The 138,275-nt window shown below is 34.3% G+C and overlaps 4 protein-coding genes, 1 long non-coding RNA gene, 1 other non-coding gene and 1 pseudogene across 6 annotated transcripts; 5 read left to right on the forward strand and 2 right to left on the reverse strand.

The window, feature by feature from the left end:
• Positions 1–6,985: 6,985 nt before the first annotated feature.
• On the reverse strand, positions 6,986–8,334 carry LOC138332791 (microtubule-associated protein RP/EB family member 1-like). Its single transcript, XM_069280752.1, has one exon. It carries the CDS (start codon positions 8,179–8,181, stop codon positions 7,096–7,098), a length of 1,086 nt encoding a protein of 361 aa, XP_069136853.1. The 5' UTR covers positions 8,182–8,334; the 3' UTR covers positions 6,986–7,095.
• An 11,859-nt stretch (positions 8,335–20,193) lies between these two features.
• Positions 20,194–35,085, forward strand: LOC138333549 (adenosine deaminase-like protein). Its single transcript, XM_069282000.1, has 9 exons — positions 20,194–20,377; positions 20,830–20,875; positions 22,138–22,265; positions 22,580–22,640; positions 23,110–23,400; positions 25,572–25,652; positions 27,480–27,624; positions 27,792–27,892; positions 34,433–35,085. The coding sequence occupies exons 1-9, from the start codon at positions 20,226–20,228 to the stop codon at positions 34,625–34,627; spliced, it is 1,200 nt and encodes a 399-aa protein (XP_069138101.1). The 5' UTR covers positions 20,194–20,225; the 3' UTR covers positions 34,628–35,085.
• A 5,354-nt stretch (positions 35,086–40,439) lies between these two features.
• Trnar-ucg (transfer RNA arginine (anticodon UCG)) lies at positions 40,440–40,512 on the forward strand. Its single transcript has one exon. It is a non-coding gene; the product is annotated as a tRNA-Arg (tRNA).
• A 7,690-nt stretch (positions 40,513–48,202) lies between these two features.
• LOC138332643 (uncharacterized) lies at positions 48,203–55,465 on the forward strand (annotated as a pseudogene).
• A 2,184-nt stretch (positions 55,466–57,649) lies between these two features.
• Positions 57,650–58,102, reverse strand: LOC138332644 (uncharacterized metal-dependent hydrolase YcfH-like). Its single transcript, XM_069280646.1, has one exon. The coding sequence runs from the start codon at positions 58,100–58,102 to the stop codon at positions 57,650–57,652; it is 453 nt and encodes a 150-aa protein (XP_069136747.1).
• A 2,863-nt stretch (positions 58,103–60,965) lies between these two features.
• On the forward strand, positions 60,966–62,624 carry LOC138332792 (uncharacterized). The gene is made up of 2 exons (XR_011209873.1): positions 60,966–61,170; positions 62,367–62,624. It is a non-coding gene; the product is annotated as an uncharacterized lncRNA (long non-coding RNA).
• A 15,858-nt stretch (positions 62,625–78,482) lies between these two features.
• LOC138333550 (neuronal acetylcholine receptor subunit alpha-7-like) lies at positions 78,483–121,394 on the forward strand. The gene is made up of 10 exons (XM_069282001.1): positions 78,483–78,995; positions 105,500–105,621; positions 109,887–110,032; positions 111,511–111,555; positions 112,007–112,116; positions 113,391–113,644; positions 114,447–114,641; positions 117,566–117,652; positions 118,471–118,580; positions 118,933–121,394. Exons 2-10 carry the CDS (start codon positions 105,540–105,542, stop codon positions 119,386–119,388), a joined length of 1,485 nt encoding a protein of 494 aa, XP_069138102.1. The 5' UTR covers positions 78,483–78,995; positions 105,500–105,539; the 3' UTR covers positions 119,389–121,394.
• Positions 121,395–138,275: the final 16,881 nt, after the last annotated feature.

A 138,275-nucleotide genomic window follows, 5' to 3' on the forward strand; every position in this document is an offset into this window, starting at 1 on the left:
GAACTATAGGCATACTATAATAACACATGTAGGTATAGGCCTAACATATTATTACTAAAAGGCCCGCTACCTCTCCGAAAGGGCTCTTTATTCTAAAATTGGAAAGTAAAACGAGATTGATAAGTTTGTAGATTTGCAAAAGTTATTAGCGTTCTGTTAATACTTCAATTGGCAACACATTCTGACTAATTTATTCAAAATAACCCTAATGCTATTTTCATAACGCGGGTCGTATTATTTTTAGCCGTCGTCCTGACTGCGCCAGACAGCAAAACAGGGAACTGTTAAAATAGATTACGAAGGAAAGCTTGCATTTGTAAAGTGTTGAAGCCTTGTGTTAGGTCATCGATAAATAATAATTTTCTTACACAATTAATGTTATTGAAATAATATTATTTCTTTATTTCGGAAAGGTAATGGGTCTTTAATATATAAATATATATATATTTTTTTAGGAAAAGATGAATTGATAATTTCATTAAAAGTTTGGGTTCAGAAATTAAAAAAATGTATATATGTATAAATGTCGATTCGGACTCACTACCTTCGGAACAGGGGACAGAACGTCACGACTGCCACGCAAAAATGAAAATATGTATCCTTAATAATCTGTAGCACTCTAATGTAAACAATTTTTTGCTCGATTAGATTTTATTATATAAAGGTATATAACGCCTTTATGATATAAATACATCTATCACATATAGAGATAAAATAACTACAGTAGTTAAACCCATGTCCAGTGTCCTACCGTATTGCACTACTCTAGCCTAGCTAGTAGGCCTGACTGTAGAATCGCCAACTTTTCAGATTTTCAAAATTAAAAAATGAACATTTTTTCACATAAAACACACAGGCTTATACATGAAAATGGTGTCAATGAATAGGATTTACTGTATGACGGAATGATCTATGTTGAACTGAACGTTAGTAGGCCTACCAACGATACATGGCTTCGAATTTTCAGTGACGTACCGAAATGTCAAGTCATTGACGGGGTCCCATCTATGATCAAAATACCTCTCGTGAGATATACAGTAGTAAATCTATAGACTATATATATTAAGAAGAGTATACTTGATTCTTCAATTGAACATCACGATCCATGTTGAAACGACCGGGAAGACAATGTATATAGAAAATCAGCGTAAACATCGCCAGTTACGCTGTGTCAAAACACCGAGTACATTATAAAGGCGGGACCGTAATCCGGGCAAAAGAATACGGACACTATTTTTATCGCAACGTTTTTCGCTTCAGAAAATTGAGAAAGGCGCTTACTGCATGGAGTAATAATTTTATACATCGTCATAAAACTAATCAAAATAATTATTAATATTATTATTCCTTAGTTCATATATGCACAGTGAATATGTTTCCGATTTATTTTTTCCGGATAAATAATAGCCGTGCCCTATACCGTTTTATGTTATTATTACCGCCGCTGCGATCTCTGGTTCGTTAATTTCATAGAATTTTCTTTTTTTCGGATTGGCCGCATTTGTGTCCAAATTCGACATTTTGCATAAAGATTACCATTTTTATGTTGGTTCTGTTGACAAAAAATGGTGTTTGGACAAAGCTGCGGCCAATGTGAAAACTACGCTTTTTCAAGCCATTTTTGCAAGAAAATGTATAAAAATGCATGAAATGAAATGGCCTAAATATATCGTCTTTTAACCCATCTACAAATACTGTAAGTGGAAAATCATCTTTGATTGCGAAAATATCGATACTCAACTCTTTTGGAAAGCTGTGTTTGTGAGATTTGACATTGTTTGAATTTCTATACATTCTGGGGCCATAATTGCCCCTTATAGTACCTACTCCTTTACTTTAGTTTATATAGGAAAAACACATTTATGAACATTATTTGCCTATTTTTCATAGGAAATTAGTCAAACTGGGTTAGAATTGTTAGCCTGAGATAGCATTTTAACATCATATCCATATTGTTCATGACTGACCCCCAGGGACCAGAGGGGCGGAGCCAAAAGGGGTCAAAATGGTAATTTCAAAAATCTTCTTTTTGAATTCACAGATTTGATGGAACCAGATACTCTTGATAGATTGGAAGGTCTTAAGGCCCTTTACAAAAAATTGTGAATTTCATGGTCCTGGGATCTCAGATTTTCCCCTGGGGAGGGGGTCAAATTTACTATAGTTTATAAAGGAAAAACACATTTAGGAACATTATTTGCTTAGTTTTCATAGGAAATTAGTCAATCTGGGTTAGAATTATTAGCCTGAGATAGCATTTTAACATCATATCCATATTGGTCTTGGCCGACCCCCAGAGGCCAGAGGGGTGGGGCCAAAAGGGGTCAAAATGGATAACATTTCAAAAATCTTTCTTTTGAATTCACATAATCTTCATAGATTAAAAAGTCAAATTTATAAAATCACTGACTGACTTCAAGGGCCTGATGGGCCAATATATAGTGTTTATATGCATGTCTTTGTTTCATTCTGTATCTGAAATCAGGTGACCGTTAAGGCCTATGGGCCTCTTGTTGTTTTATCGAAATAATAAGTCATTTTAACAAAATATTAATTCGTTTAAACGAAATATTATTTTGTTTTAACGAAATGTTTTATTTTCTAAACGAATTAATTGAACAATACTTTAATAATGAAAACCCATATTTGTTAAGAAATGAAAGATTATTTGCAATTCCTTTTAGTAGATCTACCATTTATGCTAATAGTTTTATTCCAAAAATTCTGAAAGAATATAATGAACTTGCACGTAGATTTGATTTAACCAATATCACCTCTATTAACCAATTTAAAAAAACTTCTAAACCAAAATATTAGTGATATTACACCCACAGATAATTCTTAGGGCAAAAGGAAAGACAATATTCTGATATGTCAAATACGGAACTGCTGTAGTAATTTAAACTTTGATCTTTATAATGATCACTTAGCAGAATCAACATTGTGCGAGTGTGGTAATGCATATGAAACCACTGAACATTACTTCTTCTCCTGTAGTAAATACAATGAACAGCGCAGAACTCTCCAAAATAAGGTAATAAATTTTACCCATAACCACTTTGACCTTCAAATACTTTTTGTCTGGCTGTAATGATTGTAATAATGAAACAAACTTGAAAATATTTCAGTGTACACTAGATTTTTTAAGGGCTACTAATAGATTTCATAACATTTAACCACCATCATAATTGTTTTACTTATTGATTCTTCCTTTTGTACTTCTAATTGTATGGTTCATCAATAACTTTGAAGAATTGATTAACTAATCGTGGTTAAAGATACCATACCTTAATTAATAAAATTAGTGTTCTGAAAAACACTTCTATAATAGCATCTGTTCCGATGGGCATTTATCATTTATTAGTTGTAAATTTTACGTATTATTATATAAATTGTGATACTATTTAAAATATATTATTAATACATTTATCTTAGCTACATATTTGTTTAGGTAATTGTTAAAATTAATGCATGTGTCATGACAAGTTTAATTTAGACCAAACTTTATCTCAATATTCTGCAATATTTTATCTTTTAAATCATATACATGAATACAGCAGCCATGGTAGAATTTCTGAATCCCATTGGTGGATGACCATCGGCTTATTATATAATTAGCCACATGGACTTTCTGGTCTGTATCTGGTGGGTGAAGGTAATTTCCTCATGGCTGCTGCATTCTCATTTCTTCATTATTATACTTTTTGAAAAACTAAATTACTATCTATAATCTCATTAATAATATATCATATATTTTCATGAATTCTGAAACATATACTTTCAAGTGCTTTTAAATACTCTTTCTTGTCATTTGTATATATACATTTTGTTACCAGGGAGAGAACTTACATAGGCACTACCTGTTGTTCGATCCTATTTCAACTTGTTTGAAATAAAATTTTGTTGAGATTGAAATGTTTTATTTCGTTTAAACAAAGTAACAGTAAGGTATTAATACATAACCGTTTTGGTATCAAACATTTTATGGGATTGAGGGTCAAAATATAACTCAGAGGGTCAAAGGGCTGATGGCTTATATCAAAACTCGTGGACTGATCAGAGAGTTTGTATACCACAAACAGGGTGATATCACGCACCCCTGGGTGATACAACATCCCTCAGAAAGTGATATATTGTACCCCATTACAGTGATGTCACACACCTCTCTGACTCTGTTACGTTCTATTTGTAGTTAATAAATTAAAGATGCGAACTCCCGACCTTTTTTAACAAAATTCTTTACAGAAATTAGATTTGATATAGTTAAATAGTTAATATTTTTTACTGTAAGTTTCGTACTACATACTGTACGGTTTCTGTAAATCATGCAATTTCATGAATATCAGCTAATGATGTTTATTAGCAACTTATTTTGTTTATTTGCGAAATACGATAACAATACTATTGTTAATATTGTGTCTACTTAAAGATGCTCCACCGCTGACAAATGGTATTTTTTCATTATCAAAAACAGGAGCAGACGATTTAGTATTTTTCTTCAGTTACAAAAGTTACTTACTTTACACCATTATCACCGTTGAAAAGTTTGAGCTTCTATTTTTACTTCAAGTTAAAAATATGACAAATAATTAATTGCATCCCGAAAAAAATCCGTGGCACTATATCCTATATGGAATGATGTACTGATTGCGCATATCCCAAAGGAAAATAGATTATTTTTTTATCGTTTTTTGTGTTAATAAGACATATATAAACACTATTAAACACCAATTATTGTTCAAATGATGAATGTCATTTATGGTCTGTCGGCGATGGAGCATCTTTAAGAAGAGAAAATACACTAAACATGTATAATGTTAATGGCATGCCCATTTAGACATCACTTCCGTAATCAGTATATGCCTTTGAGCATGGCAACATTTATCGATTATGGCCTGGTTGAGAAGGCACTATTGCCTCATAGTATTGTCAAGGGATGGAATGGTGAATGACGAAGGGAAATATGAGACGACCCGCATTATTATAAGTAATGATTAATTTAATTTGATTATTAACGATAAAATCTCATTTTATATTTCCATTTTAAGAATCAAAAAACCGTTTCGGAAAAGTAGTTGTAAAGCTTAATATGTAAGAAAAAAGTAACGATAGTTTAATGTCAGAAATATAATCATTTAAACGAACAAGAACTCACCGACGATCCCTCTAACAAAAACACCAATCATAGCCGAAATTTCCGACTTTATGAAACCGGAAATCAAGAACCCAAGAGTTACCATAATAGAACCAATGACTGATTCGTTCCGGTAATTGATCTTCACTATCGCAATGGCGACCAGCGGAGCTGCAGCAGAATGAATAATACAACATTAAGGCCAATCCGTCAGGGATGGTTTCGTTATATGGCAGTTTAAAGGCCGTTTGAAGTGTAAACGGTTGTGTTCTGTACCTGCTAAGGGATTTTAATAAGAATTCTGCAAGCGAGTATATTTTCGCGGTGACTAAATTACATATTTTCATGTGTAACGATAATTTCACGGTGGTCCGAGTCCGTGAGTTACAGAAAGACGTTTTTAACTGACTTGAAGTTAAACCGTTTTGTGGAGATTTAGTTTCGAGAACAATAATCGCCTCCGAAGAAATTGAATTGCGCGCGAAAATAAGTTGATTTGCAGTAAAAGGAACATCTGGGCCTGGTTACTCAAAGGGTGATAACATGATGGTCTCATTTGCTACAAGACAACAAATAATCAATTTCATTTAAATGAAAATGTTGTTAAACAATTATAAGGCGTTAGTACACCCTTTGAACAAATGGGTCTATGGTTTATTCATACAACATAATGCAATAGGTGTGGTATGCGCAGAACAAGCTCTACAGAGATCAGACATGTACAGTTACAAAAGATAAGATATTCTAAGAGAGACCAAAGGTCCCAGTAATCACGAAAAGTACCAAAGCGACAATTCAACTTGGTGAAGCAACTACTCATCCCAAGGAATTTAGATGGATCGTTACCTGCTAAGAGTCGAATTTCAGTACAGGCTGTAATAATATCATCAGCTCAGTCTTTGCCAAAACTATCAGTCATGCTCTGTCTATTGAAGGATAATATAAGTACACATGCTGTACTACATGTGTTTAACAAATGCAGTTCAATTTTGTTTGCAATGAACATTTGTATTTGCTTGAAATTTACTTCATCAGCCTTTAAAGGAAAAAATATGACGTTTGTATCGTCGCTTCTGATTGCCTAGTACACTGGGCTAATGACTTCATAGAAAAAAGTCTCTGGATGTATAGAATATTGTAAAGATATTATCAACAGTAAATCTAATTAATGGAGTGTGTTGCTTGGTTCTTCGACTGCATGGTTCAGTGTTACAGCACCATAAAAAGGAAAAAACAGTTCCGCTATACAAAAAGACACAACACGAATATACCCCAAAACACGAACCTTGTATCCAAACAAGACACAACATTATATGGTTGTTCTGACATGACGGTGGCTGTTAATAGAACGTTGATTTATCACACAAACACACAGTAAAATCACTTTATCTGGAATTTAGGGCACTCAATTAATAGATAAATTCGAGGAATACAGGGTATTAGATATATAGAATAGACCATCGACAGTCATAACTACGATATCAAATATGACAAATCACGTATGTCAAAGGCATTTTCAGTATTTAGTTGTTCATTTTTTATTTCTGTAAAAGTTATTATCAATCGCTGCAATACTAATATTAGACAGAAAGGGATAAAAATACACTTTAAATAGACTGTATATAAACAAATTTAAAAGCTCAAAAACCTGTTTGGCGAATACGTATTAAAAATGTGTTCTATTTTCAGGTTAATCAATAAGGGTTTTTCAGCACAATGTCACAATTTATTACAACGTACATGGATGACATAAATATCAAAACGCAGGCATCAGACTTATTACTTTAATTTGGAATGCATATATAATGTACATTATTATTTTATATATTGAGTATTTTTACAATTGTCATATTAATTTATTTTGCCAACAACTTTTATTTTAAAGCGCTATGAATGTATACACATCACTTGTACCTACCACAAATATCGTTTGAGAGTGATTAGCATCTATTACCATCAAATTATTGTCCATCTTGAGCATCTTCGATTATTAAAGAATTATTTTTGTCTTCGGAGAGCTCTTCCCCTTCTTCTGAATAAAGAATGGCCTCTAACGTATCTCGAGCGGCACTGCGTTTCTGTTGAGAACACCATGTTTCAACTTTCAGAAGTTTCCCATAGTAGAAGTCTCTCTCCTTTTCCATAGACCTGACTGTCATATATAATTCCTCCAATCGGAGACCAATCAACACAAGCTCTTCCATTTCTGTTCTCCTCTTCTGCTCCCTAGACGAATGCGACTCCCGGCAGGTTTTTGAGTCGTTCCTTGAGGTTTTGAGTCGGGATACATTTTCACTGATCACGGTACTTGGCGGTTTGATATAGGAGTTTGACCTAGAACTGTTAGCTGTGATGGGGAGGCTGATACTTCCAGACGAAGCTGTTGTCACTCGACCCGGTCTCACCTTATTATGAACATTCACCATATACGCGGATGTCGGAACACTGTCAGTCTCAGAATCCATTGAGCTCTGCATTCTTGTAGGACTTTCAAAGTGCGATACCACTCTTGAAATTTGAACATTTTTGGAATAGTTCTTAGCCTTGTTCAGCCCACTATGTTTATTCGCCTGATTTTGGCTACGTGATTTTGCTTCCGCCCTTAGCAATATGTCGGTGCTAGATCGACTGGTCTCTGATCCAAGAGACAGACCAAACCGCGCTTCTGAGGCATTATATACTCGGTCATCATCATTGGCATCGAAGAACTTTTTAAACCAAACGAGAAAATCATAATTATCTTGAAATTTACCCTTTACGAGTCGCGCCACAGGAATATCCTTGGTTATGCCAAGCTCCGTAAAAGCAGTTTGAAGTAGCTTGAAATTCCGAATAAACTCGTGTTCAAGGTTGGTAGTGAAAAGTACGCGCTTTAGATTGACAACTCCGGGGTACAGAATGTCCATAAACTGACAGTATGCTGCCCCAGTGCACATGTCTTCTATCCTGTCATATGTTCCTTCCAGTTTGGTGTTAACCCATGTTAACAATTCCTTTCTACTGACATTATCAGCTTTGTTCCCGGTATCGTACACGTTCAGTGCCATAACAAATATCCAACTACCGAAATTTCACTGTTTGTCCAACAATCGAGTACAACACAACATCATGTCAATAAAATCGGACAGGATCAGGTGTCATACCATAGCCTCGTTATCAGCATAGCACAACAGACAATAACATTTTTACCAGAGATAGTTCAATGGCGCAGAACCAATTTTAATGTGTTTGTTTCACATATCACATTAATTATTCATTCATGTGCAAAAGTATGTTTACTCAAGCGGAACTTCGTTATTGACTCGCTAATCAGCCTAGATGAAATCACAATTACTGTTTATCAAAATTTGGAATATTGTTTAAGCCTTTAATTCATTCATATAAATCTTCTGTCCACACAAATATTGAAAAAGTTTTATAATGCACATGATTTGGTTATATACATGTACCCTAAAAATGTCCTTTTTATTGTAAAAAGTCGTTCATCTATCCTACATTTGTACGTGTATACTATTTTAGTTCACCTGGCCCGAAGGGCTGGTGAGCTTATGCCATGGCGCGCGGAGGTCCGTCAACATTTCCTATAAATCGCTACTTGTCATAGCGGTATACAGGGATTGTAACCAAAGGCCAAAATCATATTTAAGGGAAGGGGAACAGGGTTATTTATTTTTGTGCTTTGGCCCCACTGGACAGGAGGGTCGGGGTCCAATTTGGGAAACAGATGTAATTGGAGTGATTGACTATTGACTTTATTAGAACACTAGTGTGTATGGTTGATTCTTGAACTGATTTAAAGATGAGTGTGAAAGGTTATCATATCGTATGGAAATGATGTGTATTTTGCATTAGGACAATATATTGTTCTTGTAATCATTGACTATCATAAGCGTTATCTTCGAATTTGGTAACAGTAATCGTCTGAGCCTAACTCGATTTGCCGTCTTCTACTTCCAGAATATAATTTCCGTTCACTCGATTGTAACTCTTCTACCTCTGAAGGTTCTTCTGTCTATAGGCCGGAAGATCTTCTTAGAAGACTTCTCTTCTTAGAAGAGCAGAAATCGATGCGAGTTGAGCTCCGACCAGCAAGAGAAGTTGATAGATTTGCGTAGGTATTATTAATTTTAAACATTACATTAACACTATTAAAAACACGAATGATGTATTCGTATACATCATGAATAAATAATCTAGTCGCTATTTATAAAAAGCGGCTCGACTGGTTACTAAGGATGGATTTACAGTACATTAATTTCCTAATATCATCGTGTCATTATCACAGGGCGGCGTGTTATATGTTGATACGTGTATCAGATAATATCGATATAATTCCAGCTGCATTTTAAAAGCATTAAATATCACAAATATCAAACCAAATACACGTAAAACATCCAGTCGTATTAGACCTACGCGAGAATCTGAAAATAATTTGATTGCATATATTTATCGTAGGTTTTGATTATGAATTCTAATTGATAAGAAATATGACATTCAATTTCAAATTTCTAAACATTCCTAAAGTATCAATCGCATTACACGAACGTGAACCTGATCGATTAGTAGAGAGCCCGGTTGCAGTAATTATTAGAATACATAATTATGTAGTTTAAGTTTTCAAGTACATTATTTTGTAGAAAAATTATGTTATAATATCCCTAATGTTGCGATCGAAGGGGTTGTACAACGTTTATTACTACCATTAAGTCTATGTGCACTCATTGTGTGACAATGACTTGTGTTCAATGTTACTTGAACTGATTCATGTTTCACTACTAGTGTTAACTATACAATAATCATTCGTCATGCAATATTAGGTTTGAAACATGTACACCAATAAACCGATGATAGCGTCCAGACTAACGGGATATTATCTAAATTAACTTTTTTTCATGTTAAAACTAAATTATTATTTCAAAAACAGGACATTCATAAATGAGCCCTCTCCTTAAAGAGGGACAAATTAACTTTTAATTATGAACTACCAAACCCAACTACTTTTACTACTTTTGACTCTTCTAAAGCATGGTATGACTATACTCTCCTTATAACATGAACTATTCGCGTGTACTTTATTTCGCGTTTGGAACGATAATTTTTTTCGTGGGTATCAAAAAATAACCTGAGTGACGTTACCATCATCACTATGAATGTAAAAGTCATACGCTGTTGCTATACAGGTTTCATTACATACGTTTTTGGTAGAATTTTCCGCCTTTATCCGTGTACAATAAAAACCGAAGACAACGTTAACTGGAATGTCTTGTTTTGTAGTTTGAGTTTTTCATTGAACCATTTACAATCGACTGATTGACAGCTGTCAATCAATTAACCCGCACGTGACATTTGTTCAGACATGTTAGGTACATGTGCGTTTTAGAATACAAGGTATGGCTTCATACTGCCTAGTGCTCAGTCATGAATGATAGTTAAATAATATACCTGGACTGTGGAAATGTTTCATTTAAATACATAAATAAGTTGTTTAGTCCGCCGTCAGACCGATAAATTGTTCTAATTGGATGCTATATAATATTCAACACAACTGCTCATTTTAAGACAGTATAAATCATATTTAACGGAAATAATTTTTAGATTTATATGTGTCAAATCCATAGTATTTAATTTAAAGGTAGATTTTATATGTGATAGAGTTATAATGTAAACAATCTGAATGTAATTTATACACGGGGCATTTCATATTTCTTGATGAAAACGCTTGACTATAAAATTATTACGCGGACTTTTCAGTCAAGCCAATCTTGTACATTGTGAGACGATACCAAACCGATGGCGATTCTCGTTGCAAGATTTAAGGAATAGATGTTTATTTTGTTGAGGTTATGAGGGTATAATGATAATGATAATTAAAATACACATATTTTTTCTCTCTATTAAAATACATATTTTTTCGTCAACGAATTCGATTGAACAGCTGATTGGAATCGAGTCATTCATATGTTCCCGCCAAAAGTGAGGTCATGACCCCACGTTGCTACGTCATCGTCTATTCACGTAACAATAGAATCGCCGCGCGTATTGTGCGAACATTATACACTGATAATGATAATACTAGAAAGCATGGTTATTTAGTCCATGTCAGTGAAAACTGTAAATATTGATATATATAAATATAAAACAAAACATGCATAAAAAAAATCAAGAAATCAAGCTATCAAAACACAAACATTAAGATAATAACCACTTAGGTATACATGTATACAGCTGTATATATTTAATGGAATATGCATTTTTTAAGCATTTTAGCTCTTTGCTAGGCCACCAGAATTTCGGAACACAAAATCCAAATTTGAGGATTAGTACTAGTATCAAAATGGAAAATAAATGTAAATAAATTGAAAACAATGCTTACATTATTGTAAACAATGCTAACAGTTAGGTAATTTATTCAAAGACAAATGGCACAGTTGAAACTCATTTAAGTAGAATGTGGTAACATTACACTACAGACTCTCGGATCTATATAAAAACCTGTAGTATTTTCGCGATTTTGTCGAATGTTGACATGATCGTTAAAATTGGATTCGCAAGAGAGTAATATTTAAGGATTAACTTGAATATTTTTTTTTTTGAGTTATGAAGATATAACACAAAAAATTGAGTGTAGTCTAAATAACCGCTTCGCGGTTTATGTTGAGAGTACACTCAGATTTTTGTGTTATATCTCCATAACATAAAACAAATGGATCCTTATAATTCAATTTACTAAAGATAATCTCTTCAATATTCAAAATTCATCTTGGGACTCTTTTGTCTATGAAACCATTACGCCGTCATCTCAGCCAATCAGAATTCGAAGCAACGTTACAAACGGCGACGCCATTTTTTTCCTTTATGGTTTGATAAAGTTAATTTTTAAGCCAATGAAAATGTTCGTAACAAGCAAAATTGAATTATATGAGTATATTACATGTTTATGTATATTCGAGAAGCCAGATCGCGATCGTTGTGTCTGTTACAAATAAGTTGCCCATTTCAATTAGAAACCATTATTTTTCAACAAAAAATAGGTGACTATACGGTCACTGTAATTATTATCTATATTGCTTAGAATGTAATGACAACAATACTAATATAAAAATGTACAACAACAGCATAATACTTTATTGACAATACAAAAGTTCATCTTGAAGACAATGTTTGCACCTTTAAAAAATAATAAAAAAAACAGTTCGAGCAAAACATTCTCCTTACCGCATGCTCAGGTATGTCATCCATAGTTAGTCAAATTATTCACATTCACAAAATAAACTTTTGTAGTCGAATTTAAAGTGTCGGAAGTATGTCACGTTACTCGTTGTTTGCCAGCCGTTATTGTTTTTAGAATGCATGAAGCTGGTAGTCGTGCACGTAAACTTTATAAATATTTTCATAACGGTTGAGTTATTCAGCGGAATTTTAACAGTCCACTGCATAATACTTGGAAAGGGGGCAATACAGACACTTGTTTCGTTTTGCCGTTCATATGCTAATATTCGATACCTGTACCTTTAAATCGGATAATCTTAAGCTTATCTTCAACGTACAGTAAATTGTGTATGTTGTGTAAATATAGAGAAGGAATTAGACACAAATTAAACATTTTTTTTCAAAAACCAAATAATGCATTCGTTCAATACAACAATATTAAATTTTTTTTTTTTTGAATATGACACCATATTCAATTAGTCTTTTACGTTATCGAATAACACTTTATACATATGTGTACTAAAGTATCAAAAAATTGTTCATATTGATGTCAATTAGATTTTTTTTTTTTTCAAACTGGAATCACTATAAACAAACATTATACCGCGATTTGTGTTCGTAGTTTCGCTATCAAAGTTCCATCTAATTTGCGGAAGTTAATTTCCGTGAATTAATATCTTCCACAATTCATGCATAATTAAAATGAAAGGTGTTTCCAATCAATTTCAAATCCGAAGTCACCGCGAAAATGCTTGGAAACGAAAATCGTGAAATTTAGAAGCCGCGAAAGAAAATTAGGTTAGTTTACATAACGGTATATCAATTGAATATTTTAATTAGATTATGATTTTCAAACGAAACATTCTGTAAAATAATGAAAAAATTTTCTCAAAAAGATGAACAAAAATTGTATGCAGACTTCCTACAGGAGTAAATCTGTAGGAACTATACTAATTCTGGTTTCGATTTCCGATTTGAAAGGAAATTAACTGAAAATAATTATACACAAGTCAGTTTATAAATGACTCCAGTACATGTTCCTAGAATAGAAATTGGTAAGGAAATAGACAATTACTCCTAAGTGATCCTTTTGAAATTCTATAAACGATTTTTGGATTCAAGTAAGCATTGCATAACCCCATATGATTGAAAAAATATCTATTTTAAGAAAAAAAATTGTATCAGGTTTTGCTTACATAAACTTAATGTAATGTAAATAGCAATTTCATTTTTTCACATGGAAGATTTTTTTTTTTACTCAGATAAGACAATATCACTAATATGAGCAATTTCCTTATCATTTCAGTGTAATTTTTCTCATCACCTCATTTTTGTGCTAATGTTAATGTGGTAATATGATGCTAATTGGAAACTAATTATTCGTTTGTATTTTGTTTGGGGAAAAACCTTATGAAAATGAATACTGGTTCCACAAAGCTTTTACCAAAACAGCATGGCATCACTGATTTTTTTTTATCTATTTTCTTATTGCACGATATAAAAAAACAGTCCGATAACAGAATAAAGAAAAACTAAAACAAAGATATCAAACAACTAATATGGGGAAATAAGTTACAATGTATATCACTTATAATGGCAAAGCGTTATATTTGCACCGAAAAGGCCCGCCCGGACGATATATTTATCACAAAGTACAAATTTGGATTACCAACCTCTTCCTCATTTTACGATTAGTCTTTCTATATTGTCTGGTAATTTGTATTCGACATCATAACATTTTTTTGTACAAATCACAAAGTTTTTGGTATTCGACACATACGTTGACAAATCAGACAAGATCATTTATACATATATGCACGAGTTCCATCATGGCATCCTTAATAAATTCAATAAACACAATAACAATCAATGAAGCAAAAAATTGTATAACAGTTGAAATTATATAGACATGAAATAATAGCGTTCCATAAAATCAAATAAATGCAGAATTTCAAAAACAAAACACTCATAGAGGTTTGACAACAAATACATGATTTATAACAATATTTGAATTATTTTGGAGAACATGTCATTAGCGGTTTCTTATTTCAAAATAAGGTTGGCAGAACAAAAGAAAAGAAAGAAATGGGTGTTCTTTTCTCTACTTTGATATGAAGGAATTTTAAATCGGGCCGGTGGATTTATAACGTTGAAGTTGGATCTTTAAATCATAATGTATACTTCCAATTTTAAGAATGTGAAGAATCACATCGCATTTAACCTTGGTTGAAAAGAAACTATCAAATTAAAATACAGATGAATTTTAATCAAATACATTAATATAGAAAAAAAATCATTATTTAAGCGTTAAGTGCTAAAAAAAAATAATATGTCTTCTTGGGTTACCCTAACCAACCCTATTTTTTTAACGCCCGACCATAATTTTTCCACTATTTCTACGGAAAAAATAAAAGTAGGAATGTCGATCTCAGACTCCGATTTCCGGCCATTATTTTAGATTGAAAGACAAAAAAAAATATTTTCATATGACTAATGCCTAGCAACTCGGGCTGTAATGTACAAGTTGGTCGAGTGGAATACTTATAAGTGGTTTTGGTATCATCATAAAGAAACAAACGTTTATAACCAATATACCCACACGGCTGTTAATATAAAATTGGTCGAAAGCAAATATTACTAAAAGTATAACATTAGGGACTTTCATACCGTGTATCCCATGATTACTCAGGTACATTGTTCAGTGGTTGGTGACAATCATGCAACACAGATTTGGCGGACGATGTTAACTACGTCCCTACCTAGATGCAGACTTGTGTTTTAACCCCGTTCGTGAATTGCTGATCATCGTGGTAGTTAGGAATCGTAAACAGTAGGAGTCGTTTACTGGTTGGGAATTGTACGATTCCTGGAAAGTAGACACTAAATCGTCTTGTTTCGTTTTGCTGGTTCAGCAGAACTTAATTTATATGTGCTAATATTCGACACCTATTTGGGTGTACGATTAAATCATATATGTCAAGGCTTACTTAAAGATGCTCCACCGCTGACAAATGGTATTTTTTCACTATCAAAAACAGGAGCAGACGATTTATTATTTTTCTTCAGTTACAAAAGTTACTTACTTTACACCATTACCACCATTGAAAAGTTTGGGCTTCTTATTTTACTTTAAGTTGAAAATATAAAAAATAATGAATTGCATCCCGAAAAAATTCCGTGCCATTTTATCCTATATCATATAAGTACCGATTGTGCATGCACCAAAGGCAAAACAAATTATTTTATATTATATTTTGTGTTAATTAGACATACATATACACGATTAAACACCAATTATTGTTAAAATGATGAATATCATTTATGGTCTGTCGGCGGTGGAGCATCTTTAAAATATGTGTTATTAAATCGTAGAATGGTATAAGGCAAATGTTTAATATATCAATATAAGTCAAACCTGTATTAGGTAACATCAAGGGTATTAATAAAAATTATCTTTATGGACAGGCGTCCTTTATAAGAGGTAATATAAACTATATAGTAAATTATATCAAATTAGATTGATGTGTCTGGCCTTTATAGTTAGGTGGCCAATATATACAGGTTGTTACATAAAATAAATGCATTTCATAGCAAATTTGACTGTACAAGTTCATGTATGTGTTTTTTATAAAAAAGTGACAATTAATAGCACATTACTTAAACAAATTATAGGACGTATCACGGTAAGTGAATTAACTATTCTAACATTATGGTTGTTCAAATCTTTATACATATAGATAGAATTGTAATGTTTTAAATGAACGATAACGCGCACAATGCGTAGACGATATTCTTATTTCAGAATAACTGACGACTTTTTATTATAAATTTCTTTCGTAATAGTATTTATGCTATATCTGTATTTCTGGTAACCCTATCGACGTTTTAATGATACATGTAGTGCCAACCCGAATTTAACAATGAAGAATATTGCTTCGTTGTAGGACATTTTATTAGGATTTCATGCAAACGGATTCGTTAACAACTCTGGAAACAAATGCAAGATATATTACATATTAAGTTAGATTTCAGGTCTCATAGCAAGAAAACTTGTGAAGAGTAAGGGGGGAAAGGGTGATAGTGGTTGTGGTGGGGTGGGGGGAGGTTAGCTACCTACCAACCAACCTCCTTTTAAAAGAATGTTACCAGGAACACATGTTTTTCTTTTTTTTCCTATACAAATATCACAATCATTATGACCGATTATTACATATACGTACAGTAAGTCCGTATGCACTCAACTAGCTATAGACAATGACTCATGTTGCATGTTATGTGAATTGGCCCATGCCTAGCTACCCGTATTAACTATAAACGCTATTTTGTTATGGAATATGGGGTTAGAATCAATACCTCTATGAATTAATATAATACCATAGTAGCCCATTTGTATTGGAATATAAGCGTCTTTTTATCAGATAAATCAAAACCCTTATCAGATATAACATACAGTAGTAAAATATAATTGCTTACGGTAAATAAAACATAATCAACACGAATAGGTATAAACACATTCCCAGAGCGATGGGAAAACCCTGAAACGCTACATTTAAAAACAAAATCGGTCAGCTGTCCAAACATTTAACCATAACTGGTTTATAAACATTGTCTGTTGATGTTAAGGATTTGGACAACTGACCGGTTTTTATGTGATCTTTTACGAGTCTAAGAAGTTTTTTGTTTTATTTTCACGAGCCTTCATCTGAACGCTCGCCTCTGTGAAGAAGGCTCTGGGTTCCGTCCCCTAGTCGAGACACACCATATAGTCTATTAAAGGTTAAGTTTCTGCTTAGCGTTCAACATACAGGGAAAAGGACGACCGGTTTGGCCGTTGTCAGTAAAATGTGACCGGATGGGTTTATGCTGAATGGTGTCTCTGGTGGTATTTTTCATTGATAAGCGCTATAAAACGAGCAAAAGTTTCCACTTCTGCAAAGAGACGCAACACGAATATGCCGCAGCCTCCCAAAATAACAGTCATCGGCATTCATTCTTCCATCATAAATGTACTATTCAAGGCTGGAATGTTCTTCCTCCAGATCTGGTAACTTAAATAACTTGACTGCTTCAAACCACGTCTTTCATCTCTCCAATAATTTGCATGTCTATAATTTTCTCTACACCTAGTCATAACTTTACAATACCGACACTGTCGGTCGAGTATTAGTTAGACAGCAAGGCCGTTTTCGTTTATTCGGAACAACCGGTTCGACCTCTGGTTAAAGTAATTATTTCAAGTATAAATCCTTACGGACCTGCAGATTTTTTATACAGGCCTGTGAGGGCTTTGCCAAGGCTCGTCTGAAAATAATGTAAAATCACCAGGTCCGTCTTTAATTAATAAACGAACAACTAGGTCCAATCAGTCAAACCGTATAATCGAAAACGGCCAAGTGCTATTTAGAGCCAGTATTACAACGATGATAAGGTTGTTATCAAGTTACTTAACCCATGCCCTAGTTACATTATGTATCTCTTACTCCATAGTTACTCCATATATTCATCAAACCAAAACACGTTTTACCAACAGATTCCATGTTTTAGTATTAAATAGATGGCTCACCGCACTTATCCATACGCTATATAATTATGGCTCGCATCATTCCTATGCAATGAATTATTCACTTGATGATTCAACTGGATGATTACACACATGCTCTATTTGAATTGAATAACGTATTGATTTTATTCAACGTGTGCATTCATGTGCATGCACTTTTGTCTAAGTTTATCAGATTTCGAGCGAGCATGTGTTTTATCGTCATGACAATACGTTCCAAGCATGACTCAGCATTTCATATTAATAACATTTTTGTATCAGCTAGTGTCATATACCTGTACAGTATCTGTCACTCAACGAATAGAGCACTGTATATGTGAGGTATTTGCTGTAAATCCTCTTTGTAGTTGTTCTTTGCTTATGAATAAATGTTCATTATTAGCAATGTAGTTATCTTTAAAAACCCGTTTTTGTGTTGTTTACGTTGATTTTCCTATTTCTGCAATGTATCTATCTTTGTCGTATGTCTTTGAGTTTGTTCGGGGGTACTTAGTTCTCATTATAAGATCATCGCTATGGGGGCACTGGTCGATTTAGAGTTCTTTTGTCAGACTGATCCTTCCATCTTTAGGTAAGTGTCCTTCTACACATTTCATGCATAAATTGTTAGTAAAATTGCTGTCTTCTTTGTAGAAACATAATGAGTACAGTGGTAGTGGTACTTGAACATGTTACTCCACAACGCATCACTGGTTCCGCGTTGTTTCGCCTTTGGTTAAAATCAAAACACTGAGTGATATACAGTGTAAAAGTTTAGTTCATTTTTTTTCTTTCAAAAGCGATAAGATATATACCCACAAAGGATTTCAATTCAGAACCGTGGCCATTTTGTATTGTTCAAATCAATTTACTAACATATTTTAAAGTGAATATTTTTAAGCAAAATTTAGAGATCGTTGTGGTGATTGTTATTAGATTGTGAATCATCCAGTATTTAGAAAATGTGTTTGTTTGTTTGTTGATTAATTAAGCGTCCTATTAACAACCAGGGTCATTTAAGGACGGCCTCCCATGTACATGTATGTGGTTTGTTGCGTGTGAGAAGTGCTAGGTTCATGTTTTGGGAGATATGTTTGTGTTGTTCCTTCTTGTATAGTGGAATAGTGGAACTGTTGCCCTTTTTATGTGTTATGTCACTGAAGTATTAAAGAAGATAAATGAAATCTAAGCAAATTAAATAATTACATGTTGTATATCTTTAGTTCCCAGCCTTTCAACATAACATCGCCCTGGTACGAAAGCCTATTAATGTTTTAACGTGTTAATCATCTCATTTTTACGCGTTTGTTATCTCGTTAAGGCGATATGTTTTCGTTAAGAACCTTTGATTCGGTCAAGACGGTATTATACCGACCTGGTGGAATATAAAATAATGATCTCAGTTAAAAAGAGATATAATTTTTATCTCGTTATTTAACCATCGATGCCACTATTTTAAATACGCGGATTCAAACAGTTTGCAAACAAAATTTATCGATAAAGTTAAAAATAGTGACATAAATGCTTAAATGAAGAAAAAGAATCTACCAATCAGAAAGTCGATTTAGTATGAAAATAAACAAAAAATAAGTACAACGAGATAACTAACGCGTGTTAACGTGATGATTACTGAGTTTTTAACGAGGGAAGTAATTCATTTTCTTTTAGAGTGGCACTTAAAGGTTTTCGCACACCTTAGGGCATCCTCGATATTCCAGGGGTTCCAATCACTTACGATCACTACACCCCTGGACTAGCTATCTCATGGAATAGTAAAACTGGAGGCAACAGAATAGAACAGGTAATTTAGTCATTTGATGTACATCAAAAAACCCGTATAACGGTACACTGTTGTTGACTGTGTGGCTTTGAAGTTGGGCGTCGCTCTCTCTGCAGCCTTCAAATGAAATCTTTGCTAGCCTGTCATTGATCAAATGTTTTCCGCTGAGCTGCCTTCAATTTCACTATGAGATAGTCCATTGGTGTAGAGATATCGTAAGTGATCGGAACGTTAACCCCTAGCTGGAATATCGAGAAAGTCCGTGCGTATGAAAAATACTGCACATATAACTTAAAAAAGAACACTGTCTGCACTAACATCTCAGAACATTTGCATAATTTCTGTTGTTTCATTTTTAAAATATCATTATTCTTGAACCACTTTGTAAAATTTTATGACACTCTTTCCTTCTTTCCTCTAAACAATAAATTGACAAAAAAAATGATATATATCTAATACACAAAATAACATACAAAAATTATGATCTGAAAGAATAGTTAATGTTCTATAATGCTACGTCATTAATTTAGAATCAACCAGAAATATAAAATCGGATAGATTCTATGCAAAAAAAATGTTTTAAAAATTGTTCAAAGGAAATTTCCTCAGTTCATGTATCAGAAGCGAATGCACCTTTACGCGAACTCTTTTGCGTTGAAAAACAAAATAGCCCTATAACCTTTGACCTTAACAATGTGAAGCCGGTTAGCCAAAGGTAAGCATGTTTATCTACTGTTTTATGCGATTTTGTTGCTAATTAAGAAATCTTAGCATCACGATATATTGATTTCTTTGCAGTTTGCTCGACAGTTTTTAATCTGGTGCTGTCAGTCACTCATCGCACAAGCGTGTGCATCTGGTTTTGGAAAAAAATATATCCTATAGTAGGGGTAGGTTATTTATATATTTATCAAAACAGAAGCAGACGCCTGTGCTCATCGTCACAATATTTATATGTGTATTCGATATACCCGACAATCAACAATGTCAGATGTGAACAGAAAATACACACGAGTTACCAGTGGTTATATGTAGTCACACAGCACTACATCTCACATAAAATGAATTATGGCATTAATAGCAAATTTTGATTTCTAAAATTATATGTGTTGGATCAATACTTTGATACTCGTGAATCTGATGTTTTTTTTAATGTTCCAATTTTAGGTGGAAAATGGATAGCAAAGATTTTTATCATCACCTCCCCAAAGTTGTAAGTTGAGATAACTATAATTACATGTAAATTATACATGTATTTAAAGGCCCACTACCTTTCCGAAACGGTTTTAGATTTTTAAAATGGGAATGTAAAAAGAGATTAATAATTTTGTCGAGTGACAAAAGTTATTAACTTAACGTTAATACTACACTTATTATCAATTTCTAAACAATTTAATCAAAATAAATAAAATGTTAATTTTCATAACGCGGGTCGTCTTATGTTTTCCCCCGTCGTCCTAAATACCGCGGGGTAGTTGACTATCACTGCGGCAGACGGTAAAACAGCGAGAATGACTCTCCATTGTTATCATGTATTACGCAGGAAATCTTGCATATGTTTGGTGTTGTAACCTCATCTTAAGCCATCGGTATATATTTTCTGAGGTAATTGATGTTTTTAAGAAATCTTTATGTTTTGCTCCGGAAAGGTAGTGGGCCTTTAACGATAAACAAATACAACATAATGTTAATGTATACAGAATCTGTACATGTATGCATTTTAAACTGTACAATATATGTCTACAGATATTTTAGTAATTTACAATTACTCCTTTAACAAAATACAAATGTAAGAAATTAAGAGGAAATATTTTCTGTTACAACGTACTTTTGTATAAAATATGAACCTATTGGGGAGGGCATATACATATATGTCATTTAAAGTTCCTTATCATGTAAACTCAGCATGATTGAAGTACATGGAAATAACAGGTATGATAAATAAGGTTTTTTTTAAAATTTGTTTCAATTACATGTTATTCACTGAAGAAATCATGGAGATGACTCGGACAAAGCTTAATAATGTTAATGTGCCATTATTGTATGCCTACATTTATGCATTCAGTAATAATTGTTTTTTCTTTGCTTTCATATTAAATCTGGTTTTCTGATTGGCTAATTCTTTTTTTTCATGCCACTTTGAAAAAAAAATAATCTGAGAATGGTGTGAAAACTCAACATTATTGTGACATCACAATAGAGACGTTGATGTTAATCGCATTGCATATTGATATGGAAAAATAATCCCTTGGAAAATCAAAGGAATTGTATGTGTTAAGATATTTATTTTGTCGAGTAGTCTGAAAAATTAATTATAAGCATTGATGTAACTATTTTTCAATTTCATCGGGTTGTGAAATAAAAAAAATTTTGCAAGCTTGTGTGAGATACAAGGATTCACACAGTTTGCATTTTGAGTTTTAAATTTAAATTTGAAAACTAATTATGCTGAAATTGTTGCTTATTAAAATACAGGAGCTGCATGCTCATATCAATGGTTCTATCAGTGAAGAGACAATAAATAAGTTACTTAAGAGGAAAGGAAGAGAAGAAGAGATATCAAGCGTGAAGTTTGGAAAACAACAGACAGAACCACTAGAAGAGTAAGTGTTTTGTTTATTATGGAAACCTAGTTAAAGATAACCTTACAGTGTAAGCAACTTTGAATATCAAGATACGCTGCTTATGACCTTATGAAAAATATTATAATATAATTAAGTAAATTAATTAAGATTGTGCTTTTTTAGTTCTTTAAGAAAATGTAATTTATCATAATAATTAGATGCATAAGGCAAATAAATTTCTTTATACATGCACTACAAAATAAGACTAATTATCAAACTATGAAATGCAGTGGATGGAAATATGTTTTTGTACTGTATAATTAAAATGCTATTTTAAAATTTAATTTTTTCAGTTCTTTTAAGAGATTGAAATTGATGCAAACTCTATCAAATTGTGCAGAAGATATATATATGGTAAGTAAAAAATAACCTATGCACTACTTATTACTCTTAAGATTTATTAGAATTAGAGCCTTATGTCACTTGATTAGACGTTGCAAGAACGGTTGTCTGTTCATATGTGAGATAAAGCAAGATAAGACCTGAAAGAAATTTTTTCAAAAGACTTATCTTTTTAACATTACCATAACACTAGCTCTTAGTGAAACATATATTTTAAATCAAATACAGCCAAACCTGCCTATAAAGACCACTAAAGCGAAAGAATAGTCTTTATGCACAGATCATATTGTGTGGTACAGTATGTTTACAGAGGTGATCGCTATGGCAGTTTTGACTGCATAGTCTTCAGTAATTCTTTACTTTATGAAACAATCGATATGATATTTAAAAGTGTGTATCCAGGTTCAGTCAATTATAAAGAAAATATTGAAATGCATTGAGTAAATGTTGACAACTTATTCTCTTAATTATTTTTTTTCAGATTACCTGTGATGTAATTCAAGAATTTGCTGAAGACAATGTTAAATACATTGAGTTGAGGAGTACTCCAAGGGAGATAACTGCTACAGGCTTAACTCGGGATTTATATGTAGAGGCGGTATTAAAGGCAATAAAGGACATGTCTCACCTGGATATTATTGTTCGTTTTCTTTTATCAATTGATCGACGACTCGGGGTAGATATTGCTCGTACTACAATGGAGTTGGCAGATCGGTATAAAGACATCAGTAAGGGAGTAGTAGTGGGGCTGGATTTCAGTGGTGACCCAAAGGTAATGAATAAATGTACACTATATTAAATGCCTATATGTTAATAATTCAATTTTGCTTGTTACGAGCATTTTCATTGGCTTAAAAATTTACTTTATCAGCCCATAAAGGAAAAAATGGCATCGCCATTTATAACGTTGCTTCTGATTGGCTAAGATGACGGCGTAATGATTTCATAAACAAAAGAGTCCCAAAATGAATTTTGAATATTGAAGAGATTATCTTTTTAGTAAATTGAATAATAAGGATTAATTTGAATATATTTTTTATGTTATGGAGATATAACACAAAAATCTGAGTGTACTCTCATCATAAACCGCTTCGCGGTTTATTTAGAGTACACTAAGATTTTTGTGTTATATCTCCATAACATAAAAAATCTATTCAAGTTAATCCATAAATAATACTAATAAGCTAATATATCAATAATGTTAAATAACAATATACACTGTACATACATGCACTTAACTGTAAACAAACTTAATTTTCATGTGCGATAAAATTTCACGTGTTTTGCCCGAAATTAAAATTTGCAGAACCTAATTGCTGTGAACATTTTTTAGCACAGATAATTTAAAAGTAGAATCATCTTACTCTTAATTGTAAAATTGAATCGCTAGAAAGGCTGTTTAGTGGCCGCGGAATTAAGTTGGTAGACAGTACACCTCAAATATTATATTTGTATTACAGTTACTGCAATAGAATATGAAAAATTACAACAACAAAAAATAACATTACTGTCCAAGTTTAAAGATGTTCCACTGCCGACAGAGAATAAACATTTGAACAATAAATGGTATTTAATCATGTATATACATGTATATGTGTCTAGTTAACACCAAAAATGATATAAAATACTTTTGCTTTTGGTACATGCGCAATCATTACTTCATATTCCATATAGGACATACAGAAATGTAGTGCCACAGATTTTATATGCCTTTATTTGAATAATGAATTATTTTTTATTTTCATCTTGAAGTAAAATTAGATGCTCAAACTTTTCAATGGTGGTAATTAATGGTATAAAGTAAGTAACTTTTATAACTGAAGAAAAATAATATTCATTAATAATTAATAATTATTTATTGAGAAAAAATAATATTTGTCAGCGGTGGAGCATCTTCAACAGTATGTTAATGTTATATGCGCTTAGAAAAAGTGTTTTACTTGTAATTGTGATTTTGAAAATCATTTGATAATTTTATTTAAGAAGTGCCCAGAAATGGACTGGGTCGGTCATTGATGACCTGGTAGCCCAGTCGGTACAGCGTTGGAATCCTTGTCTGGCTGCTGCTATTTCACCTCTTCTGTTACACATACATAGTTTCAATATGATTGTTGATTATGTGTTGAACAGGTATATGTATATATCATCAGAGGTTAACATGTCAGAAATATTTATGATTAATGAGTAAATCTCCCTTGTAGTTAGGTACACAGTTCATTTCTGTCTGTGCACATTAATCTCAAGGTTATCTTTGATGTTTGACAGCTACTTTTAAGTACCCACCAGACAAACAATAGGACCCTTTGTTTTACAAAGTATATATCCAACATCAGGATAACACAATTAGATAGTGTTTACTGAAGGTACATTTAGTGCATGTATCTGTTATGTGCAGTAACTAATGTTCTATTATATACATTCTGTTATTATGAAATACTTTTCCAAAGATGTACAAAGTGTAGTTTATTGTTACATGTGCTATAGCTAGTTGTAAAGTGTATGGGGAGGCCTGATTATCTACCACTATTACTGTATTATACGCTCTACCTCAGGGTTACAAGTTTCAAACAAACACCTTATAATTGCCATGTATTGATCTATTCATAGGTCCATGTTTGTTTTCTTTGGGTTTGATGGCTTTCTCTAAACTCTAAAGTCTTTTAATAACCTTGATAAAATAAACAAAGCAAAGCCAAACAGATGACATTAAAATGAATGGAATTACAGTGAAACCTGGCTTAAAGTTAGCTAGCACATCTAATTAATGATCACCTGCCTAAGAAGACCACTTAGGGTCCTAAATGGTCATTTATAACAGAATTTGACCTGTGTGTAAAGACCACCTGAATATAGAGACGTGCACATTTCCCTTGTACTTTGGGTGATTTTTATAGACTTCTTTCTGATATTTACACTTCTAATTATCTTATTGTAATTTGACAGGTAGGAGATGCTAGGGACTATCTGCCCGTGTTCACTGAGGCCCACAACAGAGGACTAAAGCTTTCTTTACACTTGGCTGAGGTATAATGCTCATTCTGTAATGTGATTATCAAATATTATGTGATGTGGATGGGGTGATTGGGTGATTGGGACATTTCAACCTTTTTTCACAAATTGATATACATGCACATGGTATTCATACACAATTTATATGGTGTAAGATCATCTTTGAAAAATATTTGGTAACAAGGGTAAGAAAAAATAAAGACAATAAAATAAAGATCAATGTGCAAAAAAAGTCATGGGAAATCAGCTTTTTTATTAGGTCATCTGAGACAAAGTGACCTATTCTAATCACCTTTTGTCCATTGTCATGCGTCATATGTCCGTAAACAATTTACATTTTCGACTTCTTCTCCAAAATTGCTTAAGCAATTTCAATGAAATTTTGCACAAACCTTCTAAGGCATAAGGCCAATCCAATTGTGACTTATATTTATATGGTCTTCATCCCCCAAGGGGCTGTGAGAGGGCCCAAAAGGGGTAAAATTGACTAAAATTTCAAAAATCTTCTTCTCCACTCACAGATGTGGTGGGATCAAATACTCTTCATATATAGAAAGGTCTTAAGGTCCTTTTACAAAAATTGTGAATTATATAACCCTGGGGTCTCTCATTTCCACCTGGGGAGGGGGTTAAGTTTATGGATATAATTACTGTAGTTTATATAGGGAAAACACATTTTTGAGCAATATTTGGTCATTTGTAATAAGGAATGAGTCAGATATTGTCAGAATTATCAGTATGAGATGGCCATTGAATCCTATTAACAAAATTTCCATGACTGACCTCAGGGGCCCTAAGGGCAGGGTCAAAAGGGTCAAATAGGCTTAAAATTCAAAAATCTTCTAATGAAATTCTGGAAATATAAGTAGAATCATAAACTCTTCATAGATGGAAAGGTCTTAAGGTCTTTTACAAAAAATTGTGAATTATATGACCCTGGGGTCTCATGTTTCCCTTGGGGAGGGGGTCAAATTTACTATAGTTTATATTGTGAAAACATATTTTGAGCATTTTTTGCTCAATTTTCATAGGAAATGAGTCAAACTTGATAATATTTATTAGCCAGAGATAGCATTTTAATATCATATCCATATTGGTCCTGGCTGACTCCCTTTAGGCAGTAGGATTGAGCCAAAAGGGGCAAATAGGCTAAAACTTCAAAAATTTTCTTCTTAAATTCTGGAAATGGTATAATCAAATACTCTCTATATATAGAAAGGTCTTAAGGTGTTTTATGAAAATTGTTAATTATTAATTATATGACCCTGGGGTCTCATGTTTCCCCCTGGGGAGGGGTCAAGTTTACATCAGTTTATATATGAAAAATACATTTATGAACATTATTTGCTCAATTTTCATAGGAAAATAGGCAAACAAGGTCAAATTAACAAGTCATAAAATTTCAAAAAATCTTTTGAGTTCACAGGTTTGATGGAAGCAAATACTCATCATAGATTAAAATGTCAAATTTATAAAATCACTGACCGACTTCAAGGGCCAGTATAAGTGTTATATGTCTCTGTTTCATTCTAAACAAACTTAGGTGACTGTTAAGGCCCATGGACTCTTGTTTAAAAAGTATTATATAATCATCAGAATTCATCACTTTCAATTGATATTCTTATCGTTATGTAATACACCAAAGCATGTAAGTGTTTTAAAAAAAAATTCTGGTTTAATCATCATTAGCTTAATCCACACAATATTCCTTGATGTAGCATAAGCATTAAATTGGATGTTCTGTTCAGAAATGCTTATTTAGACCAAACTGTTTAATACAGAGTTATCAAATTAAGGTTATTACTGGTAATGGGAGGTATATATTCCTTTTTTCCACTCAAGGTAGCTGCCCCAGAGGAAACAGAAGATTTGTTAAGAGAACTAGGGTCAAGGATTGGTAGAATTGGACATGGGACATGTTTACAGCCACAGTGTGGTGGTAATCAAAAGTTAGTGGACTTGGTAGTACAGCACAATATCCCATTAGGTCAGTACTATAACATGACATCTCATTAAGTCACAATACAGCATCATAGTATTCTCAACAAGGTCTTTAAAAGTAACAGGAATAGTCTGTATGAAGTATACTCTAATTATTTGTAACTTTACAAAGGATCAAAACACATGCTCTATCTTTGAGTAACTTTTTTGCAGAATTGTGTCTGACCTCCAATGTGAAAGGTCAAACTGTTCCTAACTACGACGAGCATCAGTTCCAGTTCTGGTACAATAGGAAGCATCCCTGTATAATTGGGGTAAGTCAGTTGTTATATATATATATTATGTGATCTTTTGTGAAATGTATACTTTAATTGTATTTTTTAATTGTATTTACATGTTGTACATTGTATAAATGTTGTTGTACATTGTATAAATGTTGTTGTACATTGTATTAGTCCAGTTGTGCATTGTATAAGTACATTGAGTTAGTGGTGTTGTATAGGTATTGGTGTTTGTGTACATTGTATAAGTGTTAAACATTGTATTTGTGTTGTTGTATATTGTGTTAGTGTTGTACATTGTATTAGTATTGTTATACATTGTAATTGTGTTGTTGTACATTGTATTAGTATTATTGTGTATTTTGTTAGTGTTTTACATTGTGTTAGTGTTAGTACATTGTGTTAGTGTTGTACATTTTATTAGTATTGAACATTGTATTTGCGTTGTACATTGTATTAGTGTTGTAATTGTGTTAGTGTTGTTGTACATTGTATCAGTGTTATTGTACATTGTATAAGTGTTTTGTACACTGCATTAGTTTTGTACATTGTATTAATGCTCTTGTACATTGTATTGAACTAAGTGTTCCTGTATGTTGTGTTAATGTTGTTGTACATTGCCGTAGTGTTCATTGTTTTAATGTTGTATATTGTTAGCTCACTTGGTCAGAAGGACCATGGTGAGCTTATGCCATACTGTAGCGTCTGTCATCTAGCGCTGGCGTCCGTCAACTTCACAAAACTGACTTCTTTATGAAAATTATTTGTCTGAATTTGACCAAATTTGGCTCATAGCATCTCTATGGGGTGGGCATTCAAAATTTTACAGATGGTTGGACTGCATGACCCCATGAGGGCTGATGGGCGGGGCCAAAAGTGGCCAATTTGGCTATTTCCGCATTTTGGAAACTAAACATGGGATAGCACTAATAATGCCATGGTAGTATCTTTATAGGATGGGGATTCATAATTGTATAAATGATGGGGCTGACCCACTTGGCGCCTGAGGACTGGGGAAAAAGGGGGTCAATTTTGCTATATCCATAAAAACGACTTCTTCTCTGAAATAAAGCATGTGATAGTACTCATAATGCAATGGTAGCAAAATATAGGGTGTGGATTCAAAACTTAAAAAATGATAGGACTGATCCGCCGGGGCCTGAAGGGCGGGGCAAAAAGGAGTCAATTTGGCTATATCCATATAAACGACTTCTTCTCTGACACTAAGCATGGGATAGCACTCATAATGCAATGGTAGAATCCTGACAGGGCAGGGACTCAACATTGTATAAATGATGGGGGGGGGGGGGGGGCTGAGGGGCGTTGCAAAAAGGGGGTCAACTTCGCATATAAACGACTTCTTCTCTGACACTAAGCATGGGTTAGCACTCATAATGCAATGGTAGCATCCCTATAGGGCTGGAATTCAAAATTATACAAATGATGGGGCTGACCCCCGGGGACGTAGGCATGGGTCCAAAAGACTTCTGTTTCCATGTAAACGACTTCTCTGAAACTATGTATTGAATATCACTCATAGTCATATGGTATCTAGCATCATAGCTTTGTGTAATGCTTATTGAGCTTCAGAAAGAATAGCAATTCCGTCTTTGTGCTGAGTCAGCATTGGAATGCACATGTGATTTTTATCTGCACAGCGATTTAGATAACCAAGTTACAATGTCTAGCAGCGATCGATCTGAATCAAGACACAACTGAATTACACTGATGTTGTTGACTAAATGCTAATTCCATGAGAACTGTCATCATGTTTACATCTATTGACATTGTGTTTAGATTTAGTATCATCTATAGAGTATTCTATCTTAAAGTATGAGCTAGTCTAACAGTTATAATTGACATTGATGGTTGTCATCTAAACTGCAGTCACAATCAAGTGATGGCTACCCACGCATCGTGATTATAATTCATCATACTGTAACAGGAGAGAAGGAAATGTAACGCCAGCCCAGGGTTCAAACTAGGAACCTCCAGACACTAGCGGGATGATCTACCTATTACCAAATGATTAAACCTGTCAAATTTATTTATTTGACATAATTTATGCATGTGACCTACAATGTAGCTAATGTAAACCTAGAATGTTATCATCTTAAGGTCATGTCAAAATCCTTATGCAGTGCTAAACATCAATACCTAATTACCAAATTGTTAAAAATTATAGTTTACAGTAAAAATATAAAGTTTTTATTGCTTCGAATGAACAAACCTTAACAAGGTCACTGTGACCTATTATTTTTTTTAAATTTTTCATCAGTTTTCTGAACTGAACTTCACATACCCAAAATTTACATGCACAAACTGCAAAAAATAGTCAATTCTAATATTTAATTAATTAGGATTTAAACAATGAGAATATGGATTTTTATCTTTTGATTCGAGAATATGGATTTTTATCTTTTGACCTTTGACCTCTGAAATTACCATGAGCCCAGAAAAGATATTTTGATTTAAAAGCATACAACATTCAATATGCAGTCGACCCTAATGCTTCTTCATGAGAGAAATATTAATTACCACTGAGTGGCCGTAAAACGGCCCAAAGTGATACCCGTCTTTCGTTGAAATGCCAAGGTTTCAAATAAAGAGTAGCGGGAGATGGCACTGGTTTCCCATTGACTTTCAGGTCTAGTTACATTTATTCGTGTCTCTTGTACATCATAAAAAGAGTTAAATAAAAATACAAATAAATGATAACTTGTAATAATGAAACAGTAATGTTTTTTTTTTTTACGTAGATCGAAATTATTTTGGTTTCTGTTGAAAAAATAAAGAAAACACCAACAGTGGGTTTGAGTAGAACCATTAGGTTTTATCGCCTCAATGTGCTAGCTAGACTAATACGATTAGAGATAATAAGTGCTTGTTTAACCATTTTTATGACTTTAAAAGAGGAACATAGCACAATTTTATTTTATTGGCTGTGTAGTTATAATCAAGCTTCTCTCCTTTAAACGCTTTAGATCAATGCCAGGAATATTCCTTTACTTTCTTTTACCGTGGCACCAGATGTCTTTCATCTCCTTGGTTCTTGAATACTCGACATTTTATTGGTATACTTAATGAGTATTTTCCGAGATTGTTGTGGTTGTTACCAGTCTCAGTGTATTTCCGGTTCATACTGTGCTATAAAACACCTCGATAATGGGGAATGGACATTCTCATAGCACATATGTTACGCTGCAAATGCCTCATTCGTTGGCAGTATCATCAGTTTTGTTAGGCACTTCTCAAAATTGAATTTGATGGGAGCTAGCATAGATTTATTAACATGAATGACATGATTTATGATGGCAATCGATACGGGTTTCGTCAGATCGCTCTGATTCCGGATAATCTTTGACCATCCGTTGACTTGTCGATTATTACTGCTGTAGTTGGTGCAAGCTGTTCCATATAGTCACAGTTGCAACTCTAATATTACCAATATTTCAGTATTTGTAATACTTATATGAACGTCCTATGTATTCGATTCTAGTCTTTCTGTCAGTTCAATCGAATGTGTTTAGTAAAAACTACAATGTACGTAAATGCAACCTTGGTGACACTATTATTTAGCTTATTATAATTATTAGGTATTAATATTTGTATGTTACTGGTATGTCATCATGTCTTGTTTAACATGTTTTAAGAGGCTGTAAGTGTCAAAGGATACTTATATATTGACATCGATAGGTTACAATCCTTTGATGTACTGTATAACATTATATAAGTTGTGTAGAAATTTTTGTTCGGGTCTGTTAATGAACCATGCATTTTAAAACATCCAAATTGGTTTTATGTATTATACAATACACTATGTAACCAACTAAACATGGATATCTTAATTCGCAAAATGATTTTGAAGTTCCAAACCACAAAATAAAGTATCAACGAACATTTTATGTCATTGCGTCTTCAAACGATTGGTATGAATCTACAAAATACAACACCATTATTTGTAATTATGAAACATCTAATCTTTTAAGAGCGTTAGAAGCATGTCGTCGTCGGGGATCTTGAGTTCAAGAGGCATCCGCCATAAAGATCCTTGCATACATGGATATGCCCAACAGCCGTAAAACATCCCCCCATATCGACAATCGAACCTTACAAAGTGCATTCTAACCCCACTCGTCAATACACAAACCAGTATTCCGCCTCATTGTACCTACTCATCAGCCAAATTAATTACAGGTCTGGAATGTCATATAAATTCATAACTTGCTTTGGTGCGATTTGATCTAAATGACCTTTCTGTCAGACTGCGGCAATAGCCTGAGTCGATGAGTGGGTTCCATCATCACTCACTAGCAGGCGGAACTGGGCATTGTGCTGGTATGATAAGGTTATTGATAGGCAAAGCTTAGAGTTATTTACAACATTGGTTACAGAAATGACTTTATTTGTCTTCATCAAAACACCGGATCCCGGTTTTTGTTCATTACATTTTGGTTTTGCTTACTATTATATAGCTAACGTGATTTTTTTCGAGGTTTTGATTGATGTTGGATATCTTTATGTACGATCCTTTGACACAATTATTTATTGGCGTGAAACAGCTTAATATTTATCAACACGAAGTTAGATAGATATATATTGTACAAAAATTCACTTTTCTTGTTCAATTGTCTCTTGTGTGTCTTTTGAACATTTCCGAAATTACATATTTATTTAATTCTTGTGTATACCGTTACCATATACTGTTACCATGGTAACGACAATCAATGTACATTGTAACAACAATCTGATAAATGTTATGTAATGATTATGATACAATTATGTTCGCATTTGCAAGGACATAACCATTTTGAATAAAAAAAATAACACCAACAGATTGAGGCGCACGATGTAAAGATTATTTTATGAACTATTATACTATTATATAAAACAATTCACCATGGCCTATATATATATACGATGTAAAGATTATTTAATGGATAAAACAATTCACCATGGCCTATATACGGTGTAAAGATTATTTAATGGATAAAACAATTCGCCATGGCCAATATACGATGTAAAGATTATTTTACGAACTGTTACATTATTGGATAAAAAATTCATCATTGCCAACTTCGCTGCATTTCACTTAAAGGCGAATTACGAATGTAGTAATTATCCGTTTTGAATAACATGTAAGTAAATCCCTTTTTGTAGTGGATAATGTAAAACATATTGTTGATGTTTTACTTGTTTTGTCCATAAAATGTTCGAGCTAATGGATGCATTGCTAATGTCTCCAATAATAAAACTCTCATCTCTATATGTATCAAATCATTTTGACATCAATATCTTTGTTTTTCTTTAGAAAATTGACACTTTAATGGGCCTGGTTTATAGAACGACCAGTAGGACGTTCGACCTGTGATATTCACCTGGATAACATAAAAACGTATATTTTGTGTCTCGGCTGTAGTCTGAATGGTCACAACTTTACTTATCGAATGTCTGTTTCAAACGCTGAATTACGAAATGTGTAAAAAGAATCGATGTATACATAGTGTCATAACAGCACTGCATCTACTGACGCATTTCCAGATTAGTGAGAGACTTAACATTTCACTTTGCCGTGTATCTCTTGGCTTTTGACTTCATTGTGACGGTCATTGAAATGTTCCGTCTATTTAGGCTCAACTAACGGAGACATGTCGAAATCGCAGTGTTACTTGTTGAGGCATTAATCCTGATTTGGTCTGTTAAAACAAAGCTAAGTTCTTCTTAGTACTTTCATTAAATTATTGTCTAGATCAAATTCCAGTTTAGACTACGTATTTCTTATTATATTGGTGTTTATTTTAACTAATATGATTGACTACGCGTTACATAGTCAGGAAAACGCAACAATACTATAAACGTTATTGTTAACGATTTTTTTTAATTTCGCGATTAAGGTCAATTCGCGAAAGTTTCTTTCCGCGAATTAATGTTAGGCAACTCTTGCACAATTAAATTCAAAGATATTTCCATTCAAAATAAAATCTTAGATTCTTAATCTCCGCTAAATTGTTTTGAAACGTAAATCGTGAAATTTAGTAGCCACGAAAGAAAGTTGGTATCGGTGCGGTCACATTATACTCTCGCTTGTGATTAACTCAGTTGTTCCGAGAACATCGTCAACAACTAATTTAATTTATCAAAAAGCTTATATGTAGACATATTGTGACAGTCTTCAACACATTTTATAATTAACTTTGACTATTTCTGAAAATGAAGTTATACATGCACATTTTTGTGACTATTTATCTTTGTGCAAGAACATCCATAAAGAATTCTTAAAGCTCGCCTCTCGACGAGAGGGGGCTTATGCAACCATCCTGGTGTCTGCTTTGGGAATCTTCAGGTTAAAATTTTGTTCAAGTGTTATTTTTAACAACTGACATGGATTTCTGCAGTTGTGATCAGTATTGACAATCTTGGTTTTGCGAATTTCAAGTGGCCAAAAAGGGCCAAAATTACCACGTTTCTGTCTCCGTGCATGGCCATTGGCGAGCTTTGTTGTTTTCAAATTGCTCTTGATGCTCGGATTATATATTGTTTCCTTTATTTCATACTTTGTTTACGTTGTTGCAGACCGATGATAAAGGCATGTTTGACACCACTCTGGCTGAGGAATACGGTATAGCAGCTCAGACGTTCGGACTTGATCGAAAGTCTGTGTGGCAGCTATCTCTCTCCAGTATCGACGCCATTTTTGCAGATGACGATGTCAAACAGACGCTTAGAAATAAATGGCACGAACTGAAACCAAGTCTCAACATTACTTGACGCTTACGTACGGAATCCATTGTTTCTCCATAGTGTTCTGTAGATGACGAGTTGTATTTAAATGCAGCATCCCGGTGACTCTATAATGCTGTGTTATCCAGGTACATAGGAGACACCTAATGTTTCCGAATAAAATCCAGAGATAGATCTGATATACCGCTATGATATATAAAAGACATCTTACCCTAACAGCATTCCGAAAATTATTGCATTTAGGTACAACGACAGATTGAAAAGGATTTATCACAGTTCTACTCTTTGAAATGTCTGTCATGAAACTAAACAAATATTTTGACCTGCCTCCTCACTATCTTCATGCGATGTCTTATGTATAAATGTATATCTTCTCTGACCAAAGCGTACGAAGATTCATCGTACGAGGTGTAACCGACAATCAATCACGTTGTTATAATGTGTATTTTAGTACGAAATCCAAATAAATGTTTCTTGCTATTAAATTACATGTTTGTATTTTTTTTTATTTTCCTATCTTAAGAGTTATTATATGTTTACAATCCAGACTTCCTGAAAATATTCTCTGTGACGTTTTCCCTATGTATCAAACATTCCTATCTTTGAGTCTTTTGAGAATTCGCTCATGTGTTAAAAAACACCAACGTATGCAATAGCGATAGTCTCTACTCTAGGTAGGATTACTGTAAACCATTTTTTTCGCGTGCTATTGAATTTCGCGTTTTGTCGTGGTAATGTAGTATTTGCGAAAACGAATAGCCACGAAAACTCTTTAATTTCAATGCAAACAAAGATTTATTATGTAAAAAGCGAAATCCAATCAATAAGTTGGTTGACAGTACATTTGTACATGTAACTATTAAGTCGACGACTGGTTCGCCCGTTCTCATTACAAAGTAACTAGTGGGCGTACTGTTCGATGCCTTCCCCAGTATACTTCACTGAAGTATCGAAATAATATTCCGGCTTTATTACAAAATTACAAAACAAAAACATATTAATGCGCGGCAGCGTCTGATTCATATTATACGGCTCTCAAATCACGTATTGATAAAACTACTCAGGAATATCAAAGCTAACTACATCACTCATCTTATCTCTGGCTGTTTGTCTATATCTACAATCAAACAAGATTATAATCATATAATCCTAACAGAACGTCTCAGTTTGTGAGGTGATTATTTTTTATAATTGTTTTATTTTTCAAAAGTCTTTTTTTTACATATATATTAATATTGTACAGATTTAGAACTACATACAAAAATAACATGCAAAGTGAACACAGATACACACACTCAGCCTGCACATTCATATATCTTATTATAACAGATTAACGGTAGGAAACGATACAAATAAAAACAAAAAGAAAATTTGAACACCAGAGACAGATAAGCAAAACAATGAGTCAGAAATAAGCAAAACTAAAGTATACAACATGTATTGACACCATCACAATGAGATGAACAGGAAGAGTAAACAAAACAGAAAACATGGACGAACAAACAGACAGACATTAAAACTTGTAGACAAACAGAATTGACAGACTTACATTGTACGTGTAGTATCAGAATGACAACTGATAACATGGATGGACATAATGACAAAACATGGACTGACAAAAGAAAGTGGGGAGACTACATACTGTGATATATAAACACCTCATTTCACATCGATTAGCCATAGCGAAGCTATCCAATTTTAAGAAAAAAAAGATCTCACACGTAATGGGAAAACATACATTAATAAATAACATGTGATCAGGGACCTCCCAAAATATTTGGTGCTTTGCCAAGATATGGACGGACATATAAAAAACCTTGTATGATATAATAATATGGATATGAGGGCCATATAAAAAAAATGCATAAAAAAAACCTTAAATGTCATATTCCTAACAATGGCAACCATATTTTCCAATCATTTTCAAATTTCATTTGAAAGGAATCGCTTTTATTAAAAAATTTTATATTTCTGGATACTGTAGTGATCTTTTATAACATTTACAAGTGCCTTGATGTTAAGTGAGGTGATTTTAGCCTCATAGGAAATGTATAAGCGTTGTCACACGCTTTATTTGCTAGAGCACGTACCCTTTTAGGTGGGAGGGAGGGGGTGAATCTTTGTCTTACCACTTGACGTTTTGAACTAGTCATATCTTTGAACGGCATTTATATGTTAATATTTTCTTTATCTTTGTTTGTCAATAAACACCAACGTTTTAGCGATGTAGTTTGATCTTTTTAGCTCTTCAGAGGTAATATAGATTTGTTTTAGGTTTCTTCGTCGTCTTAATTAGTTGGAATTTGAAAGGTAAATGTTCCGTTAACCTCCCTATAAACATGAACGACATTACACAGTTTTCGGAACAATTTAAGGTGAAAAGTTATAAATGAAAGATCGATAAAGGGGTGATAGACTGCAAAGTATTTTCAGGTCATTAAGGTGATGATGCATGTATCAAATGTAGAATATCACCAACGACACCGGACAACATACACCACTCGGTCACAGCATACTGAAAATGGACAAACCAGTCGTTCCACTCTTTGTACATGTATGGTTGAGTTATGAGCAGGAGCGGAAAGACAATGATGAGTCTAAGCCAGCGGACAAACTCTAGAGCAAAAGGAAGAAAAAAGAAAAAATAATATCCTATATTTAGTCGCTTTCAATAACTAACAAGTTCAATATTGTTTCCATCTGTTTTGGTTTATTTTGGAATATTCACTAGACAACATATTTATATACATATACGTTAACAAGGTAGGTGCTATTATCTCTTCAATCTCTAGTGAATTTGGGCTATAGCAGTTATCATACTGTACATACAATGTACACGTGTGCTGTCGGCAAATGTCTTTAATAATTTAGTGACATTTCGCCCAAAAATTCTATTCACAAAAAAAATGTTGTTTGGGCTTACATTGCTTACATCTGAACGTGTATCTATCCTCAAGATAATTTGCTGTTTTAAATACATGTCGGTTAGCTACTGTGATAGTATGAAATCGGCAACCATATTTGCTATTGTACGGATCATTGTATTTAGTGCTATTTATAATATAAACTCTTATCTTATCTATTTAAATGACATGTGCATAATAAATGAAATGTTATATTGCCTTGTACATGCTATATCAATATATTCAACAGGATTCTTTGTCATGTATTTGCATTACGGCATTGTCTCCAGCTATTTTTCAATAACAAGACTACATCGGCGAAGCTGTGCAATGCAATCACTAAATCACGTCTGGCCATTATTTACAAGTTATTTGATAGAACACGCAATGAAATGTGGTAGCCAAATTTCCTTGTTCTAGCTGACACGTCTTATCTGAAAGTAGTTATTCAAATACAAGACTTTTCAGTCTCCAAGCATACATTGTATATATAAAATGACAAAGATTTTTTTTTCAATGTCTGGTCACGTTATAGCAATCGGTAAAAATTTACAATGTTTTTATCATTCATGCGTGTTAAAAAGGAGCTATCCTGATTCATTTTCTTGGCTTAGACATGAGAAGTTTGTTTTTCTTACTATAGTCTTGATATTTTTTTGTTTTATTTTATCAAATCATTTTTTCGAGCATGTGATTGTTCAGTGTTCTATCAATAATTGTTGTGGGTGTGCTGCTGGTATTTTGCAGTGTATTTAGGCTACGTGATTTACATTTAAATACAGTAATAGATTTAACATATCTGTCCTATGTCATATCTTCTGTTCATATTTCGTGGTCAGTGTTGATTTTCCTTGAAGTTTATAAAAAAACGCTAATTTATTACATATTTTACTTAAAGATGCTCCACCGCTGACAAACGGTCGTGGTGGTCGAGTGGTTCATTAATGTCTCGACATATCACCGCAAGCCCTCCATTTCTGGGTTGCGAGTTCATATACCACATATGTGGCTGTTGCCAGATACTGGACCGCTGGCCTATGGTTTTTCTCTCGGTAATCCGGCTTTCCTCCGCCTACAAACCTGACACGTCCTTACATCACTCTGACTGTAAATAGGATTATAAAACTAATTATATCCACAATCCATGTTACTGGACGAATATATCATTTGTGCAAATCGTCTGCACTTCATTCATGTACAACTATCGACACTTAAGACAAAATTATTATAACAATTCGGGATATGTTTTCTGAAACACTCTGTACAAAAGAAATTAATAGCGATTATTTTTCTTGTCTTCCTGACTTGTTTTATCTTAAAGTATTAATCAAATATATGCCTTTCCTTATTGCATGTTTCATTTTATTTTTTATTTTATTTTTCATGTTATATCTGAAATGAAAATTAATTTTTCTATGTCTGCCCATGCTGATACATAGTACACTGTCCCTAAAAATCGTACGTGTTAGGGAATATGGGTTTTCTCATTTACTTGGTTCGGGCAAGACTTTATGTTTTCTATATTTTCACCCCTATAGATTTCGTTTTATGTGATCAACGTTTTAGTTACTGTACATGTAGTGTACATATGATGTGCGATTACACTTAACACCAAGTCAGTATCAATCTGCTGGTGTCTGTATACTTTATAAATGCGATCACGCATGCCTGAAAGAAAAAGTACATCTGCAGGAACGACCAGACATTGAGAAAATTAGTTGTCATTTCATATATAAAATTGCGAATAAAAATCACGTATGCTTGGTGACAGAAAAATCCTATACTTAAAATAAAAATAACACTTTTTATATAAGCCGAGAGAAAATTTCCATATTTGAAATAACACTTTTAGATAAGCCATGTCAGTGAGGATACGGAATACTGGCAACCATATTTCATTGTACGTTTTATCATCAAGTGACATGCAAACAGTTACAAATGTACCTGACGCAAATTTTGTAATATCATCAAATAGAAATCATACTGGTGCAAATACTTATTGATATACCATATATCAGGCATGGTAACATCGTGTATTGGTAGTTTTACGGATGATATACTTTATCTCAACCAAATATGATTATACACGGTATCATATACAATCTACCATGCGCATGCGTGATATAGTCATTTATTTATCAGTTGTTAACCGACATGGTATTATCACAGCAGATCCTTTTGATAGTTTGACATGAACATTGTACCCTCATTCCGCTATAAGTTTAACGTGGATATAAATTATATTGGGTAATTTAGGCGAAATATCGCTATCAAAAGATCAATGAAATGGTCTGGAATCGAATCTAGGCCTACTGTTTACTGATGAATGTCGCCTTGTTAATCGTAAGGAAAGAAACACCATTGATCGTGTACAAGGATAAAAGGACTTTCGGACAGTTTTAAATATAAAAAAATACATTTTCAATAGAAAACGTAGATTTCCTTTGACAGAATAAAAGATAGTATTGAAATAATGAAAATTCACCTTCGTAACACGAAAGACACTTACAATGTAATTGAAAATGACAATGTGTAGTCAAAAAATTTGGAAATAGGTAAAGTACATGTACAATTTATATTTTTCTTGAAAACCAACCATATCTTCTAAATTACAATGTAATGATGAATATGCAGTGTATGTAGTCCGAACGATTTGCACAAATAGGCAAATTGCACGGTATTATCATTCCAGAGATATGTTTTTGGGATGATGAAAAACATTGAATATGTATATGAAAAAAACTGATTTTTTTTCTCCTAAATTATCTCTTCTGTTAAAATTTCATGTTGATGTAAATTTCCTTAAAGTCAAAGAAAACACCCTTTGTATTACATAACACATTGATCAATAATCTACTTCAATTGTTGTAATTGAGATGCAGGATGCCATTATAAAATGCAGCTGCTCATACCAAGTAATAAAATCAACTTAATAAGACCGCGTGGCCTAATGGATAAGGCGTCCGACTTCGAATCGGAAGATTGCGAGTTCGAGTCTCGTCGTGGTCGATAGTATTTTTGTAGTTTTTGGGGTTGTTTTTTTCTCGTATTTTCGGGTTCCTTATTAATCGTATTGACCTTGTGACAAGGTATATGTAACAGATTTAATGAGATGGTGATTAACAAGAAAAGGTTGTAGGCCATGGGCTAGGAGGGTCCCACATGCACCCCCCCCCCCAAACTTCCGAACCAATATTTTTCTTAAGCCTTATGACCCACTGATCACAAATCAAAATGTTAACATTGCATAAGTTGGGATGAACTTCCGGTTATGACGTCATCAAGATGGCCGCCATCTCGAATTTCACTAAAACATGAAAAATAGTCATAACATTGACATTTTTCAACCGAAGTAGACAAATGAGATATCAAAATGACCACAATAGAACAATAAAAATATATCAGGACCAAATAATCCAATATATGTAGTGATTTTTACGCAAAAGTGAAAAAATAGGATTTTAAGCTCAAAAATGGTAATTTTTTAGTAAATTTTTCATATTTTGCTTGACGCAGCAAAAAGTTTTCCAACAGCAAACAATTATTTCTAATTAGTTTTTTGTCCACTTATAATCAGTTTAAAAAAAAAAAAACACAAAAAAACATTGTTAACATTGTATAAGTTCCGGTAATGACGTCATTAAGATGGCCGCCATCACGAATTTCACTAAAAAAAAAAATATTCATAACATTCGACATTTTTCAACTGAATTAGACAAATAAGGTATCAAAATGACCACAATAGAACAACAAGTACATATCAGGACCAAATAATCCAATATATGTAGCGATTTGTATGTAGGAAATGAAAAAATAAGATTTTAAGCTCAAAAATGGTAATTTTTCAGCAAATTTTTCATATTTGTCTTCACGCAGCAAAAATGTTTCCCAACAACAAATTATTATTCGTAATCAGTTTTTTTTATATCTTATCAATCAATAAATCAATAAAAACACCAACAAAAACAAAAATATATAGAAATGCAAAATATAATTAATACTCTCATTAGTTTTACAAAACATCACCAGGTGCGTATAATGGGCATATGCTATTTTTCGAACTCCAAACCGCTGACGCTGACCAGCGTCTCAAAAATAATTATTACAGCCCAACACCTACTGATAGAGTAACAAATATAACCTAAGCCTGTGTTTCCGTTTATATCATTTTCCAGAACGTTTGTGCCTTTGAAAATGAGAACATTCATTGTTTATTTCCTATACATAGCATAGACAAAATGTTAGATGGTGACTACAGTGTATCATATTTCTTTCATTGGTTCTTAATGATAACCATTATCATTGTGCGTGCTTTCTCGCCTCACTGCTCCATCCACTGAAGAGACTCGGCATGTCTGGTAGCTGGTAGTCCAAATCATCAGAATAATGAGATATCAATATCAAATTTGTCGAAAGCCAGAGAAAGTCTTCAATGTCGATGACCTGATGTGACACTACATTACCAGTGTTGTTCTAGCCTGTCATCTTTCATAACCAATCCTTGGCTAGAGTTCATATCAGGAACAACAGATTCAGAGATGTGGGATCTCCCTAAGATTCTAACATATCGTATATGCTGTTTCAGACTTGTTCGGCATAAAGGAAACTACACCAGATCCACATTCTCCGTCTTGTGGAATTGTTTCTCCGTAGCCAATAGCTCCATAATTTGTATGAAGCACCATTCATTAATCTCGTGGACCCTCGTGCGACAATAAATGGTACAGGTGATATCATCGAGGTCATTAATGAGGCCATTAATGTTAAATGTTTTTCATTGGTCTAACTTTTCTAACTCCCTTGAAGGTGATGGTTTTGTCACATCTGGTGTATGCGTAAAGAAACCATTGAAGACTCTCCAGAAAAAAAAAGTTTTGTACAGTGCTTTCCAGACTTGGCAAATAGTGGAACTTCACTGCAGACCTCATTTATGACCTCAAAGAATCCACCTGTGCCATCTATGGTCACTGAAGGTTCACAAGAATGAGGAATTGTGCTTCATACGAATTAAGGAGAACCAGCTCAAACCTTCGCAGAATGTGTCGATCTGATAGTCTGGAAACATCATATATGATATGTGAATCACTAGGTTGGAAACAGGAAGAGCTCCTACATCCATGAAACTGATGTTTCTTATGTTAACTATGGCCATGGACGGTTGACAAGCTACAACTACGATGGCAGCCCGGTAATGTAATGTTACATCAGCTCATCAGCTCATTGCCATCGAAGACCAAGAACTAGTGAAAGAAATATGCGACACTGTTAAGTAACCGTCTGACATTTCCTTACGTTATACACAGGAAATAACACTGGATGTGCTCATTCTAAAAGGCACAAACTGTTTAGGAAAGTGTTATGGTATTTACGGAATGACAGAATTACCTCAGTTTTAATTTGATACCATATAGCTATTAGTTGGCGTTTTTGCTGTAATAATTCAGTTTGAGACGCTATTAGTGTACAACATTTCGAACATGAAAGTGAATTATTTTGAAGTCCCACTTAGATATTCAGCCAACCTAAAATTCAAATTTGTTAAGATAGAATTTTCATAGCCACTGTTATATTCAGGAAATTCTAAGACATCAGGAAACTGTAGTGTCGGCGGTTTGGGAAAAATACACAATCATATGCCCTGTAGACAGCAAACGGCGATGTTTTGTAAACCAAATGATGGTATAACAATAATTCTCTTTTGCATTTCTATATATTTTGTTGTTGTTTTTACTGATTGACAGAGATCAAATAATTGATTACGATCAATAATAAATGTTGGGAAACATTTTTGCTGCGTGAAGACATATGAAAAATTTGCTGAAAAATTACCATTTTTGAGCTTAAAATCTTATTTTTTCATTTCCTACGTACAAATCGCTACATATATTGGATTATTTGGTCCTGATATGTATTTGTTGTTCTATTGTGGTCATTTTGATACCTCATTTATCTCTTTCAGTTGAAAAATGTCAATGTTTTGAAATATTTTTCATTTTTTAGTGAAATTCGTGATGGCGGCCATCTTGATGACGTCATAACCGGAATTTACACAATTGTTAACATTGGTTTTTTTTTGTTTTTTTTGTTTAAACTGATTTTATAAGTGGACAAAAACTAATTAGAAATAATAGTTTGCTGTTGGAAAACTTTTTTGCTGCGTCAAGCAAAATATGAAAAATTTACTAAAAAATTACCATTTTTGAGCTTAAAATCTTATTTTTTTTCACTTCTTGCCTAAAAATCACTACATATATTGGATTATTTGGTCCTGATATGTTTTTATTGTTCTATTGTGGTCATTTTGATACCTCATTTGTCTACTTCGGTTGAAAAATGTCAATGTTATGACTATTTTTCATTTTTTAGTGAAATTCGAGATGGCGGCCATCTTGATGACGTCATAACCGGAAGTTCATCCCAACTTATGCAATGTTAACGTTTTGATTTGTGATCAGTGGGTCATAAGGGTTAAGAAAAATATTGGTTCGGAGGTTTGGGGGGGGGGGTGCATGTGGGACCCTCCTAGCCCATGGCCTATACTCTTTATACCTATAAGAACACATGAGCACAAATTTATAAAAAAAGACATTCATCTTTTAATGTTGAGATAAAAAAAACTTTTTTGTTTGTATTTTGGGAATCTGCATAAACATTAACAAAAGGTCCATGGGCATTAACGGTCACTTGAGTTCAAATACAGAATGAAACAAAGAAATATACACACTATATATTGGCCCATCAGTCCCCTGAAGTCAGTCAGTGATTTTATAAATTTGACTTTTTAATCTATGAAGATTAATTCCATCAAAACTGTAAATTCAGAAGAAAGGTTTATGAAATTTTAGCTTATTTGACCCCTTTTGGCTCACCCATCTAGCACTGGGGGTCAGCTAGGAACAATATTTATAAGATGTTAAAATGCTATCTCAGACTTGTAATTCTAACCCAGTTTGACTCATTTCCTATGAAAACCAAGCAAATAATGTTCGTACATGCGTTTTTCCTAAATAAACTTTAGTAAAATTTGACCCCCTCTTCAGGGGAAATCTGAGATCCCAGGGCCATGAAATTCACAATTCATGTAAAGAGCCTTAAAGCCACACTCAATCTATGAAGAGTATCTTGTTCCATGAAATCTGTGAATTCAGAAGAAGATTTTTGAAATTTTCGCCATTTTGACCCCTTTTGGCCCCGCCCCTCTGGCCCCTGGGCGTCGGCCAGAAAAAATATGGATATGGCGTTAAAATGCTATTTCATGTTAATAATTCTAACACAGATGGACTAATTTCCTATGAAACCTAAGCAAATAATGTTTATAAAAGTGTTTTTTCCTATATAAACTATAGTAAACTTGACCCCCTTCCCAGGGAGAAACTTGAGACCCCAGGGTCACATAATTCACATTTTTTGTAAAGGTCCTTTAGACCTTTCCGTTTATGAATTTGCTTCAACCTGTTCCAGCATTTCAGAAGAAGAATTTGAACAAAAATACATTGTGTTGCTAGGTCGTTTTGGTTAAACTTATCCAACTCAAAGACTGATGTTGTCCTGACATATTTGATCCATTTGCCTACAACCAAAGATGTTAAAAATACAAATAGGATGTAGATCTAGGCTACATGTTGTAGCGAACAACACAGATTCACCGACACACAACATGTAAACATTGCGACGTCATCGGAATGTGCAATTTATCATACGCACGGAAGCATTGCTCAAAGAGGTACGGTAGTAACATAAACAATGTAACTTTTCTACATTTGTAATTACATACGCACATTTATATGTGTTCAAACCTATTTTGATACATGTACATGTTCATCGAACGTACGTTCGGTAATGAAAACACAAAGAGTTTCGGATTTGGAACATAATAAATTCATCCGCGCGGCTCCATATTGCGCGTGACATACTCAATCTATCGAGAAATAAAGTTGAGTAGCCTTTGGTTGAAATCAACGGTGTTTATACTATCAATTCACCCCTGACTCTAAATATTAATAAATACGTTTGTAAAAAGTCATTTTTATCTCGAAAAATAAAATTATGGTTGGAAATGGTATTCAAATAACATTATAAATAATTATTACATAATTGCATGTTATATCGATTTTAAAAAGATGAAGCAAAAGAGATTAAGAATGGAATATAAATATAGATTAAATGAGAAATCTAAAAAAAAACGTTGATGTGTTATGAAAATAGAACAATCCAGGCGCATCGTAAAGGAGTTTTGCTTCAATGACTTCTAGTAGACAGAAATTGAGTGATGACGACCATAGAATGTCCCTGATTCCATGTAAGCTTTAGCAAATGGCCTGACAAGCTCATCAGTTTAAAGCACCAACATGGGTGTATTTGCACTATATAATCACGCTGATCGTCTATAAAACTCGCTTATGATATCAGTTTTGCATTAAAAGACTGTTTTGCAATTGTTTTTTATTCTCAAAGACAAACACAGAGTTTGTGATACCGTTCAAAGATTAACCCATATACGTGTATTTTGCAATTGATCATGAGGGCCAATCTAGATGGCTCTTTGGATGATTTGTGTTTTGAAATTACGTATAGACGCATTACTTTTCAACGGTCAAGAATGTAATGTAGTTGATTTAGAGGTATATGATATTGAGATGAAGCTGATATATGTAGCTTATTGCTTATATTATCAAAAATGATTATCCATAAGGAAGAGGAATGGTAACTCTTTGTAAAGGTTTTACTTGTAGTTTACCCACTGTTATTGCTGTCATCTTGATTCCGTAGTTATACTATTTAAAGTTATTTTAAAATGTAACAAGTAACAATGTATACTTTGAATATACAGCCAAGACGTTATATGAGTAATAAATTATGTTTAAACTTATTTTTGAATTATGTCAGATCTAGTATCACTGATTTCATGACTGGCAAATGAAAAATAAAAACAACTCATATAGAGCTTAACCTCTGAACATATTTAAAGTCAATTAATATAATCATTATATAGCACAGCCCCAAACTACTTAGAATTGGCTCCCAACGAGTATAGTATTTAAACAAGTGATGTAGATTTTAAAAAGTTTATCAATGCATATTTTTTTAAGTCGTAACAAATATATATATTCAAATACATTTGTATGCTAGAGTAATGTACACTAACTAAACATATGTTATAAAGAAATGTGGTATAAAGTAATATTCGATAATTTGATTGACTATAATTATTCACATCATATAAAAATAAGAGGCAAGCAAAATTTGTCTCAATACCATCTTTTGTCTGTGTATCATTAGTGCAAACTGATTGTATTTCAATCATAACCTCGATAAGCGAAATTAAACATATTATTTACCCATACCCCTATATTTTGGAAGTGATCGAAATTGAATAGTTCTACATAACAAGAAGCCCATGGGCCTTAACGGTCACATGAGTTTTGATACAGAACGAAAGAAAGACATAAAAACACTACATACAGGCCCATCAGGCCCTTGAAGACAGCCAACGATTTCATAACTTTGTATTTTTAATCTATGAAGATTATTTGGTTCCATCAAATCTGTAAATTCAGAAGAACGATATTTGAAATTTTAGCCATTTTGACCCATTTTGGCTCCGCACCTCGAGGTCAGCCAATATTGATACGGTGTTAAAATACTATCTCAGGCTAATAGTTCTAACCCCATTTGACTCATTCCCTATGAATACTAAGTAAATAATGTTCATAAATGTGTTTTTCCTATATAAACTTTAGTAAATTTGACCCCCTCCCCAAGGGAAAATCTGAGATCACAGGGCCATGTAATTTTATATAGAGTCTGAAAACCTTTCAGTCTACGAAGTGTATCTGCTTCCATCAAAATTGTGAATTCAGAAGATTTTTGAAATTTTAGTCATTTTGACCCCTTTTCATGGTGATCCTTCCTTTCACGGGTCATATGAAAATCAACACTACCAACAATGATTTTTAGTAACAGTTATCTTGTAATTGACCTTTTGACTCCAAAATCAATCTTCAGCTGTGTTTTCTCATATTAAGATAATCTCTTCAATATTCAAAATCAATTTTTGGACTCTTTTGTCTACGAACATCATTACGCCGTCATTTCAGCCAACGAGAAGCGACGTTATATACGACAATGCAATTTTTTATAGGCCAATTAAGTAAATCTTCAAGTGAATGGAAATGCTCGAACAAGCAAAATTGAATTATATATACCGGTATATATAAAAATATCGCACGTGCAAGTAATAATTTTGCATAGTCACTTGTGTGCGATTTTCATTGATTGTAGACAATACCAACAGTGACGTCTGAAACAAGAGGCCCAACGGCCTTAACGGTCATCTGACTACCTTGGCAATAGTCGTATAGGAAGTGAATAGATATGGTGTCATTGTTGTCGTCTTCGATTTTTGTTCAACCAGAGATGTAACAATACTTTTTTGAGATAATGTCATGGGCATTTCAGGCATATTTCAGCCAAACAACACCGATAGAACTTGTGCACTTTGAAATGTGTTTTCAAGATTGCGGTTGTGGCGGCCATCTTGGACTTCGGATCGACCCAAAAAACAACAATACTTGGTTAGAACCATATGTGATCATTCCATGCAAGTTTCAGCCAAATCACACTGTTAGAAATGGAGAAGAAGTTCAAAACGTCTTGCATTTCAGATCAACCCGCAAAATAACAACACTTTGTTGGGACCATGGCAGAATCAGTTCAGGCAAGTTTCAGCCAAACCGCAGAGGTAGAACTTGAGAAGAAGTTCAATAATTCAGAATGTGAAAAGTTTATGCACGGCGGAGGTCGACGGACGAAACATGGTGACTATAAAGGTCAGGATAACCTATAAACAACATGACGTCAGGGTTTTGAGGACGGGGGTGGGGGGGGGGTGGTGGTGGTTGTGTGTGTGTGTGTGTGTGTTTAAAGACCTGCTGGATTGTTGCAGCACATTTTGTCGTTGACAATATAACCTGGCCTACTCCTTAGATGAAACCAATACTCAGGCGACTTACTTGAATGCATTTTGGTTACAAATCGTGATAGACGGAAATTGCAGTGAAGTGTTGTAGTTGACCCTCACGTTGACGGTAACTGGCCAGTCGTAGTAATGGTTTACCCTATCCACTATCTGATATACCAACACTGAGGCGCAGGCGCAGATCACCATCAGCCACAGCAATCTGTGTCAGAAATCAAGTCATAATAAATGCATGAATTGATCTCAATTAATCACGACAACTGCATTATTTATATTTTCATTTCACAAGTTATTATGTGGAAAATAAATCATAGCTTCTAAATATTGGATCTAACAATTATTGAGGATGTTTTAACTTATAAAAATTCTGTTACTTAAAATCTATAGCGTCTAAAAGTTTGTTATATTTCTCACTCTGATATTTCATAACTAGTTTTCATACGTTGTATCACTTACATTAAAAATATCATTATCTTTTTTTCGTGTGTCGTTCGTCTGTATAATAATACATCAGAGACATTTTGACCAATTTATTATAATTTTTCACTTTTGTTATCAAACATTAAATCTCTCGACTAACAGTGGATGGAATGTCTACAGATATATCTGTATTTCCATTGAGGATACCCTGGGTAAGGTAGGCTTAGAACGTATCATATCTTAATTTCATATGTTACACTAATTTCTCTAAGTTCAAAGAATGAGGTTATTCTCTATAGATAGCAAATATTAAAGCAAAATAAAAATATTATTTTAGTGTTAATTAGACATATAGATACATGATTAAACACCAATTATTGCTCAAGTGATGAGTATCGTTTATGCTCTGTAGGCGGTGGAGCATTTTTAATAATTTAAAGCAACCCCTGAGTTCATTATGTAACATTACTAAAATTATATAAACGACAAAATCTGTACCGATAATTCTGAAACTTGTTACAAAATAGATTTGGTGCACTGAAACTGGAAATGGGTGAATGATATTTCAAATGATTTGTTAATAAATAGCATGAATGAAAATAGCACTCATGATTTATATATATCTTATATCTTTAAAATGTACATTTTAAGAATTTTATTCGTTATTTATATCAATTACTTTTTACTTGCAAAGTAATTACAACATGTAGTTATTTAATATTATGAAAGTATATAGTTTGCCGGCATGAACAAGATTTGTTATGTTGTTTTGGATAAAAAGAGTAGCCATGTCAAACAACTCGTCTGGGCGAGCATAGCACAAAAGCATGTAACCTTTATAATGTTGTAAATGCATTTCAAGGGTTGGCTTGTTGCTACATTTATTTCTAATAACAAGAGGCCCAAAGGGCCTTAACGGTCATCTGACTACCTTGGCAATAGTAAAACTAATTATATATGGTGTCACTTTGTCAGGACCATGTCAGGATCATTTTCAATTTCTTTCAACAAATTTTATTTCAAACAAGAGGCCCAAGGGCCTTAACATATAGGAAATTAATTAGATATAGTGTCATGGTAGCCATCTTCGATTTGTGATCAACCAGAGATGTAACAATATTTTGTCGGGACCATGTCAGGATCATTTCATGCAAGTTTCAGCCAAATCGCACCGGTAGAACTTGAGAAGAAGTTCAAAATGTGTTTTCAAGATGGCGGCTGTGGTGGCCATCTTGGATTTCGCATCAACCCGAAAAATAACAACACTTTGTAAGGACCATAACAGGATCATTTCATGCAAGCTTCAGCCAAATCACAACGGTAGAACTTGAGAAGAAGTTCAAAATGTGTTTTCAAGATGGCGGCTGTGGCGGCCATCTTGGATTTCGGATCGACCCGAAAAATAACAACACTTTGTTTGGACCATGTCAGGATCATTTCATGCAAGATTCAGTCAAATCGCACCAGTAGAACTTGAGAAGAAGTTCAAAATGTGTTTTCAAGATGGCGGCTGTGGCGGCCATCTTGGATTTCGGATCGACCCGAAAAATAACAACACTTTGTCAGGACCATGTCAGGATCATTTCATGCAAGTTTCAGTCAAATCGCACTGGTAGAACTTGAGAAGAAGTTCAAAATGTGTTTTCAAGATGGCGGCTGTGGCGGCCATCTTGGGTTTCGGATCATCCCGAAAAATAACAACACTTTGTCAGGACCATGTCAGGATCATTTCATGCAAGTTTCAGTCAAATCGCACTGGTAGAACTTGAGAAGAAGTTCAAAAATGTGTTTTCAAGATGGCGGCTGTGGCGGCCATCTTGGATTTCGGATCGACCCGAAAAATAACAACACTTTGTCGGGACCATGTCAGGATCATTTCATGCAAGATTCAGTCAAATCGCACCGGTAGAACTTGAGAAGTTCAAAATGTGAAAAGTTAACGCACGGCGCACGGCGGACGGCGGACGGCGCACGGCGGACGACGACGGACGAAACATGATGACTATAGGTCATCCTGACCCTTTGGGTCAGATGACCTAAAAAATGGTTCGTGGGCAAATTTCCATTGTTCCTGAAAATATTTTTGTACTTTGTACTTTTATTTTTTTACTCTTAAAAATTTCCCAAATTTTGTTAAATGAGATAACGTTTGTACCAAAGACGTGGGAATACCAAAGGTTTCCGATAATTTGCGGGTAAAATCACACACGATGATCGCTTTGAATAACCTTTGACCTCAGTTATGTTTGTCAAGTAATAAATGTCTGACAACGTCTGACAACGTTCATGCATTATCATCTTATTTTAGGTATTTTTAAGCGAGTTTATATATCATTATTTTAAGTTCTACGTCAAATCCCAACATCCTTTACACACATCATATATTGGTCAAAATGCGAGTTAACCACGAAAAACCAATTACTTGGATATAAGCAAGTATTCAGCTCATTTCCCATGAGACCAAACATTGTACTTTACCAATTAAATAATATAAGTATACGCTATCATTTAAGAGGCATCTGATAGGCATTTTGCTCTTATTAATACTTCGCTCTTTTGTACATTTTGCGTACATTATAAAACATTGAATAAATCTGAACATGTTCTAAATGTCCCCCTGGTGTCGGTTTTATTTACCTGGTGATTATCCGGGTAAGTATAGGCACGTAGACTATATTTTTAACCAAGCACTATTAGAAAGCTGTGCATATTTGAACAAATATGATAAGTAAAGATAAATTCATAAAGATTATTGAAGTTTCGTGTGTAGAACATATTCATAGAAACATAATGGGACTTTAGAGATTTGCGAAGGCATTTCAAAATGCGATATTATTGAATAAATAAATAGTAGAACATATTAATTGGTAATGCACATATCCATGAAAATGTTGACAAGGTTCGCAAAGTCAAAGCTACATACTTCCTGCCAATGAAGGATCCTTGGTGGACCACATAACGAAGTCCATGGAAAGTAGATCCTTCCGCGAAGTCCGTAAGGATAGTTTGGATTTTTGAAGATTTTGGAGATATTTGCTTCGCCATACCTTTCTCGTTGGTAGTTAATATTACCATGTTGTCTTCCTCAAGTGACAGATGAAACGTGTTCAGTTGTCCGCGTTTTACGTGCAAGTGTTATAAAGCTCTCCCGTCCCAAGGGAATTTTGCCTTAAATTAAATATCGGGCGGACATAATGGTCAAACCAGAGCATTAATAAAGATTTTCAGCACAAATCCCAGTGCAAATAATTGATTTCAAATATCTGATAACACATCTATATGGTGTATGATTAATAAATAACTAGTGTGATACAGCAATTGAAATTTATTATTCCATGAATAACTCCACTTACTAATAACTTAGCGATACAATACCCTTGAAATCATTTGAGTTAATTCGACACCTGCTATAAGCAGCTATTGGCTGCTTAATGACACTCTTGGGGCGACAATTTTATCGGTACAAATCGTTCTAGTCATTAGCAGCACCAGTTCTTATTACACTGAACAATTGCATTGTTCTTGATTGTGTTGAATATAAATTTTAGTCGCATATCTAATAATAATTATTATGATTACAGAAATCACCCCGACAATACTTTGTATTGTTATTATTATATGCTTCCTGCATTGAATGATGGCTGCCGCAGTGACCGATTATTTTGCTACTTTGATTAGTGTGTTGTGCTCACCATGACAATGTATTAATAAGGTCGCAAGAATGACCAAAAACGGAATATCTGTTACGGAAATAAACTTTCTTCCTTCTCAAATGAGGGTTTCACGATCAAATGAGGGTTTCACGACAACTGTAGAGTGTGATTATATGAATAAAAAAAAAAAACAGAAAATTTGGTTCCGTTATTCCATAAATTGCACTGAAGTAATGGTTACTGAATCATTTGGCTGTGCTGTTTAAGACCTTGCCTTCAGTCATATAAGAATCTTACACGGGTCCGTCAGGTGGATATCGATATCGCAACCCAAGTGAAAGATTTGGCTTTCAACCCGAAGCTTGATGGCCAGAATCATTTACGAGAGTTGATATGTCTCTGTCAACTTGAGAAATCTATGTTTGATTCTTATTCTCCCATACTTTATCTAAAATAATATGATAATGTCTGTTACTTTTTCATTGTGCTGTTAACACAGGAGAGCCGTTATAAGTCACAATTGATGACGTCATCGACGATACACACCAAGGTTACATCTCATATATTGACGACGTCACATAATTGTATAGCCCTTCTGTGTAAGATATTCTGTATTTACTATGCTATTTACTATAGCTATCTGTCTTTGCTGTTAGGTATGATATCGATTCCATCTCTCCAAGGATTAATTGCGGTCCACACATAACCCCTGTCAACGGCTCACAGACTGGCCGTCTGTTGACCTCGGGTCATTGTTTGATTAATTAACGTCCTATTAACAGACAGGGTCCTGTAAGGACGGCCTCCCATGTATGCGGAGTGTTTGTTTGATTATTTTAACGTCCTATTAACAACCAGGGTCATGCAAGGACGGCCTCCCATGTATACAGTGTGTAGCGTGTATGGTATGAAGTGTGTGGTGCGTGAATGGGAAAGTGCGGTATATTTAAGTTATGTCTTCCTGGTTATTGGAACTATTGCCCTTTTTACATTGTTCTATCACTGAAGAATACCACCGAAGACACCAAGCACTACATCCCACCCGGTCGCATTATACTGACAACGGACAAACCAGTCGTTCCACTCTCTAATGTTGAGCGCTAAGCAGAAACTACAACTTTTGTAGATTACAGAGTGTCTCGATCAGGGGACAGAACCTAGAGCCTACTACAGAGAAGAAGGGAGTTTCTGTGGTGTTTTTTCAGTTCAGTTAATTAGAATACATTTGATTTTCCTTATCTGAATTAATTGTGAAAATAAAATATTGAGATTTGATTGTTTGTTTGATTATTTTAACGTCCAATTAACTGCGAGTGTCAGGTAAGGACGGCCTCCCCTGTACGTAGTTTTTAGCGTGTGTGAAGTCTGAGTTGGGTGTTTTAGGATACATGCGATATGTTCGTACTGTGTCTTCATGTAATGGAAGTTCATTTTAAAATATCCCGAGGGGCTGATGTATGTAATCATTTATTATTAATGATATCTCCGAAAGGTTCCACTGAATTATGTTGACGGACGACACCGATTGTGATGGTAAGAGAAGACCTATTCTCTCATACTTGACGGGGTTATCCTACGGTTGTCTTTTACGGCATGATCGTAAAAGGCGACTAAATTTAGGATCTTATCTTTTCTATTCTTCCTAACTGACTTTATCCTTCCTAATGCCTCCCTTGGCACCGCCTCACTTTTGGCCTTGAGTTGAGCGTTCGCCCCTGTGAGGAAGGCTCTGGGTTCTGTCCCCTGGTCGAGACACACCAAAGTCTATAAAAGTGGTAGTTTCTGCTCCTGCTTAGCGCTCAGCAAAAAGGGAGTGGGACGACTGGTTCGCCCGTTGTCAGTATAATGTGACCGGGTGGGGGGTGTTGCTTGGTGTCTTCGGCGGCATGCTCCAGTGATATAGCACTATAAAAAGGGCAAAAGTTCCACTATACAAGAAGACACAACATGAATATACCGCAGTCTCCCGAAACACGCACCTCGCACAACATACACGCAACACACCGCATACATGGGAGGCCGTCCTTACATGACCATAGCTGTTAATAGGACGTTAATTAATCAAACAAACAAACAAAAAAGGGAAAAGACAGCTTTTACGTGCTAGAAAGTGACGTCATCAACATATGCGGCGACCATTTTACAGCAACGTTCATGTCGACTGAATGTTCATAATATCTCGTTAAAGTATGGTAAAAAATAATCAGTCAGGTGGACAGGGATATCTCAACCCTCGGGAAAGATTTTGGCCATGAACCCTTGGCAAGCCTCGGGTTGACCAGCCAAAATCTTTTATTCGAGTTGAAATATCCCTGTCCACATGACCGGCCCATGTACGATTCTGTTACACTCATATGTCTCATTGGGATGTGATGAACTACTTCCGTTTGCCTAGTCGAGAGAATTTGCACAAGCAATATCATCATCACACATATATTTGTACTACGCAATTTTTTTCAGGGAATGATGGAAGGTAACATTTCGTCTTTAATTAATAAGTGCAAATCATCTACGGTTGCTACCTTTAGGATCTTTAGTTCCTGTCGACTGGTCATCGATGCTACAGAAATTGTCGCAAGATGTACAAGGACAGGACACGAAGGCCACATACAGTGCCTATAAGAATATGCACACAGTGAAATCTGTAACAGTTGTTGCCCCAAATGGTACTGTTGTCTATGTCAGTGCTAGCAGACTATACTCAGATGTTGCTATTGTAGAGCATATTGTAGCTATCCGAGTTATTCCCAGGTGATATGAATCTGACGAACAAGGGTTTCACCATCTACTCCCTTCGTCCTAAAGGTGTGCGTCTGAATATACCACCTTTTTTAAGGATAAAAGCTAGTATATCCCTGTCGAGGTTAAAATGTGCAGGAAAAGTGCCAGATCTAGAATCCATATTGAGTAAATAACATAATTTTGAAATCCATTCGAATCCCGCTACAGTTCCTCCACATCAGAACAAAAGTTTTATTCAATGCTGATCAATTTCCAAATTCCCATGATCAATGAGCAAAAAACTGCACTTTACTACAATAGTAAGCTATGGTATTCTTTATGAATTCTACAAGACAAAGTGAAAACTACATTTTTATGCAGGTAGGGCGTTAGAATTGTACCTGCTACCCCTATTGCATGATCTTTTCTCTTCTTCCTAGCTGACTTTATCACAGTCTATAAAAGAGGTAGTTTCTGCTCCTGCTTAGCGCTCAGCAAACAGGGAGTTGGACGACTGGTTCGCCCATTGTCAGTAAAATGTGACTGGGGTGGGGCGTGTTGCCTAGTGTCTTCGGTGGCATGCTTCAGGGATATAGCACTATAAAAAAGCAACAGTTCCACTACACAAGAAGACACCAACATACCGCAGTCTCCCAAAACACGCACCTCGCACTTCACGCATGCTGCACGCTTCATACGTGGGAGGCCGTCCTTACATCACCCTGGCTGTTAATAGGACGTTAAAATAATCAAAACAAACAAACAAAAGCTAAGCAGGTGCATTTACTACCACTTTTATAGACTTTTGTGTGGGGAAAAAACCCAGAGCCTACCAAAGGTCAAAGTGAGACAGTGTCAAGGGATATAAAGTACTTGTGGTGAGTTACATTAAGTTCTTAGTCCATATATTTACTGGTTTTCGGATCTCCAGTCACACAGCCCTGGATCCATTCGCCAACTACACACTGCGCATGCGTCACACACACACAACCACAGACCACACCGCTAGGCTCAGGGTGAAATACTTACCCCGGTAATAGTGACCCCCGGTACAATCACTTCACTTCTCCCAACTTTATAAATGAAGGAGCTGGTCCTCCGTAGGCGTGCTTCACCATCAGGTCCATATGCGGTCACATGCTACTCTGCAGGTGTCGGGGAATGGGGCAAGGAGCCTACATGACCTAAACTTTATTTACCTTATGTACCGAGCAAGAAGCTACTGAGGTACATTCCATAATCACTGAAGGTTCACTGGCAACCTAGCACGTCAAGACGCCAAACTCTACCATGGTGTCTGTCTCATACAGGGGCGTAGGAAGCGGGGGGCAACTGCCCCCCGTTCCCCAGGACGGGGGGGCAAACATGTCTTTTTGCCCCCCCCCCCCATTTTCGCCGACTGAAATTTTCTAAAAAAGCTTATTTGAAAGAAAAAAGGGTCCTCCTGCACATTTTTCGTACTTCATTCTAGAAATTTTTTTCCGCTGAGCGGCGCATTTCCTAAAAGGCTCAAGCACATAATGTCAAACCTTAAATTGTAAAAATTCAATACACACAAACTAGACTAAAAATGTCCATCAAGGGATTCTATGTACTATTTAAAAAAATGTCTCTTAAAAGATCAATTATTTATATGTCTTAGCGAGACAATTAATTCATTTTTTTTCTGTTACACAACAATGTACCGATGGTGTGAAGCCGGTATATTCAGATCGAGTAGGGTTCCATAAAGTTATGACGACACAATTATCATTTCTAAATGCAGGTGGCTTTAAATCGAAAAATTACCATGTTAAGAACGCTTTATAATCATTAAACTTTATCGTAAAACTCATCTCAGCCATTCTAAATCGTAATTTTTTTCCCGGGGGAGACCCCCCGGACCCCCCTAACACCGAATTCTCGCGCCTTTCGGCGCTTGCAAATCCATCAAAATGCATCGTAAAACTCATCTAAGCCATTCTAAATTGTAATTTTTTCCCGGGGGAGACCCCCGAACCCCCCAAACACCAAATTTCTCGTGCTTTCGGGCGATCGCAAAATCATCAAAATACATAAAACTCATCCCGGGGTCACCCTCAGACCCCTAATAAAACACCAAAATCTTGCGCCTTCGACGCTCACACGCTAATTTGGCCAATTTGCGTATTCGTTAATTTCCTTTTAGCGACCCCACTGTCTATAAATGTGTACAAGGATTAAATTTAGTGATATATGAAAAATGTACATAAAGCATTTATCATATGGTTTTGGAGTTGAATTAATCTCCTCCTGTAGGTGGGGGGGGGGGGGGGGTTTACAAAATATTGAGGACCCCCCCCCCCCCCCCCCCCCCATGACGTTTCATCTTCCTACGCCACTCTCATACCTTTACTCATTGCCTCTGGAACAGCCGCTGAGCGTTGGCCGCGGTAGTCCTCAGCAGTTTGTCCACTGTGGTCTGTAGAATCGGCGCAATTACCTCGGCAACCGAATAAAGCTGATTAGGAGCTGACCACTGCTGTCTAGGCTTGGGGAAATACGGAGTGTCAGTCTCCAGCAGGGTCCTATCCTGTTTCAATGCCTTCAAGGCTCGGGTCTGCGGGCCTGAGTAAGAGCCAACCAATCTTGTGAAGACCAAGTAAAGGTTTGGGAACACAGGGGACCACAGATCCAAGACATAGTCGTCCTCACTGAAACAGTGCAAGTGGATCCTCTGGTCTTTTGGCACTCCCAGAGTACTGCCGGAGAGTTGATAGGATGCAAGTGAAACCTGGATGGGAGGGGCAAATCCAAAAACCTGCAGAAGGCGGTCATAGACCTGGCGTGCACCTCGCTGACCGGCCATTGTCGGCACGTGACTTCATACCCTGCATGTTGACATAGGTTACCAGTTCATCCCATGTTCTCGGCCTAGCCATAAGCCATATACCGCCTTGCAGGTAGGGCGTTAGAATTGTACCTGCTGCCCCTATTGCATGATCGTAAAAGGCGACTAAATTTAGGATATTATCTTTTCTCTCTTCTTCCTAACTGACTTTATCTTTCCTAATGCCTCCCTTGGCACCGCCTCACTTTTGGCCTTGAGTTGAGCGTTCGCCCTTGTGAGGAAGGCTCTTGGTTCTGTCCCCTGGCCGAGACACACCAAAGTCTATAAAAGTGGTAGTTTCTGCTCCTGCTTAGCGCTCAGCATACAGGGAGTGGGACGACTGGTTCGCCCGTTGTCATTATAATGTGACCAGGTAGAGTGTTGCTTGGTGTCTTCAGCGGCATGTTTCAGTGATATATCACTATATAAAAGGCAACAGTTCCTCTATACAAGAAGACACAACATGAGTATACCGCAGCCTCCCATGACACGCACCTCGCACAACAAACACGCAACACACCGCATACATGGGAGGCCGTCCTTACATAACCATAGGTTTTAATAGGACGTTTATGAATCAAACAAACAAACAAACCCTTGAAACTCCCATTAAACAATGAAAACACACCATGAAATTTTGTTTGAACATTTTTTATGGATAGTGCCATGAAAAAATAGTAATATATTGCATGGGAGAATGAAAATATAATTAAATGGTTGGTATATGCAAGCAATTCACCCATGAATTATTTTCATGGTCATGATTTCCAGTAACAGCAACATTCATAGCCATGATTCCATGAAATTAAATGTCCATGAAGCGAAGATGCAGTTGTCAAAGTGATCATCATGGCCTTTAAAACTCTTCTTTCAAATTTGGATGATTTTTCATCCCATGAACTCTATTTGTTGTTAAGCTTTCATAGCCATGAAACGTAACTTAGTTTATTTAAGTGAAATAATTTGAGGTTTCATGGCCATGGAATGGAACTATTTCAGTAAAATAGTGTGAGCTTTCATGGCCATGAAATAGAACTACAAAAATTGTACGGGTAAGTAAAATAGTTAGAGATTTCACGACCATGATCAATTAACACTGCAGTATGCAACTGATATATTTAAAAAGATAAACAAACAAGACAGGCAAAGATAAACAAACAAGACAGGCACAGTAAACTATCTTTACCACCATTAATTGTATTTATGACTGATAGGTTTTAATTAAATTGGACACAGTAATAATATCTGTGTACAGTGTATATAGATAATAGAGTTACACTATCCTCGGTGAAGTGTCAGTAGAGGGGCCATGCTGAGTCAGCTGGCTGAAAAGAAGGGTTGACCCCTGTGATGACCACATAATAGCATATCTCAGTAAGATATGAAATAACTGTTTGTTTTATGTTTAAATCAAGTACTATCTAAGATTTATGATAGTGAATTCTATAGTATGATATTAAAAATCAAACAATATAGTAAGCTGTGTGGAATTGAGATACAATTCAATAGGCAGTAAATATATATATATAGTTTGGAAGCTGTATAGCTTTTACAGTATTGTTTAGTATGTGAAAGTCAGTATAAATGTAACGCATAATGAAATACAAGCATGTGTCATCATTGATACATCCAATATGTTTTTCTTTTTCAGTTCATAATTTGTTAATTTTGTTGAATAACATTTTCTATTGTACTTGCGTATTAAATCACTGTCTTTAGCTCACCTGCCCGAAGGCCATCCGTCGTCCGGCGTCAACTTTTCCATTTAAACAACTTCTCCAAAACTTGGAGACCTAGAGTCCTGAAATTTGACGTATAGCATGATGGGATGAAGGGCTACCAAGTTTCTTCAAATGAATGACCTTTACCTTCATTCAAGGTCACATGAGTCAAATAGGTGAAAATCTTTAACAGACTTCTTAATAACCAAGAGACATAGATACCTGAAATTTGGCCTCTGACATGCTGGGATGGAGGGCTACCAAGTTTGTTCAAATGAATGACCATGACCTTCATTTAAGGTCACAGGGGTCAAAGAGGCTGAAATATCTTGATAAGAATCTGCTTCATTAACAAGAGGCCTAGAGACCGGATATTTGGCATGCGACATGCTTGGATAAGGTCTACCAAGTTTGTTCAAATGAATGACCTTGACCTTGATTCAAGGTCACAGGGGTCAAATAGGCTTAAAGCTTTCAACGACTTCTTAATACCTAAGAGGCTAAGGGACCTGATATTGGGCCTGTGGCATGCTGGGATTAAGGGCTACAAAGTTTGTTCAAATGAATGACCCTGACCTTCATTCAAGGTCACAGAGGTCAAATAGGCTAAAATTGTTAAACAACTTCTTCTTAATAACCAAGAGGCCTAGGGCCTATTGGACCTGTGGCATCTATTGGGTCAACTGTGGCATACTGGAGATGAAGGACTATTTGGCCTCTGACAAGTTTGTTCAAATGAATGACCTTGACCTTGATTCAAGGTCTCAGGTGTCAAATAGGCTTAACTCTTTAAACGACTTCTTGATAACCGAGAGGCCTAGAGACCTGATATAAGCCCTGTTACATGTTGGGATGAATTGCTACAAATTTTGTTCAAATGAATGACCTTGACTTTCATCCAAGGTCATAGGGGTCAAAGAGGCTAAATATTTAAACAATTTCTCAATAACCAAGAGGCCTAGAGACCTGATATTTGGCATGCGACATGCTGGGATGAATGGCTACCAAGTTTGTTCAAATGAATTATCTCGACCTTGATTCAAGGTCACAGGGGTCAAATAGGCTTAAATCTTTAAACAACTTCTGAATAACAAAGAGACCTAGGGACCTTATATTGAGTGATCATGCTGATAATTTACGACAGTGTGTTTGAAAAATGAGAAAAAAAAATGGAAAATGAGCCCTGTCTACATCGATATCACGTAACTGCCTTTAAGTACTAGTACGTAATACTGACTGACACTGTTCAGAATATCTTAGGCTAACAAGTTATTCAAAGTGGCAAGATCTTCTAACTGACGGCAGTAAATAAGGTACATTGTAAATGTAAGTACATTTACATTTTTATTACATTATCTATAAACGCAATTATCAAATGCAGTATATTAACAATGTGTAAAACACTTACTTATTATATAGCTAAAATATTGTACATTGCACACAGGTAGTATTCCCATCAGCCCCTCCACACATACAGTTCAAGTACAGTTTAATTTGATACATGTACAATGTGCACACATTCATTTATCAGATTTAGGTCTATAATTTATAAATGATACTAAGTTAGGGTATAAAGAAAAGAATGAAAACTTGTTCATCTCTTGTTTTTAGCTCACCTGGCCCGAAGGGCCGGTAAGCTTATGTCATGGCACGGCGTCCGTCGTCCGTCCGTCCGTCCGTCCGTCAACATTTACTTTAAATCGCTACTAGTCATAGAGTTCTACATGGATTGTAACCAAATTTGGCCACAAACATCCATGGGGAAAGGGAAACAGAACTTGTATAAATTTTGGCTTTAACCCCCCAGGGGCCCAATAGAGGAAATAGAGGTAAATCCTATAAATCGCTACTTGTCCTAGAGTTCTGCATGGATTGTGACCAAATTTGGCCACAAATATCCTTGTTAGAAGGGGAACAGAACTTGTATAAATTTTGGCTCTGAGACCTTGGGGGCAGGAGGGGCGGGGCCCAATAGGAGAAATAGAGGTATATCCTATAAATCGCTATAAGTCATAGAGTTCTGCATGGATTGTAACCAAATTTGGCCAGAAACATCCTTGTTAGAAGGGGAACAGAACTTGTATTAATTTTGGCTCTGACTCCCCAGGGACAGAAGGGGCGGGGCCAAATAAGGGAAATAGAGGTAATTCCTAAAAATCTACTTGTCCTAGAGTTCTGCATGGATTGTAACCAAATTTGGCCAGAAACATCCTTGGAGGAAGGGAAACGGAACTTGTATAAATGTTGGCTCTGAGCCCCTGGGGGCAGGAGGGGTGGCGCCCAATAGGAGAAATAGAGGTAAATGTTCAAATTCCTTCAGAAAAGAAACAATGAACCTGTATACAGAACATTACTTAGCATTAAAAACCAGGTGAGCGATACAGGCCCTCTGGGTCTCTTGTTTTTTTTTTACTGATATTGTGGTAAAATTTATGAAAGTAACAAATCATATTTCTTTGGCACATGAAAGGCCTACACGATATACATCTGTACATGTATGTTCTCATATTTTTTTTTTACAGAATGGCTGCAGGCACATCACAGTGATATTCGACTAAAAACCACTCCAGGAACAAATTTGTGTTCAAGTGTGTACAAGAGAAATGAAAATTCTGTGACCAAAAACATTTTCAGTTTTGGTACTCTAACAATTAATTTATCATGATGGTGTAAAATTTTCTTGGACATGTGTCATACACATAATTTGAAAGAGGCATGTATACCTGGTGTATGTTTTCAGGTGAAATTCTATTATGTGAAATAAATAAATCAATAATGCAGTATTGTGTTAGCTTCTTTCATGTTGGATATATAGACATGAACTGTACATGTGTAATATAAGAGGAGCAGACAAATACATGACAAGACAAGGGTTCCAATCTTGGATCTCAAATTTACAGATAAACTACTGTACCTAATACTGATCTAGAACCATTACACATGTATGGGGATAGTCGAGATTAAATTTCTTATTCCTGCCAATGAAGGCAATTTCTGGTGCAAAATCACTGATATATAGTACTTTTCACATACAATGTACATATAAAAATATATATATTATATATATATAAAAAACAACAACAACAAAATTTCTTGCTAGCACTTTTGTTGTGTCATGATTGATGGCTCTTTATATATACCTGGTATATACTTGTTAGCAGTAAGTCGGAGTAAATTAAACATGCATTGATTAATTATTTATGTATACAGTGGACCCTCAATAATCCGGACACAAATGTACTAATGAACTGGATACAGAAGTCTGCAGCACATGTGTAATGGAATTCTAATGATTTATAAAAAAAATACAACTTATATTCACTATTCACATCATATTTAAAATGGATATTTCTTCTCCGACATCTAAATAGTTATGGCATTACGCCATTCATTCTTCTTGTGAAAACAATAAAATGGTAAATATATAAAGGTGAAATTAAAAAAAACAACTATAAAAAGACATTTTTTCATTAAATTCTACTTACATAGTTCTAAGTATGTAAAATAAATATGAATATTACAACTGAAACCTGTACTTTGTGGTACATCAGTAATGTTAAAAGTGACAAAATGTATTATTATATATGATTCTCAATGTCCTCTATTTGTATCTGAAAAACAATATAAATTTTGAAAAAAAAATAACTGTATACTATTACTATTTTGGAAGAATAAAAATGTTTGTTGCTATGTTTGCATTAATTTGGATGCACCCCAAATGTATAGCAATGTATTTGGTAAATCGAATCAGGGGAGATAACTCTGTATTTTTTTTTGGTTTACCTTTTTTCAATGACCCTGGCTGTTACTAGGACGTTAATTAATCAAACAAATAAACAATGTATTAATAGACTAACATATATCCTGCGCTTGAATTTGTTTTCAGTCAGCGTATCCATCTTTTCCCCCACAATTCATCCCATACCCAGACGCATCAACATTTTTATGATCCCAGGCTCTTAGATAGTGCATGGGGTTACTATTTAAGATGACCCTGCAAGTCAGCTGTTATTGCATGATCGTAAAAGGCGACTAAATTTAGGATCTTATCTTTTCTCTATTTTCTAACTTACTTTATCTTTCCTTATGCCGCCTGAGTTGAGCGTTCGCCCCTGTTAGGAAGGCTCTGGGTTCTGTCCCCTGGCCGAGACACACCAAAGTCTATAATAGTGGTAGTTTCTGATCCTGCTTAACGCTCAGCATATAAGGAGCAGGATGACTGGTTCGCCCGTTGTCACTATAATGTGACCAGATGGGGTGTGTTGCTTGGTGTCTTCGGAGGCATGCTTCAGTGATATAGCACTATGAAAAGGGCAACAGTTCCACTCTACAAGAAGACACCACACGATCATACCGCAGTCCACGCATCTTTGACTCAGACACGCTACACATCGCATATAGGGGAGGCAGTCCTTCCATGACCCTGGCTTTTAATAGGATGTTAATTAATCAAACAAACAAACACAAATTACAGTTAATATGTAGTTTATTAGCAAATTTGATTGACGCACGTTTAGAAGACAATGACATTTTGATTTGTGTAGACGACGATGAAAATCCGTTTATCAGCACAATAACTTTCACTTTTAAATTGGTCATATGGAAAGTTAGAAATATAATCGAATATCAAAACAAACGACAGACTCCGTTATCAGCCTTCGAAATATTTAAAGCTGTCTTATCAGAAAACCTTCACTTTTTTCCAAGTTAATAAGAGAGTGCATTTGACTGGAACCAAAATTTAAAACCTCCTAGAAAAAAACTCCTAACCTCAAAAACATTCTGACATAATCAGCTGATTATGGCTGACATTTATGTAACACTGCCCATAGCTTTTCAATTTTTTTCATAATAACAGACAATCAATATACTTTGACTAACATGTATGACAGATAGCATGATACCAATGCGGATATATTTACCATTTTGTTCAGCGTTACTATAATCCAGGACCTCGTGTTTTTGAAACCGATTGTTATGTGGTAACTATCTTATTCAGTTTTGCTATGGAGCCGGTAATGTGTATTAAATCCCGATTATATATATCACTACTTTTTTCCCTGACGTCTTCTTCGTACTTTCCAAAATAATATATTAAGTAATTACAAAAGGCCTGATCAATTGTACAGATAGCCAGATCGATGTGGCTAGAGTTGATACGACCAACACGGAAATTTGGTTCTCTGTGCAATTGATTAGGCTCCGCGCGCCTCCGCCTGCATTCGTAATATGTTCATATAATACTAATCAGCACCCATGATGAAATTAATTGTAAAATTTTCTTTAAAAAAAATAAGTATTCAGATGTAGATAATAAGTGTGTACAATATGTGATGGTGCATGTGTATATGTGTAATGGTGTGTATATGGATATGTACATGTATGTGTATATCTATTTACAGTGTGTAAACATGCATTATATGTGTGTATGTATATCTCATCTGATGATACACTACAATAACTTCAATATCAACAGGAATTTCTCTTTGGTAGCAGCTGCAAGTGCAAATATTATGTGTTACGGATTTATCAATAGAAGAGGCAAAGAGTTTCTCACTAATTCCACATTCCACAAATAAAATTTGCGAAAATGATAACTCTGTCGAGAGATTTATTCACACTTTTTTGCAATTAGAATATTTAGGCACGGAGAAATGGGCATTTTGTTTCGTATAAAACTATCATAGGCCTGAAAGGTAAAGGTGGTTTGCAGTTTCCCGACATTGATTTGAAATTGAAATCTTTCAGAATTAAATTTGCATTTAGATTTTTGAACAATGACGATATATTATGGAAAAATACCGGAAAATATTTCCTATCTTTAGTTGGGAAAATGAAATTAGGTTTATCTTGTTTTAACTGCAATTTCAAGCGTTCGCAGTTAAATAATATATACCGATTTTTTATCAAGAAATGTTGCTTGCTTGGGTGCATATATTTAATTTTCTTAAATTTGAGGAGAAAAGTGATTATATGTATAGCCAGCCTGTATTTTTTTAACCCGCTGTTTCAATTTTGTGGAAAAGAACTGAACAGTAGGTGTGTTTATTCAAGCGGGTCTTGTCTATGTGAAAGATTTTACTTACGAGGTACTTCCAAGTTTACTTCCAATAGAATCCATTGTTGAATTAGTCCATGAATATAATCCAGATATCCCAAGAAAGAATATAATCACCGAGTATGTGAAGGTAATCCATAGTTTTCCTGATAAAGTCCTCACAAGTATTCTCAATTACTGTTATGAAAAAACATGTGCCGTAGATCCCGTTGTTACGCTACAAAGGCCTGACGGCGCGCGCGTGTCACCACGATCCACACGTGATATTTATGCGGTACTGTTGAGTGGGACATTCGTTGCACCTGTTGCCCTACAGTTTTGGGGAAGTAGGTTTCCGGATGATCAGGTCGAGCGCGTATTTGGTATAATCCATGCCCCAAATTATCCAGTCGAAGTAGCGGAAGTGCATTTTAAGGTTGCTCATAATTCTATATTCACGCGCGACAAATTATTTAGATGTGGAATTTCGGATACCGATGTATGTCCTGTCTGTAAACAGGCATCGGAAACGTTATGGCACTTGTTTTTAGATTGTCCCAAATTAAATGAATTTTATGTGTTTTTTAATGATTTTGTCAAAAAGTTTTTTTTCTGGTACTAGTGATGAAAACAGAAATGGTATAGACTGGCATCGTTTGATATTGCTTGGATTTTATGAGAAGTGGAAGAATGTAAATCATCATGTAGTTAACTTTACCTTAAGTGTTGCCAGATTTTGTGTTTTTAAAAGAAGGAATATTGTCATGTGCAATGAAGGAAATGTGGATATTATCAATTTTTTCAAATTCACGTTCAAACGTTTTGTTCGATATATTTTTCATTTATTTTATAAGTACGCATAAAAGAGCTTTTTTCATAAAGTATTTCATCTCTTCAAATGATATTATCGTACTAGACGACTGTGATATTCAAATTATTTTTTAAAACTATTTACGAAGTTGTGAGTCCTATGATTATGTATTGCCTGTATTTACAGTATTAGTGCAGATGTTTTTATGATTATTTTTATTTGTTTGTTTTGTGAGGAACCTCGGGGGACCCAACCCCCGGGGCCCTATTGACGGGAAAAATAAAATTATTTTTATCCTTGAAAAAAAAAAAGGCGTCCGACTTCGAATCGGAAGATTGCGAGTTCGAGTCTCGTCGTGGTCGATATTATTTTTGTTGTCTTTTGTGTTTTTTTCTCGTATTTTCGGGTTCCTTATTAATCGTATTGACCTTGTGACAAGGTATATGTAACAGATTTAATGAGATGGTGAGATAACAAGTAAAGGTTATTGCATGGCTTTCGAGTAATAATGAGTAGTAATGAATGAGGGATTTAGCGCCTTTCATGGTCAAGTAATCCTGATTGGCCATGAAAGGGGGTTATTGTGGAGTCAACTGTGGTAACAAGACATTTATTGGACACACTTTTCCTTTGTGAGAGGTTGGAAGTATGCAGTAATACATGTTACAGATAATTCACAACAGTATCATTAGAATGTCGGGGTTATATCCCATTTTGTAAATACCAAAAATTACACTACACTATGACCATAATGAAAAAGCTATTTGTATTACAGCAGAATAAAAGTATTTAAAATTATTATTTGCTCCCTGAAAAATCTATTGCTCTACAACACATGGGTTAAATATTGTAAAGGATTTCTTGTCTAGGTATGTAGAATGACGCAATGAAGTATAACCAAGTTTGTTTAAGTTATAATTAACCGGAGTCATATATGAACATCGTATTAAATCTGCTGTGTATTACAAACTGTAAATATGCACCATGATTCCCAGGTAGCAGATGATCTGTCTAGGTTCATTGGACCATTGTTGTAGTTTACAGTATGCTATGTAGCATGTAAAATAAGTTCAAATCAATTATCATACTTCAATCTAACCTATTGAAATTTTAAATGGCCTAAAGGAATGTTTTCTCTAGGGAAATCGTTACGCCGTATTGGCAGCCAAAATAGAGGCGATGTATCATATTTACATTATGAGATCATAATTTTAGTGGTTTTATGAATCGACTACTATGAACTGGATCAACTTAACCTCTTGCATACATGTTCATAATATGAGTGCCTCAAAACGGATATTAAAACCATTATCCTGTACGCAACAAAGACTACTGTGTACATGAGAGAAAGAGGAGATGGCTTCTAGAGATTATGATTAAAAACCAACCCCTGTCTTATCATGTTATCATCTCCATGAAAGAGGGATGGGTGCATTTCATTTTACCAATGAAAATAGGTAGTATAGTAAATCAAACTAAAATAATGCTTAGCTTATCATATCGTACGTGTCCAAATAGCTTATCATATATTACGTGTCCAAATAGGCTATTGACCACGACGAGACTCGCAATCATCCTATTCACATTCGGACAAGTATAATTTGCATATTAAGGTTAAAATACTATATGTGTTTAAATTTATAAAAGCAAAGGTTTTTTTTATATTTGACCGAAATTTCTATGCATTGCAACAAATTATGTGTCAACAGAACCCATGTTGGCCATGATACAAACTATTAATCAAAATACACCTATTCAACTGCATCAAGGAAATGAATAGAAGACATACAAAATGTTAATAGATTTCCCCTTAACTTTGGTTTAAACATTCACAGTAAGTCTTGCCTATGCTTGCAGTGGTACATGTACATTATTGTATGTTGCCGAAAGCATTTTGCACTTTGATAACATTGTCGGTTATTTCCGGTTGACCGGGTTAACACTAATACAGGAAATACCATTTCATGGAAGTCAGTGAAGATCTCGTGTGAAACATCATTGTCTCGTTTCGTGATTCCTTTGATAAATTATATCGATCAATGAAGAACAAAGTACCTACATTTGATACACGGATGAAAGATGTCAACACTAATTCATTAACAAAACCCACCTCGTAAAAACTACTCGGCGTCACACACATCAGGGTAGGTTTTTTTTTTATTTCGTTGAACTACATTAGTAAATTATAAGTTTAATTACTGTAGTAACCGATATGTGAGTCACTGACACATTTAATTTGAGCACTTTGCAGCGGTAGTTTCATTATATCTTTTTATTCCCGTATTCGCTCTGACGGAATACACATATTGAAATAAACTATGTTCAAATTAAATTCAGTTGCAAGATCTAATGATGTCACTCTACCTGTTCGGTCCCATATGTAAAACAAGGACTGTCCATATATACACATGCTTCATATAAAACAGTATGCTTCCCTTTTAGATGGATAGCTGACCTCATCTCAGCAATGCTTCACGTGCAAACAGGGATTTTGATTTTTTGCAACAACTGAGCACTTTAAAAAACATAATTTGTAAAGAAATCTTCGAACCTGAAACCCCAATAACAATATTAATCCTATCTTGTACATTAATACAAGAATCCTTATTCACACATATATGTGCCAGTAATGTTTTGTGCTATGTGGCATGGATACCCCTGAATCAAAACCACCTACAACTTACATGGCCATTGCACCTCATTAAGTATTAAAATAGAGGAAATTATAGATGTATTCTGAGGTTTAAAAAAATGAAAATGAAAGTACTTTATTATTTGAAAACCCTTGACTAGAGAGGTCTTTTCCTTATCGTTCACGCCCACTGACATAGGTAAAACCGGTTCGATATTTTAATGATGTTTTTCTTACGTTCAAAAATCAAATTTCTATCTTGCCGGTGCTGTTGCGGAAACATAGGTCAGTGATAATGTCTAATACAAATTCTGTGCATGTGGGATATAAGAGTTTCTCCACATCTTGTACAATAATGTGATAGTCAATTTTAAAGAGTTGTTATGCTATTTAGTCTAGTTCGATACTTGAAATAGGAAACAAAATATATGCAGAGGGATGTTTTAAAACGATCAAATATGATCAGGGGATGTGTTTGTTGTTTTTGCCATACTGAATATTGGTTAATTAGTCGTCGTCATGGTGACACGTCTGAAAGGAACATTGTAGCAGAGAAATATCGTAGTTATTGAAGATAAACTGCACTATTTTCACATTTCTCAGCAATAATTTGGCAGTATACAACGATGAATTAAATCATGGAAAGTTTAAAGCAGGTGGTAGGGCCTATATATGATATAGAAATAACGAATAATACACATAATTTTTAATGTTGCAATGCTTAATATTGGTAGGTAAATAAAGCTGACTTATCAAAATAAAAAAAAAACTCTAAAATTGTGTTCACAAGGCCACGTTTTCCGTTTCACCAGTGATTCACGCCGTAACGAAATGTAAATTACATTTCTTAAAAGTTTAAAACAGAAATGGTCAGGTATAGCTTAATTGGTACAAGGTTATGAAATTATGTTAAACTCAAATTGGTATGATGTCTGATGTTTAAAAAACAAAATTCGATTAGTCTTAGTTAAAATGCAATTGTTTTATATTCAAACATTGATTTATCAAATTAGTTTTGCTTGAAGCAATTTATTACACAGACAAAAGTCTCTGGTGTAGTGGATATTTTATGACACACTATCTTTCTTAGTGGCTGAGCCTTTAATGCAATTGCGTCAAGCAGTTTAACATTATTTGCTTCATTTGGCATATGCTTCAATGTTAATTTGGCCTTGTGAGCAGATTGAGAGACCCATCCCATCCCTTTTTTGCCGACATAGATGAAAGATTTTTATTTGCATTCAATCTGATCAGATTGATTGACATTGGAACAAAATGTCTTTGATTATATATCAAATGGATTTTGTCCAAACAGGTTTCCACCCTGTCCATGACAAATAATCTTTTTCACATCTATACACAGCGAATAAACATAAACGATATACAGAAAAAAAAAGAAAAAAAACCAATAAAATATGGCAATTTCTTGCGCGACATCCAAAGACATAAGATTACCGCTATATATGTACTATAGGAGTATCATCTGCGTTTTTACGTCATGGTCAAAGATAGCTGTTGTCACTATACCCGTAACAATAATTGCCATTTGATATGGTGCGCTTCTGGGATAATGTAACGCAAAGAAAAGCCAACTGATGGTATAGAGGGCACGCACGACGCGCAGTCATTTCCCGATGTCTTTTCACGGTAATGACAGGACTACTTCCGGCAGTTTACGGCGTCGTTGGCACCGGGTTATATTTGGCAGGAAGTTGACTTGAGAATGCACGTCTTTAAAAAAATCTTGGTTTAAAATAAAAATGGAAATATTTTGAACACACTTCATTACTGATTGTATATAGAAGCATATCATGCACGTTGTTAAAATCATTTTAATTTGAATAAAAATGGAAATATTTGGACAACATTTTATTAATGATTGTATGAAGTAGCACATCAACATCATATAGAACACGTACGTTTTACAATGAACAAGTCATATGGTTAACACTTCTTGACGCACTGAACGTAAATCAATCAACAGTTATGTAATACTACATGATACTGCATGTAGACATTAATATTTAGTATGGTTAACGGTACAGACGTGGCTTTATATCTATATTTAGTTTTTGTTTAATTACTATTACCTTATCCAATGTGTAGGTTCGCGAACCTCTCTAGTACAGACCCTCTATTGCTCTCATAAACTACGCAAATACGCAAGTGTTTAACATGTCCCGACAAATTACCACAAGCCTCTTGGCGCGAGGTCGAATCCCACGAGGGCATTTTTCAGGTACCGACTGCTGGTATGTGGTCTTTCTCCGGGTTCTCCGGTTTTCCTTCCTCTTTCCTTTTTCTTCCCCATCAAAATTGGTACGTCCTTACATGACTCTATTAATACAACGTAAAACTTAACAAACCAAACCAAAGCAAATATGCACAAACAACATTCCTCCCTAATTCTCGTATTCAAAGTGGGTTTTTTCTTTAGATTTGTGATAACATTACAAAAAATATTTGATTATTATAATTGACGTTAGGTACTACATCTTCTTTCAAATGTTGTCGAGGCCGCCATCAATGGAGTAGGTCTGTGGAAGACCTTTACTACCAATACCATCCATCTTTGTGTACACCAACGCAACAATGCTGACGGAGTAGAGTGTAAAAAGGGAACATCGTGATAAAACACAGGATAATCCTTCTATATGCAAAGACGTGGCTTACTGTACTTGCTTTAGTCAGAACAGTCTTTGTTCAGATACTGTAATTTGAGTTTAAGAGAGATAGACTTCTTATATTACAGTAGACATTGATATATTCGGGAGTGTTTAATTTCGCTATTTGCGTGTGTGTAAACATTTCGTTGTAATTTTCGCGACAAATATGACTGTTGTAACATTGTTTTATATAAAAATATCTTACGCGAGAAGGAAGTTTTCAGGTTTACAAGGCATTTGCGTAATTAACAAAACCCCCTCACGTATTTTCCACGCTTACAGTATATTGATGTGATGATGGGTGGTAGTCTAATTAATTGTATACTTGTTTAAATCTGTGTTTATGTCATGAGATATAGGATTGGTTGTCAGTCTACCATTACCATTAACTGTTTTAATGTTTTCGTAGACAGATCATATACGTATTCCGCACTCGGTATATTAGAAATTTGACACTGATGATTGAATGCATCATCGTGCTTACAGATTTTAATAAAAACATAAATTATATATATATGGTACACAGACTGATGCAACAGATGTCATTGACGACATTTTCGTTAACATATTATACGTTAACCATAAATTGTCGATTAAGTATCGCTATCTCGACATATTACCATATGTTAATATCTACATCATATTTAGAAATATTAGATAAGAATCATGATGACTAGTCTAGCTGATGACGATACCTCTTTTTTTATTCATGGCCTGTAGATCAATAATGGCTTGTTATACCATAATATCGGTGATATAGTGTGTGTACGTAATGGCAGAATGAAAGTTTATTACTACTCTAGTACTTCTACAGTATTATATACACTGATGACTGTTTTGATTGATTAAGCTTAACGTCTTAGTAACAGCCAGGGTTATTTAGGGAAGGACGGCCTCCTATGTGTGCAATATGTTTCGGTGTGTGAATGTCTGTATGTATGGGTATAAGTGTGTGGTGTTTCCAATTAATAATGAATGTTGCACTTTTATGGTGCTATATCACTGAAATATGCCGCAGAAGATACAAAATATGCACACTCCATTCTGGTTACAACTGGTGAATCAGGAAAGAGATTAATCAGAACGGGAAAAAAATGAACAAAATTAAATTATCTCCAAGAGGTTAAGAATGAACTGCACGTAAAACTTAAATGTTGTCGTTAATGTTTTAATTGAAGTATGTATATATAATTCAATAGTTTTAACATATATTGTTTTTGTAAAACCTTGTTCAAGTTATCAGTTTCAGTAAAGGTCGAAGTCATCGCCCGAAGGGTCCACTAATACATAGTTTAAACTCGACTACAATGATAAAATACGATAAAAGTGTTACAGTACTTTACCATTCAGACGATTAACCAAATTAACATCTTTATTATATACCCGTGAAGTTATGTTTTAATTATTTTTGAAGACAATACAAAATGATGACATCATATTTAGTTTGCAAAACCTGATATTTGTGTGATTGTGTTACTGTCTGAATAGCCCACTATCTTTCCGAAACGACTTTAGATTTTTTAAATGGGAATGTAAAACGAGATTGATAGTTTTGTAGAGTCGCAAAAACTATCAGCTTACCATGAATGATACACTTATCATCACCATCTAAACAATTTAATGCGCAAATAAATAAAATGTTATTTTTATAACGCGGGTCGTCTCATGTGTCCCATCATCGTCCTAATTACCGCGCGTTAGTTGACTTTAAATGCACCAGACGGCAAAACAGCGAAATAAATGTTCTCTCTTTTAAAGATTATGCAGGAAATTTTGCATTTGTTTGATGTGTAACCTATTCCTTGGGTATCGATATATATTTTGGTACGTTATTTTATTTCAGAAACTTTCAGATTTTTTGTTAAAGTAATGGGCCTTTAAAACACTTTGGTTCGGTGTCTAGAGTCTCGTGTCATATTAAAAGCGAAGGCCATTTAAGGTGTACTAGATTCCGATACTTAAGGACAGCGTACGGATAAGGTTTTAAAAGAAATCTGTCTGTATGTCCAGAACTTGAACTCAAATACATCGATACCGTGCTATAATGTTTTACTATCACACGGTACATCCAATCTTGAAGCCGTCCAGACTAGAAAATGATAACATCCATAACTTAAAACCCCATGTTCTCCCGACACACCATCCGATATTAAGTTATCGCCATCTTTCAGACGTAAACTCAATTGCCAATCTTTGAAATGAATTAGAGCTGTCCATCGGTAAAGTTATTTGTCTCTATAAACCAGATCAGTCCCGATCCGTGCCGTCATCACACGTGATTTACCCGACTTGTAACCGAATCTATCGCTTGATATGGCGGCAACAATAAACGCACATTTTCCCGCCGTATTTGTACACCGAGGGAGTCCGAAAGGAAACATGTGGCGTTGTGAGATAGGCCCGCGTGTGGATGTTCGTAATGGACGCACGTAAGGTAGAACACTGGAGGGAGTCAGGCATGCTACTAGCTATAGAGAATGGTACAGTATATGTTGTCTGCCTCAAACAAACTGTGCTGGTTCACATTGCGATATATAACCAGTTTATATTGTAGACATGTGATCTTCATTGTAAAGAGATGAAATAAATCACATATATCATATCAGCACTATGCTATACTGTACTATGGTTAGTTCAGGTTTCTATCTAGTATGGTGAATATAGAAACTAAAGGTCGACGCATTCGTATTCTTAATTAACTTAATTTGGAGAAAATAAAGATAATATATTTCAATCAGATTGATTAATTAAAATTTTCGATTTCTTCCTATTAATACGTAATAATGTACTTGAAGGATGTAGTGGTCAATTGAAAGTTAAAAGGTTGAATGTTTAACGATTATTGCAGTTGATTTATTGCGATACTCAATGGCTGTAATCTGTTTCTTTATGTAATTTAGGTTCCTTAATATATAACCTAAAGGCTTAGATTATTAAATGACGAATACGGTTTATTATCACATGACGTGTACAATGCTACAATATTTACCATCGGCTATGTCATAATCACCTTACAATGCAATGTCTTCAACATGTTTCTTCCGTGAATCAACAAGTCAATATCTCTATTGCATATTGAATACAGTAATCAACTACGTACAGTGTATGCCTAAACGTGATTAGTTCAGTGATGAGCGTCCAGGTCAAAAAGCATGCATTATGATTTTCTGTTCAATGTACAGTATGTAATCACGTTTTATCTAAACACAAATGGAGCAAGGCATAGCTGTTTGGTAGTATTATGTATGCAATCACACCATCTATATACATGTATATATATATCACTGTCTCGTAAATCGTGATAATGAATTTAAAGATAAACTTGATCTTGATGCTCTAGAGATATTACACATAAACCAAACAGTTTTGTAAATGTAACAGGAGAGGAGAAATGTAGCGGCCAGACCTGGATTCGAACCCGGGACCCTCCGAACACTAGCCGAGTGCTCTACTGACTGAGCTTCCTGGTCACCGATGATCGACCCAGTCCAATCCCGCTACACTCCTCCCTCCTTTCTCGAAGTCTTCGCCCTCGAAGACATACGAGATTGACCCAGTCCAATCCCGCTACACTCCTCCCTCCTTTCTCGAAGGTGAAGCCCTCGAAGACATACGAGATTGACCCAGTCCAATCCCGCTACACTCCTCCCTCCTTTCTCGAAGTCTTCGCCCTCGAAGACATACGAGACCCTTCCAAACACCACCACCGTGGGTTATTTAGTTTGGCGCCAATTATGTAACAGGAGAGAAGAAAATGTAGCGGCCAGACCGGGATTCGAACCCGGGACCCTCCGAACACTAGCCGAGTGCTCTACCGACTGAGCTACCTGGTCACCGATCATCTACCCAGCCCAATCCCGCTACATAAATGAGATTATTTTGTCATAAATGTAATACCATAGCATACAACAAAATACGTAAGTTCTTGTTATTAAAACAATATCTCTTATTTTCCACTTATCTAGGAATGATTTTCCCATCCAAATAGCTGCGATGTTTTATATATTTTATCACATGATCTGATCACTCCCCTAAAACACGATATTTTTCTTTTGTTTTTCCTATTCAGATCCACATTGAGCAGGGCATGACTGTACCATACATTCAATGTTACTTATGGATAGAGAAAGTATAACTTAATCATTCCGATTTTCGAGATTTCAATGCAAACCTAATGAAGTTATAAGACAACCGTATGTCATGCTGTTGAGCCCTTCCTATCGAGCGCAAACATATGGCGGCCTTAGATAGGCTGGAGGAGTCATAATGATCGGCCATTGGGGAGTTAGAGGCATGTAATTAGGCATACGTATGTGGTCTGATTGAAACAAATAGGACTTGTAGTACCAGTTCACAAGGAATTATAGAAACAGTGTATATTGTAATCACGTGACATTACTGGTAACTACACAGAAACCACACAACTTAACTCACCTCAACGGCACAATCGTGACATGTATTGCTGCCGAGAAATAAGTATCATATCAAATTAATTCTTAGTTACAATTTATTTTGAAATGATGTTTTACAAGTATTTGTTGTTCGTTTTTTTATATTAATTTACGTCTTATTAACAGACAGGTTCACGTAAGGCGGCCTCCCGTGTATGTGGTGTCATGTGTGTGTGTCAAGTGCTAAGTGCGTGTTCTGGAAGACTGCGGTATACTCGTGTTGTGTCTTCGTCTTGTATAGTGGAATTCTTGCCTTTTTATAGTACTATATTACTGAAGCATGCCGCCGAAGCAAAAAAAAAAAACATCCGGTCACATTATACTGACAACGGGCAAATCAGTCGTCCCACACCATTTATGCTGAGCGCTAACTACATGTATATAATTATCAAATGGTATCGTTTTCAAGAAAGAAATACATAATAATGAATCAATACAGTTAAGCGCACGTTTTTATTAACCACCTGATATATAATTACCATGATGGTATATACTGTGAACCTATTTAATTTTGCGTACGAGTAAATTTCGTGTATTTCGCAGGCGATAAGAAATCACGGGCACATATCGTCACGGTAATGTTTTAAGTACCGGTTAAGTAGAGACATGGAAGTGGAAATAGCGGAATTAAATCATAAATGTACGCTAATCCCGGAAGAAAAATAAAGAAGTAACTATTTATAGTTGTATATTTAATAAATAGAAATGACTAAATAAATCAATAAAGTTATATCTCTCTTTGAGTTTGACACGAATGTGAAAACCAACTCTTCTATTACCCCCGAGGTGTCGGTTGGTTATGCTTTGACAAATACCGTATCTCTTTGAAATGTTTTGTGGTTTTTACATGCTGTAAAGACTAGCTCGCGGGATGCTCTACCGCACTGCTTGGAACAGCGAGGGTTTATGGAAGTAAAGAAGCAACCCTAATGGAACAAATTAGTAAAACACTCGCTGGAGGAAGTTTGTATGCACCAAACGAAAAGTTCGCCACGACACGTGGTAGCACGGTGGACCAGCGAAGGATACAGATAGTGGTATCTAGCAATGCAAATGAACAGACGATTTAATGATCTACAGAATACATATTATATTGAAGTAACATATGTTACAAAAGTACTTATTTCCATTATTGATAACGCGGGTAAAGTAAGTGATACCATGAAACATCGTTAACCTGGAAAACTTGGAATCACGTCAGATTAAGACTTAAGCGTTTGGGGCATTGTAAGGTCGCGCCAGATTGGAATATATTGTAGCCACATTTACTTTAGTATTCATACATAGTTTTTTTTAATTGATAATATTTTCAGCCATACAGCAATGGTTGACGATACAACAATAGTTGGCATTATAACAATACAATGGTGGAAGTAGTGGGCCACAGGTGGACAACCTAAACATGAAAAGAGACAAGTAATACTATAGACATTTATTATAGCCCAATGCAATCTTTAAGTATAGGTTACTTAATATTGTTCAATATTGAAATGTTATCACTTTGCCATGCAACCTACTTATTTTATAAGATTTTACCTGTATGTATGATCATTCTTACATTTGTCAACATAAACTTACCATCTAGAGTTCTAGAGTGCTAGAATTTGAAATGCATTGACTTGGTCGAAATTTCTCAGAATTTTGTAAGTATACTATTATACAGTTAGTGATTTTTTTCATATATTCCAAGTTACTATGGGATATGAGGAAATGCTTTAAATACGGATTGTATAGAATTTACCATTTAGTAGTTCAATCTCGATAGTATATATCCAACAAAACTATATTTGTTTTCCTGGATTTTAAAAAAACTAGAAAAGCTTTTGTTGAAAACGATTGACTACTGACAAGTGATTTCTGAAAGACTCATGGCGGCGTTATAATAAAGGGTTTGAGACCATACAATAAGACTGACGAACGGATAAACCAGTAAAACGGAGCACATTATTACACGTGAGGACACTGGGCGCGAGCTAAGCACGCGCTGGCCGTGAATGAACGGAAAGTGACATACAGTCCAGTGATCTCTCCAGTCAAAGAACTCTAATAAGCGTCTATACCGTGACAAGACAAATCGTTAACTGCACGTGAACGAATATAAGCAAACACCCTGTTGCAGCTGAGTCGTCTTTCCCGCCGTAGCAAGGAGCTGGAGCTCTGATTAACGGTTACAGACAGCTTTAGAGAGACCGTTATTATCCAATCAGATTCGAGCGTTGCTGTGAAGCCAAAGGCGATGACAGTACTTGCGTTCCCGACTACAAGTACCTCTTCGTTCATTCCGGGACTTGGATTAACAAATATCCACTTATCGCACGGAATAAAAAAGGGAATTATTATTTGTGGAACTTCGAGAAGGAATTGAGTGCTTTAACGGAATGACTTAAAATGTTATTTAATTTTGCGGTTCTGAAAAGAGACCTGTCATAAAGCATTTGTTTGCGTGTTCACTAGATTTCATATTTTACTAGAAGAACCAACGATCCGAAGTGCAAGTATCTAATATTTCCACACCAGGACTATTCCGGAAGTCAAAGAACACGGCGACCATTTAGTAAGTATAATTTTACATATTAACTAATATTCTGTTTAATATTTAAATCATTCCGGAATTTTCATACAGGTATCATTTCATTCGAAGATAATTTCAAAAGTTATTGAGGAGAAAACAAAGATGTAATATATTAAGCAACAATTACAACAGACATGAAACACAATTGATTTGGGTGACCAATACATGTACAATTCCAACTGACCAAAAGGACATATCGTCAGAACGGGGAATTAAGAAATGTTTTTATATGTAAAAATTGAAGGTAATTGAATAACAAATTTTACAAAAACTACGGCATGCTTACTTCAATTGTAAAGGAACAATTCGGTTATTTTGTTTTAATTACACATGTAGATATACTTCCTATTACCTACCCAGGTGCGATATGTTACGTGTTATGCCGGTTGTACATAATGTCATTGGGTAAATTGAAGTCAATTTCAGTTTAAGAATTATTCATGTCAAATTTACCTGAAGATATTTTGCCTATGTATCATTTGACGCTATATGCGTTTGATTTCATATTTTCACTACGATGAAACTGCGTGGTATAAATTTGGTGATTACAGATACTGATAATAAAACAACTCTTGTAAGAAATCGAATAAAAAAACGTCCCACGTGTTTTGAAGAGCCCAAGGATCTTGCTTGCGTTTGTTGATAGAGCCAGTCCCTATATTAATAGTTTTTAACAAAAGTACGTGTTTAGATGCAATCATTCATCCGTAAAATTGAACAATAAATCATCTAGGAACACAGACTGATTTCAGTTCAATTTCCTTTGGTGGTATTTTCTTACAGTCTCATTCCCATTATAAATAAAATGGACAAGACTTTCCTTTTTTTATTAAAATATGTATTTTGCGAACATACTCTGTCACTCTCACCGCACGCAAGGCATCGTATTTATAATGCAATACGAAATGGTAGTGATGTAATTTATCAGGTATTATCGGTGTTGTCAGAGACGTGGTATCATTACCCAACGCATGGATTGCACAAAACATAACAAAATTATCAAGCATCTGCCATAATTTGACTTAATATATCCGATGTTACACTCCTCTAGGACTTGAAAGGGATCATGTTTTGCTTATCGCAACCATCTATTTTTTTTTCCAAACGCTAAAAGAATTGGAATAGCATGTATATGTACGAAGGCATGCGAAGGATCTAAATGGCAGACTAATATCGGGCCTTCAACAGGCATTTGAAAACAGTCCAAAGAAAATTAAAACATTTCTTTCTTTCTTTTGATAATTTATACAACAGTTCCGAATGTCATGGTTGGATTTGATGTCTTAATAAGCATTGCAAATATCCTTTTATTCAATAAATCACTCCTTTTCCAGACCGATCTAGCTTAGTCAAGATGATAACGAGTGTGATGTATTGACTTTTGATCTTAGGTATAAGTTTGGTGTTTTAATCAAAAATAATTCCACTATCACAAGAAGACACAAAATTGGTACCGTAGAGTCCCGCCATATGCACGCAATCAGCAAAAACAACAGCAGCATAGAAACGAATTAATTACCATATTTACGTTTGTCATTTTTAACTAAATTTAAATGTTTAAACATGTAGATAGTCCGTAATAAGGCAGTTTATGCTTATGTATTGTGCTTTACATATTCTAAATTTGCGTTGACATTGATTCAATAACCATATTTTTTATAAATATCGTATAAGTACATAGTGATATGATATCGGATGCAAGCATTTTCGTTAGTGATGGAAGTACGTAACGCTTATTTAGGAGGGATTGCATATTACATCTCACAGTTCTCAGATCATCAAGGTCCGGTAAAAGACGACGAGTTTCAATTGAATCAAGCATTTAATCTCAGACCATGATAATGGCAGATTGCTTGGAGGGTAAGTATTGCAAAGGAAGGATACATACATTTTTAAAAGAAATACCTTCCTTTACACGTCACCAAGATTGCATATTTTTACGTGCTCATTTACCATCATTCCTCCCTCATGGCCTAAACGAAGTAAAACATCCAATAAATATTTACAAACATTTTATTACGTAGCTTTTAACATGTATATAGCTTTTGAATTTTGGTAAGTTGGTTGCTGAAAAGCAGAATTATCTAAGAGAAACCACTTACTGTTCCCTAACACATGGCAATTCTAAAATATGGTCATCGAATTATTAACTCAGTTGAGGATTGATATATGTAATGCAGATATATCTTCTTCTGTTTTGTGTGTTTATGATTATGATGTATCGTGATGTTAGAAGAAAGCACTAGAAACAATACAGCCTACCCAATACAGCGATACTAAAACAATTGTATAGCTAACACAACCGTGTAATTCGTATAACTAAATAACAATTAAAAGTGCTTGCTTATGTTCTCAGATATTAATAGAGGATTTTACATGAGTGACTATGTGATATGGAATTTATCAAACGAGTTCAGTAATTTGATATTCCAAGAGCCTTTAGGCGAGTGGCATTTCAGATTATTTAACGAGTTTGATAAATTTGATGAAGACGACTGTAAGATGCTATTTATCACAAAACTTTTGATGATATAAATATAAGTAAAACTTTAGATTTCGTCTTTATATAAAACAGTAGAAATCCGGCTCGGATGTGACGTTTTTGTCTACAGAGACAATCATGCGGCGTCATATATAGATTATGACGTCAAAATTACCTGTGACGTCAGAATGGTGTTCTTACACATGTGTCTTACGATATTTATGACATGGTCGTATGACATGGCTGGACAGGCCAGTTATGTGATGAAATGAGTTATAGAATCATATATCGGTCCTGAGTAATGCCCATGTTATATGAAATTTCAGTATGCAAGTCGCTAAACTCTTTGGTAATAACTTCCATATCGCATAGCCTCTTTTGCTACACCCTTGTTATTAATACCAAGTGCCACTTCTGTAAAAATGAATCTATTCAATATTCTTTCTATACGATATCAATAATATCTAAAGCTTTGTAGAGGAGGCATCTGCAATTAATTTGAATAGTTTTTTTCCATCTGATTACAACGTTTTAACTTGTATTGTCAGCTTTACAACCAGTAAGCAGATGATTTAGAACTGGATCTACTGCATTCATTTCAGAACATATATTATTTTAAACTATTTCATTTTACTTTGTTACAAGCATCATGATGTAAGTTGTGATATATTTGTATTCTGTTAGTGTATATGTGGCATTGTCATTCCACCAAGATTTGAATTTTCTTCAATATGTCATAGATAAAGCATGGGGCGTATTCATTTTCAAATCATCAGGTCCAAATCTGCTTGAATTTTGTTTTTAGAATTGTTTTACGATTATTTCAACTGACTTTAAATCTTAATTGCGGTTTTGTTTTTCCGTCGCTTCAATTTATACCTTTTTGCGTAGTGCGTATAAAATCAACCTTTATTGGTTTAATGATGAAGGTCTAGTCGCAAATATTCTAACGACATGGATCGTATCTTGCCGTTCTAAAGTTTGTTGTTACATTGGCGACGTTATATTCAATTAATACACATTACTCGATTGTAATGTTCTTATCGTATTCGTAATTACAATCGTAATTAATGCAGACGACTGTTCAGCATTCATTTTCATTACTTCAGTGACTTTAACTTTTAATATTTTAAATGTTGAAATGTTTTATTTCTATGTATGGATATTCTTGTGTTAATTGCCTTGCTTTGTGACACGTGTATGTATTTATAATTTAGTCATGTAGAATAGGATTTCCTATACTTTAAAGGTAAACCTATTACATTTTGTAGGTCAATACTTTATAATGCAGCTACATCTACAGGTCGTCGATGAAGTATGAAACGTATACTCTTCTGGAAACCCTGGTTCTGATTCATGTTGAATCGCTTCTGATTCTGATAATTAATTATTATCTATAAAGTCGTATCATTGAGTCATTGATTCTAAATGCGTGAACAATCGGCGACACCTTGAGGTTTTGGTTTACTTCAACGTTATCATGATAGCAAATATATTATGGAGCAAAAAACATATACAAATGAAAAAGAAGTAAATATTTTTGTAAATACCGTGACATTTATGTTACCACCGCGTTAAACTGAAATGCATAAGATTAATATATAAGTATATCTTTGATACAGGCATTTTCTTTGAATCGGACTGACACGGTCTAACCATCATATTATCGCGATCGGTAATGTCGTGCAAATATCACATTTAACTCGAGACTTCCAAATACACTTCGTACCGATATCACTGATGCTGGCACAAAGTAAAGTTTGTATTAATAGCACAGTGAAGTTTTCTTGTGCCTGCAGACAATGTACAAAATATTTTTGCTCTATATAATGTACGTTTTCTACCCGGTTTGCGCTGATTATTTTAGACATCATGCTATGTGGGTGTATACAATGCAACAGTCAAGCGTTTAGTCCAATTAAGATAACTATGCACTCTTTCAAGTACTTGTTCAAATGTGAAAACAGTTTATGATCTGTCATGCTATGACAAGACTGTACTCGGCATAAGAAATATGCTTTTGATCAGTAGTTTTCGCTAATTTATCCCCGTGCGACTCGACAGCTCCTCGTTTGATAACAGGGAAGTATTCCATACCTGCGTTAACGTAACATGTGGTATGCTGGCAAGTATTTCAACACAGCCTGTTTATGAAAAGCCTTTGATAAATACACCTTTGTAGATTCTGGTGTATTTGTATGTGCCCCATAAAACATATATACATTAAATAACATTGAAAATATAATTATGATATATGTATTTATAATAATGTAATATAATTCAATTCCTCGTCAGAAAATAAACCAGCAATTTGTAATACAGTTGGAATTTCGGCAACATGAAGTTGAGTTAAGTAAGATAAAAGGGACACACGTTTATTAGCACATATCAGTTTGGGGAGCAAACAAAAGAAATTAACAAAAATACAAATGGATGGCATTCTTTCATGTGTTTGTGATTATGTTGATGAGTTTTACGTATGTGAAGTTTAATTATCAACATGTGGTTGTTCTCAGCCCAGCATTGATAGGGTTCTAGAGAAGTAAGTCTACCGCGTGCCTAAATGTAACTGGTTTTCCTGACGAGTAGGTTTGATTATAACTCTATGAGATGACACCTATCGATGGCTGTTTCGAACTTACATTTTTTGTAAAAGCCATCAACTAATGGCCTTCACAGCAAGTATCTCTCTCAGATTGCTATATTCCACGTCTAGCTATACACTAAAAGTAGGAAATGAGTCTGGCAAATCATCTGGACCCAATACACAACGAGAATACAAGAATATGTTGAATATAAAATCTGTATAAAAAGAAAAAGTGTACTTAATTGCTCTTCTCCAATATCGGACTTGTCTGTTAATTCTGACATCTGATAACCACACAGAGACTGGTTTATATGACACACTTGAAAAACGCCCCATGGATGTGATGGATTGGCGGAAATGTATTAACTGTTGGAGATTTGCCTAAAACATTATTTAACAAATCACCACGTTTGCGATTAAAACGAATTTAAGATCCTTTTCATGTAGTATCACTTGAGATAAGGTTTGACCATGAAGTAATTCGGTACTGAGCTTCCGTGCTATTAATTTATTTATCACTAATTAATGATGAAGGTTTTATAAGTGTTTAATCAGTCCGTCTGACGCATAGAATTATGTAGAATCGTATTTAACTTGAGCTGTCTACTGCTCCAAATCTGGTATCTTACTAACGCCGCATCAATCGGGTGTACAGATATGTGTAGATGGAAAGGTTAAAATTGTACCCATCATCTTTACTGCAATACGTTTTACCTTCAAGAACATTTTCCACTTAGTCGCTCAGTGTTTTAGCTTAAATATTATGCATGAATTCAGAAAAGTAAAGAAATAATAAGTAAAACACACATATTGCTATAAACCTTTCTGTTTATGTTGCCAACATAAACCATTAGGGTTGAAGCTTACATAATCAAACTCCAAACATCACGTGTTTGTCAGACTTGGCAGAAGTGTTTTGGGTATACATGATAATGAACCACGTTATGTAACTGGTTATTTACCAATCGTATTTATATATATCAATGGTTTGAAAATGACATCGTTAAATACTGTCTAAGGGCTAATGTAAATTCGTTTAAAAGCTTTTTACTCCACATGCTATGCATAAGTAGGACTACCACGCTGGTATATATGATCACACAATGATGTAGTGTATATCTCGTCTAAATCTGGCTAAAGTACATCGTTATCTTTTATAATGAGACTTGATCAGTGAACATCGCCTGGCAGTAAGGTACAATCCTCTGTGTTCAGGAAGATGCCAACAATTTCATCAGATTTGAGATAAAACGTGTAGCGTGGATTGTTTTCAGTGTTTTCAATAAGATCAATGTTTTTATCTTTTATTCTATGAACGAACTATTTTTGATTAACACATTTAAAGCTATAAACGTTAACACCTGGTTGATTGACACGGCTAACTACTTAGAGATTAATAATACAAAGATTAAATATTATGCCGACAACACTTATCAAAAACACAAAGAATGTATTCATTAGTGTTTGCTACGAGGAAAACTATATTTACGCTGAAAATAAAACGCGTATACATCCTGTTATCGTATATTTACAGATAGTTGTAAGGCATCACTCCCACCAGCCCGTCGCCATGTGATATTTGGACAAGACGGACACTATTGATACATTGTGCCCCATCCCCATTTTATGGATGGCAAGACAATTATCTTTTGAAACAGAACTATACGAATTACAGGAAAAAGTAGCTGTCAAATCCAATACCAGTACAAATGTTTACTCCTCTTAAGACTTGGCAGCAATTCCGTGGTCCGTGGAGTATGAATGAGAAACGACCTGAATCCGAATCTCAAATTATTCAAAGGACTCCTTGCACGAACAATGGAACCATAGCACCGGCCTCTGTGACTTTTTAAATTTTTCAAACGTATTTCAAGGGTTTGCATTTATGTTGCTACATATAACATTTAGTTTTAATAAAATTGGTTCGTGGAAAAATTTCCATTGTTCGTGAAAGAGGTTCTTTAACATCAAAAGCTCCGTAGAACTGGAAAACATACATTTTTAATATCTTAAGTATTTAAGACACAGATTGGAAGGCCTGTCAGTCCTGACTGAAAGCGATATATATGATTTCATGCGCTAGTTGAACAAGGATGTAGAAACAGGTGAATCTCTGCGCATATTAAATATGGACCAGAAGCTACAAGACATTAAGCTTGGATCCCTAACAAGATTGAATGTCCACATAATCGGTACCATTTAATACATTCATGTCAATGACACTTAGCTATACATAACAGCGTTACCAAATTGAATTATGGGGTCTTGTTGAGCCGATCTGATGTATAAAAGATGATAATACTTTTTTGCATTGATGTAAAACTTCCATGTAGCTCCTTCATTAACATTTATCATATCTCAGTGGCTTATGTAACTAACGCCGTTAAATCAATATTTTTTTACGTAAGTTATATGTTTATCCATCATTATGCCTATTTTAGATGTTATAAGTACAAACGGTGTTGGTGTAAGAGAGGCGTAGTCAGTAAATTCGAACATTCGAACATACTTTTTGTATGGAAATTACATTAGGGAGATTATATGGATAAAACACATCAGATAGTGTATTACTAAACGATCCCTATACGAGAGAATTGGCACAGGAATGATATATTGGTGTTTTTGTTGTATTTATATATCTTAACTTAATTCCCATGTCAGATATATAAAGCGTAGCTGTCCGTCAGTCATCGTTGGTGGTTTGGTCAAAATTTTGGCAACTGTTCATTTCAAACAGTTTAATTGATAAATCAGAGAAGTTCAACAGTACTATTAACCTTGATCATTTTTATCTTGGTTCGAGTAAAAGCAAAGGTTCAATTACATAAATATTTACTAATTCCCATTTTATGTTCTGTAAAGTTAGCTTTTTGCGCAATCAAATGCGAGGTCAGAAATACGTAGAGAAATGATGATTTAACCCATCAGCAGCACATCATAATCAACAACTTAACGGAAACCAGTTCTACTTAATAAGAGTAAAATCGCAAAAATATGGTTAACATTTAAAAGCTTACATGCAATAATTCTTCTTAAAACTATCAAACAATAGAAGTAAATCTATCGGGTTTTGAATGGTTTCATTGCTTCTCGTTATAACTCGTTTATCTATCTAGACAATTAAAAGGTTTTGACTAAACTTCGTAACTATAATTTCTAGATGTTGTTTTGGAGAAATCTCCTTTTTTTGCGACGCACTTATCACTAAATAAATATAAATATTTAACCCCTCATAATTTAAAGATTACAGATTTTTGTCTTATTCTATTAGTTTTAGTAGAATTATATTTTGTCTTCAGAAAATCAGAAAAAGAGAATAATTGAATAAAGCATTTTCTAGATGCACATTCCACACGTGGACAAGGAAGTGATTTACAAATACTTTCATGTAGATTACAGATATAAAGGTTTGGGTCCGGTTTATGTAAACAGACATTTAACGTTAGATCCCGGCTTATGTACTTGACTTGGCCGAATTGACCTGGCGTGTTTGAATGCCAATGTCTGCGAACGACTTCTGTAGATCTCAGTCAGAACCGGGTTTACGCAAGATTTTCAATTAGTTTTCTCTTCACACAAGGCGAGATAATAAATTCAGTTATTTGATACTGGATAAAATACATTGTATATGATTCATAAGGAAATAAAAAAAATCTTTACTTTGAAATAATATGATTTCTATCTTACTCCTTGCCAAAGGAAATGCATATCTGGGTGATACTGTAACGTGTGTTCAATTTGATAGTATAACAGCTTGGTGTGCACGCTCTGTATGACTTGTAGCGTACACAGCAATGCGATACCGGAAATCAAGCGTGTCTATGCTGCTGATTAGTTTTATTAGTATTTTGTATCCATTCAATTATTTTTATTATCATTAATCTTCTACGCAGAATACAAATACATCCATACGTCATGTAAGTGAATAGCTGATTAGGAATACACAACATGGAACAATACCATATATGTATATCAGAGAAATCCGAATACACAACTAGAATTACAGTGATTTGTACAACACATTCTTTGTAGAACGCGGAAGATAGTCAGTCATTAAAGATGCTCCACCGCCGACAGAGCATAAATCATGTTAATCATTTGAACAATAATTGGTGTTTAATCGTTTATATATATGCCTAATTAACACAAAAAATAATTTAAAATAATTCATTTCGCCTTTGGTGCATGCGCAATCATTACTTCATTCCATATAGGATATAGTGTCACGGAATTTTTTCGGGATGCAATTAATTATTTTTCATATTTTTAACTTGTAGTAAGATTATCAGCTCAAACTTTTCAATGGTGGGAATGGTGTAAAGTAAGTAACTTTTGTAACTGGAGAAAAATACTAAATCGTCTGCTCCCGTTTTTTATAGTGAAAAAATACCATTTGTCAGTGGTGGAGCATCTTTAAGTAACAAATATTCACACCACGAAATTGTTAGGCAAATTAAAAAATACACCCCTTTGAAATATTATTGTCGTAAAAACATACTTTTCAAATTTGACTGAGTGAAAAGACACTTTTACTTACTAAATTGTAATCTGGGATAATTCTCAGCGGAAAAAAAACTTTCAGAAAACTTAAATTATCTACGAATCTATTGTACTTTGTGTCTGATATTAAAGTTGGTTAGTCTACATGTGTACATCTAATTGTAATAAGCCATGCTGAATTTTAACTTTTGGAACAAAGTCGTTAACAAACTATTTTAAATGCTGGTATTTCTACCATGATGCGCAGTATAGCGCATTCCGTTGTCTGCAGCCTATCTAATTGTTGTTGTATTTTGTTGAATTTTTCATATCCCCCAATGCATCGGATAAAATAACGCATTCCCTTCCTAAATACTTTAGCTTGAAATTGTTTTGTGATGATTTAAACGGGACAATGAACTGGAAAAATTAAGTCAACCAGTACATGTACAAAGGCTATAAGTCTGTGACATCATTGGAATGTTCTGCACTTGGAACTTTACAGCACGAATTTTCTGCATGAAGGTCAGCTGAAAACAGAAAATAAATCGATATTAACTAGATCTGTGATCGGCAAACAGTTCTCGTGAGATTGCAGACTCGGCGGTGTGTTTATTTTTGTTCACGGTAGGGTATACAATATATAATGTCATTAAAAGCCTGGTATTATTTGATTTCAAAATATGTTTTTCTTTATGATTAATATACACACCGTCCCACTTTCCTTCATCATTTAGACCGACAAAATCATTGTCATCTTTACAAATAAAATTTTGTTGATCAAGCTCTGAATATGTTTATCATGAACTGTGTTTGCCACAATTAAATACAGGACCATGAGATACAAGCCACAAAAAATCTTGAGACATATTTTGAATATAATTTTATACTTATTCCATAATTGCTATTGGAACCGCAAATTGACAACAAAGGACTTACTGAAGTATACAAACATTATTTATGATAATCACGTACCAATGCGAATTTACAAATATAGTACTTGAAACAAATAAAGGTAACGACCTTTGACTCACACACCTACTTGATTTACAGTAAAACCTTACTTAACGACCATCAGTTTTTAACGACCATCTGGTCAAATGGCCAATTTCAACACTATTCAACCTGTTTATAAAGACCGCCTGGCTATAAAGAACATTTGTCCACTAATTCATGGGTAGTTTTTATATACAGGTTTGACTGTAGTTTATAAGGAAATGATTCACATTAACTTTGGTAGGTTAATTGAATCTGAGTTTAGTAGAAATTTTAAATATTTATTTCTAATAATAAGATTTATGGCAATTTAAATAATGCTGATAAACTTCTGTTGATAAGATCAACTTAGTCATTGCATTTCAAGCATAAATGCATATAACATGCAAGTAAAATTAAAGTAAAATTAGAGATGACTTTTTTTTTCTTTTCGTGTACTGGTTGGATTCTTCTACAATTCGTGAAATTTTAAATTAGAAAAACAAAACTAGAACAGAGGAGGGCAATGTTCGTTAATGTGTTCCTGAAAATTTTATCAATATATGACAAGTCGATGTTCAGCGAAGCATCATCCCTAATCCATGTTTTGTGTGTTTCATTATCCTTGAAGTCCAATCTAAACAAGACAAGCAGTTTTGACAACCGGAAGCGAATTGAGTAACATGAGGCCTCGTTGTGGTAAATAAATCTTCGCAAAGAGTGCTTTGAAGTCTCATTCAGGGTGAACAAAAACTTGTGACTTGTTTATAACTTTAAGTGAAAGTCAATGTTGATGCAATTCGTTTTAGATACGTGTTGCAGGTGTATTACGCTCCTTCAAAAGTGATTCATTCACTAAATTTCCTGAATCCACAGCGACATGAGAATAATGTTGATTTAACTTGTAACATATTGATTTCTCAATCTGAATCATTTCAGACGACATGGGGATATTTTCATTGACATTTTTTATGCGCAGGTCAAATGTACTACAACTCACTTTCTAATTGCGAAATTAGTCAAACATCACTATAAATAACACCAAATGGCAGACACTCCTTTTGGGACAGATATCCTTTATACTGAGGTCATTGCATAAAATAGGGTCGATGAGCTCGTCATTTATAGACAGGTAATGGTTATATATAGATGCCATTTATATGGAGGTCAATTGTACCAAATGGAATTTTGAGATCCTTAGAGAGGTCTTTCATGGCCGATTTGACTGTACGTCACAGTATGTGCAATACATTTGTGCTCCTTATCATCGATATTCGCTAATTTTATGATTCCATGTTGTCTTGTTTATATTGGACATCTCCTTAAACCTTCCTCTGAGTTCACATTCAGTGTGTGTGGATGTCGGTTAACAGAAGTCCCCTCTAGAGTCTTGTCGATGGTTCTCTCTCACACACCTGTTATCACACTGTATCAGGATTTATAGGCTATACAGATGACTACGATGACGCCATATTGTACGATGATGAGTACACAAAACGTTGGTAGTAGTAGGTGCTGTGTTATACCGGACAAAGCTGGTTTGTCTTAATAGCCTTGTGGGATCTGCAGTATTAGATTCTTCCCTTAACTTAAAAGCGTCACGTTAGATCTACATCTACCGAAATCTAGCTACTCAGATATACTTATCTGGTTACTGGACAGTGTCACGATAGTAGCGGGTGGGGCGTTGTTAGATACCGAGCAAGGTTATTTTGTACTGAAGGCGATGATGATGATGATTCATTACACAAAGGCAAGGTAGGAGTTATTTAGAAATGGAAATGTTTCAACGAATAATAAAAGGTATATATTTGTACCATCAGTCACACAGTTGTTAGTGACCTAATTCATAAAAAACATTAGGTCTACTATTTTAGTGACATACTACAAAGATATATTGGGTCAAAATTGTTTGGGTTAGAGTGGCAAGAAACTCTATTTCATAATTCTTCTATGAAAGAAGCCATTTTTGTAACAGCTTTAGAAATCTAATGCGCTATTAATCGAAAGCATGTCAAATGTTTATAGCAGAGAATAGCATTTCATAATGACAAGTAAGAAAAACGGTCTCAAAATGATATTTCTAAATACGGGTTTTCATTTACAAAGTTGATATATCGCATGTTTGTCAATGTACTAAAGTACTGGAAGTTTTAATCTTATCAAAAAGAATACAATTTGTATAAATTTCGAATTTATAAACATATTTAAAAGGCCCCTCTTTTTCATTGCGCTATGTTGGAAACTGTGTATTATTTATATTGCATACGATGTCGGGAATTTTCTCTGTATAATACCCTTCCCTGCTCTGATTGCTGAAGTACGAATCATCCTGGAATGAAAACGGTCGCTGTCTAGGCTTTCTTTTATAACTAACCATGATTAGAGATAATTGATCGTAACTTGTGCCCTTGACACGGATGCTACAGTGAAAAATACCAATGAATGTCAGCACTTGTTATCACGTGATAACATCTATACATCGTTGGACAATCTTTCATACGATCTCTAGCAAAAGCAAAGACTGTCTCCGTCTCTTTGGCTTGTGTTTGAAATGACGAGGAACGTTAACTTGTAAAGGAAAAATTACGTTTCTGCAATTTTAATATTGTTATACAAAATGCGTATAATTCCATCTGGCAATATTTTATATTAATGCATATCAACATCAACTGTCAAACGAATGCGTCACTAGTCATTTCTGATTATTATATAGAGCCATATACTACATTAAGATATTGTGCCTGTTGTAATACTTTCTATCTATAGACAACGTCTTAGATTTCAAAATTATCCAAGATATTTCTCCTTTGTCAGATCTCATTAAATAACATACAACTACATTCATAAATGGACATGGAAATTATTAACCATCCCTTCATACCGTATGCTGAACCTGAAATAAAACATTTATCCTCACGGATCCGGTTCCAATATGCGTGGGATTACAATTGGTTTTTCTGTTTCGTCCAATTGTCTGAAGAGGACGGTTCCATCGGTCACACATACAACCGAATCATAAATAAACATTGAAATCTTAAATTCGCGTCATTATTACCATACAATCCAGATCTGGCGGTGTTCGGAGAGTCAACTGCAGTATTCTACATTCCATCCAATGTCCCTTTAAAATATAATTGTATAATTATAGATAGTACAGTAGAACGGAAATAACATTGTCACAAACGAAAGTCTACGGTTGTGTTCCCATTGATACGCATGTGTATTTTCATATAGTTCCCGAACAATTTTTAATTCCTGCATCTTTTTACCGGGAATGTTTGTATCAAATCTGAAACAACAGCAGGGATGAAATTCGAAGAAAAAAAATGTATCCAAACGACGGTTTGATGCTCATGGAGTTAGAAAAAGCTACAAATGGTGGGAGCAATTTTGGTTAAAATGATTTGGTACTTTCATGTCTTCCGCAATCAATTGTGATACCTACAATGTATTCAATATTCATCACTGTAATATTGCTTTTGATGCTTCTATTATTATACGTAAAATACATACCAGTGTCAGGGCTTTTCTCCATTTTTTTATTTCTCAAATCATTTATCTTTTCGTAATGTCATCATGATTCTTTTAGTTTCCTTTATTTTCGAAAAAGGTGAAATACGCATGTTCTTTAGGATGATTAGTACAGCTTATAAAATGATATAAACCATTCAGACAATACTTATTATCCATCATCTATAACAGTAACGCCGTGGGCATGCGATTTCTATTCCACCGGGCGACATAGGACATTACTGGCTTGGGTTAGTGAGCCTCACTCTGGTTAAAACTCCAATCAATCTGTATGTCTCCTTCCGGTATGATTATTGGAATACTGGAAAGTTGTTTCTGCTCGACTGACAATTTTTCGGATAACCAGCTCACTCGAAATCCGATGTCTACCATGGGTCATCTTGAAAGATCAGTTGTACTTAGATCGATGCACCCTCTTCACTGCACTGTCAGCAGCTAAGGCGAGCAATGACCGTGGATGTGTATTAGATAAATTCATCAAAAGTGGATATCTTTAAGATTTTGTCATTGATATATCTATTTATTTGATTAGATTCACTGTTAATATCAGCACGTAGGTGTTGTTGGTTTTTTTTGTAAAATTCATATTTTTCATTAATGGGAAATGTTATATATTATACATTATATACATATATATTTTTAATACCATGAATAGAATATCCGGAAATTGCTGTTTTGTGTATCATCGTATTTCGTCTCCGTATTTTGTTTGTGTGTTTAGTTGTGCACTTTGTTTCCGGCAGAAATATTCATCTTTAATCATATTCTCTTAGATGGCTAAGCCAGTGCAAAATTCCTTTTTTAGTTTTATTCCAGTCGAGATCACTGACAAACAATCATTTTGCAGAAATACTATAACCGTAATATCACCTCCTGTACAAACCTCGTCACGTTGGACACCTGCCACTGTGCAAAATGCTCAAATGTCCCTTGCCTAGGCTGATCACCTATGCATACAAAGTTGATGTACCTCATTAATGCTGAGGTAGTTCACCACTGGTTTGCCCGTAGTCAATATAAATATGATGGGGTTTTTATTAGTTCGGCTTCCTGGTCATTCTGACTTGTACTTCAGTAAGATAGCACTATACAATGACAATAATTCCCGTTATTACCATTGTACACGACGCGAATTTAGTTTTCTAAAATAAAATATACAGGTGTCATCACAGGCATATACAACGTATACAGGAAAGATGATCCCTTACTATGACACACTGGACGCAAAATATTACAAATATCTCCCAATAACGCACACGTTTGGCAGTCGTTTGATATGTCTAATCAATATTTGACAAATCATGATATGAATAGTCTCCGTCTGGAAATACAACAAAGGGATGCCGATGTATCAGGTATAATACAGTCGACAGCACCACTTGATATATGTATGGGACTAATCATTACAGTGTTCAACGCTCGGCGATCATTTTCTCCTCAATCGTCGGATATACATCTTTGGTATAATATCTAATCGGTGTTGGATTTCTTTGTCGCCATCTCTGAAAATCTGGCGGTGACGCGTTCTCTTTCTATGTCCTGATGACTTAAGTAATCTTAACATAGACTTGCTTTAGTATGACATTAATTCATCTTATTCACAAAGACTTGGTTTTGCTATATCTCTTAACCTGCCACATTAACCTCACAGATAATTTTAGAGAATATCCTGGGTGCGATATATATATGGGTTGCGTATGTTCCTTTAAATGAATGTGTCAACAGATTTCGATGGCGAAAAACAATTCACTAGCAATAGATCGCAAACAAAGGTAATGGCAACACTGTTAGAAGGGGTTGTGTCAAAAACGATCTACAATATATTAAGGCAAGTTTTTAAACTAACAATAACAGATTAAAAAAACTCTAGAGGCATTGATACTGATACAAGTACCTTATTAACAGGCATGTATTGTTAATTTGAACCCATAGTTTAAAAGTTGTTGTCATAATCTGATCGGGATACACTCCCATCAAATTAAAAAAAAAATGAATAATTGCTTAAGTAGATCTTTACAAGTTGTTTTTAGCTGAAAGTCACAAACTCTTTATTCAAGACTTGACCTCTAAGATTGTTTTCTTTTTTGCGCTCCTTTAATTCAGACAATAAGCTGTTTATCATTCCGGTTTTTTTTTAGTTCGAAAGATTGTAGTTTTTTAAGTATTAGGAAAGATATGTCTGATTTGGATTCCTTGCATGTTTTATTCATCTTTCTGGAAAATTTTGCCTAAAATCCTGTTAACAAGGGTCCCCTTGTTTGTATCTCCTGTTGAATTGTTGCCTATTGTACAGTGCTATTTCACTGAAGGTATCAAGCAGTCGTTCTACTACCTTTTAACTGAACATGAAGCAAGGCCAAACGCTACCACTTTCATTAAATACGGTGTACCTGAAACAAAGGACAGCGTCAACTACCTTCCTCACAACGTAATGGCCAAATGGGAAGGGAGAATAAAGAACAGTCATTTTAAAATAAGAACTCAAATTTAGTCGCCTTTTTCGGTCATGCATAGGGGACACGAAATATCGGGATGTAGAATAGTGTTTGTATTTTTGTTATGTTTTACTCAGTTAATCCCCGCTATTGATTTACAGACGCCTATAAACTGTGTTATAGGTATAAGTCCCTTATACATACAAGATAAGTGTGCATGTCATGAAACGGACGGCATCCAAAGATTGTAGATTATAATATATACGCACGAAGTGTCCTTGTCGATGGCTCAGTGTAATCCCCTTAGCATTGCTTTGTAACCATCGTAAAGCTGTTTATACTGTCAAAAGGTCCAACAAAACCATGCAAGTCTTCTTTAAGCAAAGATGTAACCCATGGTAATGATATCACCATATCGGAAATGTGAACTAAATGATTTTCTTATTTCGTTCCCTTGCAGACTTGATTCAATCAGCCCTAAATTCGCTGATAACTCCACGAACAAAGACAATACAATACGATTTGCATTACAAATATATGACAATGTCACGAAATATTAGTTTACATTTATATAGGTCACCAGAAACTTGTTTCAGTCTGACGTGTTCTGATTCAATTATACGATTGCAATAACAGTCATTGTTTATTGTTTTTGTACAAATCAAATAAACTTGTATGATTATTGGCTGTTACAACACAGGAGGGATGTATCGCTTTTCATCAAATATAAAATCTGACTTTATCGCAGCCAATGTGGAGTGGTCGTAATGACCAATCGTGTATGGTTATGAACAGTGATAGCTTAAGCGCACAGTTGAACACGATTTCTAATTCGGATGGACATCTGCTAGACGTTTACCACGGTCAACTCCCATAAGATATTAACGTGGTCGACATGAGGATAAGATAACGACCGTGATTCTAGCTATATAGTTTAGACTTTCAGTTGACCGAAAATATCTCGAACATTACGTGTCAATATTTTATGTTAACGGTTTTAGACGAGTTGATTTCACTAGTGTCAAAACTGAGATCCCTTCGTCAATGTACGCTCTACAATTAATGTATTGCCTACTTTCGTTTGCTAATTAATCAATACAAACTAGTACATATATGTATTCATTTTATGTTTGAGGATGTGTTATGTGATTGGTTTTGGTATTTTATTTATATATAAGAAACTAAGCTGAATTTGTGTCATCTCAATATATTTACATCTAATAGCACGTTTTGTTTTCAAACTGTGTGATTCCATAGGGGACTATCACTAACGTTTGCAAACAAAATGGGGGTTTTTCATAACCTGAAAATTTGGAATTAAAAAATAATAACATCAATGCTTATAATTATTTTTGCAGACTACCTGACAAAATAAAACATGTTTGAATGTATGATTCATTTAAAAGATCAAGAGACTATTTCTTTCCAAATCAGTGTGCAACGTATCTCTAGTGTGGCATCCGAATAACTTCGGTGTTTTGCGATATTCTCGGATTTCTTTGCATACAGGTATGAAAAACAAATTAGCCAATCAGAAAGTCAGATGTAGCACGAAAACATAGAATTTTCGGATTTGGAGAGCTCAGAACATTACTCTTAGTTAGAATTCATCTTGTGATTTCCGTTTGAAGAAATACATTTTGTAGCTGTTTATTATTGATTATTCATATTTTTGTAAAACCAAATAGATCGTACGTCAGACCATCAGTATCTGTATTAATCAACATAGTGGCATACTTAAATAATCAATCTATATTTACACTTTTATTCTATTAAAAGTCTTTTATCATGGCTCCTTCAATATCAAGTCTCATGGTAAATTTCAAAAAATGGGCCATAGTCAAATTGGTAATCTATTTAGTTAGCTATATTTACAGGAGTCGAACATTCAATTAAAATCACTTCTCCAATCATGTTGTTTTCAAAGAATTGATTAGCATTCTATGCATAATAACAGCGCTATGAAACATTAGGTCATTAAGTTACGATGCAGGGATCTGTATTTAATAATCAAATTGTGAGACTAACAAACGATGATCTTAGAGACCGACATCGCCTGTCGGCCAGTACCGGCGAAGCTCTGAGTAATCTGGTTTGAGGGCTGATTGTGTATGTCTAACAAAGTTAAACCTTAATATTATTTGTCCTCATTAGATTTCCACTGGAAGCCATATTTCAGATGTCACAAAACGAACTCCTAGCATTAATCGACATGAACTTCCGGAATGAATTAATGCCTCATCTTATCCTTGTCCCTGCCATTGATTTAGTGTGAAAATCACACTATGCTCACATGTTTATGCTAGAAACCTCAGAAAGCTTGACCGTGTTAACAAAGGGAAAAATCCAAGATATATATGGAGTAAGATAATGTTACTGCGTAACGTTAAAAAGTTTGAATTTATCTATGAATTATAATTTCGTTCTCATTAATTCAAGTACAAAATGCATACTACCCTACGGTTTAAGTTATTCTATATACTATATGATAATATCGAGTCCTTGAAGAACGAAATCGCTATGTGACTTTTTAAGTGTTTAATACAGTTTCTACGAAACGGTAAGCCTTTAAGTATTCATTCATCAATCTATCAAAGGAGATGGTACCAGAAATTAGTTCTATCCCTAGATAAAACTAGTACCAAATTCATAGATAAATGAATGTCTTCAAACTTTCATGGTGCGGTTTAAAACGAAATCACCCTCCTTGTCCTATAGACTGAAGTACTAAAATGGAAATTACCAATGATAAACGCTAGCCTAATTAGTAACTAAAGGAGTATCTACAGTTTACCTAACTACGTGCATTTAGATACCTATTTCAACTTTAAAAGTTTCTGATTTGTCATTAGTAATGGCCATACTAAAAGCAAATTTCTATATTTGGTCTTTCAAGGAATATTTCAAAAGAGAATGCCTTAGGAAACATGCTTTTCTTACAACAAAATAACAGTAATTGAAATGCTTTCTAATGGTAAAATTTAAAACACTACAGCCTCCGTCAAACCTGGTCATTTTGTACCTATGTTAAAATGTCAGCTTTAAGACACGTCCCGACACTAAGTGTAAGACAAACTATTATATCCAGACACATTAGGCATTAGACCACGGGGAGTGTCTCCACCAACACCATACGACATCCGTTATTTGGCGCCTGTATAGCTTGGCGTGTGCCATGTCCGTCGATTCGTCGAGTGCGTGCTATTGTTAAGAAGACGTCCTTTTTGACCCAGATTGTCAAACTACTCAGACAAAGCCTTTAGGTTCATTCAATCTCCCTTTTTTAATTTCCTCCTAAGATAGCGGTCATCAAAAGAAATATGTTCAAGCAGGTTCCGCGTCTATAGACGCATGTGCCATTAATAACACGATAAAACTAATTTCCATTTTGGAAATATATTATAATGCAGTTATGATAAAGATAAGGGGTTTTCGTTTGCTTGTTTTCGATCAGTAATTTTAAAAAAGAGTTGTTATTGTTTCGTCAAAGATTCCCGTTAACGAAATAATACACGAAATACCAGCATAAATGAAAAAATGACTTAACGAAATAAATAATAAAATTAAAGAAAAGTAGCAAACATTTTTATTCATGAACCTTTGGATAGCATTGCAACTTCTGTGCATATGCGTTGTTTTAGCGTCAAACTAGGATAGCACATGCTAAACTAGTGGTTAAATACAGACATATAAAGCAAGCAACCGTGTATTGAACTACAACAGAATGAAAGTTCATGTCCGATATATCTTAAACATTTCTCCAAACATCAAAGTGATGCTATACGACGCGTTGGGGAGGGCCAGGAAGGAACTAACTTGGGTAGCACCATCCCCAATACATGTGGAGTTTATCTGGATACCATCCATTTCATAGGGTGTGAACAAGTAGTTAAAACAGTCATACTCATGCAGTGTTGTTTTTATATAATACAATGAGTAGTTCCCATTTCCCCGGTGTTCGAGTAGTATTATCGTCCACTTCGGTAAGTTTGCTTTTTTAATTTTCACTGAAACGCAAAGCTTAGACGTTTGCGTGCTTTGATTCCATAGGAAGCAACTCCTTCCGCCCTTGAAGTTTATGACTGGGGCGTGATCTCTGTACATGTTATACTAATCCGGTTTAGAAGAAAAGTAATGACGCACGCGCGTTAAGGAGACATGGTTACCGAATTCAATTATACAAATGTATCATTACAGGTGTTTCATAAGAGATCTAACATAATTTCAATTAACAGAAATAACAACTTAAATTAGGTGATTGTTTTAAATTTAGAAGCACAAATACTTCTTAGATATTATCTCTCACATCAGATGCCATAGAAGATTTCTATATGTAGTGTGTTGTCAAGTGAAGTGTAGCTCTGGTTCTGAACTGCATCCTTCAAGAAGTATTTTGTATCTCAAATGCCAGCGCAATAATATGAAGTGGTTAACATATTTTAAGCAAATACACATTTCCCGTGGTTTATATTAATTGCATGTAGGAACTGTTAACGCTTGAAACATATGTTAAGGGATATGCCTTATTTCTTTTACAAACCATGTTGTTGACGGCGAATGTACGTAAAAACCTGCAATATTTATTTATGACGTCTCTTGTATAATCCGTTAAGCAATTCCCACAAACGTCAGAGAAGCCATGAAGATGACTTGAATTAGTAGGAAAGTTGGAAACTGGAGAGGTTGTAATAGGCTCTTTGTAATGCAAGAGAGATGGCCTTAGAGACGTCAGGAAAAGCAATATAACTGAAACAGTGAAGAAAGGCCTCTTCAAAAACGACGATAGAATATTACGTAACACTATTGAAAAGTGAAACGGTCGCATTACAACAAGCCTGATAGAGAAGCACAACTGTCCCGGTCTGTTAAATAAGATATCAGCCAGCCCGCTTCAATCATTAGTGGCCATTCATCTCCCGCTAGGCAGCGTTGTCAATAATGACGGTTATATATCTGACTCTATGAGACGCTTGACAAACATCAGCCGTCCTCAGGAGACAAGAACTTAATTGACACAAACAAGACGTAAACTAGAGAGAAAGATAAAAGCCAATATATGAAGACAGGACCTTTATCTGCTTTACTTCACTAAGTGCTCGGTAAGGCAAGCGTTCAAATATAGCTTGGTACGCTACAAGTATGATTTTTAGGAATTACATATATCAAATGACGGTAGTGCACTTTTAAAAGCTTCAAACATAATTTGTACAATGTGTTGGTTTTGAACAAAACAACTCGGATATTGTTTCGGTGTATTATGAGATGTATTCAATATGGCACCACAAGAATTAAATTGTACAGAAAACAATGTTATTATTTTGTCTTTTATTTCAGAAATATGTACTAAATCAAATAACAAAACATCGTAGTCTAATTAACTGTTTGTACTTTTGCTGCGACGCCGTGAATTACAGACGAGCAAATTTAAAATACTTTAAACGGTCGCCATACACTCAAATCATGTTCTTATCAAGCCTGAAGCCGGCTGCACTTTTGATATTTAGAGTCGCCTTGATAGAATTGATTATATTTGAATGTAAAGATATGTAAACATTTACCGAATCCTTTATCCGGCAAGATCTCATTGCAAGTTTGAGACGATTTTGATAGTATATGATTTGTGATGTAATAAAAAGTCAAAACATTTTAGTGGCTCTGCTTAACACTAACTTTTTTTTATAAAACCATATTACAAACACCGTTTCCGTTGATATAGATACGTTATGGCACGATCATTTTATAAACATTCTGATCACGAAACACTCTAGGAAGAAGTCATTGAGAAAAGAAAACCGCATATAGGTTACAAAGAAGTTCTTGTTGGTGGAGTAAAGCTGGAGTATCCGGAGAAATGCCACCGACCAGTGGCCAGTAACTGACAACTTTCCTATATTGGATTCGAATTTTGGACCTACAGGTGGAGGGTTTGTAATTATATTTCGGGACATCTTTTTTTCAAGACTAAAAAGGCATTTTTCACATATATCGGGATATCTTAACCACTCGGCTACCGCGGCCTATCAAATCACAGAATTTGATTCACTATTTTCAAATTACAAGAAACGTAAATGTCAACAGATACGTAACAGATGAAACATTGTACGGTAATATATTTATTTGCTATTGTGATACATTGTATCATCTGATTGAACCAGCCAATCTACTACAATGGCGTGATATGAATGCCTCAAAAATCAGTACTCCACGACAAGAGAAACTAATTTGATCAATTGAGCCGCCCCTCGCCGTATGAGGAGATCAGAAGTGAAAGTGGATGCTATTTGTTGAATCTGACAGAGGCTAGGACAAACAGTCACCTTCTGTCATTCATTACCACTGTAAATGAAACTGTCGATACGACTGCAGGTTCCCTGTGCTGTGGCCGAGCAAATCCGTTCTTGTTGTTCAAGATATTTTCTTTAATTACACATCCATAACACATGCCTAATAAACAAACCAATTTGTAAACATGTCAACCCGATAGCGAAGTCACAATTCATCAAATCCACCGAGTTAGTTTGGAGTTGACAGCCATACAAATATGTATATTAACAAATTGCCTTTATAAATCATAGGAATGTTTGGTATAAGACAACCTTATTCTAGACATGCCTGAGTCTTTTGTAACACTGCATTTGAGAATCTGGACAAACGTTTTCAGTATAATGGAATCGGTCAGGGTTCCCTGCTGGATGTCTTTGGTGTTGTGGACTATTTTGTTGGCCATATTTATTATCTTATTTACAACCAAAGTCAGAAACAACCCCCACCCCCCATTTTCCCCTTAAATACGATTGTTGGGGGAGTACGGTATGTTCACGTTGTGTCTTCTGTAAAAATATGCCCATTTTATAGTGCAACCTCATAACTGCCTAAGACACCGTATTGAACACTCGGTTACATTACACTGGCAACGGGCTGAACGTCTGATTTTCATATTGACTTTCTATTGTGCTTATAGAAAAAAATAAGTTGTTTTAAACAAAATAAAATGATTAAACAACCGATTTCACATAGTCACGAGGTCCAAGAAGATAATGTTTAAAAACAGAATAACCACAATATGTTAAACCCTTGAAAACTTTATAAAAATGTGTTTCATTTAACACGTCCCTTTATAAACTTGCTAGAAAGATTACAAATGCAAGATTATTCCTCTGAAGAACTTAATGTAAGATCAGAAATAAATAATATCAGAACATGAATCCTTAGATTCATTGCGTACAACAAATAGCTTAAATAACCTTTTTTGTTGACAAAATTTAATTGTGTAAATTATCCTTCAATTCATTATCTGTTTATAAATTACAAATAAGTAATATTGCAAATTTCGTTTTTTTCATCTTACCTAAAAAGTGACATGTCGTGTGAGTAAATTTTCTGTCGAGACGTGATGTATTTATAAACTGTCGTATAATCAATAAACAACAGCCAATCCAAGGAGCTCCGAATATTTGCTTTCCGAATCTTTTATGTCTCCATGCGGCATTAGTGTGCAAACCCCTAGACAAATGTTTAAGGCAAAGCGGGCATGACATGTTCCACATTCTAAGCACAAAGATACAAATAGGATATGACAGGTCGGAGCCATCCTTGTAAAAAGGTAAGAGAGTGTTGATGTAACCCGTTAAGGCTCAAGATATCAAACAAAGATACGCAAAGGCATTGCTTTTGTAACGATATAGTGTCAATTGTACTCTTTTATTAAAGATCTGACACTTTTATAAAAGGAGAAGATACGTGACACAAAAATATGACGTAAGTGTATTAAATATTACAGTACTTTAAACTAACTTTCTTTGGTGCGATTTACATTCGCGTTTTTTTTAAATTTTTTTTTATCTCTTATTATTAATAAAAACGTCAATTATATTCAAAGCGAAAAAGCGAAAGTTAAAATTTGTGAAAATTTGCGAAAAAGTGGGTTTTCAGTATGTCATTAAAAGTGTTCAACTTTATATGTATGATTGATTCATATTTCATAATTTTATTTATCTAAACGTTTGTTTGTTTTTATTGGGGTTTTTTTCCGGTTCTTATGGGTTTTTTGTTTGTTGGTTTTTGTTTTGTTTTTATTTTAATTTAATATTGAGTTCTAGGAAAATGGAAACTAATCATCTTTGATTGTCGACTGATTTCAAATGTTTAACTAAAGAAAACATTCTGTTATTATATTTTAGGTGTTTTGAAGCTTTTCGGAAAATCAGTTATATGAAACTCACAAAAACATATTAAACTACATTTTTACATTGTATTTAAGAATGATGAAGGATATAAGGAACATAATTTAATTTAGTGGTATCTTTCTTTGAACTTACAATATGCTGTAAGAATGCCGTTAGAAAACAGGATGATTTTAGTGCAAAGGTGACAAAACAACAGGATTTGCATTAAACATGTCACGAAGCATTCATGTATGGATTGTGAACTTCAAAGAAAACCGTAGAACACATCGGCGTTAATTATCCTTTTTTCATATTTCTGTAAAACTTGTCCTACATTTGATGATATTTTGTTCATACCAATGCAATATACAGGGTCTACATCTCCTCTAAGTTTAAATGAGTAAGACTTCTTGCAAATAAAATGTGATTTCTGTAGTTCTTGAATAGGATAATATTGGTGTCTTTGTGGTCGTCCTGTTGTTAGACATGTTGTACATTATGATCACTCAATCAAATGAAATATGGAGACTAGTAGTCAAAACTAATTTCTAGAAATCAAGTTTACCTTGAAAGAAAACAAATTCTAACAGTAAAGAAGGACGCCAATGATTTGAATGGGATCAAATGTCTGTGCAAGGGACAAGGTTCATTATTCTTATTCGTGTGTTTTTGATGCGAAAAATAAGAGATATTATTAATTTTGTTGTTTATCTAAATTTCCACATTTTTGCAGCGTGGAACCATAATGTAATTGTACATCGTTATATCAGATATCACCTAAATTTATTTTTCTATATATATTTTTCACTTTTAAATTTTAAGGTAGCCAAATGTGTATTTTTCCTATTTGTAAACACGCAGTATGAACAAATAAAATGACTTCCACGTTATAATCATATTACAATATATGACAACCTCGCTGTAGACAAACACTTGAATTGACCTTGACCTAATTGGCGGGACAGCTGTTGGTTTTGGTAGACATATATCAAATTAAGAGGCTTACCTTAAGATGTGGTAGACCTGTATCCTTTATAGAAATTTATTGTTTATCGACGTATGTGAATGATGTCAGATCTAAGAAAGATACATTGTTATATTATCTTTACTATTGATAAACAGGACGGGTCTCACAGAGTTGATTGAATGTCCCTAATTTATTCACCAAAGATATCGACGGATGCCCATTGTATGATCTGCTTAATTTCAATGTTCAGTGTTTCACACACACACACACACACACACACACACACACACACACAAAAAAAAAAACACCGAGATCTACTATTATAATTGAATTACTACAATTGAGTTAATTTTTAAGATAGTCTTTTGGCAAAAGGGGATAGCATGATTTCTTTTAAAATCTAGTTAAAGGCACTTAATAATAAAAGCTGATTTCGTTTTACGTTAGAACGAAATCGTGTTTGATTGTTGTAAAGCCATATGCAGAGTCGTATGCGATTTTCTGTAATGATATCATATATCTAAAGCATTAAATATACCGACTCTAGAAATCATATTAACAATGCAATTCAGAACAATAATTAAGATAACTGTGAAAATAAACACCGTGACAAAATCATTGTGGGTTATATCAGTTACTATAAAGGGGGTAAAGGGGAACTAAAGAATACCACACTGTACGCGTTGACAAACTTTTTCAGAGGGCAAACCCGAAGCCCGCCATTTTGATTTTCTTTTGTCTTGCTCATGGACATAGCCTGTTACTGTCTGTCTTGTGACTCTTGGAATAGAAAAAAAATCCCAAAAGTACAATATATAAAAGATTGACTTTTAATAATTGTGGTTTTTTTTGTATTTGACAGGTTCAATAAGAAGGATGTATAATTCCGTGTGAAGAACGGAATGCACGTATGGACGGTTATGGGGAATCCCCGCCTCGTCCGCCTGGAGATGGCGCTGCTGATCATCTTAGCAGTCGTCAGGGGTACGTACCAAATTACATCATTCCTAAAAACCGAAAATCACTTTGTTCGTGTCATAACTGAAACAACCCAACTGTTATAGCACTTTTAGTTGAAAATAAAAGATACATCTCATAGATTAATTATAAGTTATACAAGAAATTATAAATATATACATACAATGTACATGCTTGTAAATTAATCACCATAAACCGTTAAAAAAACGAAAACGAAAAAAAATTGAGGCGTCCTACATTCTTCAATTATCACCTAATTTTCAATTCCCACGGAACACAGTTTTTAACCGTATGGTTTTCTTATTATATTCTGGCTTTTGCAATTAAACTTTCACAATGCAAATGCATATACTGACTTACTTCAGATATTATGTTAAACTGATATAATTAAAACAATAGAATTCAACAAGAACTGAAATAACTTAAAACAACGAAATAGAATGTAGAATGTATCCAATCTGTAATTGATGACGTGACGGCGTTGTCTATAGAATTATGTCGCATAATGATAGTAACATTGGTAAAATCGTCCGAATAAAATATCAACATGTCCCATCCTGTTTCATTAACACCGGGAAAATAAATTTTCAAAGACGATTTGATTAAGGTAAGGAATGGCCCTTTAAGATAGAAACACTGCAGTAACTTTAATGTAAATTCAAAGATATTATCAATATTTTAATGTAATTGTTTCATGTTGAAGCCTTGTCTATCATAACTGTTAATTTGTATTGACATTTATTGTTTGTAGCCTAAGCGCTATTTCACACACCATAACACTCATTTGATGCTTCATGGACTAAACAACACGATATAATTAATTGTTCAAACAAAGCGATATCTCCAATATATCAATTTCATTATATCTCAGGAACTCAAGTAATGAATGAAGACAATTTTATGACTCGTGCCCAATCTGGGCCTCGAATCACGATCTACGGTACACAGTTGCCTAACCAAACATCTGTGCAGCTTACACCAAATGATGTTACAATGATGTGATGATCAACCCGACATAACCTGACATAATCAGTGACAATTCGCAAATCATCTTATTTGGATACCTGGATATATAATCCTCGAAATGCGTATATCTAAGTAGAGTTAGACAAAGCATATACTGTACATGGCACAATGTATCGAGGAGCTAGATAAGTATAAATGTCTTTGAGAGATGATCTTTAACTGAAATGGAACCCTGACGAATCCCAAGTCTCACAGAACAAGTCTTAACACGCCGTTACTGAATATGTTAAGTCGACATATATAACATCATTAAAAGTGATTGTCATAGTTTGGCGCGTCTTTCTTTGATGGTTAGTTGTCCTTAACAAAGACTTTAATCTTACTAATTGGAAATTATCGAGCGACTCGAGTTGTGACATATTCTAGTGAGTGATTGATTAAAGATGCTTATTGTGCTTAAACGACTTTGTATACATGTCTGAAGTAAATGGGATCTTTACACCATCAACCATTACACCTTGGCCCTGCAGGTAGGGCGTTAGAATTGTACCTGCTGTCCCTATTGCATGATCGTAAAAGGCGACTAAATTTAGGATCTTATCTTTTCTCTTCTTCCTAACTGACTTTAATCTTTCCTAATGCCTCCCTTGGCACCGCCTCACTTTTGGCCTTGGGTTGAGCGTTCACCCCTGTGAGGAAGGCTCTGGGTCCTGTCCCCTGGCCGAGACACACCAAAGTCTATAAAAGTGGTAGTTTCTGCTCCTGCTTAGCGCTCAGCATAAAGGGAGTGGGACGACTGGTTAGCCCGTTGTCGGTATAATGTGACCGGGTGGGGTGTGTTGCTTGGTGTCTTCGACGGCATGCTTCAGTGATATAGCACTATAAAAAGGGCAAAAGTTCCACTATACAAGAAGACATAACATGAATATACCGCAGTCTCTCAAAACATGTACCTCGCACTACATTCACGTAACACACCGCATACATGGGAGGCCGTCCTTACATGACCATAGCTGTTAATAGGACGTTAATTAATCAAACAAACAAACAAACAAACCCGCCCACACTTTTATTTAAAACGTGCACTCATAAACGCATAATTTCACGCTTCAGTTACAACTAATATTGAGCAAGCGAAAGAGGAATGATGAAGATTTCTTCCATAAACATATGACAGCTTTTAAATGACTTTTAATTCCAATTATTGATTACCTTCTCAACTTTATCCTTCTATAGAACCACTGCGATACTTTAATCCGTTGAATATCTATAGTTCATTGTTATGAAAAATGTCATACAATGTGACATAGTATATGCCCTCAGGTGTCTATGTTGATGCTTTACTGTCTAGACCTGCGATGAGAATAACGCTAATTTATTAACTTCGCCCATTTGGAAAATTCATATTAAAATACAAACACAGATATTATGCATTGAAGGAAAACATGGCGTTACTGCCATGAACACAAACAATAATGTAAACAACTAATTTTGCGGGCAGATAGAAACCGCGAGAATAAAATGGCGCGAAAATGTGCCAAGCATAGGTACAGAAATGATATCGCAAAAAAGTAGAGCTAGGTATGAACAGGCGAAATTAGTTAATAGTGTCATTATAAATGATTGCAAAATTTTTCAATGACATTAAATGCAATATCTAACTTAAACAAATATTTGGTATTAACTGTACGATTCGGATTCAAAATTTATTATAACTTCTTTGGAAAAAGAAAATATTCCAACACAACGTGTATAGTGTTGAAAATAATACTTCAAACCTCTCAATATATAAATTGAATAAAGAAATAAAGCTTTTAAAGAAAAAAACTTATTGGTGTTGCCGCATGGTACTGTAGCCCGATTTTCACAGTAAAAGATGATATTTTTTTGCGGTTTTTTATTACTGTTTTTGCGGGAGACGAGAAATCGATAAACAAACATTCGCCAGGAAGTTGTTTCTACAGCATCTTACGTAGGATTGTTAACAGGTTTGAAGTATAGATCGCGAATTTAACTCACGATAAAAAAATATTGTTAAGCAAAAACCGTAAAATAGAGTCGACACGACGTTATGAAAAGAGGTTTGTTTACAACTTTAGCTAATATTCACTGTAGCAGCCTTTTCTGACAACAAGTACACACACTAAGGGATCATTTTCTGAATGAATCATTTACACAAGCATCGACCGTATCTAAAAATCCTTTGGATATTAGTGTCAAACTGTCTGACAGATACTTTTATTATTTTAGTGTGCTGGAACAGTAAGTTCGGCAAACAGTGTTATTGTAAGTTGATTCTGGCATCTGTGACTGGTTTTATCTAATCATTATACAAACGTATACTATTTTCTTTTACTCAGCTTTCCAATTAGGACGGTTTTTATCCTTTGAGATAACAATAACATAGTATCTCACATTAGCTCTAAATATGGCCACCCTTCCTTTGAACAGTCACGCTGTATTGCTATCAATGTAGATAAAAGAAAAGACGGCACAAAAGTTGACATAATGAACATAGTAAACAAAAACAGTAATAAAAAACAGATCCGATAACCCTAACGCTGATTTCACGAATACACACAGTTAACACCCTCCCCTCAGAGTTATGGAAGGTCGGCTTCCCATGTATGTGGTGTCCTGTGTGTGTGAAGTGCGTGTGTGTGTTTCGGGAGACTGCGGTATATTCGTGTTGCATCTTCTTGAATAGTGGAACTGCTGCCGTTTTATAGTGCTATATCACTCAAGCGTGTCGCCGAAGACACACGTAGATTACTATTTTGTAAAGTCATATTTAAAGAAATTAAATTCATATTTATAAAGTCATATTTAAAAAAAGTAAAGTTTATATTTATAAAGTCATATTTGCCATTCGATGAATTATACAAACATAATAAATCATCGAAACAATCTAAAATGCTACAATGGAATTTGGATATGTGTTTTGTGTATATTATGTAAAATGTGAAGGTTACAATAACTCTATCCACCCAAGACCTATGTCATCGTGAAACTGTAGACAAGGAAAATCTTATAAAATTCTTCATTGATTAAATATCATACGAGATAAACATTCATTTATAAATGCTTGAGAACATCAAGTGTATTCAATGTTAATCATCATCCCTTATATTGTTGGTCTTTGATGTTTTCCTGCCACCTTGAAGTAGTCAGATTACATTTTTGTAACTTCATCACACTCTAATTGTCTAAATGAGTTCTTAATGATACCGTATATCCCTTACAATTTATCTATGTACCTCATTATGATGTGTATGTTTCTTATCCCCCTGTACTTTTGCGGACAGAGACGCTACAGGGTACTAACGAGAAGCGCCTCCTACATTACCTGTTTATTGAGAAGCACTACAACAACCTGGAGCGGCCCGTGGAGAACGAGTCCCACGCCATTCAAGTCTCATTCAGCGTCGTACTACAGCAGATCATTGACGTCGTATGTACTATCTAATGATCCTTAGGTTTTCAACGTACAGTTAGCTATTTATCAAATATGAATTTTTCCTGAGGTTCATATGGTGTTTTACCGCCCTGGTAAAATTAAATAATGACCGAGGCCGTAGCCCTAGGTCATTATTTGATATTCTACCAGAGCAGTATAACACCATATGGACGAATCAAATGTCCTTCAGTATTATATTTGATTAGAGCATAACTAGTATTGTAGATTATTATACCTCAAATGAGAATCCTGCATTCTGATTGGTCGAGAGATATCTGGTATTTTACACTATCACATGGCAGTAAGAATTATAACAATATGAGACAATAGACACGTTCGTAGCAACCCCCTAACAAGGGGTGATAGTGTATTTTTGGCAGTGCAAAATACATATGCACTCGTTTTCTTTTTCGACGCCATCTTTGTTTTTTGAAGCGACGCTTCAAAATTTATCTGGAGCTATTTAGTAATAGATTTGCCAAATCAGTCTGTTTATCGATATCTTTTTTTCAAATTAAGTACGGAGTTTTCCGTTTACACCTTTTCGCTTACCGTCTAAGCGCTATGTGTTGGTTTTGATTAATCTCGTTGGTGATTAGGTGAACGAAAGACATGCAATTACAAGCGTCTTCGTGACGTTGCTAATGTTGTAAACAGACAACGGGACGAAACCAAAATTCAATGAGTTTAACAAAATCGTTAGGCCTAAGACTTTAACAAACGCAGGACATAAGACAACAAGAATATTTCACTGAATGCTTATTGTGAGAATTCTTTTTAACAATGCAATGGTAATAAGCGCTATTGAGTAGAAGTTGATATGCTATTTTAATGCTGGCGACGGTGAGTTTAATACTTTTGCTAAAATAATTAAATTTTTTCAAATGATTGCAAAAAACTAGTTTTGTTTCTAGACTTTTGGTATGATAAAATAAATACTCTCTGCATTAGAGGGTGACAGTGCCTAGTGTCACCCCTCGGAATATCACTGTGTTCGCCTCGGGTGACAGTGATATCCTCGGGGTGACACTAGGCACTGTCACCTTCTAATGCAGATAGTATTTATATAATACTGACTACCTGTATAGTTGCTTTATTCGCGGGGATTAATTTTCACTATATTTGCGTTTAAGTAAAGTTCCGCAAATAAATAACCACAAACTAGTTAGATATAATGAGAAATGTAGCTTATATATGTCATAAAATGACAATTGTGTGAAGATGTTTTTACTAGTATAAGTATCAAAGTGAAAACCGCGAAACTTTCTCCGCATGTAAGTTGTACAGCACACAATGTTACTTGTTAGATGTAATACAGCATGCAGTCGTCACTTTACATTCGACAATACCTTAATTCTAACAACACATCCTCCCATGGAAATAATCAAGTACTGTATGTGAATTTGTGTATTTTTAACATCGACTGATAAAGTGATTAGGCTGCAAAGTAATGTGATTATTGAACATTTCAGGATGAAAAGATGCAGATCCTTCATTCTAATGTATGGTTAAACATGGTAAGTTAAAATATACAGCAAATGTGTTCAATAAACATATTTTAAATTTATGATATCATATGCAGATGCGTAGAACTTCAATAAGTTGGATTTCTCGAAATGTCGAACATATCGGACGGTCCAGATTGTTTTTTCTCCAATAGCATATATCATTCTAGTTATCTAAACATATCAGTCAAACGATGAGTCGTAGTACAATGGAAAACCCCTACGTAGCACTCATCCACTACTGATGAATATAATACCAGTTTGTAGTACAACTTCATTCACTAAATAGCCACGAAAAAATCAGTACATAAAGTGCAATAAAGCCGTGATGAAAGTCGGGCTACAACAATTATGATATAATCAGACAATAACTTGATGTGTATCTTCCGTGTCTGGTGGCGGATATGATGATTAAATATACAAACATGAATAAATTTCTCTGTGTTTATGTTCTTTTGCACAGAAATGGAAAGACTGTAATTTGATATGGAACCCCGAGGAATTTGGTGGAATTACATCAATTAGAGTGCCCGCAGCGAAAGTCTGGACACCAGATATACTGATGTACAATAGGTAATGTAGAGGATAATGGTCCACTCTGTGATACTAAAGAGCCATTGGATTCTGGTTACGTGATATGGTCATGAACAAGGTTAATTAGTATACAATATTTCCGACGTTACACTGAGGCCCGGTGTACGGCGAGTCACACTGTAGGCTTTTGTTACTATAGAGTAAGTAGGTTACTAGGCATAGGTGTTTCTATAACAGTCCAAAATCACCAAGTTTAGGATATAGCGCTAGTATTACTTTTCCAACAATATTTGGAACTTTGGCTATAATTATATAGAATGGCAATTGCCACTTTTAATATCACAATCAAACTTAGTGTCATACCCTCGATTATACGAACATACCGCAGTCTCCTAAAACACGCACATCGCACTTCACACATGCTATACACCGCATGCATGGGATGCCGTCCTTAAATGACCCTGGCTGTTGATAGGACGTTAATTAATCAAACAAACAAACAAATCTCGATTATAACAAAAGCAAGGACGTTAAGCATTAACGATATCAACCAATCATCAAAGCATCAACCAATCATCAAAGCATCAACCAATCATCAAAGCATCAACCAATCATCAAAGCATCAACCAATAAATCAATTTGGGTTCTATCACAGGTCAAGTTAAGAACAAGGTTACATTGACCTAACTGTAAAATGTTTCGTGTGTTGATATATTCGCTTAGTCACCTTTCATACTAAATTTTACTCTGTATTTGTATCTATAACTTATTTGTTTACATGTCAAGATTTGCACTTGTTGATATTTTTAAAGTGTGCGGAAAACGAGGATATATGAATCTAAATACTTCGGAACATCAAATGTATCCAATGTAATTCCTCAAAGTGTATGCATTTGATGCTTTCCACTTTTACAGCATTTTATACTTCACAAGTGTTCGTGATGTAGGTCCTTATCATGCTTAGAATACACCAATGTTAACAAAGAAAAAACACTATCGATTTTAGAGGTGCATGTTATAGAAACATACATTGAATCTGATACGAAAATTGATTCAGTTGTAGATAGGACACATGGTATTTTAAATTTCGGTATATATTCAAAAAACCATTTTATATCTGTATTTTGTTGTTCTAGTCAAACGATTGTAATATTGTTAATCTTTTTTCGCAGAAATTGGCTGTCGAAATTCAATATTTATTGTGAAATAATAAAAAAAATCCTATCACATTCAGCGTGAATATTTTCACATGTGGATATCCCATAAACTAACAAATGAATCTAGCTAACGCAGTCAGTTTGATTTTGTTTCAGTGCTGACGAAGCGTTCGACGGTACCTTCCATACTAACGTAATCGTCTATAGTGACGGCAGATGTTCCTGGATACCGCCCGGAATGTTCAAGAGCACATGCGCAATAAACATTGCATGGTTTCCGTTCGATGAGCAACGATGTGATATGAAGTTCGGGTCGTGGACACACCCTGGTCAGTTGTTAGACTTACAACTGGAAAGTGACAAGGGTGATACTTCAAGTTTTATCAGGAATGGCGAATGGAAACTGCTGGGTAATTGTTAAATATTGTTTTTGGTATAACAATACGGTATTCCTCCGCACGACTACCTCAACTAAATTTGTTTTAAAACACTTCAATTAGCTTCATCGTTAAAGGCCCACTACCTATCCGGAGCAAAACATAAAAGTTTCTTAAAAAAGCATTAATAAAGAAAATATATAAAGATGGCCTAAGATGAGGTTACAAAACCAAACATATGCCAGATTTCCTGCGTAATATTTGATAACAATGGAGTCTTTTCGCTGTTTTGCCGTCCGATGAAGTGATATTCATCTACCGCGCGGTATTTAGGACGACGGCGGGAAACATAAGACGACCCGCGTTATAAATATATATATATATTTTAATCAAATTGTTCAGAAGGTGATGATACATGTAAGTTAATAACTTTTGCTACTCTACAAAATTATCGATCTCGTTTTACATCCCCATTTTTTATTAATTGAAGCCGTTTCGGAAAGGTAGTAAGCCTTTAAGGTATATGAATAAAAGTATATGTAAAACAAAATTCAGTATGATTTCACTTTATATCAAATAAAAAGATAATTGCAAATAAAAATAAATAATTGTGCAAAAAATAGAAATGTGTAATAGTTGCCTTCCTAAGTGTGTCAGCTTCCTCAGACTCCATTAACAGACATTTTTTTGAAATAACTGAAAATTCAATGACATTGAAATTCAATTATAAGATTTCCCAAAGTCTTCCGCTATCGTAAGCGATATATATTTCCAGGCTATAATAGGTAAATCAACTATTTATGATCCGCATTACCTAATTATTGTTTATCTCTAGGTGTACCGGCAGTGCGCAGCGAGCGACATTATGAATGCTGTCCTGAATTCTACATCGACATCACATTTACTGTTCATATACAAAGACGGACACTTTATTACGGCTTCAATATTATAATCCCATGTGTCCTGATATCGTCTATGTCTCTGCTACTCTTTATGCTACCGCCTGACTCGGGTGAAAAAATATCGCTAGGTAAGTAACATTGTCGCACTGACGCTTGAATCGCGTGTGGCACAAAATGTTCACTTTTGCAGCCGAAAAAGAACATAATACTCATAGCATGTTCACCAATCCTATGTAATGTCTTTGTTACTTCAAAAAACTAAAATACATCCACAATGGTACTTTATTGGCGATCTTACGGCCTATACTAAATAAAGAGTTAGTGATTTGGAGCTGAAACGAAATATGATAAAACTCGTTTATAACGAACTCAAGTGGATCTGAAAACGCGTTACACGTGATTTATTGTATAAGAAGAACGAATGGAAATAAATTGTATCTGGATCTGGATACATTTGTGTTTTTTCCAAATGAACAAAAAAGTTTTTATTTTAGGAAAATATTATAGCATATATATACTATATATGGTATCCAAAATACACTTTTTGAACATTTCAGATAGGGTTATGAGTGTCAATGAATTTCAGCAAATTTTGTTATATTACAAGGTTATGTTACTGATCGTGTATATCATATAATGCGTAGTCAGGCAATATTGTTTGTTTCGTTATTCATGAACATTAATTTTAACCATGTTCATGACAACTTTACTGTACGCAGGAGTACCCAAAAGAACATTTATGAGTTAAAGGCACAACACTAAGCCAACTGCACTTTTTTCAGGCTGAAAGTGCGCAACACGTACATTCACTTTAAAAAATACAATAGAGTAGGATTCAATAAGAGAAATTGCTCAATATCGTCATGTCAATCCGTATAACATAACAGGGTATAGCAATGTAACAGTGTATAGCAATGGTCTGTCAGTCGAAATGGTGTAGTTCTGTCGGTTTCATTACATTGTCATAAACATTGAGGGACGTGCTATCTTATGATTTTAGAACGTTTTGATTTTCATATTGTAACTGGGTTTTTTTTTAATTTAAATCATTTTTTTTTTTAAAAGTATATTTGAATTTATATCAATTTTGGGAACCTCAGTTAAAAGTATATTTGAATTTATATCAATTTTGGGAACCTCAGTTGTTTTTAAATGATACATACACTATGCATTCTTTCAAAATGTATCAAATGATATTTTCTATTGCGTTTTTGAAGGAACAATCAATGTTATATATAATTTATGACTGGATAAATAACATTTGCATTTCCGAACAAAAAATCTATTACCATATATTCTTAATAAGTTAGTGTTGTGTCTCTAACTCTATTTAGAGAAATAATTTAGTTGTGTTTTTATTTCAATAGATACGTGTGTCTAGCTAACAACATAGAAATGAAAAAATGTATAATTTATTCATTTTTTTTCTCGAAAATAAATGATTTAGATATTGTTTTATTTTTCAAATGTAACTTCAATAGATTTGATTAAATTTATGGCACTGGTGCTTAGGAACTTATCTGTAATGGTAGCGACACATAATTGCAGGTAGACAGCGGGCGAAGGGAGGTAAGTCTATTGTAGACTTCACTTAATTTTGCCTTAGATATTTATTTCTTTACAACAGATTCACCAACGACTGACAGACATTTGCTTATTCTTGTTGCTCACTCACGTTACAAATATTATATAAATATTAAATATATATAGCGCTCTAAATAAATAGCAAATTAACAGCGGATAGTATTAACATTAGCGTACAATATAAAATGATACAGTAGTCATTATTTTGTCGGAATACTCTAGAATGCAGTTCTTCAAAAGATATTTTTGTATTAAAATTATTCATTATATAACACAACATCCAATCCAAATCAATGCTTTCGTAAATTTTGTTTCATTATTTTGATCGACTAAAAGACTTAAAAGATGTCGGTTTGGTTTCTAAAAATTATTCTTTTTCATTATATATTACATTTAATATTATATCTATAGAACTTTCAAGATTTCTAATTATTATAAACTTTTAAAAAAACACAGAAAAAATGCGTATTTTTTTTTAAATTACCTTATGTCTTAGTCACATAAATTACATTTAACAACAGTTTAATTAAAATACATTTGATCTGGGTCCGGATTTAACACCCGATTCCGGACCAGAACTTAACTTCATCAACCACAATTGCAATGTTGTGTGTGTTTCGTGCTACTAACTCCATGATGTTGCTAACAACGCTTCACCTGCTCTATAAACCCTATAGCTGCTATCCCAATTGTACATGTGTCTGTACGTTTTACTAACACTTGTACGTGTATGTTTATCTCATGTTTCTCTCCCAAAATATATGCATATATCTATTGTTTTGTACAAATTGTCTTTTCTGCAATTTTCATTGAATATCAATGATATCTAAATGGAATTCTACATGGACATTTCTTTTTCGTGCGAATAGTTTCTGATGAAATAAGTCGGCCCTTTGATTGATAGTAATCCTACATATCTGCTTCCTCAGGGGTTACTATCACTGTCACTATGCCATAGCAAAATTGAATGTTCTGTGTGCCACAATAGATGAAACAGATGTTTTGGTCCTTTGATTGAATCAAATAACGGTAAACTGTACGGCTTTGAAGTAGGATTTCTTTGCTGGTCTGTGACCTTTTTCTTCTGATTTGTCTTCATCTTTACTTTTAAATAGTCCAAGAGTGTACATTACGTCAGTGACAGTAAGTCCTTGAGGATGTGATATCTGGTAACGATGCACATTTTTTCATCATGCACTTTCGCCTAGCTTCTTCACAACGTGTATACTAAATAATATTAAATCATCTTCCATCTCATGATAAAGCTTTTCGTCATTATATTGCAGCAGGATTAGTTACGTTTTGATATAATTAAGGTATTTTAATTTAAGTTATTTGCTATTGTCCTCTTGTATGCCCAGACCGACCCCAGGAGCGTTACCTGGGAAAATTCCACCTTACAAAAATTGTAACAATACCTTAAGGATATATGGCTACGTTTAAACTTGTTTTGCCCAACTGTTTTCAGGTGTAACAATCCTGCTATCCCTGATGGTGTTCCTACTGCTCGTGGCTGAGACTATGCCTCCGACTTCAGACGCTGTACCACTGATAGGTGAGAAGTGTCAAATCACAATATACAGATGTCTTCATGCTCATCCTAAAAACCAACTGTTCATCGGCGACTTAATATTACATTTTTATACATATGGGCATATCATTGTCATAAATATTCTAATTATACCAAATTGCTGTTTTCTCACAACAATGCATTTAAAATATTCTTCTCGCCTGCTTTCGCGGAATCTATCGCATGACCTAATGCAGTATCGTACAATATCAAGTATAGCGAGAAATAGCGGATAATAATTAAATGATTGAAATGTAATTTAAACTCATTGTGCATTATGTCATAGAAATTTGAACTACATGACAACACTTGATATATAAATCAATGAAGTAATAGCATTAACTCCAGGAAAACGAGTATCATGTGCACATACAAGTGTATTAAGTAGTTTATAGAATTGCTGTATAAATGCATTCAAACCTACCTTGAAAGTAACTATGCTTGGTCATGTAAACTAACTCGAATTTAAGGATCTAAATCAGTCTACGACATATTGACTTTTCTTCATAAGATATAATCAACTATATCTGCTCCTTGATATATTTTCTACATGTTGGTTGTTGGTAGTTTTAATATTTCAACTAAATTTTATGGTTGATAATATATTTTGACTTGTATTATACCTTAAACGTATATATTGCAATCAATCTTCCTTTAGCACTGTCCATGCCTTGAATTTTACGATAAAATTATATCTATTTTCTGGTATTTTTCTACAGCAATAACATTTTTCTGACATTGGTTTTGGGTAATAATTTCCTTGCAACAAAATGTTACATTTTAAAATGTAATTTATTTTCCAGGTATATATTTTTGTTGTATAATGGTGATGTGCTCACTGTCTGTCATGTTTACTGTCATCGTGTTGAATTTCCATTACCGAGGACCTGATACACACCGTCTTCCGGACTGGGTAAGTCCTGTTAACAGATAACTTACACTACCTTTCAGTGCCATCAATAGCGCATGTGAAAGATTTACGAAATTGACGTTCTTCTAAATATTGTGTATCTTTTGCCTCTACATGTGGTATTTTAAAGTTCCCTATGTTTATTGTTTATTAGTTATGGACCTTTGTTAGGTTTCTTATGGTGCAATGACGTAGCCCATTGTCATTATTTGATATTCGATCTGGGCGGTAAAATACTAAATAGGCCGAATTAAACGTTGAAACAACCAACTAAGTAAATAATGGTATATAAATAAACCAGTTAACTTCTGGAATATTATGACTATATAGATCACCTGATTCATTGTCATTTCAGGTACGGAAATACATCAACGGCTGGCTAGCAGCAGGACTTCAAATGAAAAGACATACCCGAGATCCGAAAGACCTCCACAGAGATATAGTTCAAAGGTCAAGACTGCGTGACGTGGTGCTGCAGGATCGGCAGTCGCGTAGCTTGCTTCCAAACGTTGTGGAGACGGATGAGGATATCGGACTAAGATACGAAAATGGATCGTATTCTGGAACATCCGGCGTGAAACGCGAGGAGACATCTTTGATGAATTCACAGCGATGCGAATTGATCTCCATTTTGAAAGAACTAAGAAAGATAACTATTCGTTGTAAGCGGGAGGAGGAAGACATGGAAATGAGAGGTGAGTGGCGATTCGCTGCCATGGTGATAGACAGATTGTGCTTGTGGATCTGCGTCACATTCACGCTTGCTTCCACGATGGGTGTCCTATTTTCCGCGCCACATCTCATTACGTAGTGGAAAGGATCACGATCACATAATCGAAGATCACGTGATCGTGAACGATGTTAAACAATACTTACGAGATGTTGGGATTATTACATGAATATTTTTATTTTCCGTGGAATGTATATTATGGTAGAGAATTGAAAAAGGAGTTATCTCCCATATAATGTTCACTGTTCACTATTCTGCTACTTCAGAAGTGGAAAAACGAGTTATCTCTCTTTTCATATTCACTGCTTTAAAAAGGTGACGAATATAATTATAACAGAAATACACAATCATTCTTACACTGATAAAAAAGCAATATGAGAGATTTCTTGCTGAAAAGTCGAAATTCGCGTTTAACTGGGATAAATTATTGTGTATCTTGCAATAAATGATAAGACACCTTCCTCCTTTTCACAGCCTGGTTGTTCTGGTGAAATATATTATGTAGGGCTTACAGATTACAAAGTCATGTTATGGATCATAAAAACACTTTTACAGTCCATATTTTCGATAACTCTCTGATCACCATGTATAAACCTTGTGTCATGGTTGTCCCAGACATTCTTACCAATGGATGTTGTTTAGAATCACACAGTGAATAAATGGATATTTTTATACATATACAATGGATTGATATGACTTTCAGGATTACATGGATATAAATATAGCGTCAATGCTCATATGATAATATGTATGCTTTGTTGTTGTACCTCTTATAAAAACTCATTTCTTGTGGAGTTTTTGGTTATTTCGGTTTGTTCATACTGTATATAAATGCATAACAAGGAGATATTATTCAAGACAATTTCGCACATATCATGTCACTCACTAGAGTGAATAGGTGGCCCTAATGGTCTATCAGTTTTATGAATAGTGTGTGGTTATTTAATAATAGGAGTTGTTGGGTTATCCAGTGTAATAGGATATACCTGTTATAGCTGTCCGCATACCGGCAGTGTATGTCAAGTTAGGTTATACATAATTATCTTCAGATATGTAACTTTCCGTTATGCTTGTTTTAATTTTGTAATTGCTTAGAAATGCTTTGTATTGTGAATCTATAGTGAATCAACTTTGAGACAATTTAGTTCTTCCAAACTAAGCACACGTTGACTTTATCCATTAAATTTGATACATAATAGAACAAGAATACTGTAAATATATTTTGTGACCGGATTCGGAGGGTAACCGCTTTAATACTAGCATCATTCAGAATTGTGATGTGTGACCTACTTTTAGATGTTTTGATAATATTTTTCAAATCAATAAGATACCTGAAATAGGCATTTAAATTAATTAATAACAGCATTATGCACGAGTGTGTGAAGAATAACAAATGAATATATTTTGGGTAGTCATAAGGATTATTATCATGTATACTGTCACATGTATACTGATTCGATTTAGAAAGTCGGTAACATATTTGATATTGACTTCAAATCAAACCATATCATAGGTTGTATACATGAATTGTTCGATTGCTGCATAAAGCACGCAATATTCTTAGAATTCATAAGGTAACTATCAAATAAGCATTACAGACATGTCGTAATGTAACAATGATTTGCTATTACGTTTATACTGTTAAATAGGTTTAATGATTTCCATCATTGCAACCATCATTGTAAGCAACACTGTAGCATTATTCATATTATAGCGAAATGTTATGTATGTACGAACAATAACAGATGCATCTTTACATACGGAACGAAGCAGGTGAGCAGTCATTTTTAACGAAAAATTACATAATGTAATTTTTTTAATTAAAAAAATCCCAGTAATTGAAATATTATTTATTGTTGTATATTATGTATATAAAGCAGATTTGTTAAAACAGTTATTTTGGTGGAAGTTACATTTATTTTTGTGTTTCATGTGTAAATCGATTTATAACATTAGAATACGTATTATGATATGTATTATTTCAATTATTTTCTGATAAATGCATATGTTACTTTTGCTGTTGGGTCGTGTCATCTATTCCATGTTTTCACAAAAACTATTTGTATAAATGTTCGTGCATATTAAACGCTCATACCATCAATCCATCTTGTTGTATTTATTTAAATGTTCACCGAGAGTTGCGTCCCTTTAAACATAAAATAACATGTTGAATGAAAAGTACAACATGGATAACATCTGTATCTTTCATATAACATTCTCAGAGAAAGTACATTGAACTATGAAAAACACATTTATACATACTGTTGAATAAAACAGCGAAATTCGGCGACGACAATTATAACATCAGAGATTATAGACGGAGCTTCATTTACATTATGTATTCAGTTTCTTAAGTTCTTTTGTAATGGTTTTTTATTCAAAATTTGATATTTTAAATATTCCAAACATTTCTTCATCATTCCCGCTGTCTTAGAAATCATTCAATGGTCCGGTGAAATCGGTAAAACGATATTTAAGACAATCATAGTATATAATACTTGAAGAATGAAATTTTACAATTTTTCTGGTAGCTTTTAGATACACTGTATCGATTTTTCAAAACACGAAATCGTATTTCTTACATACATGCAATGACAAAATGCATGAACAAAATAAAATGCTCAATGCGTACACAACCAGATGGAAATCTTTACATGTGAAATTATTTCTCTACTATTAAGAAAGTTGAATATAATAAACAGATACACATATGTCAGAATATTAATTTTTATTTAATATTTTGGTATACTAGTATATAAGGTGGTATATCACCAATAACATCAAAACAATGTTTTTACATGTACAACCTTACTCCAAACAGTCATGCCAAAAAAAGTCAAATAATGTCTATAAAATGATCAGGATTAAATGGAGACAGATATTTAGATAACGTCGATGCGAATAAAGTTGAACGTCCATCCTATTCCTTCTTTGTCTGTTACACACTGTTCACAATGCAAAATCGAATATCTCCTAAAAACACTAACTGTTCTTATTGTACCAATAATTACTTAGCTAAGTATTTGAACACATCTCGTAATATACACGAAATCACATGCGTAAAACGTTGGTGGTCTCAATTAAGATTTTTTGTTACAGATCATCTGTTAGATGATATGAGATCAAACATATGTAAAAGACCATCGTCTACGTTTGATAATCCCCATAAATGGTGTTGTATTGAAAAGGTACTTTGTAATGGTTTTCCTGCAGAAAGTTTCAATAAGACAACACTTTAATATTGGCTTCCATGATGCTATCACAGGGAGACAACGCAAACTTACCACACTTGCTCAAACCACGTATACAATTAGTACTTACACAGTAGATATGTTACGGTACCTATTCTTTTAATTAAACTAAGCTATTGATAGGATGTTAAGCTGTTTAAAACCAAATCAATCATATGCATTCACAAGAGTTGTAAGCTAGCAATGGTATGCATTCTGAAATACACCTTAATCAAACTTCACGGAACAGTTGTCTATCATAAATGTTATTTTCGGCATCAAAGTATATTTCTCGCTAACGTCATGATATGTTACGCTCATTCGGATGTTTCGTTAGAAGTGGTCGTTTATAGGTCAAGGTTAAGTATTTTTTTACGTGCAGAAGTTTTTTTTCTTGTGCTGATTCGATACTACACACCTCTTAAATACGTGTTAGGGAAGTCACCGGTCATAAACAGTCCTGTTAACTGACTATGTGTACTCGCTTTGATGCTCTACATTTGTGTATCCCTCAGTCTTTTACACCAACTCAAAACATCTTTAATACACATCTGTTTGTCAGTGTCAGTCCTCACCTCGCCTGGTTCGAATAATCATCCCAGAGTCCTGGTTTCAGGTATGATATGGATAAGGTACGTTACGTCACTAACAGTACAATACAATAGGTTCTAATATGTTTTGCAGAGTACTCTACCAATGACCTATATGCAACACAGAACCAAAGTCATATACAATTGTACCGCTGAATAGCACCTCACAATGGGCTCAGACAAAATACCCATCAATTATTTCTGATTTAAAATAACGTCACGTTGAACCTATAAATCGAAGATTCTGTAAACATACACATTTTAGCGATAATGACTTATTGCGGTTAATATAATTACGCTTAATGCATTTTTGTACGCCGTTGTGTAGCAATTATTGCAAATGTACACATTCAGCACTGCGTTAACAAATGAGGCCAATTAAAGAAAGAGTTTACGATGATCAAATAAAGTCAGATTCTTGATGGAACAAAATGTTTAGTATTTAACAATTGCTTCACCAACGACTTCGAGAGGAAGGTAAAATTCTATATAGTATTTAACAATTGCTTCACCAACGACTTCGAGAGGAAGGTATGATTCTATAGTAAAAAAGAAATATCACATGGCCAATATCATCTAGAACATTGAATAAAACCTTCTCCATTCAGGGCTGTGAAGAAACTAGGACCGAGTGTTCCGGAAGGGTTATTATGCACTGCTTTTTCCAGAACTTTCAAAGACTGTATTGTGCTATCCCACTGGATGATACGAGTGTGTGTTTTGGGAGACTGTGGTATATTCGTGTTGTGTCTTCTTGTATAGTTGAACTCCTCTCTTTTTATAGTGCTATATCAGACTGAAGCATGCCGCCGAAGACACCAAGCAATATACATCACACGTTTACATTATACTGACACCGGGCCAACCAGTTGTCCCACTCCGTTAGCGTTAGGCAGGAGAAGAAACGACCACTTTTATAGACTTTGGTAGAATAATGCAGAAGGCATAGAATTGTTCACATCAGAAATTAAAGAAATACCAATACTGTTAAATTGTAAATAAAAGACATTGTTCAAATATAATACATGTATTACAACAAAAGCACATAAAATGATTAACAAACAGCAGTACGTTACCATTACAATTCATAGTGAGATGTTTTTTGTAACTTTGATATTCCGACATTATCCTCAATACCAGTCAATCTTATAGTATAAAGATTTTGTAACTTTGTTATTCCGATTTTTTTTTTCCACATCTTATAGTATAATTTTTTTTCAACTTCGTTATTCCGATTTTTTTCACATCTTATAGTCTAATTTTTTTTGAACTTCGTTATTCCGAGGTTTTTTTTTTTTTGGACAATGAACTCGTTCTGCACCGCCCGTCAACAAATAAACAATACAATGTATTCAAAGGCTCAACATTTCCCGTCATTGATGCCGCCATTTTATCCACCCTGTCTAATACTGGCAGTGCTCATGGTGACAGACCAGAAGGGCAGAGGCGAGAAGAAGGCGGCTGTAGGCGAGATAATTTTCGATTTAAATTCTGACAGTTATGTAAGGCCGGGTTCCCACACGCAGTAACAATGCAAGTTGCACGAACCGTAATTCCCCAAAACAACAACAATATACATATTTGCATTTTTTCATCCCTAGCACATCAATTCATGCTGTTTTCATAATACAAAGTATTTCGAAGTTACATTTCAAGATAAAAAATTTGAAGTAAATGGGTAGCTTCACATTTGTTGACAAAGCTACTACTATATATAGGGACAAATAGATACTGTATATTGCATCTGATATTAGGTGATCATCCTATACATGTACATGTAGCAACATTTGATTACCTCTCTACATTTAACGTTTACTTACATTTTTATTATACTTGATTTTTATGTCTTGAAAGTTATTGTACATGGTAGCAACTGTCATGATTCCCTTAATCTAAAGTGCAATACATATGCTTGCAATGCAACAAGCCTTGGGCTCTCTTTATTATATAATGAGGTGAACTTTGTAATTAACGGGTTTGCTCTGTACCAAAAAAATATCGCAAACTGTCAATGTGAAATTGACAAATGCGTAGTAAAGAAACCAACCAATGTAGTTTACAATCGCCTATGAAATCAAAAGAGGAAAGATGAATTTGTACATTGTTTTATATACAAAAACTAAATATCATACAATAATACAATTGGCTATCATGAGGAAACTTCTACAAGAATCATGGAACATATTAACAGAACTGTTGCTTTGTGACAGAGGTACGGAAAACGTATTTATTTTGGAAGAATCAAAATTAGTTCAGTATTGATGAGGAATTATGAATTCGCGTCTGGGCAAAAATAAACATGATAATGCCAAATAGAAAATGCTACTCGTTTAACCATAATTTTTTACGCAAAACTAGCGCGAAAAGCGCTAAAATATTATTTTATTGTAACTCCTTCTGCTCGTTTTCTGTTTAAATGGCTATGCGAAATATGTTTTCTGCACTGTTTCAATGATTTTTTTTCTTTGTTTGACCGAACCAAATTGACATGTTCATAAACACTTCGTATTTTTGTTTTGTTTGGCAGGAATAATGGCTGCATGCCTATCTATGCGCTAATATATGTTTACTGGCACAATACACATCTGTTCTGTATGGTGTAGAGATTATCATTAAACAAACTGTAATTATGTAATAGCTTAACCAAGGTATTGTCTTGGCCACATCTGTTCATATATGATATTGCTGAAGTACAATGTTGTCGTCAGCTGCAACTTTCCGGATTGTATGTTTATTTTTAATGCGCAGTCCGAGAACTTAGAAGACGTCAACTGTTAACATTTCCACCCGCGTAATATGATTTCTCCTTCCTTGTGTATGAAACTGAATAAAACGAAAACAAAATCAGATTCAAAGAAGCTTTCAAACGTTGTTTTTCTTGTGTAACCCCATTCAGATATTCCTGGGACCACACTCACTGTCGTTATACCCGCATCTGGACAAGAAAACTGACCTATCTACAGAAAAGATTGCAGATAAGAAGAGATGTCTTACTTTCATCAAAGGACCACACCACCTGTCTCATTTTTTGTTGCACACAGAATCTTCAGACTTTCTATGGCATAATCCACGGGACAATAAACCGAGAGCGATACGTAATTACTGAGAATGGAATATCTCTAATTGTTCCATTTTCACAAGCTAAATAGCATCTGCCCCTTTAACCGGATAACTGGAGTCATCAGTAAAGTTTGAGACGCTCATTATCCTACAACTCATAGGTTTGATATGCTTCGACAATCACATAATGTTCGAATTTTACTTTGAACGAGATAAACTAGATTTTTAACTACATGTGATTGTCGTTTAGCTATCTAGCGTCAACTAATCAATTTCTTCTTATTCAAGGCCTTATTCTTGTTAATTACGTCCCAGATTGAAATAAAACTCATTTTTTGCAGTTAATTTCAGGGTTTTTTTTCTTTCTTTTATTTATCCTTTTTTTAATTCGCTGGTTATTGAATCTGGCTGTCTCATACAGATGTTTCCCCATTCTAAATGATCTATAAAAGCTGATTTGAATAGACATGTTTAATAGTTTATCGACAATCAACTGAATCATGTTGACATAAGCCCAATTTATTAATTACAAGGTAGTAGATTTACATGAATGGGCATAACACCCCCTCATCGACTTTAAAAGCAGAAAAATAAATAGGCCAAGACAGTACTTGATATTGAATACAATTAATTTTAACATTGGGTACATTTGTTATTTCTTCTCCTAAAGGACATGGCGTGTGACTCAGCAATCAATTTTCGCATCTGTGTGTTTTGTGCTTTCAGCTGTTACCACCCCTCCAATATATTCCAATAGTACTCCACTGGGGTACTCGATGTCGATGACATCAATTTTGCTACGATTACAGCATATTCATAGTGGTTATGTATGTCATTCTGCCAAGTATCGGACGTTTCAAAGAAATAAAAAATACTTAAATCACAATACGCTAATACTCTAAACACGTCTAAAGGTCTGCCTTATCTTCATCAAACCAAGGACATGCTATTACCACATATATAACCATCAAGCAATCTTCCTCCAGAGAGATAAATATATAATTTACACAGTACATACGCAGCCTCTTTGCCATTATCATGTACTTATATATCAAATATGATATGAAGAAGTTTAAGATGAGTTTAAAAGCTGTTTTAATCATACAATCATCTATTACCTATCATATCATGACATCAAATAAATTTCAGAATTGCATCACAAGCCGTCACTGTCGCTATTGGTATGTCAACAGATCGCTTTACAAAATGTACATATGACCTGACAGGTGTAAGTGTACATTTCGTTGAAAACGAAAATCAGTTAGACAAGATATAGGATTGACCTATGGTCGAATTATGCACCTGTATCATACAAGTCTGGAGTTGACTATTTATGAAGAACATGGTTCGCAGTCATTAGAATTTGTGTTATATGAACAACTTCCGGATAAATCTCTTTTCGAACAACTTTTTGATGTTCTTGTACGATGTAATGTTAGCTCGATTTTACCTAGACTCCAGTCTTTGTTGTTATATTGATATATAAAATTACAGTATCATATAATATTTATCAATTTTGAATCATGACGTACTCTAACTCATGATTAGGTGACGGTTAATATCGATCATCAAAATGAAACAGTATCGGTTATACAAAATATTGGACCCCAATGCTTATAATGCATACTCGGCGTATTTCACAATACAAACGAATGAAAGAGGTTTCATGTGGGTTTTTGAGTAAGTCGTAATTGGAAAGAATAGAAATGTGTTTGCATAATTCTTTTGACGTAGTACTACCTCAAAGGGCCACTACCTTTCCGAAACGGCTTTTAATTTTTGAAATAGGAATGTAAAACGAGATCAATAATTTTGTAGAGTCGCAGGATTTATTAACTAAACGTTTACTAGCACACTTATCATCACCTTCAGAACTGTTTAATTAGAATAAATAAAATGTTAATTTTCATAACGCGGGTCGTTTTATGTTTCCCGTCGTCGTCCTAAATGCCGCGCGGTAGTTGACTATCACTGCGCTAGACGGCAAAACAGCGAAATGAATCTCCACTGTCATCGTACATTAGACAGGAAATCTTGCATATGTTTCGTGTTGTAACCTCATCTTAAGCCATCGATATATATTTTCTTTTGTTATTAATGTTTTTAAGAAACCTTTAAATTTTGCTCCGGAAAGGTAGTGGGCCTTTAAACAATACGGCTACAGCTACTTCCAGGTGAGCAGTGTAAACATACATGTACAAAAGGAATGTCCTGTATTTTGCCTCCATTAATATACATGTTGTAAAATACTATTTGTTGAACTACTTTCTCTTGCAATAATACACAAGCGATAATGAACAAGATAGTTACCGTGTAGTCGGTTATTTTTACGATTGTGATGGTCTTACGATTTCGCGGGACATTGCTATGATCGCGAAAAATTGATCCGCAAAATATTGAAAAATGTTTCACTCGATATACCCTGAACAACAGATCGTGGAAATATAGTTCTGCTATTTAGGCCTACTTATTGGTTCATTGAGGTATTCAGTGCGTTAAGGTGATCTTATACATTGTAACATTTTTTGAATTTTCAAAGTACGCCTGCATGCTTTGATCGATTTTATTCGTTAACATAAATGATAAATGACAACAGACTAAGACAGATTCAGTTTGATTTCTTGTTTGAGTATGGCATAAATAATCCACGGTGAAGGTTTGTGATGTAGTCAGAGTAAAATACTACAGGCGCTTAAGGTCGCTAAAGTCACGTTATTTAGTGTATTCTGTTAATATTCTAGTTTGAATATAATAAGTATTTGAATGTTAATATATACCGTATAGCCATTAATTTTAACTGGGGTGGTATTTTCACACTTTTGCAAAACATCATGAAGGTAACGAAGATTTGATAAGTGAAAACAAATATTTTCTTCTTAAATTAAAGATGCTCCACCGCTGACAAATGGTATTTTTTCACTATGAAAAACAGGAGCAGACGATTTAGTATTTTTCTCCAGTTACAAAAGTTACTTACTTTACACCATTCCCACCATTGAAAAGTTTGAGCTTATAATTTTACTACAAGTTAAAAATATGAAAAATAATTAATTGCATCCCGAAAAAATTCCGTGACACTATATCCTATATGGAATGAAGTACTGATTGCGCATGCACCAAAGGCGAAATAAATTATTTTATATTATTTTTTGTGTTAATTAGGCATATATATACACGATTAAACACCAATTATTGTTCAAATGATTAACATCATTTATGCTCTGTCGGCGGTGGAGCATCTTTAAGTTAGAATTTCACATTTTTAATAAACAGTCAACGAGAGACGAACATAAAAAAGTGTTGATTGTATAATATATCAAGCATTACGTTTAAAAAAAATAAACACATCAAATCGAGTTAACGGAATCCTTAAGTCATGAGGACTTAATTTGGTAGGTTTTTGAAAAACACTCTTTACCTCTTTCTCAAATGAAAACGAATTTGTGAAAATAAGATATCTATGTTTTATAATTACTTTTTTCTTTTAAAATTTAAAATTCAATACTTATACATTTTGCGAAAATCATTCTTTATATGTAAAATAGTGCTATTAACTTCTTTTATTAATGTTTTTTCATAGGAAGCGAAGGTGCGTTTGATTTATCCTGATGAAAAATGTTATAATTATTCATAATGCATTGACTTGTAGTTTAAATGGCATTTGAAATTGACCTTTATTCGGATAATACCGTATGGCTTTGTCAAAATTCCTCTTTTTTAATTTTATCTATCTGGCTTTCATGGTATGAATGATTTAAATATTTTATTCAATATGACATGCGATATCACGAAATTAGCGCCTCACAATAGTTGCCTGCTATACTGTAGTGGATTATATTTACATTGACAGATATTTTAGACTGTGATATTTCCGATTGTCGATATACAAAGGAAGGTCTCATATAGAGAAATCGTTCATTAAGAACAGAACTAGTTCATAGACAAACTTAGAATTAAAACCAAATGGAAGGGTAAAGTGTTATAAGATACATTCATATTCAGACAAGGGTATTTCCTTCAATCTATCTTGTATTTTATATAAAACGTTTATATGTGAAAATGTTCATGTATGTCCGTTGTGTCTCCTGGTGATAGCGGAAACGTCCTCTTTCTACATTGCAGCCTGATGACAACCATTGCTCTTCCCAATGGATTTCACCTTACTGCACCTAATCGTTTGTGTTTACATGTTCATGTATCTGTCACGAAAATCGCAATACAAACTATTAGCAAAATAAAATGATCGGCGTAATCATCACGAAATAAGATATAGTTACGTAGGTGGTTGAGACGCACATCCCATCACACACACACCAAACCCAAACAATATGCCATAAACACTGGATCGTGTTGCTACCGTGTCAACAACTTGATAACCCTACGGATAAGAACGACGTTTCTTCGGTGATAGCATCATTCAATTAACAGGATAAGATTTGTAAACGGTTTAAACCAATCGAGGACCTTGATTCGGTATTCTTTTACATTTGGAAAACTTTATCTCGACTAGGGACGGTCTAGAGGGAAAGCATATGGTTAGATGTCCAAAGCGTGGTTTAAATCAATTATCCTTAAAATGTTTACACCGAATGGACTTGTAGATTTGTGTTCATGTAGCCACTCCAACGTGCATATTCCTTTTGACCTTTTGAGTGCAGTTTCTATTTTCTGTATCATAAAATTTCTATCATTGGCTAGACGTTTTCTTTTTTTATGATGGCGGTGAATGAATACATATTCGTAATTTTACACATTGCGATGTTAATTTAAATGGTCATAGATGTATTGTTAGTATTTTACTTTATTTATGTACTGATCCTCTTTATTTTATAATTGTAATTCAATATTTAAGCATTTTCATTGGCTTAGAGATTGATGATATCATCTCATAACGTAAAATTGGAGTCATCGTTAAAAACTTATATTATACTGTAGATTGATTGCCGATATACAGACGTAATGATGTTTCCTTCAAATTATATGGGGTTTCGCGAGAGAGTCTTGCATAATGGTGTATAATTTAAATATTTTATTTTATAATGTCATGGAGCTATAACTAAAATATCAGAAACTTGTCTTATAATCTAAATTATATTTGTTTTGTATGTACACAAAATACCTATCTATTCAAGGAAATTCTTAAATGTTTATGGTACACTTATCAGTAGCAAAATTACGTCCCTTTTTCAAAATTGGATAACGTTCTGTTTAGGAACAATTCATATATGGCTCAATACATGCCGCCAAAACCAGCTTCAAAAACAAAGAAATTAACAGTACTAAGATTCACTCCTATATGTACTTATTTGATACAGGAGGATCACTGCTTTGTAAGAATATTTTTATTTTCTTTATGGATTTAATTACGATGTGATGTGATACAACAATTATAATTCTGTAAAATACAGAGATATATACAATTTTATCAAATAATGCTCTACAGGGCAGAACTATTAATACATTTTCTAAATTTAAAAAAAAACATAAAATCTAGCAAATCCTCTAATGCCGAATGAACATTTTAGAGGTAATTCGCAGTTCTATTTAAGCTTGTGATATCGGTTCCATTCCAACTACTTTATGAAATGGAATTATGTTGTAAAGCGGAAAAAAAGCTGAGACGAACCAGCAATGTTCTCAAAGTCTACAATTTCCTCTGTAGGGAGTATATTTTGTATTGCCAACAAAAAGCAATCAAAATGTTCACGAATATCGAACTTCGGTACACAGGATAGAAATGCGGCCCAAACACGTAAACTTGACGTTTTTACCAGGCGTCTTTGTGATTTGTGTCTAACGTACAGGACTATTAGCTGATCTCGAGGTGTCTGTCCTCTCTCTGTAACGACAGGAGTGATGTAAGAGGCAGGAGCACCACCGGTAAACGTAATGGCGATTGTATAGTAGACGAAAAGGGCTATTGGAGGGGTATAAATAGAGGTAGAGGGATTTATATGGAATCGACGTAAAGTGGTCCTGCTATATGCCTATTTCGTTAGCTGGCAATATACAATGTATATCTTAATGGAATATATTCTGACATAACATACCAAACCTAAAATCAATACAACATTATCTTTGACGACAGAAAAGGCATACGAAAAACTAATAAAAAGTCGTTTGGGAAAGTGTTTTGGCCAATCATTTTGACCTTGTTTATCGGAATGGCTTTCTCCAAATATTTCATTTATCGATTGCGTGATGTAAGCTTCACTCCAGGACCAAACGCCGCGTTTTAAGTTTATTTTCTCAGGACTCTTAGAAAATGTTACTCAAAGCCACTTAAATCGAGGAACTATGAGTAGGCTATTGTCAATGCTAGTGTGTCGAATGGCGGGTAGCAATTACCTAAAGATGCGACAAAACGTTTATCTTCAAGCCTCTTTCAGACGCAGACGACCATTTCCCAATGACCCAAATGACCTACTATCCGTCTTCCTGTAGGCCGAACTCCAAAGAGACATCTTGGATATCGATTATTCGTAAAGTTATGCTGAAATGCAGAAAATCGTATTTAGATTAACAAAAGAGTTAAAAATTAAGATACCCACAGACTATATTCAAAGAAATCTATGACTGAATTATTGAAATTGCAATTGTACGCGTTCTCATGATAGTAATCTTATGATTGAGAAAATTAGACTAGTTCCTTCCATAAAGCTATAATGGTTCACATGGTAATGTAAACACACCAGAAATTTTACTTCTGTGCATACCTTGGTTGATAGAAGTCGTGGTATAAAAATTATTCTTGAAAGAAATTGTATATTTACTCAACGAACGAAATAATATTGAAAGGTATTAAAATACCTAAATTTACAGGGCAAAAACGAAAACCTGACGGAAAGATAGACGAACAAATCCAAATGTATATATATACACATGAGTGTTCGTTATATTTCAGATTTTATGAAACAAGTTTAAGAGGTTTCAATTTTAAGATTAAAACTTTGAGACAGGTTTCATAAAATCTCATATGAAATTAACACATATTTAAGATACTTTTTCTATTATAACAACAAAAACCTACATAACAATGAATTTCACGTCAAAATGTATTCCGAAAATCCGGCGGAGGTCGCCATTTTTTCCCCGCTGTCCTCGTAATCCTGATGTCACATCATTTTTCTTGCCGTTTCCTGACGATTTTATTGTTTCCGTCTGACGTCACAATGGATTTCCAGGCAATGAAAATCGCCTCAGGGCATATTACACTAGTGACATATTGCAAAAATATTACAGGGGCGAAATCACTGGATATCAGGTGGATTATATGATAAATCCCAATCTCTTTAAAAGGAAGGGTAATAAAGCAATAATACGTAATAATATATTGAAAAAGAATCGTGTTCAGGATTTCAGTAAAATGTTCACTAAAACAACAACATGATGACTGTTCAACATTAGTGGTGAACAGCCTTTGATTTTGATTCAGATACATTACTAATAATACCTCGTATTATATACGAACAACTAACACATATATATGTAACGTTATATCTAAAATCAGTTGACCACTAGAAAGGCACATAACAATACATCTTTTCTGGTAGTGGAAAGAAATTCAAAACCTTTCAACCAATTTCCATACTATTTACATCAAAAAGCAATATAGAGACTACGCTTTTTGGAAAATTAGAATATATAGAATATAAAACAATATAAATTTATAAAAATCATATGCTTACATGGTTCACTTAGTGTGATGACCCTAGTAAACTATATTAAGCCTACATTTATGCCCCTCCACACATATTAAGAATAACTCAACAACTAAATGAAATTGAAATGGCCACACCAAAAATGACGACAATTAAATTTATTGTTAATTATTCACCATATGGAATAAAACAAGAAATAACGATCACTAATACAAAATCCAAATCACTTCAACTATAGAGTAAAACTTAATCAAAATTATGCTAGCTTAAGTGGGGTTGACCCAAACACCGTCACAAAGACCTACTTGATATACAATATCATGAAGGTCTTCCCCTATATGTAAAATACCATTTATCAATTATAGGCTGAGGTGGATAAAACCTGCTGAATCCAACACATACCAGGTGTCATGCTTAGTGTAAACAACTTGTTTCGCCAGATACTTTTCTGGTTATTTGCAAATGCAAATTCAAATAATTCATAAATATTGTAAAAATGCTTATATCAATGCACAATTGCCAGAAAGAATCTTTGAATGTAACAATGACGCAAAGATAAAGTTGTGTACATTACTTTGGTCTATTAACCATTCTTTTAGAAATTTAAATTATTAACCACATTTGTCTGACAGCTAGTAATTTTTCTTTTACAAACAATAATACAATTATAGTTTTCTATATATTTACTTCATAATATAAAGTATAAAAATAACTTATTAATTTCAAGCATTACCCTCTCTCTATCTTTTCTTCTTTTGTTTTTGTTTATATTTCTATTTACTTACCCCTACTTCCCCCCCTTAGAGTTTCACCAGTTGTTATATTGCACCAAAGAGCAACGTTTCTGTCCTGCACCAGAGTAAAATATACAAGTTTCTGTGTCTGATTAACGTTCCACATAATGAGAGTGGAACGACTTGTTTGCTCGTTTTGGATGTCATGTAACTGGGTGGGGTAAGCAGCTGTTAAGTACCTCTGTCAGTATATGTGCTTTCATTGAAATGGAGTTTCATAATTACAAGAAAATAAATAACGAATATACAAAACAATGTACTATAGTTTCCCAAAATACACACACAGCACATAGCGTACAGGTAGGACCGTCTTTAAATGCCTTAGCTGTCAAAAGGCTATTACTTAACCTTATCAGCCAACAAATCAAACTGAGAAAGAAAAAAAAAGAAAAATTTGCTCATGTCTTCCTTTTAAAAAGATATTGGACAAAAGATCAATGTTGAAACTGCTGCAATGATACCATTTACATATACTTTACATAGAGAAATATTTGATATACGCTCGCTTGATCAAGTACTATAGATTCTTTACCACATTTTCATGTAGATATTCAATTTTGCATGATGAAATATGGAATGAATAGCAATAATTTGATTTAAATTTCATTTAGACAAGCCTGTATTATATCCATTTTTGATATAAGTTTAATTTGTATGATATTACCAGTAATATATTGATTAATAGACTAAAACTTACAACACTATACACACTCTCCTCAGCCCCGTATTTTGCAATTGTAGGTTTGTAGTAAAGTTTTAGGGTAAAGTTAGTAACTATTGTTGGATACAACAACCGCTAATAACAAAAGGATCAAATTATGACATTTGAATCATGTGGTTACAACAGGGAAATATTATGCCTAGATTGTCATACAATATATTTCAAGATGCACTGTCTATCCACGACACGATATCAATCAACAGGTTACATGTAACACATTAAATGAGTCAATGCTATTAACCAAGGGAAATAGGTCTACGTTTTCCATGTCTGATTTTTTTTACATATGAATTTTGCGATATAGCTCATATGGTTATACTCTACTGCGCCTGTATTTAAAATATTTTTCTGTAATAAATTTTCGTGATATTTGTTCTTAAGCGAAATAAGCAATATTTTTGTTGACGCGAGGACACGTTTATTTCCAGTATAACCCCCACCCCCACCCCCCAAGAGAAACAAAAAGTAGCAGTTTCATGATTTGGCATTTGATCTACATCTCTTTTTAACAGGCAATTTCTGATAAAAGCAACACTAAAATGTATAATGTATGATCATAAAGAAAAATTAATCCAAAGTATACTATACACTAAATCCTTTCCGCGTGCGGTTTTCTTTTGCGGACAATAAAAAAATCGCGATGAATATTGATCGCGAAATTGTTTTACATGCGGGTACAGCAAAGTCACACAAGTTTTACTATCTAAACACAGTCATCATTAGACATAAATGTGGTTGATTTTCACCAATCCTTTTTCAGTTTATTGAATTTAAATTTTGTTGAAATTGAAGTTCAGCAAAAACGACAAATATATGTCGCTGAAAACATCAAATATGAAAATATGTGAACATTGCTTCGATGTTTGGCACGTTATGTTTGACTGAGCATCGAGACCACATATTCGACTATCAATTCGAATCACATTAAAGTACTCTGTTCATTGCTACTTGAAGGAATAATTACGATATAAGCTATTAGTTACTTCAGCTTTTTGCAGTTAATCATATTAATCCTAATTTTCACTTTTCGATATCCAATGTAAATGCAAATATTCCAATTACTTGATTAATAAATTAACTGAAATGTGATGATTTCTCCAATATAAGTAGGGTCAAACAGGGTCGCACGTGTCAATAGACTTAAAATATAGGAAATAAAAGAAAAATATGTGTCTTGCTTCTTTTAACAACGACTGAGGTCCTTTTTATAATAATTGCAATTATAGTAATTAAGGATTAACTTCAATAGATTTTTTATTTTATGGATATATAACACACAAATCTGAGTGTACTCTTAATAAATCCGCGAAGCCGTTTATGATGAGAGTACACTCAGATTTTTGTGTTATATCTCCATATAAAAAAAATATATTCAAATTAATCCTTATAATTCAATTTACTAAAGATAATCTCTTCAATATTCAAAATTCATTTTGGGACTCTTTTGTCTATGAAATCATTACGCCGTCATCTCACCCAATCAGTAGTAACGTTATAAACGGCGACGCAATTTTTTTCCTTTATGGGCTGATAAAGTAAATATTTAAGCCAATGAAAATGCTCGTAACAAGCAAAATTGAATTATTATTTAATATAATCAAAATTAAAAATTACGACACCTGAATCCTCTATTGGGAAATTTTAAATTGGCTTTATCTGCTATCTAATTCTGTTTACAATAACGCCTTTCAATAAAATCTGTTGAACTGAAAAAAAGTAATGTTGTCTTAAATTTCATATATATCAAATTAAGAGGGGTGTTTTGTTCGTAATTGACAGATATCTATCTAAATTTAACCAAAGTTAATTTAATGTGTTATTACACAGTATACTGGCATATTACAAACAGATCGAGAAAATATGTTAAAGACAGCATCTAGATTAAAATCAAATCATATTTCGCCTGACATACGTATTATAATCACTTCCAGTAACAGATGTTACAAATACTCGATGACCATTCGGTATGTTTAGGTGGATAGTGTTAGCCTTCAGTCGACAGCAATAGTAATGCAATGCCCACTGTAATGCGATATGGTACCATTACTTGTTTTCTTGATTTTTTTGTACTTTTATTTTGGTTTATTTATTTATTTATTTATTTTGGAGGGGTGTGGTATGTTTGTAATAACAGGAACTCCCATTTTATAGGATTGTTTTAATGAAGCACTCTTCCGAAGGCATCAAACAACACACTACATCAAATCAATACAGTGTATGTAAAATCTTCATTATGATCTAGTTTGCTTATATGACCAATATCATGTGTTTGCTAGGAGAAAACAGGACATAGCTTTTATTGGGGTTTTTTCTGTTAGTAAAAACCTGTAATGAAATGGTCATAAACTTTAATATTATATCAATACCATCAAACTCCTAAGTATAATTGTGAAGACTATATTAAAGGAATAAAGACAACAAGTGAATAACACTAACACAAAACGTGATATAATTAGTGAAGTGAGTAGGAAACAGTCTGAGAAAGTATGTTTTATATGTTGCCTATTTGTATTTAGATTCAGCGATGTGTTTGACAATTAAAAAAATAAAGAAAACAGGACGAGATGAGATCATTGAAAAGTATATAGGTCAGACGTGTTTAAAGAACCACTTAATTAAGGGAACGGCAAATATTGACTGCTTAAGAATGTTGGCTGTCAAAACCAGATCTAGTGATGTATGAAGACAACCGTTATTAAAGTTAATCAGTGATTCAAATTAAAATATCTTGTCAATGTTCTTAATTAATGTTTGTAATAGTCTTTCTAATGTAATGCAACTAGGTAAGATTTTGTGCTTATGCAACTTGGTATTTAAAATTGCTGATTTAACAAAATATTTTCAATTCTCAGTCCTAACAGATATTTCACCAAAAACAAAAGGAAAAAAAGAAACATCATCGACGAAATGAA

This window comes from Argopecten irradians, chromosome 10 (assembly GCF_041381155.1).
Source record: "Argopecten irradians isolate NY chromosome 10, Ai_NY, whole genome shotgun sequence".
Classification (NCBI taxonomy): domain Eukaryota; kingdom Metazoa; phylum Mollusca; class Bivalvia; order Pectinida; family Pectinidae; genus Argopecten; species Argopecten irradians.

Excerpts from the sequence above, each read along its gene's own strand:
- LOC138332791 (XM_069280752.1), bottom strand. The coding sequence starts at position 8,181 with ATGGCACTGAACGTGTACGATACCGGGAACAAAGCTGATAATGTCAGT.
- LOC138333549 (XM_069282000.1), top strand. The coding sequence starts at position 20,226 with ATGCAAAAAAAATGTTTTAAAAATTGTTCAAAGGAAATTTCCTCAGTT. Across the intron at positions 22,266-22,579 it reads CAGACAGAACCACTAGAAGA|TTCTTTTAAGAGATTGAAAT; the intron begins GTAAGTGTTTTG and ends TAATTTTTTCAG. Across the intron at positions 25,653-27,479 it reads TTTCTTTACACTTGGCTGAG|GTAGCTGCCCCAGAGGAAAC; the intron begins GTATAATGCTCA and ends TTTCCACTCAAG.
- LOC138332644 (XM_069280646.1), bottom strand. The coding sequence starts at position 58,102 with ATGGCCGGTCAGCGAGGTGCACGCCAGGTCTATGACCGCCTTCTGCAG.
- LOC138333550 (XM_069282001.1), top strand. The coding sequence starts at position 105,540 with ATGCACGTATGGACGGTTATGGGGAATCCCCGCCTCGTCCGCCTGGAG. Across the intron at positions 111,556-112,006 it reads CTAATGTATGGTTAAACATG|AAATGGAAAGACTGTAATTT; the intron begins GTAAGTTAAAAT and ends TCTTTTGCACAG. Across the intron at positions 114,642-117,565 it reads GGGTGAAAAAATATCGCTAG|GTGTAACAATCCTGCTATCC; the intron begins GTAAGTAACATT and ends AACTGTTTTCAG.